Raw genomic sequence first — 127,033 nt, 5'->3', positions numbered from 1 at the left:
TGACATAAAACAAAGATCTTGTAAGATATTAAGCTATTGTTAGCTTCTCTTGTAAATTTGGCTTAGTTCTTGATGAAAAAGCGTGTTGAGTCTCCAGTACACTGCTATAAGCATGCAATTGGGTGATTCGTATGAATTAAGAATCCAAAATAAGAGCCTCTAGAGATTGTTAGTCCTGGGATTTTCCTTGTAAAGCTGAAACGGAAGGATTAGGCATCTAATTTATAAGATTGTTAGCCTTGAGAGCTTTACATGTTATATATTTGTCGTTAGATGATTCTTGTATAATCTTCCTGCAAAAGCTCAGCAACCAATCCAACAAACCCACATTCCAATTTCCAACTAAAGAGGATTATTCAATTAAAATTGATGCTACTTGCTAACACTTCTCCATGTTTTTAGCTCTAAACCCTCTCCAAGACACATCCATTTTGTCAAGAACTTCAGTTGCATGTTCGCTTCTGAAAATCAGGTAACCCTCATTTCGATCATTTACAGTAATTCTTATTTAGCCAACTTGTATGATAGAGGCTGCTCGTAGCTTGGAATTTTAAACACTGATACAGACCAAAGATAAAGATGAACTGCAGGGGGAAAATAATTCTTGAATTTTAATTTGTGTATTCTCAGGAAAATCACATCTGTGCAAGTTTTGCCAGTATAACCATGTCTAATATCTTAACATCAAGAGTGTCCTCCAACTTTACAATTCCATCAGTGCCATCAACGCCAATTAACTTGCCAGTAGCACCACGATGTGCACCACCCAGGATCTTGATCTTGTCTGATTTCCTTGGCACCACCATCTCAATTTCACTAGGAAGAGCAGTTATCGTTTCTCCGTTGCCATGAGCCCCAAGGACTATTTTACAAGAGCCATCCTGGTCCACCAACACTAGCATTAGTATAGAGCTGAATTCATTACAAAAAAATCTACTTTGTATTCCTTCCATATAAATCAGTGCGGCTTAATCAAAAAAATTCAAGGAACTTCACATGGATTTCAAACATCCAGTTAGATTATGTTTGATATGACTTTTGTGGATTGATTCAAGTTATTTTTTAACTTTTAACTCATAAAAAGACATAAGCATATTTGATTGGAAATAACTTTTAACTTAAATCAACGGTTCATTATAAAATTGAGTCAAAATTTTGCGTTAATCAAAATAGGAATGGATTTTAACTTGCATTACATTCCTACTTAAAAAATAGAAAAAATTGCTTTCTCATTTTTACCAAACAGTCTTCTAACTTGAAGTCATTTTAACTTATTTTTCTCACAAGTTAATAATGAAAATCAACTTTTGTATTATGATTCAAAGTCAAAAGCCATAGCTCAAACAGAATCTTAATAATCAACAGAGAAGAAAATGAATTTTTTTCCCAACTGGCTTTTGAAAGGCATACCTGAAGCACCTCTCTGATGACACCAACTGCAGATTCATCTGCAGTCCGGTGAACGGTAACCAATATGTCTGGTATGAACCATGGTCCTTCACCATCTCCACCTGTAATGCAATGAATTGCAACTTACATAATTGCTAAAAAGATATTTTTGAGTTTTTAAAACCAAACCTAGATATAGTAAAAATCACACTAGATATGCCAGGAGACCAAAACAAAATTTCGTAGAAAGCTGATCAAATTCCATACATATGCTCTGCCTATTCAAGCCACTTCACCATGCGGATTAAGTTCTAACTTCCAAAGCCACCAAAAGAAAAGAAAAGAAAATTCACGAAGCAACAACTCATTTTCTGGAATTGAAAACAGAATTAATTTTCTTCTTTTCATATATGGCAGAGCCGTTCATGGCCTCACCTCAGGAATACTTGATCCAAACTGAAAAAATGGCTTCACAAGACACAGACTAAACCAAAAACCAAACAATGAAAAAGGACATTCCTAGTTATATTCATACAAACTAATAAATATCAATAGATCGAACACAATAACTATGACAAATGGCAAAAATAAGAAAGTGCAAAACAAACCTATAACAGGAGACATCATATCAAGACCATTAGTTCCGGGTGTCATTAGCTGCCCTCCAGGAGTGCCAGGGAGATAGGACGCTGAACTGGGTGTCATAGGCTGGCCACCAGGAGTTGATGGCAGGTATGGGCTTGGAGCATTGGCTGTAACAGGTGCATGAAGTTAGCTACAATAAAAAAATCACCGCTTAAAGTATCATAGGAAACTGAAAAATAAACTACCATATGCAGAACTGCTATCTCTTGGTGTTCCAGCTTCACTATAATTACCACCAGGAGTGCTAGCCCAGCCTGAACCAGGAGTTGGAGCTTCATATGTTCCAGAGGGAGGGCTTCCTGGCTGGAAAAAGAACATTTTCATTACATCACACACATATAATAACAGCACAGAATAACTTGAATTATTTATGGCATCAAGGTATGCCTAGTTCTTTACCTGATACTGCGGACTGGTTCCCCAAGAACCAGGGTTCCCATCTTCCCAATTATCCCTGCATTTTTGCAGAAACAATTCCAATGACCATGCTTCAGTTACAATGCATAAAAGTGACAAGGCCAAAAGTTCATTAATTTTGAAAGAGGATACTTTTTTTAAGGAACTGATGTCACGGTGTCAAAATACACGAAATGCAAACACTATTTTGCATCAGATACAACAGACAACAGAAGCATGCAATGCATATTAAGCATGTTCTATTTGCAGCAATGATTAAGAAAATTTAAAAAAGAAGTTTGTGGGACAGAGTAAAAAAGGAGATTGAAGCTAATCAAAAAGCAAGATAAATATTTATCCTTTGGTGCGCACCTAATTCTAAGCTCTGCCTAAATTCATCATTTAAAAATTATCCACGGTGACAGACAATTTCCCATATTGTAGATAGATGTAATAGGTCTCCAACTGTTTTAAATTAAGCAAAAGAAAATAACTTGTAAATCAACCAAAGCAAGAATGTTAATTTAAAGACAAAACATAAGGAAAAGAATGTCTAGTTCTAAAATGCAAAATGGGACAAATGAAGGTCATTGAAACAACTTTAGGGGATGTGGTTATGATTTATGATCGATCTGGTGAACCAATATGGCACACAGGCATGGGAATTAACTATCAAAGATGGAGTGAAATTATTGTGACAGGGTAAGTAACTTTTAGAAATGTAAGGTTAAATTATGGTTTGTTCTTCATTTATTTTTGATTATTTAGGTGAAACAACACACAATTGAGACCAATTCATTAAGGAACCAAGATAACTTGGGGATATTGATACAACTAGTATACATTCCTCTAGATGTGTACATTTTAAATCAATAATTGTGAAAAGGAGGAAAAACTGCCCAATCATTCAAATCTAACTTATTCACACTGTTTCTGATGCAACTGTCATTTTACCAGTTACTTATTCTCCATTTTATTGCATATGAAGCTGTGTCCACTAAATGAAGGTCATATTTTAGACAGATTGCAATTAAGCAAATCAGTACCATCAGCAGTTCTGAAAAAACCCAAATATGCCTCTGAAAAATCAATTACTCGTGACAGGGAATGACTGAAACTAAATGAAACTAAAAGTTCTTCAAGTGACTATCAATCAAATATTCAATAAAAGGATTCAGGTCCAATTTCCAAATTCTCATCATGAAAAGAAAACTAAAATAGGAAAACAATTAGTATTAGAAAAATTCATGCTCAAACCTTGGAGGAGGACTCATTGGTGCATAAGGATTCCAGGCTCGATCACGCATAGGTGTCCTCATGCCATCATGAATAGGTGTCGCTGCAAACATGAGACAAACACATAAGTGCTTATACTAATCCCACCTATACCAAAATGGTGATTGATTAAAGTATCCAAAATCTGAATAGACTTCATATACCAGAATGGTGATTGATTAAAGTATCCAAAATCTGAATAGACTTCATATACCAGAATGGTGATTGATTAAAGTATCCAAAATCTAAGTAGACTTGTATAAAAAGAACAAACCTCCTGATTCTCTCATTGGTGTCATGTGTGAACGCATTGGAGTCCGAGAAGGATGCATTGGGGTTTCACTTCCCATACCATATCGAGGTGTATCGCTGATAAAACATGTGGAAAACATATAGTCAGAAAGATAGAATCATCAAACTACAAACAATTTTCAGTGCATGTTCGATTTACCGGTATGGAGTTGAAACAACCACATTATCCGAGATGTGGCTCCGATCAACTGCACATAAAACAGCATTCATTGTCCATGAAACAAACAGGAATACAAGGGTCTAGCTTTTTACCGGACATAGATGAAGACTTGCCTGTAACAACCTTCATTTGTGATTCCAGTTCAACTCTAACGAATTGACCTTTGATATCTACAACACGACCACGGTAGCCCTTGAAAGGGCCCTGTCGTACCTTTATTGTGGTACCAACCAAAGCATCATGCCCTCCCCTTCCACCTCTATTTCTTCCCCCAGCTGCAGAATTCAATAAGCAGTTGATATTAGACTTGATTTGAGAAAAATATGACACCATTGCAACGAAAATTTCCTTTCCTTTCTGAGGTAAATAACAAATTAAGAAGTCCAATTATGATAGAATTTGTTTAAAGAAGAGAGCGGGACCATAAAAAAAACTTACAGTCGAATGGAGGACCTCCTCTAGGAAATCTCCTTGGTGAAGGGGGTACCCGGGGAGTTTTAAAACTGCCCAACCTTGAGTAGGAATCACCCTGAAGTTTTAATAATGAGTGAGATAAAGGACAGTTTGGTTTAAATTATATCTGTTGATTGATATAGTCAATTTTCGCTTTTAAAATCATATCCTCGTAGCCTGAATAAATTACTAATGAATAATGATTGTAAGAGAAGTTTTAACCAAAAAATAATTTAAACAATAACTGAACATAAATTTTTTAAACCAGAAAATCATTTAAGCAAGAACAGAATACATCTAGCAATAGGTTCTCTATGCAATTAATTACTGATAGATGAAAGCAAATTTAGTGACAATGACCAACGACCATCTTTTCAAGCTCATATTCAGTTAGCATTTATCAGCAACATTTGATAATTATGAACACTAATCCACTTCATACCAAATAAACCTGAAAGAAGGTCAAGATCATTAAAATTAAAGCTACATGCACAAAAAATTCAGCTAAAAAATAATATTTATTGCTAAAATAATATAAGAAATACTTACATTTCTATCTCCATTAGAACGTGATCCTCCGATGACAACACATGAGTGGGATTTAGCACAAATATACCCAGCATGCTCAAGGTGATGCCGATCATAGATGAACAAGACTCCTCTATATATGTGCTCTACAGGACCTTGTTTCCCCTAACAAGACAAAAAGGAGGCTGTAAGCTATATGCACATGTGATAGCAAGATAAATCATACAGTGGAAAAGAATCTTACTTTGCAAGGACCATCAATGATCCTAACAACATCTTTCACCGATACTGTGTTCTTGTACCGATCTTGCACGTTAGTTTTCTTCTCAATTTTGCATTTGATCTCTCTTAGTCTAACAAGTGCAACCTCAGACCTCTCTGTAACTCCCTTGAGAACCTGCACCAAAAGGATGACCCTTGTGCTGACATAGGTGACAGATAAACATGGAAATGTGGACAGTCCAGTGATGACTAACCTGAAAGGCTTCACTTTCTACACGAATGATTAAACCAAAGCTCATATTGCTACAACAAACCAAAATAACAGATAAGACCTCAAATGACAGGGACCAAACGATTACCATTCTTAATCAAACAGACTTACTCCAATAGTACAAGATCATGAAGCTCATAGTCCCCAATTTTGGTAACACCTGTCGTTACCTCAGAACTTTCCACAACATCATCAGCAAATACACGGATCTGAAGATAACAGATATCAACATTGTTTCCACACATAAGTTTTCTTGTCAAAAAACAATTCCTAAGCAGAGAAAACTAATTCATGCAACAAATATATCACTCACGTGTTCCTTTGTTGTATCAGACAGAATAATGAGCACATGCTGCTCAACCTTAACAACCATGCCAGTGACACCTTCATGTGTGCCCGAAACAACCTTCACGTGATTGCCAGGTTCAAAATACTTGCATAGTTCCTTTTCATTCACTGCAAGTGTTTTCTGCCAATAAATACTTTTGAGTATCAATAAATGAAAGGCTGAGCAGATCAGCAAATTCAAGTGATCCTTGACAACATATGAAGACCAATGATTATTTTAAATTTACCAACGGATTCTTACCGGAAGACCCTTCATTTCAGGTCTAATATGAACATTTTCTTCATCAACTTTCTCAACCCATCCCTTTAGACTTTTCAGATCTCCCTTGACAACAATAACTGCATCACCCTTCATAAAATGACCCTTCTTTCTGTTTGCAAACAAGGTTGACAAACTGGCAACATCACCATCTCCATTCTCTCCAGGTGATCGAAACTTCTCAAGTTCATCAAATGACGGCTTAATGTTCTGAGCACTAATTGACTTCATTGATACAGTTTTATACAAGAAACCATCTTTAAAAAGCATCCCGCCAATATTTTCAAAATAATCACCAGTCATCGGATCTCTTCTTCGCTCAACACGAATATGTAATTCCCTGAAAATTTACAAGGCCAGCAAATAATTGGATAATAAACAAAAAGATTCGGTAGTATAGATATTTCAATGAAAAAGAAGCAACCAGTATCCACCTAGCTTCATCAACATTCATAAAACGTGGAGGAGGTACAAATGCCTTCTTCTTTGGTGCTTCTCTGCCTTCCTGAGGAAAAAGGGTAACAAAACTTCCTATTATGAAAGTGCACTAACTTAGTTCAAGACAGTTTTTCATCATTGTGAAGAGACATAACTTCCAGCTAGGTATAGCACAGTATGTCCCAATCAGAGAAATAACTTTCTACAAGACTATTTTTAGGCAGAAAATCATGCTAGTCCCAATCAGAGAAATAACTTTGTACAATACAGTTTCATTGCATTCATGCATTGGCAAAGTAATGATGATGATAGAAAGGAAATGCCTAGTGAATCTATATGAAGTCACCATTGTTATGAGACATAACTTTGTACAAGACAATTTTCCAAGTCCAAAAAGTCTACTATCAATCACAAAGAGCAATAATCTAAGCGAAGACATACCAGTTTGTTTGCAAGAGCCTGTAAGTCAATCCTTGGAATTAACTTTACTGTAACTCTCTGCCGCACATTGTCTACATCTACAACCTTCAAAATAAGAGCTTGAAAAATCAGCCACGAAAATCTGCGAACAAGAAAGTGAAAAGGAATAGAAGTTATAAAAAATACTTTGGCAAGGTCTCCTTTGTAAGTCCCAATCTTCATCCTGACCCATGTGTCCCTGGAAAGATCAATTACTTTGCTTTCAACTGAAAGAACATCAGTCATTTCTCTGATTGGGACAAGCATGATTTTCTGCCCAAAAATATTGCGCAAGCCTTTGCAAGCCTGAAGCAGAAGCAAATCAATACATCACATATTCCATTCATCACAGTTGCATGTATGAAAACATCAAAAGTTGCATAATTCAGTAATCACTGAAAAGCCTCACAGCAGAAGTATACCTCTCTCACATGGGCTTCTTTGTCTGCTTCAATATATATATAGTTTTTAAGATGATCAAGAGCAACAACAGACCGAATTTGCAACTCAGATCCTTTATCAATGTATTTTTGCATCAAACAAACAGCCGTTTCCCGTTCCCGGCCAATCTGATGAACATCAAAGATCAATTTAATAAGCACATGAATACATATAGTGCACATAAATATGAAAGCCACGTCCAAGGACCAATGATAAACATACTGCACACTTGACCATCCATAATTTTGGATCACGAACGGATGGCAAAAGAGCTTGTTGCTCCACTTCCGTAGTCTCTTCATCATATTCCGAGTGCATTGACTTTGCATATCTAGCTTGGATACTTCTCTCAAGCGCTTCAACATCTTCTTGATCATCCTCACGTGACAGCAATGGCCGATGCATCCTTCTACCACCAGCCTCATCAGGTAAATCAGCTCCATGATCATCAACTATAAAATCTGCATACAAAAGTACAATTAAGGGCATTAAATTTACCACCATAACTGAACAATAAAAAGGCTTAAAATTTAAACATACCATCCTCGGCATCTTCTTCTTCTTCTTCGTCATCACTGGCAACTTGCGCAATATCATCAAAAAACTCAGAACCACGCCGCTTCTTCCCCTTCTGCTTCCTACCACCTCCACCTCCACCTCCACCTCCACCTCCACCACCATAATCCTCATCATCGTCATCATCTTCTTCTTCCTCATCCTCCTCCTCCGCGATATCATCAATGAAATCTGATCTCCGTCTCTTCTTAATCGACGCTCCTCTATCCTCTTCTTCTTCCTCTTCATACTCCTCTTCTTCATCCATCAGTTGCTCTTCCTGCTCCTCGTACTCTTCATCTTCAAGGTCGTCGTCTTCGTCTCTTCGACGGGCCATGGTTGATTAAATTGACGGCTTTGGTTGTAATCTGATACAATCAATCCAGCAAGTAAGCAATCATTCTTGCTCATGTCAGAAAACAGGAAAAAAAAAACAGAATTGAATCGTGTACCTGTGAAAATGAGCGAATGAGGGTTTTGGAGATTTGCAGAGCACAATTGCGATCGGAGAGCGAGATAGAGAGTGTATGGGCGCTAACCCTAACAGGTGCAAAGAACGACGAGAAGACGTCGAGAGAGCTTGAGTCAAATTTTTATCTGTAAAGAAAAACGAAATGTCGTTGGTGGTCGGACCCCACCGCCAATTGGAGCCTTCTCATCCATCAATAAATATATGGGCTTAGTGTTGGGCTAAAACAAGTTTAAACTGGAAACAAGCCATACAATAATATTCCATCTAATTAAAAAATCTACTTGATTATATAGCACAGTATCTATATACTATACAATTTTACTTCTTCCAGGTTGAAAGATTTGTAACTGAAAATATTAAGAAGCTTATTTGCTTGTTCTGGTCTCCTCATTTGGAATTTTTTATTGTAATAATAATATTATTTATGGTCAAGATCTTGCTAAACAAAACAGTTTTTAATCCTCTTCTTTTCAAGAAATAATTCAATAACCGCACAAATAGTAAAATACTTTCATTTAAACACGGCATGCATCAATGAAAAACATGATATCACGTGGAAACATGATCATGCTTTCATTTAAAATTATAAAACAGAGGGAATAAATGAATAAATTGAAAAACATGACAAAAAACAATAGAAAGAAAAATAAGGATTGAACATGGACTCAACCAAAAAACTATCTACATACCTTCATATAAAAATAAAAATAAAAACTACCTATATCCCTGATATCATGGTAAATAACATCATTTAAATCCGATCAATTTCAAAACATTTTGGGTGGGGTGGTAAAAACCTAATCTTTTTTTTTTCATCTAAATCCTGGTATTTAAGTTCATAGAACCCCAACTAATTTAATTGAACTGATCGGTCTGTTATATGATAAAACTCTTCTAATAATAATGTATTTTATTCATAGAACTCAAACTTAAAAACTTTATTTTAAAAAAAAAAAACATCAAACCACTTGAATTAACCACTATTTTTCCCCGACATGTTATTATCCTACCCGTAATGTACCACTGGAAATTGCGTGTATAAATTTATAAAATAAAGTTCCCTTGGACGTGGGCTGGTATAGACGAGGGCGGCAGCCTTGTAGCTGAAGAAACTAGGAATGGAAGATTAACGGTGCCCCTCTCAGGAACGGCTCGAATAATTCTCATAGCCCCCTGTCTTGTATTGGTGATCGATCTGTTACCTCCGTGTCATTTTTGTCACAGCCTTATATATGGCCCTTGTTAAAGCTTTGCTGGGGCTTCTGTTTTAGTGGCTAAGGTTGTTGCTCTCCATGCCAGCAACATTTTGATCTTGCAGATCCCAGGAACGTTAGCTGACATAACGTTTCAGATTTTGGATTTGCCCAACATTTTGATTTCTTTTATGGTGGTTACTGTGATCTTATTTAATTTACCCAGCCTGAGTGGTAGATTCTCCTCCTGGTCTGGAATTTTGAATACTTGTAAATGCATCAACTAAAGATGGATTTTTGAACCAGGGCACATTTTAGGAGTTGAAGCTGCTAATTAAAGCATTTTAGTAGTCAATGCATCATACAAGTACACACTAATCTCACTGGCAAGAGGTTTATTATGTTGCTAAGAGTACATGTAACAAGGAACAAAAATAGTCTCCATGGCTATAAATCATTTAACACGTTGAGAGAAATTAGAGTTGCAGTTGCTCCCTCGATTCTCCATCTTCTTCATCTATAGATTTCAATCACAACAGCTTAGTAGGAGTAGTTCTTGACGAACATTCCTTTCTTGGCATCATCTGACTCTCCTTCACCGGTGTACTTGCCAAGCTGAGCAAGAGAGTTGGCCTTGGCACGGATGAGAAGTGCTTCCTGAGCTGCCTGAACGTTCTCTGGCCTGCCTCCCCATGTTTTCAAACAAGTGTTCTGGAGAGCTCTGGCATATGAGAATGACACGTGCCATGGGTTTGTAGATTGGTTCATTGCGTTGAGGTTCTGGGTTGCTTCGACCTCAGATTGCCCACCAGACAAAAACTGCTCAAAACAATAATCCACAATCAGTACATGTTTCAGCATTGCTAGGCAGCTCTCCTGCTTAAGCACCTTGAATTCCGACTAGGAGAGTGAATTTAACACTTCGCGAAAAAAAATATGGTAAAACTGTAAAAGTTGGAAGGGAACTTGCCATGATTCCAGGGACGGCTGGGGGGATTCTCCTTTGGAGGAGCTTGAGGGTGTATTCAGCAACTTGGTCAGGTGTGGCCCTGTCCTTGCATTCAGCTCCAGGAGTGACCATACTAGGCTTGAGGAGGATACCCTCAAACATGACATTGTTCTCTGCCATGTAGTAGAAAACCTCAGCCCACACCTTCTGGGCTACTTCAAAAGTCCTCTCAATGCCATGCTCACCATCAAGTAAGATTTCTGGCTCCACAATAGGGACCAATCCGTTGTCCTACAAAGTTCAAGTAACCAAATTTTCTCAATCAGAAATTAGAGATTACAAACCACAGGTAGCAATGCAGAAATTTATTTGAGAAACTATACTTGAGAAATGGCAGCATAGCGGGCAAGACCCCAGGCAGCCTCCTTCACTGCCAAGGCAGATGGGCCGTTGGGAATGCTCACAACAGTGCGCCTGATCAATGAAGATGAGCACAACTAGTTACGTTGCAAAGTAATGGTTAGCATTTTGCGAAACACAGAGAACAGATTTATTAGTACCATTTGGCGAAACGAGCACCCTGCTGATAGTAAGCAGCTGAGCGGGAGGCAAGTCCATCAAGACCTTGGCACCACGACTCGTCATTGGAACCAGCTAGAGGCACCAAACCCTGTTGTTTTCATTGTTCAAACTGTATGTTACTACAATTTAGTTAAATAAACAGTAAGGTGTATAGACTTTGCCTATACTATCAATTTTAGGTAACTCAGTGACAAGAATATTAAAGCACCACTTTAATTTCGATAAAATATTATGAATTCCTGAAAAATCGATGTTGGAAGACGTGTTTGGCGGGTTACCTTGTCGACTTTGATACCAGGAACAATCTTCTGCTCAACAAGAACATCAACCATCTTCTTGCCATCAGTTGTGGATTGGTAGAGAGTCTCCTCAAAGAGGATGGCACCGGAGACGTAATTGCCAAGACCAGGGACTGTCACAAGAAGGGTTCGGTATGCCTGGCGGTTAGCCTCAGTGTTCTCTAGCCCAATTGAGGCTAGACGTTTCCCACAGGTAGCATTGGACTCATCCATGGCCAAAATACCACGACCAGGAGATGCAATGGTTTTCTACAGCCAGAAACAAGAGCAGGCAAGTGCTGTTTCATCATCCATATGGCCAAAAAAATTGAATGGGGCATCTTATATCATGAAACTTCCAAGTTGGCAAAACAAAAGTACCATCAATTTCTTCTTAAAGCCTATGCCTTAAACTGTCGTGTAATAGAAAGTTATTGCATATCATGTTTTCTGCGAGAATCTACTCTAACCTCAGTTGAAATAAGTGAAAGATGTAAAATGACATACCGCGGTCTTGACAAGCTCATCAGCATAAGAACCAGCACGGACGGTAAGGGAAGAAGGGGCGGTGGAGCGGCACCGGACAATGGAGGCAGAGGGCAAGCGGAGGGTCTGACCCTTAACAAACTCAGACTTGTCAAGGACTGGCGATGACTTGAGAAGTGATGCTGAGGCCATTTTTCTTTTTCTGTTTTGCTGAGAGGAGACTAAACTGCTAGTGCAAGATACAGCCTATAATAACAATTAGTGTCTGCTATCTTATCTCCTCTCTACCTTGTGCCTCTTCACCGCACATCCATGAACTTCCATGAATTTATATTTGCCTCCCATGTTATCATAAGATGTCGCATTTGAGGCTGTCGTTCGTCGACAAATAACAATTCGCCATTTGGATGATAGAATGGTACACTTGGAATTTTGCATGCGTGGTTGAAATAGATGATTTTATCCCCGCCTCGTAAATAAATGAATTTATGGGGTCATAAAGCTGGGATTTTTTTCTCTCGTCTACGTCAAGAAGATCAGACAAATGCATCCCATTCCCTACGTTACAGAGTCCAAATCAGTGTTCTGGAGAGTAAAAATGAGGTTCTGATCTCTCTTGTTTTGTTTTTTAGCTTCGTTTGATTAACGGCCATTGTTTATTTGCCAGACTTGATGGTCTATGAAACCCATCTCAACGGTAGACAGCTTGCCATATCAACTTTTAATGCGATGCGTTCAAGAGTTTCTATGACCAGTAGACGTTAATGGGTCTACATATCATTGGATAGTTTCATTTGTAGGACCCACTTAAAATAAGCATAGATTCATGGCAGATGCACCGAATTGCCAATGATCTGTGGTTAAAAGAACCCCACTATAGATTTTACACAAATTAGAACCTCAATTCTCAATTCCTTGCCTCAACCGAGTCATTGGTGAAACGGAGGGTTCTGAATATCAGTTGCAGAAGCCCGAAGAATGAGAATTGAGAATCACGTGGGTAGGGCTGTGGTTCCTCACAATTCGTACAGATTCAACGTGAAATCATGGAACTGTCAAATTCTTTGTATTGCATCCGGGGTAGTTTCTCTTGGGTTTGTGTTGTTTCTGCATTTTCAGTTAAAAAAAGGGGGGGACCAAATAAAAAAAAATAATAGGAGTATATTAGATGAGAGAAGGTAAATTGGAGTCTTTAGCTTTTGCAGGAATGGAAGAACAATCAGGCCATCCTCCATCGGTTTACATGTGTATATCCTTTTTACTGTCTCTCTCTTTTCTAACATTTGATTCAGACAAATTTTAGTAATTAGCTTTGATTCAAATTGGATAACACGAGCAAATTAACTGAATTTAAAACACATGGGAAAAATTGACTGTTGAACACAAGCACAAGTGCAAACTATAGGGTTTAGCCATTGCATCCAAGTAAGAACAAGAAAAGTGTTGCCTTGTGCATCATGATCATCAGAACTAAATATAACATCTTTAATGTACAAGTCAGTGTTTTGGAGACATCACCTCGAATTAAGGCTGCCAAGTCCATGATTCTTACGGTTGAATGTGCTCTGTAGAACATAATTGCCTAATGGACAATAAATACTCCTTCCATCACAATTAAAAGCAGTTGTCAGAAAAGCCGGAAACATACACCAAAATCAAAGCTATAATATGTACAAAGTTTGAAAGTGGAATCAAGAGTGTTGATCCAAAGATAGTTCTGCAATGCCATTAACCAAAGAATCAAGTGACTCCTCTTTCAAACCCCCTGAATCATCAGATTGTGGTGTGGAGTGAGCGGGATTTTCAGAGAGGGCCTTGTTCAGCTGTTTAACAAGTTCATCTTCCTCATCTGGAATGCCCAAATCCCAAACCTTAAAGATATCCTCAGTTGATGGCTCCGTATCATATGCTGAAAAGGCCATGTCAAGTCCTGAACCATCTGGCAGACTCATTTTTGAGTCATCATCTTCCTTGTAATTAGGTGAAAAGGCATGTTTGAGAGAAGTTTCTGAGAAATCTTCCTGAAAAAACTGTGATGATGAAACATCAGTCTCCTCATTGATTGGAAAACGTTTGCTTTTCATTTCTAGTTCTTTATTAATTGTAGCAACCTCATTATCAATTACGACAGATGACTGTAAATTTACTGCTTCATCGGAAGGAAGCATCAGAACATCAGCTGCTCTAGGCAAATCATCAGTTCCAGGTTTAGAAGAATCGTGTGATTCTGGCTGCAGACTAAGAATTTCTAACAAGACATCTTTCAGAGAACTCCAGTCACCATCTGAAATTTCATCATCTTTAACAAGGCAAGAATCAGCCCAAGCTACATCTTCAGGTGAAAGTGCATCTCCATTCTTATTAGACTCCAACGAATCAACAAGAACAGAAGAAATGGAGCCTTCTACCATCTCATTATCACCAGCATTCATGGCTAAAGTTATGTAGAAGACATCGTCAATATACAAGATAAAAGTCAGGTTAATGCGGAAACACAAAATCCAAAGAGAAGGCGTTGAATTGATGGTCTAGCAAAGACATGCAAATCACATATTGTTCTAACGAGGCCCGCAAGGTGGTATTGCCCTGACACGATTATCTAATTAATGAATGATTCCATAACAGTTCAAATTCAACATCCAATCCATGAGAGGCAGAAAAACTTGTATCCTTTTCTAGTAATGATACGCATATCCTTCAAATGAAATCGACTTTTTCCAAAAATATAGACAAGCTAAAAGTTGAGAGAAACAGCTGTTTAATAACGAAACAACTCACGGAAATCAACAGATCCAGCAATATAACGGCGTTGTAGCTTTACCATATGTGTGCTAATTATAACATTCCCTCAAGAAATCCATGAAAAATCATTGGAAAATCACAAGCATTGTCATTCGAACCATCTGGTTAATAGAAAACACTACAATATGCATTTAAACAAAAGAAGACACAATTAAAACGGTTGGTTGATGCTCTAGTATGATCTTGAGACAGTTTGTGCTCAGTCCAAGGTAAAAGCGCTCTGAATTTTCAAAATAATAGACAACAAATGCATCATAAAGAAATAGTTACAATTAGGGTTAAATAATTCAAAGAAAACATGAAAATTAGTTGAATTTCTAACAGACTATAATGAAATTTTAACACAGTTACTAACTAATCTCAACAATGAAAGTCGGTGGCTCTCAGCGTATGAAGTAGAAATCCACAAGAAGTTTCCAACGCAACAATTTTGAAGTAAAAACCGAAAACTGATGGATGTATAGCACATGAAAGAGACACAAGAAGAGAGAAAGAGTGTGAAACGTACTGTTTCGAAGACAAAAACCCTGGTTGTTAGCTGATAAAACTTGCAATTGTGATCGGAGTTTTTGAAGGGAGGAGGAGAGTGAGGGGTGTTGCAACGGCTATGCCGTGTCGTTTGGTTTCCTGGTTTGGTTACAGCTTACAAGCTGGTTCAAAAAGTATTTCTGGACCGAGTATCTTTCAGCCCACTAACAAAACCGTCTGTTTAATTTGGCCGACGCCCTAAAACTCTTGCCCTACTTACGAGCGTCCACGCGTCGACGTTTGACCTCTCCCACGTGGGCCATTTCCTTGTGCAAAGCGTCGTAATGACTCGCGAAAAAAATCCCAAGTTACTCGGACGTCACACCTGTACCCCGGACTCATGAGGTGCATCACCAGGATGTTTTCGAGTCTTTGCAATCATGATCATCAAGACTCGGCGGCAATTTAGATATATCTTGTGATTTGAAGCAGTGTTTAGAATTAGTGTATGGTTATTATTTTGAAAATATAAAAAATACACAGTAAAAAATAAACGAAATAATATAAAAAAATTGATAACATGATTGTGTTTGATAATGATTTAAAAAAATAAAACGATTATTTTAATATTATATTTAGTTATAATGTAAAGAAATAATAAAATATGAGAAAATATTTTTGTTAGACTTATGTATTTAGAAAAATAATTAAATATCATTTTTTATTTTAGTTTATATTAAGTGTTGGAATTAATAAAATGCTAAAATCCAAGTTATAAAACCTGAATTAATTCAACAGGTTGACCCAAGTGACCAAAAAGCTTGGACTAGTCAAAAATTAAGAAACAATGGAGGAAGGCGAAAAAACTCAAGTTGATTTAGAGATCGAGATAAAACATGGATCAAAACCCATTGAATTTTATTGAAATTTTTTTTTGTGTTAAAATAAAGTTGCCTTAACAAATCACGGGTCAGAAAAGCTAACTCATGTCCACATATAGATAAAGATGATTATTATTATAATTTTAAAACTTGATTTATGAGTCAACCCATTGCAAGAACCGAATTACAAGTTAGGAGAGTTAATCTTAGTTAACATGTTTTCTAGGTCAAAATAAGGTTGTTGTAATTCTTCTTTTTTTAAAAAAAAATAAACTCGAATTAACTCTCCTGACTCATAACTTAGATCTTATTTCATGTTGACTCAATAGTCAAGTTTTCTAAATTATAATAATAATCATCTTTATTTATATATTGACCTGAATCGATCATTCTGACATGTGACCTGGATATCATTCTAAATTGACTTCCCAAATCAAATTTTTAAAATTATAATAATAACTATTTTTATTTATATTAATTTAGATTAATGATGAAACTAACCTATGATATGGGCCTAAATCTGTATCAAAATTCATATGATAATAACCACAAGTAAATTTAACATCTCTCGTTAAAACAACTTAGCTATCAATAAAAATTACTTCTATTGTAGGGCTTGAGCCCGGGATTCTTGGATGAGAATTGAGTATCCTGGCCCAATAGACTATAACGTAAGGGGAATCAGTCGTCAACTAAAAGCGCTAAGGTGTTTAAAATGTGGTTGCTGTTGCTTTTCAAAGTGCTTTTCACTTAGAAATGCATGTCAATAATGTTTTTTTTATTTTTTAAAAATTATTTTTGAAATCAGCATAACAAAATGATTTGAAAACATAAAAAACATATTAATTTAAAGTAAAAACAAAATAAAAAAATTTTCAAAATTTTTTCGAAAGTGCTTTTGAAAAGCACTCCCAAACAGCACACGTCGACTTAAAAGGTGTTTGATGTTGTGGTGAAAAAATATTTTTAAAAAATTTTAAATTTTTTTATTTTAAATTAATATATTTTTGATGTTTTTAAATTATTTTGATATATTGATCTCAAAAATAATTTTTAAAAAAATATAAAAAATATTATTGATATATGCTTTTCTGAATGAAAAACACTTTAAAAAATAACAATAACCATAACTTCCAAAAATATTTTTTAATGGTTTTGTTCATTAAATACTTGATGAATACGGGGCACTTGAATTTCTATCGGACACTTGGGTGTTCACCAACGATTTAAAACTCAACCTCCATCCAAGAAAGTATTCCAATTCGTTGAGGTTGAGCAAATCTGACATGTCTTTTGTTTTTTTAGAATCCAATAGGTGTTGTATTAAGCCCCGATGATTTGAGCTATTAAAAAAAGATCTGGTTGGATTTAAAATGAGTAAAATTTAGGTTTATAATTAACCCGATTAAATTTACATGAACTACTAGATTAACTGGAAACTCAGTTTACCGAGTAAAAAAAATAAAAAGAGATCTCAACCGTTTTTTAGCCTAAGTTATTATTACAAGAATCCATAAAAACTGTGTTTCTTTTCTGGGAACTTGATTTACATATAGAATGAGCATGAATCACTCTATATCACTAATAAGGTGGACAATCTTTCACCATTTTTCACATGGGAAAAAAAAAAAGAAAAAGGAAAAGGGTTCTGCCCTGGCAAATCAAAAAGGAAGAAGACGCAGCAGCTCTAGTGAAGAAATAAAATGGGACTTGCAAAGATTGGAATGGCAGAGAATTGAAGATGAAACAAAGAGGAGGAGGGAGAGAGGAGAAGACGAACTGGGAAATAAGGAAACTTAACGCATAAAATAAGACACAGAGATGGAGGCGCACGATAGATTTTTTTGGTAAGACAAGAAAATTGTTTTTTATCGGTAACCAGTGAGATCTTGCCATGTGGAAAATACATTAACATGTATTTTTTTAAAAATTGAATTAACCTGTGTGATCCATATCCTATCTCTTTCTTGGATTAACCGCGGAACATGTTTAATAACTATACATCATTTAAGGTAATCAACTCCATCTGGATGCTGTGCAGCTAAACTACCCGTGAAAATTTGGAAATCAAAACGACAAAGATTTCTAATCATGATTCTCTCTCTTGGCTCTGCGGGCTCGATATTTTTTTTTTTCTTACGTGTTTTGAATATTTTACAGCATTTTTTAATCAACTTCTAATAAATCCACATTCAAAATGAATCTTCTGTAAGAAAGATTTACCTTTTAAATTTGAACCTGATAAACAAGCTTACAGACTACTTAAGCTATTTACATTGAATGATCTCGTTAGTTAGCGTGAGTTTACCACCTCAAAATAAAAGCAGAAGAACTTGAGTTAGTTCCGTTAATTGTTCAGCCACATTTAATTACCATGGGACAATTTGCAGACTTAATGTTCTAAAGTAAAAGATGGAGAAACCATCTAAAAAATGTTCTGATTATAAGAATTTAGAATCAAAAAATTTGTTTTTCTTATAATTTCAAGTTAAAACCTTGTAATTTTTAATATAATAAATATTAAACGCTATAAAATTAGTCGAAATATACATAAACTGGTCTAGATACTCACGTTAATAAAAAAAATAAAAATATATTTAGTTGAATAGAAAATACATGCATTAAATATTTATAAAATAGTTTTTAAAATGAATTTTTATTGTTAAAAAAAAAACATAGAATATATCTTCATCTTTTATCCTTTTTTTCCCCTTCAATACAATAATAAAACGATCTCTTATTATATTTTTAGTCCAACCATATATCCCAAGAAAAACTAACTAGGAGTCGAAAACCAAATGTGACAAAATGAGATCACACTCTCACTGTTGCACAGCATAATTTCTTCCCCTCTTGTTAATTAAATAAACTAAAAGTTTTTGCCACGTGACTGGTATAATAAAAAAAAGAATTCACTGTGATGGCTGGCTTGCTTCGCCTGTTTAGAATTGTTACAGCAGTGGGAGTTCAAAGTATGGTTTTTAAATCCATTCTAATCTAAGATTTGATTTTTGGGTTTTAAGTGGATTATTTGGATTGATTTTTTTAATTAAAATAATATTGTTTTAGTAAAAAAAAATTAACGAATTGCAACCGGGTTTTTAATTGGGTCAACCAGGTCACATCGGGATTTTTCTTCCTTTATTTTTTTTCAACCCGGCCCGATTCCAGCCCTGAGTCGACCCGCTAGGTCAGGCCGGGTTTCAAAACTATGGTTCAAAATGCCTTTCACTTGAAATATATATTAAAATATATATTTTTTATTTTTTAAAAATTATTTTTAATATTATCATATCAAAACAATACACACACACACTAGTTACATGACCTGCGCAATGTCCCAAATCAATTTTTTTTGCTTAAAAATATATAAAAAAAATAAAATTTAAAAGTGTTGGGTCTTTCTACAAAGCTATACCTACGAGTCTTGGTTTTGGCTGCAACGCCTGACCTTAGAGTAATATTTATAATGTTAATAATAATATTAAACTTGCATGATCCAAGTTTAAGTGGATTTGGCTGTAATATCAGACCTCATAGTGTTGGATGTAGGTTTAGTTGCAAGGTCGTGTCGTAAAAATATAATAATTAAATAAATTAATTCAAAAGAAAAAAAACTAATGAGAAAAGAGAAAAAAAAATGAATCAACTAGGTTAACTCTTCAAACCAAGTTAATCTGTCAAATCTGAGATTCATGTCATGAAAGTGTGATAATTAAATAGAAAAGATTTAATATTAATGAACTAATTTTTTTTAAAAAAAGATTAATTAAAAAGAAAAAAACAAAGAGAAAAATACCTACGGGAATGAAAAAATTAATGAACAAAAAAAAAAATATGAATCAACTGGGTTAAACCATCAAACTTTAAATCTGTGTCATGAAAGCCTAATAATTAAATAGAAAAAATTTAATATTAAGAATCTATAGAAAACAAAAATAAACTAAAGATATAAGCTCCTTCACTGTAGATTGCATCATGCTATTCACGATAAAAGGCTTAAAAAGAAAAAGAAAAGGAAAAAAAAAATAAAGGCACACACCACAGGTTAATTTTTATTTTCATGCGTAAAAAATATAAAAAAAGGTTAAGATCTAAAAGTGTTGGATTTTTTTGCAAATATATACCAAAAAGCTTTGGGTCTAGCTGCAACGCTTGACCCAGGAATACTATTTACAATATTAATAATAATATTAAACTTACATTACTTAAGTTTAAATGAGCTTGACTGAAACACCGGACCTAGGAGTATTAGATGGGGGTCTAGTTATAAGGTCGTGTCATGAAAGTGTGATAATTAAATAGATCAATTAAAAAGAAAAAAACAACAAGAAGAAAAAAACTAATGAAGAAAAAGAAAAAAAATTGAATTAACTGGGTTAACCCTTTAAACCAGGTTAACCCGTCAAATTTAGAATCCGCTTCATAAAAGTTTGATAACTAAATAGAAAAAAAAAATTGACGGGTTTATCCAAAATTAACCGGGTTAACCCGTCAAACCAAGTTAACTCGTCAAACGCGGAATACGTGTCATGAAAGTTTGATAATTAAATATAAAGAAATTTAACATTAACAAATTAAACTAAATGAAAAAAAAAATTAAAAAGAAAAATAAATCCAGGTTAACTCGTCAAACCATGCTAACTCATCAAACCCGGGATCAAACAAAAAAATTAATTAAAAGAAAAAAATAAAAAAGAAGAAAACAATTTAGCATTTCATTTAATTTTTAGTATATGGTATAATATAATAATAATTATAATATAATATAATAATTATAATAATATAATATATTAAAAATGGGGGAAGTGAAAGGCGTATATATAATATAATAATAATAATAATTATTATGATATAATAATTACAATGATATAATATATTAAAAATGAAGAAAGTAAAAGGTGTGAAGAAAGGTACAGTATTTTTTCCATGTCTTTAGAGTATTGATTAATATATATATAATTTATTTAAAAAAAATTAAATTTTTAAAAACGTACCGCGTTTCCAAATATTAATGAATCCATGGTGCCGCAACCTGTGAAACCAGTAAGTACGGTAGACGGGGAACAGAATGACAGGTACTCGGCCAATAAATGAGCTTTAATATTGTTCGGTGATCCATAAAATTAATGTATAACCGTTCGTAAAAGAGGAACTTGTTGGCTCACTAGACTCCTCATGTAATAATAAGCCTGCCGGTGTTTGGTAATGGGATTAAAATTATGTTTTTTCAAAATTTTAATTTTTTTAAAAGCTATTGTTTTATATTTTAAAATTATTTTATTATAATAATATCAAAAAATTATTATTTTAATATATTTTCAGATAAAAAATATTAACTGCAACCAATATGTTTTCTAAACACCTCCAAAGTAGCTGTCAGTGCCTCTTACCCTTTCTTCATATGATCATAATCAATGGGCATCAGGCCATCTGGCCTATTTTGCCTACTCTGGTAAACATGTCTGGCCCATCAAAGTCACGCCACGCGTTTTAATCAACAAAATCACAAAAAAACCTGAAATGATTGAAAGAAACATCTTGATAGGTGCATTTTTTTCCAAATGTTGTTATCGTGGATTTAAATTTAAAAAGTTTTAAGAAAAAGTTGGCTATAAGCAGGAAAATTATAGGCTTTTTTTATTTTTTAAGTATTTTTTTTTTAAAATTTATTTTTATTTTTTTAAAATTAATATTTTTTGATATTTTTAAATTATTTAATTTGATGCGCTGATATCAAAAATAATTTATAAAAAATAAAAAATATATTATTTTAATATATTTTTAAATAAAAAATTATTTAAAATAAAATCACAATCTCACTCTTAAATAAGCTTACGCAATCTAACAAAAATTATCCTAAGGGCGGAATTAAATTCTTACAAGCAAGAATCGGTAAAAGGGTGCCTACATAAAGTCATTGAATAAAACACATCGCATGCCTTTAAATTGATTGAAAGTTTTTTTATTCTTCGAGTTGATGTAAATATCAACACAGACTAAGATTTTTTGAACAATTTGAAGGATGTATTTTCTATAATGGCTTGTTATGTTAATAAAAATTTATTAATTTTTCTAATTCTGGCCTCCAAGATTGAATCTAGGGAGACAACAAACTTTTTCAACCATCAATCAAATCTTTAAAGATTAATTGATCAAAAGCTTGACCGTGGAATTTATACATGTTCACGTAGATAATTCAAAATGAAATGAGAAAAACAAGTGCAAGATGAGGCAAGTAAGTAATAAGAAGTTGAAAATTTGATTTCCTCTTTTCAGATCAATTGTAGCCACAATGGGATTTTGCATCTCGAGATCATCTTCCCTTCCTTGCTTTCTCGAAATTCTCAACGAGCTTTTTGCGATCCAATGTCTTAAATTCGGCAACTAACAAGCCTCTACACTCTTGCTGCTTTCGCCAAGATGAGAGACATTCTTCCTACTTTCAAACGCCAATAAGCATTGGCTTATGTACCGAGTTGAGCCTTGTTTGCCTCAACTCAAACTGGGATTTGCTGCAAAATAAGCGAGCACGCCAACAAATGGTGCATTAATATAAGTCGTTGGCTCGGACTTTCTAAAATCGTCTCGATTATCATCATACGAATCATCTTGACTAGGTCCACCCACAATGGCCCCAACATGAACATTAGGGTTGGGATTTGATGAGTTAAAGTAGACTGAACCCTCCTTGCAAGCTATAAATTCAGGGTGATCCTTAACCGACGGCAACGACGAGCCACGGTGATGAATCCGTTGAGGATAACGATCACTATATCCGACCATATAAGATAACCCCATAGGGTTATCCCCTAAAATGTAATCAACTTGCCTCTTCGCTTGTTGACGAAGCGAATATGGACCGACATTGACATCTCCACAGTTGACCGCTTGGGATGTTCTTTCGAGGTAATTTGCATAAGCAACTAGCAAGAAGGAAATTGTTGTTGCATGCTGCAGGTTGCTCCCTCCTGGCTTGTAGATGAGGCCACCGGGACTGTATTCTATGTGCGAGGACGATGATTCAGGTATAAGGGTGCACATGAAGCTATCGGCCGATGCTTTGTACGATTGGAGAGAGTACATGTTTCCTTCTAGAACTTCCTACAGCACAATAATTAAAACAATATCAAGTCCCAGTGACAAACTGATGAGCATCAGGGAGCTTCGTCAAATTAATCTCCCGCTAACCTTGGAGACAAGAACATTAAGACCAGCATGTTTGTTGTCCCAGCCAAACTCATTAATGTTGTCATCAGCACCAAGGGTCTTGCCATTATTCTGCAAGTAACTAAGGTAAGTGTCATCAGAAGATGCCCTTCTAAGCCAGGCTGCTCCCCATAGCAACTCATCCTGATGAAACCAGACAAAATAGAATATGATCAGGATGGATTTATTAATTTAATAAATCCTTTATCCAAAGTCCAAAAACTATGTAAAATAGATCCCAGGAGACAAAAGCATGCGAACAAAGCTTAAAATATGTTTGATAATGTGATAATAGTTGCTTTTTAAATAATTTTTCGTGCTGAAATGCAAGTTAATAATTTTTTTTATTTTTTAAAAATTATTTTTGATATTAACATATTAAAACGATCCAAAACATTCAAACCATATTAAATTTAAATAAAAAAACAATTTTTTTTTTTTTTTTTTAGGAATCCTTAAAATGGAAGGGGGAAAAGGAGAGCTTGTAGATAGCATACTGCTAATTAATCAAAGCGGTGTCTGCTTACTTGATAACCATCAAAATCACAATAGAACGGGCATGCACCATCTCTTATATCGGAGTTGTCACTGTAAGCTCCTCTATAACTGTCAGCAAATTGGAAGGCCTTCATGGCATTTCTTAACAATGTTTCTGCATAACCCGGGTCCGATGATCGAAATGCCATAGACGAGGCCGCCAGAGCTGCCGCAGTCTCACCGGCAACGTCAGATGCCGGGTTCGGTGCATCCACGGCATAGACAGTCCTCGGAGTATCCATGTCTTCCGGTCTTTCCCAACAATTATGGTCTGCATGTGGATCTCCCACCTATAGAATAAAAATAGAGTACTAATTAAACAGCCAGATCAAATTATTATGATCAAAATAAAAAAAATAAAACAAGATATATTATTTTTAGATTATAATTAATTAGTAGTATATGGGCTCAATTAGTCCTTAAAACTAACGGTAGATCAAACGTCCTGTCAAGGAAAGTGAAGTCACATACAGTTTCAGTCTTTCAGAGGAGGCTAGATTCTCATCTCCAAACAACTTCCATCCATGAACATAAGCATGATGGGCCCAATTTCTGGAACCGTACAAGTCACTGACCTTTTACGGACAAAAATAGTTCTGTCATGCATCGTTGCAGTGCCGATGAGGGCAATGAAAATTGAAAAGGAACTGGTCCACTCCCTATACACTCACAATTATCACAAATCCAACCATCTATTAAGATGCGGTCCAATAATAAAAATTTAGGGTAAAAAAACTTATTATCCAGTTTGAAATTCAAGTTCTGTAGTTTCGATTAATAAAAACTTATAAAATTATTAATTAAAATACATATAAAATACTTTTATATATATATATATATATGAAGACTTTCCCTATCAACTTTTCAGGGTCTTTGTTAAAAAAGGAAATTAGATAGGGTTGGCTACTGAAAATATGAGCTGACATTTTCTCATGATAAATGATAGGGCGGGAAAGTCTATTTCACCATAAATGGTTGGTGTGGATTTCTTTATCTACTATTAATTGAAGGATGAAATGTGGTTAAAGAGTGAAAATAATATGTTTAACAAAATAAAAAGTTCAAGATAAAATAATCTAATATCTAAAATAAATTTTAAAAAATAAAAAACAACCCCTATATAATATCAAAAACTCCTAGTTAACTTCTTAATCATGTACTTGAATTTATCAGCTTAGCCAAACCTAAATCAGAAAGTGTCAAGCACACACTCCAAGGCAATACAGGCAGTGAAATTTTAGAGAGTGGTTATGAATATAATTAAAATTATTTTTTAAAATAATTTTTATTTAGAAATATATTAAAATAATAATTTTTATTTTTATATAAACATATTAAAAAAATAATTTAAAATAAAAAAATTACCCTCAGTACTAAACAAAAATAAAGTCACGCCTGATACTTCAGCAGGTGATAGACTTGTGGGGGCCAAAAAGGCAATACAGAACAACCCGTGGACTACGCTTTAATGCTTTACACAATTTGGCCAAATTACCCTCCCTCATTACTTCACTTACTTCCTGATTACTTCAACCACGCTCCAACTAACTCACACACCCCTCCTCGGCTCCTCCCCAAACCACCCCCACCCCAGCCAAAAATTACGAAACCACCCCTCTAGCATTACCAAAAAAAAAAAAAAGGAGAGAGAGAACTATAGTGTTATGCCACTTGTGGCTTACCTGAACAAAAATCCGGTTAGGCTGAGAAACCGTCTTGAGCAGATAATCAGTGGCCCAGCGAATGGCGACTAAGCTATTTCTCAATTCATTTGGAGGCATTAAATCTCCAAATTCAATCACACTCCAAGACAACATTGTAGTTGTAAATGCCATGGGGAAGCCAAACTTGACATTATCCCCGGCATCATAGTAGCCGCCGGTCAGTTCTGTGTTGTATGTCCTTCCATCACTTAGCCCTGAGTTAGCACGCCAGGTTACACGCTGGTCTTGTGGCAAATAGCCTGACCTTTGACCCTCGAAGAAAAGAATGGATTTTGATAATGCTTCTCGGTACTCATGGTAGCTTGACTGAGACAAGGGTAGTAGAGTGAGTAGCGTGGTGAGAAGAAGAAAGCAATGGATGCGGGGGAGGTTACTCATGGTGGTAGAGGCGGGTTTTGGTTCTGGTTGCCTGTAAAAGTATATATAGGTGTTTTGGGCGGTTGCCTTTGTGGTGTTCAGGTTTAAGGTTCTAGTTTGCTTTTATAGATTTAATGGTGCTTTTGGTCCTTTCTGTTATCACTTTATCTTATTTTGGTCCTTTTTTTCATTTTTTACGATGTCATCCCATACCTCTAGAGATGTGAAGGGGGTCTTCTCATTCAAATTCGGTTTATGTTTGATTGTATTGTATGATGTTTTTAAGATAGTTTATATATTAAAATATATTTTTTAATTTTTTATTATTATTAACATCAACATCTTGAAATTACCAAGAAAAGAATCATTTTAATATTTTTTTATGTTACAAATACTTTTAAAAATATTATAAAATAATTTTAAACGACTCTCAAACACACTCAAACCTATGATAATGAATTAGAATGTGTCATGTTGAGGTCATATGCTAGCCAATTTTCATTATTTTTGCAATAAAAATGTGTTTTTTTAAAATAAATAATGTATAAATACAAATAACTCAACAAGTGCATATATTATTGGCTAATTGTGTATATACATACACATACATGCATACATACATCATTAATTATTTACCTTTTATTTACAAGGATATATAACTTCATAAAATATGAGATAAATTATAATTAAATAATTAAATCCCAGCTGATTTAGATTTTTTCTCACGGAATTATCAAGGCAAGAAAAAATATTTTCCATAATAATTATGTTATACACCCAAACAAAGCCTGTCTAGATAGTATTGTGTCTATCCATATTATTTCTAGTGTAACTAATTATAAATGTCATCTATTGATATTTATTACATGATATCAATAGACTGATCACTCATTTTACATCCATATCTTATTTTCTATTTTATAATCAAACCGGTCTTTTTAATTAATAATTGTGTTAAATCTCACAATTATACTCATTTTTTCTCAAGAACTTGACGGCATCTAACAGCCCAATTTAACACCGTCGTTGACGGGAGGATCGATTGATAACAAAATAAAGAGTAGGAGAATGACATTGGGAGAAATATAAGTAGAGGGATCAAGCTCGGACAGTATTAAGAATAAAGGGACCGAACACACCAAAAACCCGCTAGATTAAAGGGAGGTGCCGTCACGGGAGAGGGGGATGGGGAGTGTATAAGCGCCGACACTGACGAGGACGACTGTGTCTGTTTGCTTCACATGTAAACACCAATGTGAGGGCGCGGTGCATGGACAAAAATAATTCCGGTGGCTTCTTCTTGTTGTTGTTTTTTTTAATGTCACGGCCTCTATAATAATTAAAAAAGTGAAGAAAGGCTTTCGAAGCTCGAAAAATTAGTTTGCTGAGGGGATGTTTGGTATATGTAAAATTTAAATGTTTTTTTTTTAAATTATTTTTTATTGTTTTAATGTAATTTATATTAAAAATATTTTTTTAAAAATAAAAATATATATTATTTTAATATATTTTTAAATAAAAAATAATTTATAAAATTATTGTTACCATACTCGTATCAACCTGTTTTGCTCTTTGCACTCTTGCATCTCCATGTTCTTAAGCCATCGACACTGGTAGATGTAACAATTGAAATTGTTCCTGAATGTTGACTCGGATAGGGTGTGATAAAACTAGTCTACAATTTTCTTTTTTTGTTCAAACTATGGATTATAATTAATCGGGAAGTGTATAGATGATGGCAATTTATCCAATTCTTTCCTCACTTGACTAGTTATGGTCTTGGTGTGTGTGTGTCCCTCCTGTCTTATCTACAATTGAATACGGTAGCTCGTCCTTGATATGAAACCATTTTAGTTAGGCTCTTACGCAAAGTAATCGTATTTTTTATTTTAAAATATATTAAAATAATATATTTTTATTTTTTAAAAAAAATTATTTTTGATATTAGTATATCAAAATAATATGAAAACACTAAAAAATATTAATTTAAAATAAAAAAATAATAAATTTAATTTTTTTTTAAAGACATATAAAAATATTTGTTGCCAAATGAACGCAAACCAAATTTCATCCTGCCATGCCATGGAAGCATCGAGTTTGTTAAAAAAAAAAAACTCCAAACTTTAAGCAGTGTGATATAACTCTCCCCGTAGCTGACTAATCAGCGGCATGTCCCCTCTGAATTGGAAATTGGAAGGAGATGGCAATTTTGACTTCGAGATAGAGAAACCAAATATAGACACCATCATTTGTTATTATGGTAACTTTTTCTCTTTATCAAACCACGTATAAAAATTCGTTTTGTTAACTAGATAGATTTTGTTTTCAGGACTAAACTTCACAAATGGCTACTTTATAATTTTGTTTTTTTATTTATGGATATATGTTTTATTATTTATTCATGTGCAAAAACCATACATGTTTTTCAAGAGATTTTTTTGGTATTATAGTAATTTTTATTTTTATACAGCCACAAAAAAACTATGTGGTTAATCATCTAATTTCTGTTTTTTGTATCAAATCACATACTAAAACTATATTTTAAATGATTTTTTTTTTTTAAAAAAAAAACTTGGTTTTTGCTCGTGTGCACGCACGCAAGCCGAGAGGGATTGGAGAATGGGTAGTGTTGATTGGAAGTAAAGTGTAGATTCGAGAAGGTTAAAGTAATTAAGTAGGCCAAAGATTCGGAGCATGTTGAAAAGCAGAGGAACAAAGGGGTAGGAGGCCTTGTTTGTATTACCCAGATTCTTATCTCCTCGTCACGGGCTACTTGGAGACGGTGCTCGTGTCGAGTGGTATTTTGCGTCTCTTCTCGTTTCTCTCAGATTTAAAACAAGTGCATTTTTTATTGGAAAATTAAATTATACCAAATTCAAAGCAGAGAAGACAAGATGATGGCTTGGCTTCTAGCCTGAGGATGATTGGTTTTACTGATGTGGTGTTGAAAAGATAAGGATTGAAAAAAAAAAAAAAGAAGTTGATATAAGCAAGTTTCTGCAACAGTGCTGGGTTGCTAAGCCTGACTATTTAGTAATTATTTTTAGATAATGTAATTTTTTTGTTTGAAAATAAATTAAAATATTTTTTATTTTAAAAATTTGTTTTTAACATCATTGTATTAAAATTTAAAATTTTTAAAAAATATTTTTTAAATATAAAATCATTGATTCAGCACTTAAAACGTGCTAATTATTGTCACGAGAAGGCATTAAATTATCGATGTTTTTTAAAACGTGTTTGGAAATGTAATTGTGATTGTTTTTTAAATTGTTTTTTTTAAAAAAATATATATTAAAATAATTTTTTATATATATTTTTAAAAATATTTTTGACATTAGCTTATCAAAATGATCTAAAAATATTAATTTACATCAAAGAAAAATATAAAATAAATTTAATTTTTTTAAAATATTTTTTAAAATATTAAAACAAATGAAATTGCCGGGGTCTAAGCGAAACCTTGATTGCTTTGAAACTGATGTCCTAAATTTAACATGCCTTTGCCCTGTCTCGTCAGCCATTGCATTGATGTTGCTTTCTTTCTCTAAATGTATCGGCTAAAGTTAGGCGGGTGCTTTGATGTCAGAATAACCTTTTTGGTTGGAGGTAGGAGATAATTTTGTGGAAACTTTGTGATTAATTTACCAAATTCCTTTCGGGACAGGCGACTACATTGCCAGCGGTACAAAAATCAACCAATCATTCATGAAAGAAAATAATATTGTAATTAATTTTAATCAGTCACACTTAAATTTAATTAGATTAATAATTACTGTTTAAGAGTATGATTGCGATTATTTTAAATTTATTTTTCATGTTAAAATATATTAAAATGATATTTTTTTTATTTTTAAAAAATTATTTTTAAAATTATTATATCAAAACTATCCAATATATATAAAAAATTTAATTTTTAATAAAAAAATAATTTTTTTATAGTATCGTGATTTACATCTCATTTGCTGCCTAACTAAATTGTAAGTCAATACAGTAAAATAAATCAAAATAAAACCCCAACTTAATCACCAAGTCAACAGCCGGTCCAACCACCAGTCATTCTAGTAATTTATTTTCCTTTTTTTTTTTGTTTCCTGTCGTGTGACCACAGAATTCAGTAAGAAGCACTGTATAATGCATAATAGCCAACTAAACCTCTTATTGGAATTGTGGTATAAATAAAGAGAAGTCAAAATTTAATTTTGCTTGTTTAAAATTACATTTTTATTATAATTTTTTTTTAATATGCTAATGTTAATATGTTTTTAATAAAAAATATTTTAAAAAATAAATGGAATTTACATGCCACGACAGTCCATAGTCAATGACTGGGTCAGGGATACCCAAATCCTTGAGAATTTCAAGGGCTACAAATCTGTAAATTGCAACTGAAACAACTGCCTTCATGAATAAGCAATGCTTTATTTCTTTCACTGTACCCGTACAAGTAAAAGGCTTAGTTTATGCATTTAAGGTCTTGTCCCAGCGGTTGAAGGGACTTGTCCCTTTCCTCTGCATCCTAGATTTAAACCTCACCGTGCACGCCTGTCACCCCCGCGGTGCCTTACATATTTACTGGGTTTGCAGGAAGTTCAGTGAGCCGTGAGATTAGTCGTGGTGCGCGCAAGCTGGCCCGGACACCCACGTAAATAAATAAATAAAAAAGACTTAGTTTATAATATTTTAGTAATTTTACCTAAGCTTTTTCCGTGCAATGGGTGCCTTTTGTCACAGTTAAATTGTTTTTTCAGGACATAACTTTGCCCGTCACAAAAAAGAAATCACTTGCTTAAGCTTTCAAGTAGCTGGCTCGTTTTGCCTTTTTTGCTTTCCATCTCTGTTCTCTCGCTCTCTAGGTGTTATTTCTGTCTTGTTAAAGCTTATTTAGGATTGGTTTAAAATATTTTTTATTTAAAAATATATTAAAATAATATTTTTAAAAAATTATTTTTAATATATATATAAATTATTGGTCTATCAAATATTGAAGCCCGATATTACAGTTTCCAGAAAAAAACAACAATATGCCCGCAAGGCAACAAATCTTGTATATATATATTAAAAAAATATTAAGTTGAATAATTACTATCGTAACAAAAAAGAAGAACAAGGACCCGTGTTGCCAGGTAGACATATGAAACAAAAGTATAAAACTATTTTTAATTTAAAAACGGGAATTTGAAAAATACACAAGTAATTGAATTAATAACATGAGAAGTAAACCCAAGAGTAAGCTGTAACTAATAAATATTTATTGCATAAGAGATACAAATATAAAGAAGAGAGATAAACTTAAGAGATAAAATTTTAAAAAATATTTTTTTTTCAGGAGAGGCTATTTTTATCATTTCTTCTTGGGATCAGATATAATTTTTCTTGTTTGTGTGTTTATTTTCCTATAAACCATAAACATCCGGTAGTTATAATTTAAATATCATAATTTTTTTCTTAAACTCGCAACTAAAGTGATCATTAATTTGTTGGGCTGGATCTAAGCACATGGCTGGGCTTTACTAGGCCGTGATCAGTGGGCCTCGAAACCTGTTCTCAACCTTTTCTAAATCAAGAGACATTAAAAGCAATACTGTTTTAGCCTTTTATTTGCAAACCTTTTCTATTAGATTATGCCCAACATTTTTTTTACAAGTTCTTTCTTCATGAGGTTTTTTTATTAATTTTTATCTTTTTTTTTTATTGCTATCTTTTTTCATTTGAAAAGTTTTTAAATTGATATTTTCTTCATGATTTTGTCCTTCAAAATTAAATTGATAAGGAACTGAGCTTTCTAATTGAATCTGATTCAAGAATTTTATAATTTTCATGATCGCAGGGTTTGCATCCTAATTCGAATTATCTCATTTTTTATGTTGCTTTTTTTTAAATTAATTTTTTTTATTATTGTTTTCCTTTAAAATTTAATTTTTCAATGATTGAGTTTCATGATATTATTCAATTTGCTTTTAAACGTGTTCACCCTAATATTACGATTGAGTCAAGAATTTTACATCTTGATCCAGGTGGGTTCGGATCAAGTCTTTTAGACCATTTTAAATTATATTTTTTTTGGTTAATTTTCATCCTTCCACATTTTATTTTTTATAGAGATTGAGCTTCAGCTTTTTCCCTTTTATTTTTCTTTTCATGGACTTATCGTATTCTCATTTGATTTTTATTAAGAATTGGTATTTGAACTTTTTTTCCTGCGTTTTTTTTATGAGATTTTCCTAATTTTATGTTCATGATCGTAAAGTTTTTGAATGAACCCAGTTTAAGTGGAGTTTTTTTTTTTTAAAAAAAATTATCCTTAATCATTGAGTTGTTTTGTAATCTGGGTTAACTCGAATCAACTTTTTAAAACCTTTTTGTGTTATTTTTTCAGATTGTTTACTTATTTTTGTTGTATGTTTTAATTATATTATTTAAATTACCGATAGAAGAGTGACTTGGTTTCAAATCTTTTTTCCTATGCATTTTTTTATGTTGAAATTTGTTTTTGTCTGTCCCAGGGCGTTGCTTGGCTATAAATCTAGTCTTTCCACCAATACTGGATGATAGCCTGGGATTTAAAATAAACTGTGTGCTTGTCTGCTCACAATCTTGTGTCTGAGAAATATCCAAGTACGGTATATGTTTCAACCATTCCTGAAGTGTTGCCATGGTACGTATTGCAAACGCATCAGTGTTCTGGTATTTCCAGTTTCAACTTTAATTTCCCTTACAAACCAAATTGACCTTCCAATTACCACTAAGCTGACTAAGTCCATGCACGAAAATGTCTTGCAGGCATATTGCTTCAGAATGCACCACAAAATCTTTATGTTGGAGCTGTCGGGAACCTGGGCATATGGCCAGCACCTGTCCAAATGAGGGAATCTGCCACACTTGTGGAAAGGCTTTTCATCGAGCTAAAGAGTGCACAGCTCCACCCACGCCACCTGGGGACTTGAGGTTATGCAACAACTGCTATAAGCAGGGTCATATTGCAGCTGACTTTACAGACGACAAAGCATGCAACAACTGTAGGAAAACTGGCCACCTAGCACGGGAGTGCCTCAATGAGCCTATTTGCAACATGTGCAATGTTGTTGGGCATGTGGTCAGGGAGTTCTCTCAAAATCAAACATGCTTGGAGATCTGGAGGTCTGCGCAGCAGTGGTTACCGTGACATTGTATGCAGGAGCTGCCACCAGTATGGACATATGAGCAGGGATTGCATGGCCCTTTGATGATCTGTCACAACTGCGGGGGCGAGGAAACCGGGCAATTGAATGCCTTTCTGGAAGGATGGTGGACAACTATCCTCAGAGGCTCTGCCATTGAATGATGATCGAGCGTTGGCTATATTTCTACTTGAGGGAGGTTGCTCAATTAGTTATTAGATTTTTTATTGAATGTTGAAACAAGGCTCGAGGAGTCATTTGAAACTCAATTTGATAGGCAATGATTTGATGATATTTCCTGTGGAGCATTTATTTTATAGTAGTGACTATAATTTTGTGTTACAGTTGCTTTAGTTTGCAATAGAGGATTTATTAAGCAGTGTGCTAATTATGTTTCCTGATGGCGAGGCGAGCTGTGACATCTGCGAAATATTTGCTTGAGTTCTTACCATGAACTCATCTGGAAACCTTGCCTAACTTGATGCTTCACCAATGTTTTTACCTTGCCTTCCACTTATTTCAATGGGAGGGGAAAGATTACTGATGCAGCATCTTCGCAGAGGGGATTTTTTTTTTCCATAAAAGGTACAAGCAAAAACTTTTACTATCTGAGGGTAAAGGGGATTTTGAATTCAATCCCTTCCCTCCTTAAGACTCCAATTTGGCGTTTTGGAGTTTTTTAACTGGTGGAGGCAAACGTGCGTTTCTATGTCCTTCTCCCTTAAACTCTATATGATTATCTCTTCATTAAACTGGGTTTTCTTATATTTGTTTAGATGAGTGCAGGCGTCTGCGTCAGAGTTCAGGATACATTTTCTTCTTCTTCTTTTGAAAAAAATTAAAGAACTGTAAGATATGTGCATTTTTTGGCATCATGAAGCATCCTCTGCAAGGTTTGGAGGAGTCAACAATTTCAAAAAAATCAACTGGTATCGCATGTAATTCTCACTTCCTTTGGCTTGTTGTATCCCAACTTAGAGTCAACATGTCTTCTAATCACTGAGTCTGTTTTTCAAGCATTTGATTAGTATCTGTTCCCTTCTAAAACATGGAATCTCCCCCTAGGTACTATATGATTTTAAACTTTCTGGGATTCATTTTGTTCCAGATAGAAATGGCATAGAAGATTATATAATTGAACTTAATTAGATGAATATTTTGTGTTTCATGTGGAATATTTTTGCTCATGTGACGATATCTAAGTACATTTTCCTGTAATAATCTGTGTTCCCAAACTCCAGATGAAGACCATGGTTTGTCGAAGCAACTTTATCTTTCAAGGCGCACATGCTAACCCCTCAGTAAATGTTATTTCGAACGTTTTCTGTTACTTCTGATGTGGACTCGATTATTTCTTTTTTTCTTCGTTCAGTTGTTTGCTTGTCATTACCATTTTACGTCCTGTTTTACAATCTGAACATATGATGGCAGGTGTGGTTGTTCTCTGACTTCTGGAGCCTCATGCTGGATGCTTCAATATCTGTTGAGTTCTTGGGTATTCTAAATCTATTTGTGATTTAGCTTAACAATTCCTCAAGTCTCGCGAACTGACTGAGATAAAGGTGTTGCATGTTATAAGCTCTTGAACTTAAAGTGAAAAGTTGAAAGTTTACATGATCTCTATTTTCCGAAGTTGTTATTGATGATCTGTTAAGAAGTTTAAATACTGTTCTCTATTCTACTATGTCACAATCATTATATTCTTGGAAATGTTTTAATTCCTTTGAACAGTTAAGCAGTCCTTGGCATCTGTTCACGCTTAGAGAATATTTAGAGAGGTTGCAGCTTCTAAAGACACCAGAGGAGCGCCAACGTATATTGGAAGGAGTTCCAGAAATACATGCTGACCCAAATATAAATCCAAGTCATGGATCTGATGAAGATGAAGGCGAAACAGAAGATAAGAGACAAGGTCCTTTCCCTTTTTTTTTGGTGCATTTCAAATCTATCCTTCTAACTTGTACTGATTATATGTTTGTTTTTTTTTTATGAAATACATTTTGGTGTTGCAGAAAACTCTCTCAGACCTAGAGGTAGTGGCTTTAGCAGGAGAGGGAGGGAGCAAATCCCCCCCGAAAAGGAGGTTTTGCTTCAATACCTGGGGTGGATCAAGGAGCCAAGCAGAAACATGACCCCTAAAGGCTTCTCAAACAAAGGGGATGATTTTGGAGCTGGCGAGGCTTGTTGGGAAATGCCAAAAACTGCTTCAAATGCATCTCAGACTATGAATTCTACGGTAATATGAGAATCTGTTGGCAGGGTTGCACCAGAGATATCACCTGCAACTCTCGCACAATCTACTGCCAAAGTGGAAAAAATATGGCACTATCAGGATCCAACTGGAAAACTTCAAGGACCATTTTCCATGTTGCAGCTGCGGAAATGGAGTAATACTGGATATTTGCTGCCGATTTGAGGATATGGAGAAAAATTGAGACGAAAGATGACTCCATACTTTTGACCGATGCACTGACTTGAACTTTCCAGAGTGACCCTCCAGCAGTGGACAGTAGTTTCCCGAAGACGCAATTGGTTCAGAGTCCGCATCTACCATCCTCATATACTGGGAATATTGCTCAAGCTGCACCAGCTCCAGTTGAGGTCCCCAAGTATCCCACGGATGGTGGGGTTCTGGGACAAACCTCCCTTCCTACTCCAGGATAAACTGCCACAAGTTTGACAAAGGGGCAAGTGTTTGGAAGTCAAGTGATTCCAACTCAATCTCAACCTTTGGGTTCTGTCTTGGGAGCCAACCAATCCTCGGGAGACAACGCAGAACTGCAACATTCTACTGTTATCTCTCTTGTTGGTGCACATGGATGGGGTGCCGGTTCAGTTTCAAGGCCAGAAATGAATGCCTCGCATGCTGCAGAAAAACCGGGACTGGATTTCCATGGGGAAGCACCCAATCCCAGAAGCCGGAGGAGAATAATCTGGTTTCTCTGCCTTCACAGCCCGGTACCTATCGTAACCGGAGCAATGCACCAACCTCTGTCCAGAACCCCACTTCATCCTTGACCACAGGCACTGGCACCGATCCTTGGAGAGCTCCTGTTCCAGGACCGTCAAACATTCAACCTTCTGCTCCATCCAGCGGATCATGGAGCATGGGTATTAGAGAGAATCAAAGCGCTACTCCAAGGCAAGGGTCAGAAAACCAAAATACTGGTTGGGGGGCAATTCCAGGAAATCAAAACATATGCTGGGGAGTATCCTTACCTGCAAATTGAATTCAGGGTTGGGTTGCCCCTGTTCAGGTCCCAGCAACTGGAAATGCGAAGCATATTAGGGTTATCGATAGTTATCTTATTTGTTCCACATTAAGATGCAAAACCAGTTTTTTTTTTTTTTGAAAAAATTCTGGTTTAGTTTGTCTTTCAACTTGTAATTAGTGTTTCATGTGTTATTGTCGTCCTGGGTGTTTGATAATCTTTGATCTTGCAAGGAAGTTGTAATCTTTTTAATCTTGTCTTAAAATTCCGGTATTAATGCTCGCGCTTTTCTCTATAGTAAATTATTGGGTTGTCAATTGTTTTTTTGGGATGACCAGGATAATATTATTTTTGGATGTCTAAATAAAAAATTTAGATGAAGAAAAATAAATTGTTAGTTTGTTGTCATGCATTGCTGAACAGGGTGTTTAGGAAAAGAGGTTAGATGAAATGGGGAGGCAGAAGCAAGCTGCAGAGTTTTTCAAAGCAGGAAATCAAAATGTAGATATATTTTAAACAATTATACTATATTTTAAAACACTGTATAAGTTGAATAACGTGGATTTATATTATGGTTGAATGTTAATCTAAATTCTTCCAAAGGTCTCCAAAAGCCTATATGCGAAGCATATCAGGGTTATCGATAGTTATCTTTTTTTTTTTTTTTTTTTTTTTTTTTTTTTTTTTTTAACTTATCGATAGTTATCTTTCTTTTACCCTTGTATGGTTGAAACTTGAAACACTCTATAAGCTACAAAAAGGCTTCAAAAAGTTGTTGTCAACCTTCTTATACTGCATTGGCCAGGGCCTCCCAACTTAACTCAGGAATGTATTTCTGGGTGTGGCTTGTTTTTGTAACGGAAGGAAATGATCAGCTTGCCCTCATCTAGAAAGTCATCTTTCAAATTCATATATATAATAAGCTGAATAATTCATCCAACAATAAATATTTGAAATCGAGATTAAAATCTGCTAAAAACATATAAAAATTGAAGATTCGGGCTGCATGATGAAATTTTAGCATGAAAAATTTATTTTTATTATTTTATTATTTATTTAATATTGGATAATTATTTTTAATTTAAGTTTGTTTCGTCGCATTAAACATTGTTTAGAGATTTAGTTTATTATTGGATTTATGTTGGTTGATTATTAGTTTAGGCTCATTAGCTTGCAACTCAAAAGAGATCTAATAGAACTTATTGCGGTGGGAAAAATCAAATTATCATTGGGTTTTTATGTAGTTTCTGCTATTTAGTGATCCCTACTTTATTGAAAAACTCTATTCTGAGGTATTTTATTTCTTCATATTATTAATTTTTTAAATTATACAATTTATCTCTCTTATTTTATTTAAATTACTTATTAATTATAATGTTGTTGACTTTTTTATTATATTATATTTTAATTTAATTTAGTTTCTTGATTGAAATTATTAATATATAATTAGTTAAAAAAATTAATTTATAATTTTACAATTTAATTTTGTAATTTAATTTTATGTTATATATTTCATGTCGTGTAGGGGCACAGGGCAATTAAATGTCCTTTTGAAAGGAACAAATAAAGAAGCCTCGAATGATGAGACAATGTTGAATTTATTACTTACAAGTTATGAAAATTGTTTAGTCAATGAACTAGTATTGAAAACTTAGAAGAATATTTACCAAAATTTTGGTGGAATATAAAAATCATGTACTTTCAATGATGATAAAATATGCATACAAGGAATGTTGTGCAAGTAAATTGGAAGTTGTTACAAGAAATGCTTGATTCTTTTTAAACCAAGCGACCAAATGGATTTAGAAATCGAATCGGTAAACCGCTTGATAAATTAAACAATTAAGTTCATTATTATCTCAATCAATTGATTAAATTAGTCAACTAATTGATCAACCGGTAAGGCAAATGCTAAAATTATAAAATAATTTAGTTGACGATAAAATTGAATTGGTCGACCGATATTACCACCATAGAAAAAACAATACCTTGTTTTTACAATGAATCTGTAAAGGAATACAAAAACAACGTAATAAATGATCGAGATAACCCAATAAAAATAAAAAATATATATAAAAATTAATTTTTAATAAATCAAATATTGAATAATAAATTGAAACAATTCCATTAAAAAAAACTTGAAAAAAATCAGTTTGCGTTAACTTCTGAAACTAATGACTCTAGTCAAGAACCCTATACTAACCTCATAACAACTAAAAAAATATGAGTTAACCCATAAATTTCGTGATCACTGACACATGATCGAGATAACCTAATATAAATGAAAGGAAAAAAGAGAGTAGCAAAACCAATTTCAAATAAATTAAATATTGAAGGATTAAGTTGAAATGAATCAATTTTAAAAATGATAAAAAATCCAAAAGTCAACCCCTTCAACCTTTTAAACCGACGACTCTAATAATAAATATGAGACCATTACCATAAATGACAATTGGTAAAAAAAATATATAAAAAAGCTGTCAAACATAAAAATCTTTCGTTTTAAAGAAGGACACAAAAAAAAAAAACTCAACCCGAGCAAATCTGCTTAACTCAATCTATTATCTAACATTTAAAACCCGTGAAATTCTTGAATTGAGTCAATTAAAAAACTTAATTATCAACCAATTTAATTTTAAATGATGAAATCACAAAAATAATATCATTTTAAAAACATGTAAAAAAAAAAGATAATAAAAATAACGAGAATCAAATTTGATAAAAAAACCTATAAGGATGAAATTGTAAAAACAAATCTAAAAAATAATCTAAAAAAATAAATTATAATAAAAAAAATAAAAATGAAATAAAAAAATTAATTGGAAACACAATTGTATTTCTAAGAAAAGAGAAGCTCAAATAAATGGAAAATTGGAGAAATTTAATTAAAATTAGTTACGAGCATAAATTAATACCGTGTCTAGAAGAAGAAAGGTATCGCGTCGACTTTCGACAATAACCGTTCTCTTGCTTAGTATAGATGGGCTTAATCCTACAATCACCTACAAGATAAGGCCCATTTGTCTCGAGGGATAAATCTGGCATTTCAAGGTATGCATATCTAGTCAAAAATCCAAATCCAAATACAGTGTCTCTTCCCTGCGAATTCTTCTCTCAACCTGGTAGGTTACTCTGTGTAAACATTATAGGAAAAAAGCGCCACTAATTTTTACCTGAAAACTCAAAACCCTAAAAACATTTTTTTTCCAGGGTTTCTCAATTTTTTTCAATCTCTCTCAAATGGAAACCGAAGAAAAAGGGAATTCAATAAATCTATCCAGTAGTTCTATTAAACTCGAAAACGAATCTAATTTAACAACCACAATAACAACTGCCACAACAGACACCGAGTCTGTTCCCGAGTTGCACGACTCGCAACTCAATGGCGCTGATACCGAATTACAACAACAGCCACAACCACCACAATCCCAAACAGAAACAACGGTTCTCGATAAGAGCGATGCTCAGGATTTTGTTTTAGGCGAATCTCAATCAGTTTCTCTTCATCCGCTCGTGGTCGAGGGAGGCGAAGGCGAGGAGGTTGCGGAGGCCACATATGAGAGCGAGGAGATTGAGGCACCGCAAGAGGATGTTGAGAAAGAAGTGGAAAATAGAGATTTGGTTGCTAAAGAGGCGAGAAATGAGGATGTGAATGGAAACGCGAATGCTGGAAACAATGAAATGGAGACTGAGACCGGGACGGAAGGTGTTGCTGACGTGGAAGCAAAATTAGAGACATTAAGCCAGGAAGTAGAGACAGTGGAGGCGGAGGTAACTGAAGTGAAAGAGAAATTGGAAGTGGCTGAGAATATGGAGAAGAAGGATGCAGTGGAGGAGATCAAGGAGGATGCTGACGTGGTGGACAAGGTGGAGATGGATAATGTGGTGGAGGAAGCTGAAACAGTGAGGGTGAAGGAAGAAGAAGAGGGGGCGGAGAAGACGGGGATATCTGGCGTGGGGGGTGAAGTGGAGGCGGTGGAGCAGAAGGAAGTGACTGACTTCGCGGAGGAAGGGAAAGTGGAGAAAACAGAAGTTGCTGATGTGGCAGGGGAAATGGAGGCCGTGGAGCTGATTGAAATGACTGAGATTGTGGAGGAAGAGAACGTTGAGAGGATAGAAGCTAACGAGGAGGAGCAAAAGCAGCCAGCGCAACAGGTTGAAATGACTGACATTGCAGAGGAAACCAGGGAGGATGAGAAAAATGAAATGACAGACATAGAGGAAATGAAGGTGGCAGAGAAAATAGAAACGACTGATGTGGCAGGAGGGATGGAGGAGGCTATTAATGAGGATGGGGAAATGAAGGAGACAGAAATGATTGACGTGGCAGAGGAAGGCTATAAGGAAGAGGATACAAAAGTGGAGATGGCGGAGAAGGAGAATGAAGCAGAGGATATGTTAGATGAAATGGAAGGGGAAATGAAGGAGACAGAAATGATTGACGTGGCAGAGGAAAGCGATAAGGAAGAGGATGCAAAAGTGGAGATGGCGGAGAAGGAGAATGAAGCAGAGGATATGTTAGATGAAATAGAAGGGGCCGAAGAGGAAGTCGAGAAAGTGGGTAGAAGTGGAGGTGGTGGGAAGAGGAAACGGCAAAAGAATGCCAAAGCTCCTTCTAGAGCAACATCAAAGAAGAAGACGGAGGAGGATGTCTGTTTCATTTGCTTTGATGGAGGTGAACTTGTGCTATGCGATCGCAGGTGAAAAAAATAAACAAACTGTTGATGCATTGCTTTATGTTTTTGTAATTTTAGTTCTACGTGCATTTTTATGTTAGGAGTTTTTGTTATCATGGTTTTAATATATAATTGCTTGTGTAGGGGTTGTCCTAAGGCTTATCATCCTTCCTGTGTTAATCGAGATGAGGCTTTCTTTCGCGCTAAAGGTCGATGGAATTGTGGTAAGTTGTCTTTTATTTTTATTTTTTATATTTCCCTTGCTGTTACCAATCATTTTGGTAGTGTTTATTTGATGGAGCTTATTTGAATTTGATTATCCATTATTGTTACTGTGTGGTGTTTAATATGTTTGTTTCTGCTGTTCAGGAATATTATGACGTTGCTTTTGACACTTTTCACTTGTAATTTGCTTTCATATTTTTAGATGACTGCAAGGGCTGAGAGTAAATTTTGTAATGGTGATAGCAATAAAGTGTATCTGTGCATGTACTTAGTGCGGGTGGTGTTTCTCTTTGCAAAGGATAGTCCTAATTTCCTTCCTTGCAGCACTTAGAAAGAAGAAAGCCACTTATAGGGACTAGTTTAAAGTGCTTCAAACCATTCACAAACCATAGCTGCTCCAATCCTTACAATTTTTCATCATTCTTTTCATTGAAATTGCTTTCACATATTTAAGTTGTTATTTTTGTTTTCTTTGCAAAAGGCTTGATGCACACAACAACAAAGCTTGTCGAAGCAGACTTGTGTGAAGGAAGTTTTTGCACGTCAAACTGTTTAAGTTTTGCAAGCCCATCGAGTTGGTTTAATGTGCATCATTTGACATGTTACATTTTCTCTAATGGTCAGGACTTGTGAATTGTTGAAAAACCCAACCAATTGCTAGTATTTGCAATATTCGGGTTTGATTGGAATGGAAAACTGTGGTGATTACTATAGTGGAAAGTGAAAACAAAAATTAATGTTTCAATCACAAGGTCAAAATATCTGAGGTCTCCAGGGCAGTTATTAACATTAAGGCAGTTGTGATGTTTCCATTGCTTTGTAAACATATTTCTGTGAGGGGCTATGTTATACATGTACTTCAACTCTATCCTTTTGTCCTCTTTATACAATTTTGGGTCAGTTTTCTAGTAACAATTGATGCTAAGAGCAACATATTCTGTTTTTACAAGAGAGTATATTCTTTTTAAACTGGTTGAGAGGGAATAAATTCTATCTTCTTTGCAAAATGGTTTGCATTACTTCAAACTGTTTCATTTACAGAAAACTGTAAGCAACAAGAAGGTTAGTTGACTGGTCATTCATGGCAATCAACATATATAAGGGCTTGGATATGATTTTAATTTATTTTATCTGAAGCTATTATTTTTCATGATAGCCTGTTTGTAGCAGAATAAAGGAAAAGTAATAGAATTTTACTAGCATGAGAATAAATCGTATAAGATCTTCTCATCCATGTAAAGGACATTTAAAAGAAGGGGAGTTAGAGGTGAGAATTTAAACCAATTTATTATAGGGTACAGCAGCTGGAGTATATTTTATCATTTTGAGCTGCAAGATTCCTGAGTACATTTTATCAAGAACCTTCTTTCCAGCAAGTACCTAGATGCCCTTTGTCTGACTTCTGATCTATGCATCTTGAATATTGACAAGTGCTAATTGTTGTATGTTAGCAGAACAGCTATGTAAAATACAGTCATTTTCCTCTTTGTAGCTTCTCATTCAGTGAGGTAACCACTTTCTAAAGATATTGGATGTAATAAGCTTAGTGTTTTGGGCAAAAAACCTGAATTAGATATATAGAGAACATACTTTTAGAGACTCTTAGTTTGCCTGAAAAGTACATTTCATGGGAAAGAGGAAATTTGAGTTCTTGTTTTAGTAATTCTTAAGTGCATTCTAGGTCTTTAATTTAACAGTAATTCCATGTCTGTTAAATAGAATGACAGATCACATGCTATTTTAGCATCAGTGACAATGATGGTTGACTGTTGCATGCTGCTGTCACTGTGAATGCAGATGTGGCAAGCACATTGAAATGTCTATAGTGTTTCTTGTATAAAATTTGTCGGTGGCTCTTTCACATATGGTAGTACTGGTAATTATTGTCATTTGATGTGCAGATGTGAATACTCTAGGGAAGCTATGATTTTTCTTTCTAGATCTGTTACCATCTATGCACTTTTTTTCCGTTGAATTTCTGCATATGAATTTATGTTAACCTGGGTCATTTGTTCTATCTAATATAAGTTTTGTTACTTTGTTGAACTAGGTTGGCATCTATGTAGCAACTGTGAGAAGAATGCCTACTATATGTGCTATACATGTACCTTTTCATTGTGCAAGGGATGCATTAAAGATGCTGTCATCTTATGTGTACGAGGTAACAAAGGTTTCTGTGAGACGTGTATGAAAACTGTCATGTTAATTGAAAGGAATGAGCAGGGAAACAAGGAAACGGTATGCTCAAACTTTTTTTTCTTTTCTTTTTTAAATCTGCTCTGTTTTCTTTCTTCCTTTGTAGTTTGGTATAATTGTTGAAGACTGTAAAGAATTAATATTTTCTCAATGTTTTATGTACAAAGAAAGTATATGGTTTTTGAGAAAGAAATTTAATTATAAGTATCAAGTTTGTTTGATGTCTTTTTAACATCCAGATGATAGTTGGAACATGATGACACTTTAGAATGTTTCATATAATACTCTGCTAGGTGTTATTGTGCAGTTGATATCCTTGTTTAAATTTCAAATATACCAATTTTTAAATTTGAAGGATGGTGGGTTTCTAACAAGTGATTATCTTTAAAATGTTGCATTTGTGACTCTACTAGGTGTGCTCGGGCTCCTTGGTATCCTTGTTTATTTTTAATTATACCAATTTGTGATTTTGATGGATGGCAAGTCGTGAACAATTTATTAGCTCTAGATTTTTGGTGTTATTTTATCTTCATCCTCCACTGTGTCCTGATACTCTAAATATAAACACATGCTTGGGTGTGTCGATAAGCAAATATACTGGCTATAGAAAAGTATGTGCTGAATATGAAACCTTATTAATTGGCAGTTGTACCCATAATGGCTAATGCAAGTCCAAAAAATCAAGATTTCAAAGTATTTCCATTTTGTTTCCTGCATTGTGTTTGTTCTAACTTCTTAAGTGCTCCTCTCATTTTCTTTTGGAGAGATTTAGGAAAGAAGAGGTGAAATCTCTCTCTCAATAAGAGAAGATATTTAGGAAAGAGGTGAAGAAAAAAGTTCATTAAAGAATTGCTTCTCCCCTAAGTTTTTTTCTGAGAAAGAATAAACACACTCGTTATGTTTTGGAGGCAGTGTTTCTATTTTACATGTGATACATGTTACTATCTAATCAGGCATTTGCTTTATAGTGTACTGTTCTCCACTTTTTAGTGGAGCATCTTGCATAGATGTTGTCTGTAATTTTCTCTTTGGCCAAGTGACCGTCTAATGCATCCTTTCCAGCCCCAAATAACCATATACAAGCTTCATCCCATCCCTAACTTGATGCTTCACTAATCTTTTTACCTTGCCTTACCCTTATTCTAATGGGAGGGGAAAGATTACTACCGCACCACCTTTGTAGAGGGCAATTCTTTTTCTCATAAAATGTACAGACAAAATCTTTTACTAACTGAGGGTAAAGGGGATTTTGAATTCACTCCCTTTCCTCCTTAAAACTCCATTTTGGTGTTTTTGAGTTTTTTAATTGGTGGAGGCAATCGGGTGTTTTTCTTTCCTTCTCCGTTAAACTCTCCCACCCAAACTTAGTGTTAGTTCCCATCAGTTTTTTATTTTTTTTACCTTATTGTTTGTTAATTTCTTTGTTGAAGTGTTTTCTTATTTTTATTTTATATATTCATTCTCAGCTCTGCCTTGTGCTCGCACCTTTGTACCTTTGCAGGGTCAAGTAGATTTTGATGACAAAAGTAGCTGGGAGTTTCTCTTCAAGGATTACTGGACTGATTTAAAAGAGAGGCTATCTCTAACACCAGAAGAGCTTGCTCGGGCCAAAAATCCATGGAAAGGTTCTGATTCACATGCTGGGAAGCAGGAATTGGCTGATGAACTTTATGATGTGCACAATGGGGGATCAGGATCAGGATCAGGATCAGGACCAGAAAGTTCTGAAAATGCAGAAGTGACTACCTCTAAAAGAAGGAAGCCCAAAAAACGGCTGAGGTCTCGAGCAAAGGATAGGGATTCACCAGGCTCATCATCATGGGCTGGAGGGGAATCTGCAGATGAAAGTGTTGAGTGGGCATCAAAGGAGCTTTTGGAGTTTGTTATGCACTTGAAGAATGGTGATAAATCTGCTTGTTCTCAATTTGATGTGCAGGCTCTCCTGCTTGAATACATAAAAAGAAACAAACTCCGTGATCCTCGTCGCAAAAGTCAAATAATATGTGATTCTAGGCTTGAGAATTTGTTTGGGAAACCACGTGTGGGGCATTTTGAAATGTTAAAGCTTCTTGAATCTCATTTTCTTTTGAAAGATGATTCACAGGCAGATGATCTTCAAGGGAGTGTTGTTGATACTGAAGCTAATCAGTTGGAAGCTGATGGGAACTCTGATGCTCTTATGAAGGCAAGTAAGGATAAGCGACGAAGATCACGTAAAAAGGGTGAGGGGAGAGGACTGCAATCTAATATTGATGACTACGCAGCCATCGATATGCACAATATTAATTTAATTTACTTGCGACGTAGTTTGCTTGAAGATCTAATTGAAGATACTGAAGCATTTTATAATAAAGTTGTCGGATCTTTTGTGAGAATAAGAATATCTGGTAGTGCTCAAAAGCAAGATTTATATCGGCTGGTCCAAATTATAGGTGAATATATAGATAACTATCTGCCTTCTGCATGAATTTTGACCTGGGCCTGGAAGAAATAAATCATTTAAGATTTAAATTTTTTTATATGATGCCATGTGCAGGTACAAGCAAAGCTGCCGAGCCTTATAGAGTAGGCAAAAAGATGACTAACTTTATGCTGGAAATATTAAATTTAAACAAGACAGAGCTTGTATCGATCGATATAATCTCAAATCAAGAATTCACAGAGGTGATTAGTGTTAAAACTTTTATTTCGTGTTAATTTTGCCCTTGTGCGTTTATATGGCTTCACTGAAAGTGAGAATTTTCAGCAGCCTCTGTTTGTAATGAAGAATTGACGTGTGAATATTTGGGGATTTTCTTCTTTGTACACCTTCCTATAATAATTTAAGTCATAAACATGTTTCTCTAAAGTCATATAACAGCCAAAGTCATTTTTTTATGCCTTATGTTTGCTTGTTTTTTTTTATCTGCAAAGTTGGTTTTGAGTGGCTCTTTTTTACTAATTTTTTGTCCTGTTTATATATCAGCAGTAATGCATTTTTCTATATGATTATCTCTTCATCAAACTGGATTTTCTTATATTTTTTAGGATGAGTGCAAGCGTCTGCGTCAGAGCATTAAATGTGGACTTATCAATCGGTTGACTGTTGTAAGTACATTTCTTTTTATTCGTCTTTTAAGTTTCTGCACTCTCTGTCCTGAAAGGCTATTTGTTGCTTGTAGGGTGACATTCAGGAAAAGGCCATGGCAATCCAGGCGGTCAGAGTTCAGGATGTAAGTTTTTTGATGTGATCTATTGTTGTAATACTTCACCTTTTCACTTGTGATCTTCCTTGCCAGTTTTGGAATATGTTCAATTTTCATCATAAGTAATGTTGAACCGAAGTAAAATGTTGACAGTAAGAAAAAATGATTGACTACCAATTGAATAGTGGATGGTGCTGGGCTTCAAAGGAATGCATGATCAAATTGCCAGCATTTTAATTTTCTCATTGCCTGTGTATTCTTCCTTTTTTGCATAAATTCCCTCATGGTTGAAAGAAAACTATAAGGTCCCAACTTGACAATAGTGTTAAATAATATCTGGTTAGCAAAAATCAATGGAACATTTTCTTCTTCTTTTGAAAAGAAATAAAGAACTGTAAGATATGTGCATTTTTTGGCATCATGAAGCATCCCTTGCAAGGTTTGGAGGAGTCAACAGTTTCAATAAATCAACTGGTATAGCTTGTAATTCTCACCTCCTTTGGCTTGTTGCATCCCAACTTAGAGTCAACTGGCTTGGAGCATCAGAAGTTTTCATAGTTTTTTGTGGAAGGGGCCTCTCTCATTACAATCTTTGGTTATGTTGACTAACGAATAAATTTGTCAGCCACATCAGTGACCGACTCTCCCTATTAAATGCTACCTTAAATAAAGTACTAGAATACTTGGTATTAAATACATCTTCTAATCACTGAGTCTTTTTTTCAATCCAACCAGTACACCTGGATCATTTGATTAGTATCTGTTTCCTTCTAACACATGGAATCTCCCTAGGTACTATATGATTTAAAACTTTCTGGGATTCATTTTGTTTCAGATAGAAATGGCATAGAAGATTAGATAACTGAACTTAATTAGATAGATATTTTGTGTTTAATGTGGAATATTTTTGCTCATTGACGATATCTTTTACTTTTTCCTGTAATATCCTGTGTTCCCAAACTCCAGCTGAACACCATGGTTTGTCAAAGCAACTTTATTTTTCAATGAGCGTATGCTTCACTCTTCAAGTAAATTTTATTTGGATCGTTTTCTGCTACTTCTGATGTGGACTCGATTATTTAGCTATGCTTCTCGAATATGTTTCTTGTACCCAATCTAATCTGTGTTTTTGTTTATTTAATACTCTTTTCATTCTTTATGCTGTGGTTATGTGATAATTACGTTCCAATTTTTTTTTTCCTGACAGTTAATGCTCTTTATTCTGATGCAGTTGTTGGAAGCAGAGATAACACGTTTCAGTCATCTCTGTGATCGAGCTAGTGATATGGGACACAGAAAGGAATATCCTTTGCTCTTGAAATCTTATCAGCAATTATTTCTTTTTTATTCTATTCTGTTGTTTGCTTGTCATTACCATTTTATGTCCTGTTTTACAATCTGGACATATGATGGGAGGTGTGGGTGTTCTCTGACTTCTGGAGCCGGAGCCTCATGCTGGATGCTTCAATAGCTGTTGAGTTCTTGGGTATTCTAAATATATTTGTGATTTAGCGTAACAATTCCTTAAGTCTTGTGAACTGGTTGAGATAAAGGTGCTGCGTGTTATACGTTCTTAAACTTAAACTGAAAAGTTGAAAGTTTACATGATCTCTATTTTCAGAGATGATACTTCACCTGTGAGCTGCTACCAGTTATATTATTCTCTTTGGTTGGTTTGCAGGATTTGAATATATTTCTTGGTTAAAATCAAGAATATGTATACTGACATCATGCTCAACCCTTTTCACCTTTCTCCTTCCCTTTTTCTTTCAAGGGAGAAGGTAGCCATTATTATGTAATCAACAACCCCCTTCTGCTCATTTGGCCTTTTTCTCTTCTCAATTATAATAGTACGACCTTTTTCATGAGCCTTAGTTGAACATCTCAACAATATAATATTTCTTGAAAAGGAAAAAAAAAAAAGATTCTGTTAACTCGTTATGAATGATAGTGACTAGTAGGTTTGTTTGAAACTTTTATACATGATTGTTATGTAGACAAAACTTGTAATTATTGTGAAGGTTGCTATATATGTGTAATGCATTATCATCCCCCCATCCTTGTGCACAATCAGTTTATTTGCATGAAACAAGCATGTAAGGTTTAATTGCATACAAGTGGTTATTGATGATCTGTTAAGAAGTTTAAATATTGTTTCTTGGCAGCTTATGAAGTTAAATAGCTCCTCTTATAAGCAGAAAGGACAATGTGTTATTTTGATCTGGGGTTGGATATAAGCATGCGCGTCCATAAAAAAGAACGGAAATTTGATCAAGTAGAAGACTAGAACACCTTTCTATATTCTATTATGTCACAATCGTTATAATTTTGGAAATGGTTGCATTCCTTTGGACAGTTAAGTAGTCCTTGACATTTGTTCACGCTTAGAGAATGTGTAGAGAAGTTGCAGCTTCTAAAGACACCTGAGGAGCGCCAGCGTAGATTGGAAGAAATTCCAGAAATACATGCTGACCCAAATATGGATCCAAGTCATGAGTCTGATGAAGATGAAAGCGAAACAGAAGATAAGAGACAAGGTCATTTACCTTTCTTTTGTGCATTTCAAATCTATCCTTCTAGCTTATACCAATTATATATTTCATCTTTTATTTATGAAATACATTTTGGTGTTGCAGAAAACTCTCTCAGACGTAGAGGTGGTGGCTTTAGCAGGAGAGGGAGGGAGCAAATTTCCCCTCGAAAAGGAGGTTTTGCTTCAAATGATACCTGGGGTGGATCAAGGAGTTACTCGAGCATGAATCGGGAGCCAAGCAGAAACATGACTGATAAAGGTTTCTCAAATGAAGGAGATGATTTTGGAGTTGGTGAGTCCGCGAATGAAAATTTGTGGGGTCAAGGAAGAGAAAAACCAACACAGCAGTCCCAGAGTTGGGAAATGCCAAAAATTGCTTCAAATGCATCCCAGGCTAGGAATTCTACAGTAATATCAGAATCTGTTCCTAGGGTTGCACCAGAAATTTCACCTGCAACTCCCTCTACAGTGGTCGCACAATCTACTGCTAAAGTGAATGAATCGGAAAAAATATGGCACTATAAAGATCCATCTGGAAAAATTCAAGGGCCATTTTCCATGGTGCAGCTGCGGAAATGGAGTAATACTGGATATTTCCCTGCTGATTTGAGTATATGGAGAAATACTGAGACAAAAGATGACTCCATGCTTTTGACTGACGCATTGTCTGGAAATTTCCAGAGTGACCCTCCAGCAGTGGACAATAGTTTCCCGAAGACTCAGTTGGTTCAGAGTCCACATCTACCATCCTCTTATACTGGGAATATTGCTCAAGCTGCACCAGCTCCAGTTGAGGTGCCCAAGTACTCTACGGATAGGTGGGGTTCTGGGACAAACCTCCCTTCTCCTACTCCAGGACAAACTGCCACAAGTTTGACAAAGGAGCAAGTGTTTGAAAGTCAATGGACTTCAACTCAATCTCAACCTGTGGGTTCTGTACTAGGCGCCAACCAATCCTCAGGAGACAATGTAGAACAGCAACATGCTACTGTTATCTCTGGGACTCCAAAAATGTCTCATGAAGTGAGCCCAGTGCCTAAGCTAGAAACAGGCATGCTTCCAAGCTCTTCAATTGCTCCTCAAATGCATTCTCAATCAATGTTGACTGGTGGATCACCCAGGGTACTGGTTAATTCCCATCTGCATTCAGCACTTGATACCACTGGAGCTTCTGTTAATGCAGCTGTTGATATAAGAAGTCTCCAAAACCTGGTTCAGCCGGTGACTAGTGGTAACTCTCATGTTGGCACACATGGATGGGCTGGTTCAATTTCAAGGCCAGAAATGAATGCCTCGCATGCTGCAGTGACTGGGACTGGATCTCAAGCATGGGGAAGTATCCAATCCCATAAGGCAGAGGCAAATAATCTGGCTTCTATGCCTTCACAGCCCAGCACCTATGCTAACTGGAGCAATGCACCAGCCTCTGTCCAGAACCCCACTTCATCCTTGGCTACAGGAAATCCAAGTGGGGTTTCCCCTGTGACAGGCACTGGCACCAATCCTTGGAGAGCTCCTGTTCCAGGACCGTCAAGCATTCAACCTTCTGCACCGTCCAGCAGACCATGGGGCATGGGTATTACAGAGAATCAAAGCACTACTCCAAGGCAAGGGTCAGAAAACCAAAATATTGGCTGGGGGGCAATTCCAGGAAATCAAAACATGGGCTGGGGAGTATCCTTACCTGCAAATTCAAATCAGTGTTGGGTTGCTCCTGGTCAGGTCCCAGCAACTGGAAATGTGAAGCCTGTTTGGGTTGGTCCTGTCCAGGGACAAGCACCCGGAAATGCAAATCCTGGTTGGGGTGCTCCTGTTCAGGGACAAGCACCTGGAAATGCATTTTCAGGCTGGGGACCATCTGGTCAAGGGCCTGCACCAACAAATGCAAACACCGCTTGGGTTCCACTCAGTCAAGGACCCCCACCTCCTGGGAATGCAAATACAAATTGGGCTGTGCCTACCGGGAATGCAGGCCCATGGGGAAGTGACATGAATCAAATTGGAGATAGATTTTCAAGCCCAAAGGAAAGAGGTTCTCACGGTGGAGATTCTGGTCATGGTGGAGGCAAACCATGGAACAGGCAGTCATCATTTGGCAGAAGTGGAGACTCTCCCAGACCTTCATTTAAAGGGCAGAGAGTGTGCAAATACCATGAACATGGGCATTGCAAAAAAGGATCTCAATGTGATTATTTGCATACTTGAGAGCTTTATGAATTTTGGGCAGCATAGATTAGTTAATCTCTGTACAGTAATCTTATTTGATAGAAGTTTGTTGTGATGATAATCATCAGTTGATGCTTTATATTGGTACAAACCTCTTGCAATAGCTCGATCATTTCCCATACTTGGATTTTCTGTGTAGGCTCATGGCTGTATGTCCTCTCATTCTGTTAACAGTTTATCTGAATGCACGAGGTAGATGCCTGGGATAATTTGTTCCGCTTCCATGAAAAGCTACACCCTTTTGATTTGATTGCTAGTTAGGTTGTTGGTTGATTGACGCTTTTTACTCCCTTTTTTGCATCAAATCGATTATAATTTATGCTTATGGGCTATTGCTTATGGGCGACATGCCCTGAGATCACTACCTGTTTCTCAAGTTCTTATTTCTTTATCTAAATAAATGATTGTATCAATTTATCCCTCGGATTCGCACTGCTAAATCACGCGATAGTTTACTTGTAATATCATCAATGTGTTGAATCATTTGGCACGGGAATCAATTCTTTAGGGTGATTCAATATTGACTTTTAAAAAAAAAATTAACACAGTAATAAAAAAAATTTAGCTGAATAACAACATTTGAAAATGTTTGTCACGCTTGTCTTCTTTATTAATGTCTGAAACTTTCTTTCATCCATATAAGGGTTGCTTCTTCCCTTTTGAATTCATAAAGCTGGAAGAACTTTGATATTCGGCAAATCCCGTTCTTGATCATTTGTGTTAGAACACAATAGAGCCCCGAGTGTTCTTGTAGCTAAAGGTAGGCCACTGCACCTACTGACAATTTCTCTACCGATTTTCTCCAACAGTTGAAACGGCTAGATTGGTTGATGTGGTTTGCATGACTGAAGCTACACTTTCATGGCGTGTTGTCACAATAATCTCTCCCCTCCCCAAAACCTTCAAAGGAGCCACTAAAAATCAGGATCCTCAGGCGAAGAAGTTTCCGGTACAGATAAAAGAGGTGATTTCGTTGGATGATCTCTCGACCATGGTCATCCTTCTGCTTTAGCAAACGTTAAAGTGACTCGCAGATCTCTTCTAACCGTGATACCATCTCCCTCGTTCCCTTGTTAACTAATCCACCTCTCCTGCTAGTGAAAAGTATGGGCTAGTTGACATTCATGGAAGAAAACAGGAATCGATTTCGTTTTTACCATGACTTTTCTCGGAGTCTAATTTATTTTTATTATTAGAATATTAAAATGATTCGAGAATATAAAAAAAGTTGATTTAGAGCTAAAAAATAAAAATAAAATAGATTCCGAAATTAATTTATATTCTTAATATAAATATTGTTTTCTATAAAAAAGAAAAAGAAAGAAGGAAAACTAAACGTGAGGGCAACTGGTGAAGGGAAGCGATAAAAAACAAAGGGAAGTCGGAAACAAAAAACACATCACGCAAGCACAGAAAGCGTTCTCAGCAAGCCAGCAACCAACACTCGAACATAAATAAACAAAACCAAGTGCCTCTCTTTTCATTTCTTTTTACCCAAACAAGAACTACATCCAATTCCCGCCTCCCTCTCCCTAAATTTTTCATTTCCCTAAATCACTCTCCTTTAATACAAAAAATGCACAAACTTTAATCCCTTTTTGTACGGATTAGTTTAGCCCTCTTTTTTTTCTCAACAGAATTTTTTATGGCTCTTTGCAGTCGAGTGGTTAGATCAGGCGTTAATTCTGCGATTTTCTTTGCAAAATCTCGAGCGATTAACCCATCATCTTCTAGTTCATTTGGTAACAGATTTGATTACCGGCATATTTCGCAGCTCGTTAGACCTAACAACAATAAACGCGCATTTCTCGTTGATACTTTAGCACTGGTAAAGTTAATTTAATTTCTGTTTCTATTTCGAAGTTTCTGTCCAATTAAGTGGAAAATAACTGATTTTTTTCTCTCTTGAAGGTGAGAGGATTGGAAGCGCAAGGCGTGCCGTCGAAGCAAGCGGAGGCGATTACGGCTGCGATTACTGAAGTGTTGAATGATAGTTTGGAGAATGTCGCTAATTCATTTGTTTCTAAGGCAGAAATGCAGAAGGTAGTCATTTTTTTTTCCGACTTTGATTTGTCCTTCCTGCGCTTAAAAAAAAGTGTTCGTGTTTGTACCGTTTTTGAAAAAAAGATTGATGTTTGCTTTATTTTTGGAAATTTTGTAGAGTGAAATGATTCAAGACTCAAATCTGTCGAAGTTTAAGTCTGAAGTACAGAGTTCTCAGGTACTGTGAATTTGATTTATTTCTATCACGTATAATTGTCTGTTTTCTAGGATCTTGTATTAATGTATTTTTAGGGTTTAGGATGTTATTGGAGTGTTAATTCTTTTATCCTTTTACCTGTGCAATACAGTTGTTTTTAATGGGTTCGTGGACTTAATTATGTGATCTTGAAAATACCTGGATGTCTTTTAGGGCTAACATTTCTGTACATCCCTGTACTAATTTGTATTTAAAAGACATATTTACTCTTTTTTAAAAAAAAAATTACTCAGTTAATTTATAATTTCGTAATTTTTACATCATTAACTAACACCATAAGAAATAGACACTTATCACCATGGATTTTTTTGCTAATGTACATTTTGTTTTTTATGTTTTTTTAAAATATTATTTTGGTCCCTATATTCATTTTTACTTATAAGTTCTCAATTGAAAGTTATTTTGGTCATTGTATTTTTCTATCATATACAGTTTAGTCTTCAAATGATTTCTCAAAATCAAGTTTAAACTTAGAAAAAAATAGTTAAATAATTTAAATGGTTTGATGGGTAGAATTTGGAGGTTGTCAAAGGTAGAATTGAGTCATTGACTGTTTATAACTTAGAGAGGTTACAATGGAAGAACTTTTTTAGCCTTTCAGAAGCCTGTGGATTGGTCACTGAATGAGGGAGGAGTGAGGTGTGGCTCGTTATAAATTAAGCATATGTTCATGTTCTATTGTTTATCAGCCACTCCATATGTGGTATCAAATGTTTCACTAAGAGCGTTGATGGTGTTTCCTTTAAGCTATGCATTCACATTACAAATTTGGTTAGATAGGTGGGATTTTTGTACCCTCTTAAAAGCATTTCTACATGTTAGCTTTCTAGAATTCTATTTTTATTACTTTAAGAATTTTTTTAGTTTGGAATGTCTTTTGTAGAGAATGTAAATGACAGGGCTGCTATGCTTGAACTCTTGCTTCAGTTTTATATAAATATATTTCCGTGCTTCTCTAAGCAATTAGAAGCATAAAATAGAATTATTACTGATCTGTGTTTAGTATTTCCTTGGAATAGGAGAACTAGATGATTTTAGTGTAGTTAACCCTAGTGTTTGTTGTGTTGATTTTTTCTGAAGAACTATCCATAATGCAGGAGCATCATTTTTCTTTGTTGCAACGTGAGACTGAAAAATTACGAGGTGACATAGATAAAATGCGCAGTGAACTGAGGTCTGTGCTAGAAGTTGTTTTCTGCTAGATACACGAGTTTTTTTATGTTGATGCTCATGTTTAAGAATTTTCTCTCTCTACAGGTATGAAATTGATAAAGTAACTGCTGGACAGCGTTTGGATTTGAATCTCGAAAGAGGGTAAGAAAAATCAACTTTTTTACTAATCTACCCAACCAGCATTGGAGCCTAAATGTGCAGTCTGTGGGTTAATAATAAGAGTCCCCAAAGTAAAATTTGCACTCTACTTGTTTAAATCTTAGTTCATTATTCAATTTTCAACTGCAAGAACCCAAATATGGAGTTTATGTTGTTAGGTTATTTGAACAGGGTCCTTTTTACAATTCTACTTTGATTGGTAAGAGTCTAGTTATCCATACAACAGGAGAGTGAGAGACAGAAAACAGATGATTGAATTTCAATGTCTTTTTATTTTTATTATTCAAAATGAAAATTGAAGACCTGTTATAAAACATAATTTTTATTATGCCGATCCAAGGTGTCACCATGTGTAAGGAAAATATTTCACTCTGCCATCTGTGTTCGTTCTCATTTGTACTTGTTATCCCTGGAGATGTCATTTTGATACTTTAGCATTTCAATTGCTTCATAATGTATGCTTTGACTAAGTGCAGACGCATACGTGACGAGCTGGCTAATCAGAATGCAGAAACCACCAATCTCACAAACAAGCTTGACCGGGTGAGTATAGTGATTTTAAGTGAAAATAATGTTTGCTTTCCAGCTGCTTTTTGAGTAATGACATACAAAGTTGATTCAATTCAAAATATTTGATTTTGTCTTCAGGAAATTCATGCATTGAGAGCCCACCTGGAAGCAGCAAAATACGATGTGATTAAATACTGCATAGGTACCCTCGTCTCCATATGTGCAGTTGGCATTGCAACGGTCCGTATCTTGTTGTAGTGCACTGCCAATTCATTGCAAAACTTCTACAAGAATTATAAATTTACATTTTTTTATCATGGCAACAGTCATCATAACTAAATCGAATTCTACAGTAGAATTGTTTGGTAGCCATTTTTTGTATTAAAAACAGGGATACCTAATTGGTTAGAACAGTTATTGATTTTCCCATGGGGATTCTAGCTAGGCTTTGTTTCACGCAACCCTTAGCATTAATGCCATATAAAAAACCAAAAAAAGAAGGCAACGATTGAATTTACTTTAGGAAGTTACCTCTATTTTTCAACATATAGATGGGATGCGATTTCAAGAAGTTTGTACAATGGTGTTGTTTTGCCTGAAGCACTTGGGTGCCAGTGTAATAACACTAAATTTGTGAAGATTGTGTTTTATATAGTTTCTAGAAGTCGGATAGCTGCCTTTATGGATTAGTTGACATGCATGAAACGATTTCTTTTTCTCCTGAACTTTTCTCGTAGTTTAATGGCAACCAATTGGAAACTCCTAGTTTTTCAATTAGGTGCTAGGTGGTTCTGTTGTGTCAGGATGACTCTTTCCATGTACAAAATACCTTATGCCTGAAACTACATGTCCACGTGGGGGATCCATTTTCTGGACCCTTTAGCAGTTTAGTGGCAAATGGCTTGAGGCCGAGACTGTTTTTAGCTGCGCTTTGGATTGATTGAAAACCGTTTTGTAGTATATTTATAAGCTGTATGTATCTCTAATACCATCTTGTTGATATCATTCTCCAAACCCAGCAAGGCATTACATGTAATTTTCATCGATCTATTATTACTACATACTCTCAATAATAAACCTTGTCCCTCACAACACATTTTTCAATTTATCATAAAATTACACGATTTCAAAATGCATGTTTGATTATTTTTTGCATCTTTGCTAAATATCGACTGATCTCAAGTTCTTATATGCGAATGATTGGTATTCTACTCCTTCTGTCGTCCCAGAACAGTGATGGGCATGTCATTTGTGGGGATTTTTTTAATTGGGTTTTAATGGTGCGTCTATCTGAACCTTTCAATGAAGAATTGAGAGTTTGACCGGTGGGCTTGCGACTTACGACTGTGATGGTGGTGGATTAGTTGAGAACCGAGAACCCCAAAAAATAAACACAGAAAACGAAATCAGATATATATTGTAACAAGGCCTTTAGATGTTGTGAATTCCAACCATTCATAACGAAAAAACTATGCATAAACCCTGTTAACTAGGAATTCAGACACAACCAGTGGGGTTCTATAGGTTTGTAGGGGAAGTCCAACTCAGTGAAATCTTAAATTCCATTTCAATTTCAAATCAAAGCTTGAGAAGAAGCTTTAATTATCCTTTTTTTTATTTTTGTGTTTTAAAAATACCTTTTATTTTTTTATGTTTTTATTTTGATTTTTTTTTGTGTGTTTTTATATATTTTGATATGTTGAAATTAAAAATGATATTTTAAAAAATAATAAAAATATTATTTTGATATATTTCCGAGTAAAAAACACTTTTAAAAGCAACAACTATCACTCTCAAACCTCTAAAAAAAATAACTATCACATTCTCAAATAAATCTGAAAAGAAAGCACAAACACCATAAAAGTAATAAACAAACACAAAATAAATAAATAAATTATAACTCTTTTGGAATCAATTCTTTATATATATAAAAGAACAGATAATGTGATAAATATTATCATATATATATATATATATATATATATATATATATATAACAGATAGTCCTGGTTTATTCTGTCTTTTCGATGGAAAGAGCATGTTGGAGATCTAGCATTTAATAATATGATAAATATTGCGACGCTATAAGAAACAAAAAACAAAATTTCGTTTTATTAATCAAGATGAAACAATAAACAACATGGTTTTATTAATCGGGAAGAGAAACATTAAAGAAACAAGCAATCAATATCCACTTCCTATGATCCAAACACCCACGTCTTCCCGTCACCGTCTTCTTGAAACAACGGCATAAAATTAACCACCACCATCTTCCCCTTCCTTCCCTTTCAAAGGGGACAATTCAACCTGTAAGTTGGCACAGCAACAAGTCGAACAGCCCTTGGTGCAGTGAGTCCAAACACATCGTTCATATCAAGCTCAGCAGGCTGCATTCCATGGGGCAACTCCCAATTAAAACAATGAAGCAAATGTGCCACGGCTAACTCTAATGCATACAGACCGAGTTGCATGCCAGGGCAAGACCTCCGACCCGACCCAAATGGAAGAAACTCAAAATCCATCCCTCTAAAATCCGGCGCCTTCCCATCTAGGAACCTACTGGGGTTAAACTTATCCGGGTCTTCCCAAGCATTCGGGTCACGCCCGATAGCCCATGCATTGATCATGACACGTGATCTTGCCGGGATTCTATACCCGTTAAGGACAGTATCCTTGGCTGTTTCGTGGAGGAGGAGAGGAATCGGAGGGTGGAGACGTAGGGTTTCTTTCACTGCACATTTGAGATAGATAAGTTTTTCAAGGTCTGATTCATGGACTGTCCGGTTCAAGCCAACCACGTCCATGAGTTCTTGGTGGACTTTCTTGAGGTCTTCTGGACTCTTCATTAACTCTGCGATTGCCCATTCTATTGCCGACGCCACAGTTTCAGTTCCACCAAACATGACATCCTGTAAAGGCACAAGTTAATGTTTATCTATAAAACTTAATTTACTGATTTCTGATAGATTGTTTTAAAATTAATTATTAGAATTTTAATTGAATTAAATATTTCATAATTCAAATTTGAATAATTTTATATGAAGCTTGACTAAAAAAAAAAAACCAAGAACATAAATCAAATTGTCATTAATTGGTATATAAAGTCGAAAATCAGAAGAAATCATAAGAGTTTGTGAATCTTTTTGCTTAAATGAGTCAAACGTAACCGAAAATCCCTTATAAATAAATAAAAAGAAAAACAGTTTAATAATTTGGAAAGCTTGATGTGATTCTATTATTTTAAAATTTATAATATTTTTTTATTTGCTTATTTTAAAACATTTTTAGAATTGGTAGTCAAAATAAAGTACATCAATTATGCTTGATATTTTTTTTTAATTAGTAGGTGAGGGAGAATATTTACATATTAGCATTTAAATACATTATAATATAAGTATCTTGCCAGGGTGAAATAGTTTATCGAAAGTTTTTAAAGAGTTGATGTTTTTATAAATGGACTTCTTAGCATAAAGTTTTTTTTTATTGTATAATCTTATAATAAAAATTAAATCTTGACCATAAATGCATGACCTTTTATATATAATTCCTATAATTATGTCTACAATATTTTTCACTTAAATACCTACTTCTTTTGTAAGGATTGAGTTTCTATAACACCAAATCTGTCAATAACTCAAATCCATTGAACTAGGTTTTGGTGGAAAGAATAAGAACGTAAACATTAAAGGGATTTTTTTTATATGTTCACAAGCATGCTCTTAATTATTTCGATTTTAATATTTTTTAAAATGAGAGTACGTATAATGAGAGAATCAGAATTCAACTACCATTAAAAACTAGCCATTTGTTCACCAAAACGCATGTAATTTTTCAAGAATCTTTAACGGATAATTAAGATCGAAAGTTAAAAATGATGTCGTGAATATACAGGAGTGTGCTTCTTGTAATAAATAAGAATCTAGCTTGCTTTGATTTTAAATTTATGTCTTTGATGACGGAAAAAAATAAATAAGAGAATATCATAGAGTAAAACGATATTTCATTACCATAATGAGAGCTTTGATGTGATCTTTATTGAACTTGACAGTGGACTTTGATTCATCAAAATCATGTTTAGAAGCATCTTCGCTGTAAAAAGCCAGCAATCCATCAACCATGTCTGAGTCTACCTCTTCATCTTCATCTCTGGCATCGAGACCTTTGCTATTGTTTTTCTTGGCTATATGTTCATCGATGATTGTATCTATGAACCCATCTAGAGAATCTCTAGCCCTGGCTAGCCTCTTATTGAAATCTTGAGCATTAACCCAGCCCAGCCAGGGGAAGAAATCAGCAACATTAAAAGCTCCGAAAAGCTTCGAAAATTCTTGCAAAATCTCCATGAACTCTTCTTGCCCTTCATTCGAAGATGACCCGAAAGCAGCCTTGTACGTTATGCTTCTTGTTAATGCAAACACTAGTTCACCGATATTAACCGGTTCACCGGTTTTTTCCGATACCTGTCTAACAGTAAACTCCACTTCATCTCTCACGGAGGCCCATGATTCAGCTCTTTTTCGGCTAAAGAGCTTCATGACGCAGATTTTTCTAGTCTGACGCCAAAACGGACCGTAATTAGCAAACGCCATATCTGCTCTATCATAAGTCAAGTAGACAATTGCAACATTTGCAGGCCTATTCGCAAAGACAACATCTTGGGCTTGAAGGACTTCTCGGGCTATTTCTGGTGTCGACACGGCCACGACATGGAGCCCTCCCATTTGGAGGTGACAGAGCCCACCATATCGTTTAGAGAGGGCGGCTAAGCCACGGTGGGTCAGTTGATCAACCATACCCAAATTCCCAATAATCGGATACCCTTTTGGCCCAGGGGGGTACGGAAGCTTTTTACGAATTGGAAACCATAAGATTATGGAGACAAACAGCGAGGCTAAGATGAAGAGCATGGAAGGAGATTGAAGAGACTGGAGTAGGGGAGAATCCATGTGTGTGTGTTGGTGTTTGGCACAAATGTGATTTTTTGGGGTAACATGCATTGCTTAGTGAGTGAGTGGGTGCATTTATACTGACAGGCTGATTGCTTGTATCTATAAATGGTATCTCTTCAGGGAAATTGCTTATATGAGAAGGTAACAGCTTCAAGGAACCTGGTAGAATTACATGGCCAATTCCTATTTATTTCTGTGTGTCAAAAATGTTTTTTTAAAAAATAAAATTTTTATTAATTTTAAATTAATATGTTTTTAGTGTTTTCAAATCATTTTGATATACTAATGTTAAAAAAAAAAAAAAATCATTGGCAAAACAGAAAAAATTATTTGAAAAGTAATTGTAATTATACTGCTAAATAAGCTAACACTCATTTGACTTTCCATATTTGTAGTTGTGCGGGAGGCAGTACGACAGAGATTAATTTTTAAAATATTTTTTATTTAAAAATATATTAAAATAAAATCATTATTTGTTATTTACACATGGCACCACTTGGCTCCATTTCTGTTTTGTGCTTTTTAGCACAAGTGCAGTCCTCGACACTGTAGGTGCGTTTGCTATCAAACAAAACTGGAAGGGATACACTCTTCCCAGTAGAGGAAGGGGAGCAGAAATCAGACTACAGGATGGAATAAAAACTTCTCCTGCTTAGCATCGAATCTCATGCACATACCATTTACCAAACACAACTCCAATATATTATTAAAAACAAAAGGGTTAAATAATGGGATTGTTTCGGAATTTTTTATTTTAAAATACATTAAAATAATTTTTTTAAAAAAAAATTATTTTTCACATCAAAACATAAAAAAATTATTTTTTCATAAAATGTAATTACAAACAACACCTTATACAACAAACAAAAAAAAGGTACAAGAAGAAATATTTCACTAGTTTGATAACTAATTATTAAGCGATAAACATTGAAAAAAAAAATATTTTTAAATTTAAATAATTTTCTCTTTGTTAACATGAGACGATATTTTTTTATTAAATAATATAAAATTTTATGACTCTACAGTCTACACCATGTACATAGCACAAGACATTTATAATCTTGTAGTGTTTTTTTGTTTTTTCACATGTTGAATGGTAAATAAGATGGAAATTCAAAGTAATACTCAAAAATCCATTTTACATTTTTACAATTAAAAGAAAAAAATGAAAGACAAATAAGAGAAAGTATTTTACTTCTTTCAAATTCAAACACTCTCATTTGATTATTTGTTTTTATTTAAAAAAAAAAAATTGAAAAAAATTGAAATTTTTTTATTTTTTTCTTCACTTCAAAAAGATTATTTTACATATTATTTTAATATGATGATGTTAAAAATAATTTTTTAAAAATAAAATAATTAACATTTTTTTAAAAAAAATATTTTAAAATATAATCGTGATTTTATAAAACAAGAGCAGTATTGTAAAGTAAAGATGATGACAGGTCTGCGGTTGAGCCCAAAGAGCATATGGCACCATTGGGTCATCCGCCTCCACCTAACTTCCATCTAAATCGTGGAAAGAAGGGAAGAAAACTCTCATCTTATCTGTGTAATCTACTTTTCTTCTCAATTCTTTTTTCCTTTTCTGTTTTTATCTTTCCTTGTAGGAAATAGCCAGGAAGCCATGGTAATTATGCTTCAAGGTTTTGTCGAGGTCACTTCTTTATATAAAAAAAAATTCATTTATGTTTTAAAAATGCTTTTAAAAAAATCTATTTTTTTATTTTTTTAATTAGTATTGTTTATATTTTTAAATTATTTTAATGTACTGATATAGAAAAAAAAAATTTAAAAAATAATTATAATTACCTTTGAGTTGATAATTCAAGCAATTGCTGGGGGCTCTGACACTGAAAAAGAAAATCTTAATAATATCCCCAGAAATCCAGTGAGATTTAGATTTTATCCCCTAAAATGATTTATAGCCTAAGCTTATGGAATTCACTCTTAAAAAAGCCTAAAACATTGGATGTATTAAGGATTCCTTGGCCGAATCCACTTGTTAAATATATGATATTCTAACTTTACGTTTCAGATTCACTTATTCAATGCATGAGATCCTCACTTAATGTACAAGATTGTTTTTGAAAAAAGTTCATTAAATTAATATTACTATTGAATTTATGGAATTTCTCAACAGGATCCATTTTTCAATGTATGAGATAATTATAATGTATATTCAGAAAAAAAATATTTATTTGGGGATCGCAATTTCTAACATATATTAATAATTTATCTTTCCTATGATGTTTTAAAAAGTAATAATTAATTCAATCCAGGAATTTAAACTATTAAGTAAGGTTTCAAGATATAATTTATTATTATTCTTTAATATATATTTTCAAAAAAATTTTTTTGACTTAAAACTTGTAAAAACCTACCTGTTTGTACTTAATTTTTATTAAATAAATAAAAATAATGATATTTAAACTCAAGCTGTTTGATTATCAACATTTAATACTATATTAAAAAAACTATCTCAATCTACTCATTATTGTTAAGTTATAAAATAGAATCTATATTATTCAAGATTAACATTACTGTGTAATTGTATTGGGTAAGAAGATCCCATGGAGTTGAATCCATAAAAGACAGGCCCATTCCCTGAAGTGGGTTTTTGGAGTGTCAATAAATTAGTAGCCTACCCAACCACCCAGCCCAATCTAGAAGTGAACAGGCAAGATTAAATTCTTTTAAGCCTTGCAGTTGATTAAAGGTAAATTCCAACAGGAAAAATGAAAATTACATGCGTAAAAAAATATATAAAAATAGTCATAGCCCCGAAAACGTTCGAGTCTAATTAAATTAATGGTCATGCCATTAAAGTCTCTAGTCTAACCCTTCTTTTTTCTTCTAATCATCTCATAACATAGAAGTATTATTTTAAAATTCGATGAACCCAGTCCAAATCTAAAATCTAAGTAAATGTTCGTGATATATATATATATATATATATATATATATATATATATATATATATTATTTTAATTCTTTATTTACAAAAAAAATATGATTGGCCTAGGTTAATATATGCAACCTATAACTGCTACTCCAACCTCACTTTAAATGGGGTTTAATTACTATACATCTAAGTAATAAAATATGTTGAAAAGCTAGATGGTCTTAGCAAAAAATTAAAAATTAAAAGCCTGTCCATCCATTTATGCACCAGATTTATCTTATTGATAAAATCCCATTAGTTGGATTCAATGATTACCTCAAGTGTGGCTCTGAAGTAGCCTGCCCCTCCATTTAGTTAGCCCAACTAGAAAATGCCCATGATCATGATTGAATTGCGAAAGGTGGACGATGAACTGTTCATATAATTTCCAGAATGACTCTTAAAAAAGAAAAAGATCTACGATATGATATGCGAGGAGATATTTACAATCTTATAGCCCTACACAAAATTCCATGTCCAATCAAATTGATGGCCCCCAGTTACCATCTAGTCACGGAATCTCCTCCTGTGCATGAAAGCAAGGTGACAGGATCATGATCATCCCCGGAATTCATTCTTAAGCTTGCAGCTACAAGGAGGAGGAGTTTCTTCCTGGAGTCTATCTCTTTGCTGGCAATTTACTTGCCCTAAATCATCACCACCACCCCTGTGAGGATCTATTGTCTTTTAGACAGATGGGAGTGGTGTTGTTCAAGAGAAACCAGTTTTTCTAAATGTTGATTTTAGGATTTAAATTAAAGAAATTAAACGGGGGGAGAATTCTTTTTTAACCACTTGGATTAAGCATCATGCTCTCGTGGAAGACATGGATGAAAATGGTGTCCCACATCGCAATAATGATAGCTCCCGTCCCTGGAGATACGGCCACCACCGTCAGCCTCAGAAGGAGGGCCAGTCTCCACATGCAGGTGCACCAATTGCTTACATAGCACGAGCAAGTCAATGTTGTCTTTGGAAATAAATATAATTGAAAGCGGTGATGACCCTTGACTTGTTCGTCCTTGGTCTTGTCACTGGGAGCATGGGTCTGAGTCAGCATGGCACTAAACAATTCATAGTTCACCCACTTGGCTAAGCAGCAAACGTCAAAATTTGAAAAGTTTAGGTGGTCTGAAATCTAACACCACCATGTTTTCCTGCCTAAATTGTCTCCATCAATCCAATTTTTTGTATAGTCTAAGGTAATTGCTGAGTTGTTTTGAATATTCAAAGCCAATACTAGATATTACCCCTTCAACTGGCTATTCTAAAACCCTCTCTATTCATCAGCCCTAAACAAAAAGTAAAAAACAAAAACAAAACTAAAAGAAACACTAAAAAAAAAAAAAAAGTACCAGGGATAAGACTAGAGATAGGAGGACATCCCTAGAAACCAGGTTGGAACTGCCCGTCCGGTGACAAATTACAAGTCTGCAGCCCGCAAGCAGAAACGGACTTGCTGAAACCGGGTTTTCAGGTTAAAAAACCGGACTACAACTAAACTGGGTTTGACTCTGGTTCAGATTAAACCTACATCCTATCAATAACCTTCAAAAACTAGGAACCATCTGGTTCAACCTGGGCTCGGCTCCAGCAACTTCCTTCTTCCTTCTCATCTCTAACACTTTTCGATGGCTATTTGAGTGAACTTCACTCGAAAAAGTAGGGCTGCATGCCGGTCTGTATTCCGGAAAGAGCCGACCGGATTTATAACGAACCCCGCAAGCATTGCATAGAGTTTTGGCACCAAGGGGACCGGTTCGCCACTGTGGGGTCTTTTGGACCTGGCAATGACTGCACCGACGCTGAAATTGGGTTGAAGCCATTAACCCACTGGTATGAACCGCCGGTCTTTTCTTTGAATTTCTCATCGGTTGTTCACTCAACCACGATAACGAGTCAGCTGTCTGAACCGTGTTGGTTGCAACAAGACAAGGCATTGACGAGGTCGATGATGTTGAAGATGACGGTGTCTCTGATTGGTTCGACCCAGCCGACCAGGTCAGACCAGTGGGTCTGGACCTTTTGGTTCTCGCCTTGGAGGGAACCCGTGAAGGAAAAACACAAGAAGTTTTTGCGAAAGTAGGTTTGGTTTCTGGCTCAAACCGGTTCTTTGCATGGCGTTTTGATGGTCCTTTACAGGCAGGAACCAAAAGAGAGACATCAGACACGGAATCATCCACGAAGTGAGATACCCATTCAAGCTCTGCTATATCATCAGTCTGTCAAAAAAACAAAACATGGGTTTCATTAAAAACACAAAAAGTCATCGAAAAAAGGGAAAAAATGGACAAAATTCAACCCTTTTAACTTACAGGTACAGCAAGTTCACTTGCGAGAAAAGAATCAGAGAAACTGCTGGAGTTAGAGTTAAAATCATCATCAACACGGTCTTGAGAGGAAACAGAAATAGAGTCTCTCTCTTCTTCTTGTTCTTGTTCAAAACCATCTTTGAATTCACCATTAGAGAAGTCCAGGAAACAATCAACTGAGAAATCTTGATCACATGGAACAACACCAGGTGTATTCAGAGCCAAGAAATCTTCACAGAAAGCTTGTTCGCTGGTTGTTTTTGTATCTAGCTCTCTAAGCAGACTTGACTTCAAGGCTCTTTCTTCCACGCGGAATTCCATTATCTCTATGTTCAAAATTCAAGAACCAGAAAACTTTAAGCAAGATTCCCTGAATATACAGGCCTTTTGTTTAGAAAAAAAGATAATTCCTTGTTTGTGTGTTACAAATGGTTAAATTACCTGATAAAGATGAAGGGAAAGAAGAAGCTGAGGATAGATGGTGCTCGCTGGGCACTGAAATGAAGGCTTGTTACTGGGCGAAACTGGTGCAGAGTTAATGGCTTATCTTTTATCTGCCTCTTTCTCTCCTATATATCCCCTCCTCTCTCTCTTATTATTAGGAACTCCTTTTTCGAAAATTTAAATTTGTGCGTATAAAAGTTAATAATGGTGGATTGTATTTGTGAGTGATATTTGGTCAATTTAGGCGATGACTATTCTTGGGTCTTTAATGGTTGGCTTGTTTTTGGAACGAATCCCCAGTTTCCATGTAGATTTTTTAACCTTTACCCACCATGGCCTGGTCATACGACGACGCCGAGGGCAGACAAAAAACAAAACAAAAGAACAAATTTTGAAAGCGCTTTCGTCGTTAGTTAGACCGGATCCTTTGATTTTCTTCCCATCTCGATTCTCAGCTGGCCTTGATTTACGGCGAGAAAGATCCCGGAAGTCAATGTTTTAAAATGGATTGATTTTAGTTAGTAACATTTATTAATAAAATCATTGTTTTGAATTTTCAACATAATCTACCCAGTCCTAAGTACACCCAGGCTAGTACTTAATTGCTGAGAAAAAGAGAGGTTCTATTTATCTTGTGACAGCTCCGTTGAAGGTTTCACCGGGAAATGAACTCCGTAGAAGGTTGCGAGGAAAAACCCTGGAGGACGATGAGAACACGAAAAATCACCTTATCTGAGGTGGTGTTATGAGAGACCACCTCAACCATTGTGATTATTTTTTTGAATATTTTTACGTGTTTATGATTGAGTAAAGCATTTTATTAGTTATTTTTTAGATTTATTTTGAAAAATAATAATAATAAATTCATAATTCATCAGAAATAATAACAATATCCCTTCTTATATTGTTTTTTTCATGGTTATATCTTTTTATTTGCTTAAAGTGACTCCAGAAAAATAACTAATATAATACCACTAATTAGGGAGTATTTAATAATTCATCTTTAATAAATTTGGTTTAAATTGAAATATTTTCTAATTTAAATAGGAGAGAGATAATGTGAAATTTATAATCCATAAAAAATAATAAAAATATCTCAAATAAGATTTTTTTTTAAATAGTTGTGTCTCTTTTTTGATATGATGTCACTAATTACTAAATTTGGTTTAAATTGAAATATCTTCAAATTTAATAGGAGGGATAATATAAAATTTATAATTCATAAAAAATAATAAAAATATCTCATATAAGATTTTTTTCATAGTTGTATCTTTTTTTGTTTAAAATTACTAAAAAGACTAGTATATTATATTACTAAGTTACTTGTTGAATACTATGAAATTACTTTCTCATGTAAAAGTAAGATATAAGCTAGTTATTATATAACGGGTTTTACCTTTATACGGGTAGAAAAACAATATAACTGGAGCATTTAATACTCGTATTTAGTAAATTTGGTTTGAATTTGAATATTTTTATATTTAAAATAGAAATGTAAAAGGTTTTTAATAACTCTATTAATTTTTAAAATAAATGTAAATATCAAATATATATATATATATATCATCAAATTGCTAAGATACTATTAATTTTACATCTTTCACTATTTTTTATATTTTTTTTAATATAAACTATTTTAATTTATCAAATAAATTTTATATAGAATAATAAAAAAATATAACCACATCGTTTTTATATAAAAAATGAAATTACACAAGCTATGATCGAAATTAAGATATGGTAGCATATATACGGCGCCAAATATCATTCAAAAAACAAAGAAAAAACAGCAACGACTATCTATAAAAAACCTCTATCACTTTGACTTTCTTGCGCACACAAACTACCTTTCCAAATTTTAATTATTTATCAAATTAGCTTTGTTAATATTTGTAATAGTAATAAAAATTAATTTTCAAAGTATTTTTTACTGAAAAATACATTAAAATAATATATATTTTTTAACATCAATACATAAAAATAATTTAAAATTATAAAAAAAAATTAAATTTTTAAACACAAAAACAAATACACGTTTCAATATCCGCGCTAACCAAGCCACCATCACTGGTTTGATTTTTCACTTCCTCTTTTCTCTTAAAAAATCACGCTCAGCAGTCAACAGACTCAACTTGCTATGAGAGAGCGGGTGGAATGAGAGTTCTTTTTGCGAAACATTAAAGGGCTCCACGTGAGTCAAGCCAATTGTAAGCGCGTTGCATCATGAACTTAAAATAAATTAATAAATATTTTAAAAAATAACATTTACTGCACTTATAAAAAGTCACTGAACCTTTCCAACTGAATTCAAAATAAACAAGTGTGTATGTATATTTATGCTATATTTTTACATGGTAAGTGGATCTGGTTTTTATATTATTTTTATGGATTTAAATTTAAAAAAAAATGACAGTGAAATAAAGTGAGATAAGTCGAGATATGGATAATTGAAGAGAGAATTGATTTCGTACAAAAGGTGTTTAAAGTAAAAACAAATAAATAAATATGATTCGATAGGAAAATAAAATTCTATCTCCGTTGACGACCACTAGATGTAGCATGATCATGATTTTAGCAGCCGTTGCTGTTTGTAAGAGCTACACGGACAGACCTTGCCAGATGCATATCCCCTTTCTTTCTTCCTCCAATAATTGGGCCTGTTTCACGAATATTGACTTTATTGTTAATAAATACATTTCCTGATCCTTTTCCCAATGATTTTTTGAAAGATAAAAGTATACTGATGCTAAATTAACACTAACAGAAATGAATATATTTCAAATAATTCATACTGAACTGATGTGATTTGTAAATTTAATTGATATAATTTGTACTTGATTGATCTAAATGATCATCGAAATCCTATTTCTTCTAATTATAATTTGAGAATAAATTGGTGTCAAATTGATGCAACTAAATGAGGGTTGCTCAGTTATTTTTTTCTCTTATTTTTGCCTTTAAGTTCCCAACAAAAACATATATAATCTTGATAAGATTTTTTATTTCGAGTTGATTTTAAGTTTTAGAATAATTTTTGATTTTTTTTAAACTATTAATAAGTTTATCAAAAAATAATAACTTAGGTTTGCTAGGTGCTACGAGTAAACAATGGGTTTAAAATTCAGTTTATATTAGCTCTATTTTTTTAGGCATCACAATGGCTAGAAATTAGACAAAACAAACAATTTATAGTTTGATTATTTTTTCAAAAACATTTAGGACAGATAACAAAGCAAAGTGATAAGGGGGTCCATCGACACGGGCCCTAACAAAATGGGTTAGATGGGTTAGCTTGATTTTCTGGACCAACAATGTTTGATTTTTTTTTTTTGTTTTTTAAATTAGAAACATATAAAAATAATTTAGAATTTAGAATTTAACTGAGTTTTAATTACCTTATCCGAATTGTATATGTAACATGTAATTCAAACTTGTAATTTCTTGAGTTTTCGAGCACGTACTTTAAAACAATGTCCATCTCTTGGATTAAGTTTGTTTTAATCTATCAATCACTTAACAAGCCTCGTCTAGATTAGTTGATTGTCACCATAACTTCGAGTTATGGGTGCCCTCGCTTCTTTGTTCTAGAAAAGCAGAGCACTTTTGCTACGCAAATATGTCAAAGCCAGTCAGTCGTCTTGTGGTCAAAAGAAAGTGTAGTGAATGCATAAACTTTTTTATTTTCACTTAGATTTTTCTTAACTATAAAAACATATATAAAAAAATCTAGATATATAATTTTTTTATTTTTAAAAAAATCTAACCCACAATACACGAGTTCCTAATTGGATTCAGACCGGATGCCCTGTGTGGTGGTATGGTTTGGGGTTTCCGTGTACGAGGATAAAAGAGCAATAACCCTGCAGGGGAGGTGGAGCAACCAGGAGGAACCGAGGAAGCATGCCTTTTTTAATTTTTAATTTTATTTTCTTACCGCACATGCATGCTTCTCCGAGTGCGCTTCGTCTATCTTCCAGCTGTCGCCTGAGGCAAAGGTGATCCAAGTGAAGTCAAATAACGTCGTTGTTTGTCCCCCTTGTTTTGTAGTTTCGTGCTCCCACAAGCAAAATCCAGCCGACCATTGACACAATAAAGACTATCAAACAGTCGGAATCCGCTTACAACTATAGTCTATAATATATATATATATATAACAAAACTACAGTTCCCGTTTAGCTGCATTAACGGTGCAATCATATGCATAGTACATGCATTTTTATTCTCTATTTCCAGTCTTTTCTGCAAACATTGAATTCTATCACCATTTACATCTGAGCTTGTCACTATACTTTGGATCATTAAACTCACAACAATGAGGCTGGAGCTGTTTTTAAAAGGGATTCTTGACTTTAAAAAATATATAAAATTGTTTCCTTTTACATTGTTTTCACACCCTCGATTTCAAAACTATAAAATGGCATAAGAGAATAAATTTAATGTTTTCCAGCTGAAAAAAACGAGTAGAAAATTAGTTCTAATCAATCACGGGCAAATGGGCAAGTGGGCATGGCTGTACTTGAATTTTTTTAAAAAAACCCAATTCGCAACAGGGAGAAGAGAACTCTCTCAGCCTTAATCAACTCTTTGTCTGTCTATATTAGAATTAAAAATTCGGATTCTTTTGGTAATAAATTACGGTCTTATTCAGTTTAATCATATAGATTCCAATAAATCTTGTCTGCCTATGCTTTCGCAACACGGGAAATTAATAGTGAGTTGGGTCATTCCGAAAACTCTCTACAACTTTATTGGTGAAAGAAAATTGATTAAAAACAAAAATATAAATCCAATAAGATTTGATAGCATTCCTTTTAAAAAAAAGTTAATGTGAATGTCTGTCAATTCAAACACACTTTAATTAATTTTATCAACTTAAAAATTAAAAATTATATAATTTTTAATGATCAAAACTCAATTTATATTTCTAAAAAGCAAATTGAAAGTCTTGCTAGTTAAGTTATTTTCTTTAAAATTGATTTGATAGCATTCTTCACATGCATGATGATTCATTGATCGAGTGATGAATGGTAGTGTGGAAAATGTCAAACAATTTCACGAGAGCTAACCACTTTGATTGGATACCAGTCAAATAATCCAAAAAGAAAAAGAAAAAAGAAAAAAGAAAAAATCTTGCATCAATTCGTGTGGTGCAATTCACTTCAAAACAGAGAGCACGGAATGTTTTGCAGACCTGGCAGCAGATTTTTGGTCCTTAAAACAGGCCCCTTCCAAGAGAATATCTAAAAGTTTGGCCACAGTGTCGCTTCTGGTGACGAGTCATCATCAAACTCACCCGACACGACGGTTTTGTTATTGAAAATAATTTAACATGAGCACAATAAATTCAAAGGGCTTGAGGGTCATTTTCCACGAGGCCTCCGCTCGTGATTGCACACACGAATGCTACCCTGAACATGTCCTCTCCTCACTCTTATTTTTCCAAATATCCGCAGTTTAGGTTCTTTTTACAGAACTAACAACTGAACATATACACAAGCCAGCTTGATTAGATAGGGTTGCTCACCTACTTAATTACAATCATGTCCTCTTCACTTTCCCTCCCATTCAGTGTTCAAAGTGAACAAATACACACGCCATACGAATTATCAGCTGCACTGTCTTCTCCAAAAACAATAGGGTGAAAAGTGTCTGCATTCTTCCCTGTAAACACTGTTTTGGGAAAATAAAACCTCTAAGACAACGTTATACATGTCATTCAACAGTTCCTAACCCGTATTCACCTCGCCTTTGAGGCTGGAATCAATTACCAAATCATTCATTTAGTTCGAATAATCATTTTCACTCAATAAAAATATCAATTCTAATTAATCCTTTAAAAAAGGCAGCTAAATATTACGAACTTTTGCGTCTGTGTTCATTATTTGATCTACTGTATACCTGCAACTACATTTTGTGCTTTTATGGAACAAGATTATGCCAATTGCCTTAGCACGAGTTCTCTACGTTGCCAAAGAAATTCAGGAAGTACCACTATGGTTTGATTGTTCCCCAGGGTAATTATATTAGGAAACGCTTGATCAATGGTGCTTGCTGCAACTGTAACAACCCACGGTGCTGTGTTTATTAACTGTACGGGGATATGGACCGGAATTCCCCGCAGAGCATATTACAGAAATTCCTTTAGCTACAGAATGAAAGGAACCAGTAGCTACTGCATCCTCAACGTAGGTGGCAAGTGGAGGTGGTGACCCAAGAGATACTGATAGCACATCCACACCATCAAAGATTGCATCATCAAATGCAGCAAGAAGATCTGCCTCAACGCAGCCACCAGTATCCCGGAAAATTTGGTAGACAGCCAGCCAAGCTGACGGGGCACCCCCTCTTGCCAGTCCTTGAGCGAGTCCCGTAAAACTTGCATTTTCCACCAGGCCACCAGTTGCAGTGGATGATGTGTGGGTGCCATGGCCCCCGGCATCGATCTCGGGGAGATAAGAACTCAACCCCATCACTTAGATTTAGCTTTCCAAATTCAGCTTCATAACCTTTAACATACCAGCGAGCACCAATGATCTTCCGGCACCAAGTATTCAAGCAGTGAGCATCAATTTAATTTCTGCTGCAACGTCGTTTAAGTACAGTTCATAAACAGAAGCAAAGGAACTTGAAAAGTCATTTCTTAAGTAGTGATCTGCATTGCAGCAATTTTGAAAAAATTTGAATTTTTTTTAGTTTCAAATTAAGTTTTTTTTTAGATTGTTTTAATGTATTAATTTTAAAAAATAAAAATATATTATTTTATGTATTCTCAAACAGTCACTTAAAGTCTAATCCTCTTCGGTTTGAGTCAACCATCTCCTCGAAGCAGAGCCATCATGTAATTCTTATGACCAGAATTTAAGATCAACAATAATAGCTACTTACTATTGACATGTCTAAAAATCTCAAATCTGTTTAAAAGTACAGTGAACCCTGTAGAGAAAGAAAATATGAGCCCTAGCCTATTGCAATGCATGCGATTAAATCCCTCTCCTTCCTGGCATGTCCCTCTCCAACGAGATGGCACCTCTGACATACTCTCATCTCTGAAGCTTTTTGACTCTGGCCATATACCTCTGCAACAAGAAAGTAAGACAAGAAATCATGTAAATTGTCTAAACCAACAATGATGCCTGCGTCTTCCCACTGACCTGTGTCCATGACACCAATGATGGAACCCACACCAGAATGCCCCTTTGAAAGAGTTCCACCCACAACTCGAGGCTTGATGTGTAGAAAATCCCAGCTCCTAGCTGTCTGAGAACGAAGAATTCTGTTTCGAACAACACCATCAACTCCAGGGAAATCTGTGTTGGTGCATCAACAAAGAGAGAATTAATTGCAGGGGCTTGTTGGAAGTAAAAAATTAGACTAGGAAAATGGATTTCAAAGATCACCAACATTGTAACACCTGCAATAAGCTTGGCTTGGGACTCGGTTAACACTGCAGCAAATCCTGAAAATCCATGCTTGTAGCTTTATAGAATTGATTCCTTTGCAGCTTCTTTGCTGTCAAAATCCATACCACAAGGTACTAATTTCTCTTTACTGCCAATTCAAATCTCACAAATAATGCATTCAAAGCTAAAAACGGTGAAACACATTTTGCGCATATGAATTCTGAAATTTCATAAAGCAAAAGCAAAGAAAGCCAAAAGCATACAAAATCATTCAATACTCCTATGACCATACGAAGAAAGATAAAAATTGAACGTTTAGAAGGTAAATGTAATAGTAAAATTGAACATATTTAAGGTAACATTGATAGATTAAAAATGGAAATAGAGATTATGAAGTGTCGGAAATAAAACTTTCCAACAATATCAGACAGAAGCTCATGGTGTGACTCTTGAACCAGCTCAAGCTCGTCATGGATCTTGTCTCCCATTTACACAATGTAAACCTGTTAAGACCAAAAAGATCAGACGCAGACAAATCCATGAAACAAACAAGAGCTGAACTCAAGTAGAGAAACTTACATTGCTTTTAGCAAGAATCACGAGGGGCAAAGTCTTCAGCAGAAAAGCAAGAAGAAGAACAAGCAAAATGCCAGGACTCCATAAAGAAGCCATTGGACAACTAAAACATATATAAAACCCCAAGAGGTAAAACAGTGTAACTTATATGTAAAGATCATGGGATTGTCCCATTTGATTGAGTGTGCGCGTTTTCTGCTTGGTTTTAACTGTGCTATAATGTTGAAGTTTGGTGAGATGGGGATTTATCTGTCTGAATGTCTTCTCGTGGAGCAAGCATCTGGGGAGACTGAGAGGTGGATTTGACTCGTTTCTGAGAGTAGCAAAGGGACAATGCAAGCCGAAGAGTACACTTCTCGCGGCATATACTAGTTTTTTGGTGGTTTTGGTGATGCGTTTTGTATGGAGAGTGTAGGAGCATACAAGGAATAGTAATTTGGAGTTTTTTCTTTCTTTCGTGTAGGATCAAATGGTTCAGCTTGGAGAAAAAAATTCAACCGAATAATGTTTTTTTTAAAAAAAAACTGAATCTACTAAACCAAACCTTAAACTAAACAATTTGGGATTTCTACAAGTTACTTTCGAGAAGTTACTATATAGTTTGGTTTGGTTCTTTACGATGGGTGTCAATTGGGAAAGGGAATTAAAAAAAAAAAAGAAAAAAAAGTCACGAGTTCAATGGATTTCATGCTTAAAACATGAACCTCGATGGTTTATGTTGGGCAACCGAACATAATCGTATCCCTCTTCTTTTTTCTTTTTTTTTTTTTTTTGTTAGGAAATGTAATAGAATTTATTTTTTAAAGCTATTTTTTAAATATATTAAAATAATATTTTTTAAAAAATTTTATTTTTAATATCAATATATTTTAAAAAATAAAAATAATTAATTAAAATAAAAACAAATCAATTTTTTTTAAAAATACGGTTTAACCGTCATATACAATCTGATCAAGTTGTGCAGAATGCAATTCATTAAGAAAGAAGAAAAAAGGGGGAGATTTTCATTTCTGTAGCATGCACCAGACAAATATAAAAAGGTGGGCTTTGAGATGTTTGATAGTTACTTACACCTCCGTTTTTATCAGATGTTTTTAAAATATAATAATTATTATTTTTTAAAATATTTTTTATTTAAAAATATAATAAAATAATATTTTTAAAATTTTTTAAAAAAATTATTTTTAATACCATCACATTAAAATAATATAAAAACACCTAATAAAATAAAATAAAATTTTAAATTTTTTTAAAAATACTTTTAAAATATAAAAACAAACAAATATAATACTTATCAGAGAGAGAGAGAGAGACACCGCGGGTAAATAATTAATTAAATTAAAAGAGTATCACTGGCCTCCACGAAGCACACTTGAAGCTATTCTGAAGTTAAAGGATAATTTCGTCCACCAACAAATAATGGGTGTGCGAATAGACATCAGAGTGTGGGAATAGCACTTTCCAATTTGGTTTCGCCACCAGATATTATGGCCGAGATTGTATTGTGTATGTATATATATAATCGAACCGCCTACTATCACTTGAAGCATATGTTCAGTCCGGAAGTACACAATTTTGTATGCACCAAATTTAATTACCTTAACGTTCCTCCTCCCATGAAATGCACTTAATTACATCTACACGCACACGTGTCCACTAGAATTGGGTTTTATAACCTTGCATTAGGCAAGAACAAAGCAATAATGGACCAAATCTCACCTACAGGAAAATATAGGAGGACTTTGGTCGTTTATTTACTTCGAAAGTTTTTTTTTGTAAAGTGAATTATAAAAAAATAAATTTTTAAAAAATAAATTATTTTTTAATATTTAGTAGTATAATGAAAAATAAGTTGTAAAACACTTTTTAATATTAAAAAATGAAGCTGAAAAATAACTTATTAATATTTTATTTTTTTAAGTTTATTAAAATAATGAGAAAAAAATCTTACAGAATAAAAGTTGAATGAGAATAAAATTGAAAAAAATATATAATTTCATAAATTATCTCAAATAAAATAAATAATAATCAAAATAATAGATATCAAATCTAAAAATAAATAAAAAAAAGATGAAGAAATTAAAATAATAATAATTAACATTTCATAAATTATTTCAAATAAAATAAGTAACAATCAAAAGAATGAGAATCAAATTTGATAGATAAAAAATTTCAATTAAAAAATGATAAGGGAAAAGCAAATAATAATTGTAAAAATAAATAACAAAATTAATATAAAAATTAAATTCTAATGGATGAAATTGAAAAATAAATATTCAAAACAAAATATATATAGTAATAAAAAATTTGAGGACCAAATTTGATATAATTAGCAAATAATATGACACTTAAATTTTTCACAATTTTTCGTAAAGTGTTTTTTTTGCTCAAAATAAAAAGAAAACACTTTCTTGAAAATTAAGTTAAATTTTTATTTTACTGTAAAAATATTTTTCTGTTAATTAATTTTTTTAATAACAAATAAATATAAAAAAATAAACAAGTTTTATAGAAATTCGTTTTTAAGAAATAGACGCAGCCTTAGCGGAGGGGAAATTAGGTCCACTCGTCCTTGGTTCTCTTCTCGTGCACAAGTGAGAGAGAGGGAAAAATCAAGAATTGCTTTGAACTTTAGCAGGGTGGAAAAGACAAGCAAGAAAGGATGTCGCGGTCTACAGAAATTATGTAAGCATGGAAGTATGCTGTAAGCGAACCTTCAACTTTATTATAATGAAAAATCATGACAATTCTTTTTATAAAAATATCTGCAAAAACCAGCTATCAGCCACACCTCCATCACCACAAATGATGTCTCCATTGAGAAGTGCACTTAGATTATAATTATATGATTCTCGGATTCTATTCACCAAAACAATAAATTAAAAACGAAAAAAAAAAAAAAAACAACGGGTTTACTAGGAGTTGTTACTGTATTAAAATAATATTTTTTAAAATTTATTATAAATCTAAAAACATTATAAAAATTAATTTATTTTTTTAAAAAAATAAAAAATAACCGACACTGGAAATAAGAACATTGATGAGTACTGCACATGCCAAGTTGCCAACATTTTTAATAGATTCCATGCAAACAAGCTTCCTTTGGACGATTAAGAAAAGGTGTGTTTCAAGCTTTGTCAACAATCAATCGCATCAAATCCATGATACTTTGACAATATTCTTAATTTCATGCGAAGTTCATAATAAATATCATAAATTTATATGTATGTCGGCTGATGGGGTTTTCTAAAATATGCCAAGGAAGTATGGAAACTTTAAAATTATCTCATAACAGTGTTTATCCATGGTGAATTACCGATCCTCGTTTAGATAATCAATTAAGCTCGTAGAGAAAGTGGACACCTCAACGATTAACCCACGGTGATTTATTTTTTTTCTCTGTTATTAAATTTTATTATTTCTTGAAAACCGCATCATAAGAACACTTTTCTTTAATTAGTTGGATAATATCAGATAATAATATAAATTATTTTTTTAAAATCTTATTTAAAAACCTAAATTATTAAGTTAAGATGATTCTTGGATATGGTATCAGAATCTTGATGGTCAAGCAATCACGAGTTTGAATATCGCTATTTTTATTTATTTGATAAAAATTAAATACAAGATAATATGGACCTGTGCAAGTTTCAAACCTAAAAAACTTTCATTTGAGAAGGTGTGTTAGACAATAATATAAATCATCTCCTGAAACTTTATTTATAAATTTAAGCTATTAAATTAAAATAATTTTTGAATAAATAGCAATCTAGTAAACTTAAATAATTGAGATTTGAAATTGCTTTGCTAAAAAAATTATTAGATATATAATTGTCACATTCAATTCTCTCTTACTTTTGGAAAAGTAAAGATTTTGAAATCTTTTTGTGTATCTATTAATCTGGATCAAAAAGGGTTTATATGATTATGATAATAATTATTTTTTAAAATACAATTAAATTACGCGCTTGCTAACACCCACTAAATAGTCAATATAGGCTTATATATATATATATATATATAATTCACAGAGTGTTTTAAAATATATATTAATTATTTTTAAAGTATTTTTTATTTGAAAATATATTAAAATATTTTTTTATTATTTAAAAATTATTTTTGATATCAACACATCCAAAATCATTTGAAAATATATAAAAAAATTATTTTAAAAAAAATTTAAATTTTTTTAAAAATATTTTTAAAATACAAGATCTAAAATGGCATCACAGGAATAAAAGTTGACGCCAACACGAAGTGCGGCAACACGTGACGACAAATCGTATACGGGCACCCTTCTCTTCCTTGCTTTTAGCATGCAATCGCCAATCCAATAAATTGGAATTGTATAAGAAAATCATAAACATAAACCCCTTTATTTTTGCTGGCTGCAGTTCATTGCAATGCTAGACATAATTATAAAAACATATACATGAAATAACCCTTGTAAAAAAAAAAAATCCAGGCATGATTTTCTTTTGTAAAGTGATGTATATTTTTTAGACACAATTATAATACCCAACCAGACACATGATGCATTCCAAAACTCAGGTTATTAGTTAAAAAGATTGACCAAGTTAATATAACATTGTTTTAGAATTGTTAAAAAAAATAATAAAAATACATCCTTTTAATTTTTTTAAAAAATAAAATTGGATCTCGCGATCCAAATATGGATTGCCTTGTACGATTAACTCTATTTAACAATATCAACTATAATATAGTTTGATGTAAAAGATAAAGTTTAAGTTGATGAGATATAAATTGACTTAGTAAATAAATCAGATTCAACATGTTAAGAAGTGTAATTGCTTTTCAAAGTATTTTTTATATTTAAATATATTAAAATAATTTTTTTTAATTTTTAAAATATTATTTTTTAGATTAAGCGCATGAAAACAATCTAAAATATATAAAAAATTATTTTTGAATAAAAAAAATTAATTTTTTTAAAATATAGGTAGGCCGTGTTTTCAAACTGGAGCAGCATTTTCTATACGTAAAGTAGTGTAATTGTAGGGAGACAAATACCTTTAATCTGCATCAACCCCTAACCTCTCTCCGGGCTTGTCTGAAATAGCAACCTTTTCAATCACTTGCTAATTGCATCTTTGAGTTAGTTAAAGAGAGGTTATTCATTTTCTTACGAGTTAGTTACTGTGTATCACTCTTTCACGGCGTCACGGGATTTGAACTCCCTACACAACACGTGCTCCTATCAACATAGGTTTACATAGACAAATTGCTATTTTTTGAGGAGTAGCATAGTTCATTAGATTTATTTCTACCCTCCACTCTTTTTTTTTTTTATTATTTTATTATGTAGGGATTTTTCAACAAGATTTTACATATTAAAATTAAATTTATTTTTTTAATTTAATAAAAAATAAAATATTTATATCAACTCATTAAAATTCTACTTATTATAACTTTAGACATGATTTAGCCCTTAATATTTTTTTATTTGATCAAGTAAAGTGTGTTTGTTATTGTGAATCATAATGCTTTTTAAAATTTTTTTTTTTTTAAATATATATTTTATTTTTAATATGAATGCATTATAATTTAAAAAAATATTAAAAAAATAATTTAATATTTTTCAAATCAAACGTATTAAAATGCATCTCAATAAAAAGGGGCTCAAGAAAGGTAAAATGAGAACGGGCGCAGGCATAGCATCATAATTTTGGGTGTTTTGAAATGACACAAATGTCTGCCGTTGGAAGCTCCAAAGGAGGCTGGCTACCAAAGTGGCCAATAACAACAACGACGACAACCCCCTTCCTTCTTTCTTTTCAAAAACCTCTCTCCCTCTCGTAACACCCCGTTTGGTTTCACCTCTTCAAAACCGATTAAAAGTCTTCAATCCCTCTTCATTGAATGGAAGCGATACGAAAACAAGCCACGAAACTTAGGGAACAGGTCGCTAAGCAACAACAGGTATCCCTCCAATTCAAACCCTGAAATTCTAGATCCAAGTTTAAAATTCCATTTTTTTTCAGCTCAATATCAATTTATTTATTTATTCTAGCCTTCGATTTATCATTTCTGATTGTTTTTTGGTAAACATGTTGTCTCATGGGATTAGGAATGAGAAAGATCGTGTCAAATCTTTTGCGAATTTGATTGATTTGGTTAAATCTGTGTAGTGTTATTATGCACGGGAGCTGGAAATTGCAGTCTTGGATTATTATCTGAAGTCTTTTCGTGGGTTTTTGAGAATGTTCAATGTAATGTAGGTGTTAGTAAACATGAAAGCTTCTAGGGAAGATTGTTTGCGTTAATTGATTTCTTGCTTCATGAGGATTTTGCTAAGGTTTAGGATTTTATTTTTATAAGTTTAAAGGAGTTTGATTTGGTGGAGTGAAAATGAAGAGAGAATAAAGTGATTGTTTTTATGCATGGAAGGTGAAATTACTTCAAATTTACAATGTACGATTCAGTAAGGAAATGTTTTACGCCACTTCCAATGGTGCTTGTAATCTAGTTCTTTCGATCGAAATGCTTGTTTTAGTGTGTAACTTTGTAATTTGATACTAACCCATCAAGTTGAAGCTCCATTTCATTTACCCTTTTGATTTTGATTTGAGATTTTTTTTCTTTGTGGGTCTTGCAATAAGATTCATGCATGTAACAGACTTTTTTTATTGCGATGCAAGTTTCAATTTCTACGTGCTTTGGTATTGGAACATCAATCTGAAGCTCCACTGGGTTTTATACATTTGATGGTGTTTCCTCAGCTTGACATAATTAGGGTGCATGTCTTCACGGAGCACTGCATTTTATTTTCTCCACATTGTAGTAGTTTGCTCCACAAAACCAGTGTTCTGATTATGCTGGGTGTGATTTCAGGCTGTTCTCAAGCAGTTTGGGGCTAGTGGATATGGAGGTTCAGACACACTTGTTACTGATGAAGCAGAACTCCATCAGCACCAGAAACTTGAGAGGCTTTACATATCAACACGTGCTGGCAAGGTTATCCAGTCCTCCTATGGCATATTGTTCTCCCTTTCTTTTAGTCGTTGACTTATGAATGTCATATGTTTGTTTTCAGCATTTTCAACGGGATATTGTTCGTGGTGTAGAAGGATATATTGTCACAGGATCCAAACAAGTTGAAATAGGTGGGATGGTGGGAATCTTGATGTTATTCCTGTAGTATCATATATATTGAAATCCAAGAAGGTAATGTGGTCTTTTATATAAATTCATTTTGTTCTACAGGAACAAAGTTTTCAGAAGATAGCAGGAAATATGGTGCCGAAAATACATGTACTAGTGGTAATACATTGTCAAAGGCTGCAGTGAATTATGGTCGTGCCCGTGCTCAGATGGAGAAGGAACGTGGGAATCTGCTGAAAGCTCTTGGTACACAGGTTTGATCTATAACACAAATTTCCACATACCTGCATCTTTCATCACTACAAATGAGCTGATTTAAATATTATTAATGAGCTTATGTATGTCTCATTTTCCTATGCTGATTGCACTGTGCTCCATTGCCTTGCAAAGCTGCAAGTGGTTTTTATTAGTTTGCATACTGGACTTTTAGTAAATCATACAAATAAGTGTCAAGAAAGCATTAAATGGGTAAAGATTATGCCTGAAATCCAAAACACTTGAAGAATTATGAAACATTAAAACCGATCTCAAATACTTATAATTAAGTGGAAGAACTGAGGTGTCTCAAGACTGTTGTTTTACTCCATGTTTAATATTTTCTTCATCATCATCCTTGTTATTCACAGAGCATTTTATCATGCTCTTGGTATGGCATTGACTGTTTTTTATTATTAGGTAGCTGAGCCATTAAGAGCTATGGTAATGGGAGCTCCATTGGAAGATGCGCGACATCTTGCTCAACGTTATGACAGGATGCGACAAGAAGCAGAAGCTCAGGTATACTGAAATATCGCTCTCTTTACCAAGTTTTTGAAATGTATGATTCAATGGGCATCTTGTTTTGAATTGCTCCTGAGATTTACTTGCTAGATTTGATGTTCCTTTTACTTGCATGATTCTTATTCAACTTCCTTTGACTTTTGTGTTCCCTAGAGAATTATCAATTGTTCTTCTTTTTCTGATCTAAATATCAATGATCATGAATCAATTCAAGTGCAGTTCACAGCATAATTATCATGGTGTATGGGCTATTCTTTCTCCAAAGTTGTTTAGTTACCCTTCATTTGAACCTAGACAGGCTATTGAAGTTTCCAAGCGGCAGGCAAAAGTGAGAGAAATGCCAGGCAGTCCTGAGCTTGCAATGAAGTTAGAATCTGCAGAAGCAAAGCTGCAAGATCTGAAGTCAAACATGTCAATATTGGGGAAGGAAGCGGCTGCAGCAATGGCTGCTGTTGAAGCCCAACAACAGAGGTTAACTCTTCAGAGACTTATTGCTATGGTAATGTGAATGATCCCTTATCTCTACTATGGATTCAACCAAGTCATGAGTTATGTGTTGGGAAGAGGTCAGATTTAAAGTTTATCCTTCTCTGATTCATGTTCTAATTTGAAGGTTGAAGCCGAACGTGCTTATCACCAGAGAGTCCTTCAGATACTAGATCAGATTGAAGGAGAGGTATTTGAAGTCCTTTTACCAGGCCTGAATTGGAACGGAATAATCCTAATTTTTTGTATTTGCCTTTATTTGGATCATAATCCACATTTTTGCTATTAATAGATGACATCAGAACGACAACGAATTGAAGCGCCTCCCACCCCAAGTGCAGAGAACAGCATGCCTCCACCTCCATCATATGAAGAAGTGAACGGCATGTATGCTTCCCAAGCACATAACGGAACAACGGACAGCATCGGTTACTTTTTAGGGGAGGTTAGTAATTGAATTTATCATGCTGTTAAAGTTACCTTATATTCTTACAAAATTGGACCTTGATGTTGCTTGCATGTTTTTATTTATTTTCTGCCATTTATTTGCTTTTTTATTGCAGGTCATGCATTCATATCAAGGACAATCTGATGTGGAGCTGACTTTGTCAATTGGTGACTATGTTGTTGTTCGAAAGGTTTAGAGCTTTCTGAAACTACTTTTATTTTTTAAAAAAAATTATGTTTCAGATATTTTATTTTATGTCAACCAAAATCCATGCAAGGTTTAATATTCTGCCATGCATTCTCGACAGGTGACAAACAATGGCTGGGCTGAAGGGGAATGCAAAGGTAAAGCAGGCTGGTTCCCATATGGGTACATTGAAAGAAGGGATCGTGTCCTTGCCAGCAAAGTAGCTGAAGTGTTCTAGAGTTTTCTTCCGGGCTGATGATTTTGTATTGAGTGTATGTTCTACACTCTGCATGTTCTCAAATGCGGAGAATGATTGTTGTGGATCGATGATCAAGGGGGAAAAATTGTTGCAAATCGGAGGCCGTCGCTTTCCTTGTGATATACGTACTGATTTTACCTCGTGATCATATTGATATATAAATGCCTTGTTTATTATTTTTAATTATTCTGTGCAACGAATAGCATTAAGATTTTGACCCGAGTTATTGATATTCTGTATGACCGCGAAGACCTCCTTTTTCGCCAGTTGTATGTCACTTATAAGTAGCTTTTCAAAAACTACTTGCCTGTTTAGGAATCAACATTTTAGTTATGGGGATTTTCAAGTGTTTGATAATACTTTTAAAACTAATATCATAACTATTTTCATGTGATTTTTTTTAAACCTATAATCTGTAGCTTTCAAAAGCCATAGCTACATGTAAAAGCCATAGCTTCTCCAAACTGACCGGGATGACCCTGTAGAAGATTTAGCGACTACTTTCCTGTTCTCTTGGAGGAGCGCCTCGAAAATCCCGCCAGGCCAGAAAGTCGGGATGACAATAGAGGCCGAAGGCAACTCCAGTTCTGGTCAAAATTTAACAGTCCATTTTTATGTAGGATACACGAGAACAGAACAAACATAAAAAATTCAATTTTTTTTTTATTAAAATTTAATATAATTTATATGTTTTGGATTGTTTGATGTGCTGATGTCAAAAATAATTTTTAAAAAATAAAAATAATTATTAATATATATTTTAACACGAAAAATTATTTGAAAAACAATCATTATCACACTGTCAAACACACTCTTATATGTGGCCATTACAAGTACTCAAGCATCATAAAACAGAAACTTCGGCAGAAGAAGTCAAGCACTCGGTGTAGTCAGCCATCATCCTTGAAGAGGAATTTTAGAAAATCAACCATCCTGGACAAATGAAGCCTGGTTTCCAACAAAAACGTTTATCACAATAATGAGTCCCATATTTAGCTATTTCCGTAGCAAAACTGACCCTTCTTACTTGATAATTGGTCGGCCGAGAGACGATAAAAAACGATGGACAACGTAACAAAAAGTAGGACAACCTGCATTGAGATTATGAGAGAAAACAGTCGATATTCTTAAGCCAGAAAGCATATGTGCATCTACATGTAAAGTAAGACCGGGAAAAAAGAAACTTAAGTATAGGACACCACTTGGGCGTGCATTTAGCAAGTAAATTGCTTTGAACAACGACTCAACACAGCAGAACTATATTTGGGCTCATTCCTGATTACGTAAGATTTCCTGGCGGAAACAAGAATCGAACGTCAGCCAAAAAGGAAAAAAAAAAACAGAAAACCACATCCACCATGGTTACATTGACAAACCTTATGTTTAGAAACCCAGATTCCCTGCAGTTTTTTTGTATCGCTTCCAATCTGATCGATGTTTCTGTTGCATTAGGATCACTCATGTCAATATGTGAGGGTCGATTGTGTGTTTCCAATAAGCACAACCATCCTCTATTCAATGTAACAAAGAAGTGGAGATATGGTGAAAAGGTTTAAGGGAATCAAACTAGTCCAAAAGGCGGGCTGGCAGCAGAACTGAAATTTTATCTTGTAGCTGATACGACAAGTTGGGTAAACTTAACTTTCCCACAGCAACTTGCTAGGAAAATATATGTTGTTTAAGAATTAAAGGAAGCATCACACCTTGGACTTCAGCGTACAGGAAAAGTCATAGAAAACACCATAGACTTCAGCCAAGAATAGGTTTGATGATAGATTTTAGCATAAACACACCTCGACAAGTCAACATGTTTACTCCAAGTCTTGCATTTTAACTAGACAGCCATAATATTTTTTACATCATATTTGAACACCATTTAAGAAAAACTATAATATTTAAATCAACTAAAAACATGCGCAGCTTAAAATATACAAGGTAAACAAATAAACCAAACACGTACATGTTAAAATCAACAAATCAAAACCCTTCTCAAACACACACACGTATATAACGAATTTTTAAAAAGTGAAAAAAAAAAAAAAATAGTTGGCTTGAAGAGTGAACTTGATTCCTCCCATGTATAAATAGTCATCTAGCTTGGCGGATCCTGTCTCAAAGAAAAGTCTTGTGTACTAACGATGATTCATGTGATCTAGCGAGCTTGTTCATCATTTCTAACAAGGGCAGTGAAAGTAGCAAATGAAGATAGACATATATAGAAAACGTATCGAAGTTTTGTATTGAAGTTTCCATCTCTACTTTTTTTAATTTATTCTGAAAAAAAATTAAAAACCTGCGAATACATTTTTTTTTTGGAATGGGCATAAATAATTAATTGACAGTAACAATGCCCTCGTTTTACATGTTGAAATTGAAAATTTTAATTTTCTACTGAAACATGCTTTTCGAGAAGTTTTTTTTATATTTTTTTTTTCTTAAAAATGTTTTTTTAGTTTTTTCTATTAGAAACGTGGCCTAAGCCCAAAAGAAACGAGAAAGAAGAGTAGCTATGATCATGGAGATGGCCACCGCTGAGTTCTTAAAGACGAATCTTTCATCCTATGGACAATCCTATCTGGGATTTTCATGTTGCCCTTGCTGCTTCTCCCTGGCATATCGTTGCTGTGTCACAAGACTCGAGGCCATATTACCTCAAATAAGGGCAGATCAGAAATCAGTCCCTCGTCACCGGAAGACGAGTAACAGGAAGAGACAAGGTCCCCTAGGGGTGGACATTGTTGCTCAACAGAGGGTCAACAGCTGCTGTTTAACTCGAAAAACCTCAAGTTGGTATTATTGCTTCATCCACAAAAGAACTACGATAACAACCAAAGAGGACCTTAGTTCTACGCTCGAGAGTCCTGAATGGCTGATAAAGACTACAGGTGCATTATAAATTACAACTATAAGGGATTGGAAGCTATGGGAACTGTAATAACATTTTAATACTGCATACACTCTGAGTTTAAACTGTAGCCATTATAAGGTTACACAATTATAATAAAAGCAGCTTCCATGGAATAGAGCAGGCGCTTGTGAAGCCAGCCATCATCCATATGCACACTGGGGAATTCAAGTAATCGACCATCCTGCGCATCAACATACAAAGTTTTTTAGAAAATCATTACCATGATATCAAATCCAATCAATAATTTCTTTTTCTGGCACAACTTACCCTAGTAACTTGATCGGTTAGCAGAGAGATAAGCAAAAATAATAGACAACATAATGAAGAGGAGGATGATCTGCATTAGATGATAAAAGAAATCAGATGATATTCGCATTTGAAATTCTTGGATCAACCCACAAAGCATAGGAGATGCATATAGTCATTCAACTGTAGATTAATCAGTAGGATTGAAACGGACAGGAAAAAAAATGGAAATAAATAAATTGTTTTGAACAACAAAGTTTCAACCAGGCTACACAAGAGGAAATCCGGTTGACAATTCAGCAGAACTCACCAGAACAGAATTATATTTTAGCTCATTCCTAAGTATGTAAGATTTCCTGGTAGAAGCATGAAAGAATGTCAGCCCAATAAAATAACAAAAAAACAATTCAAGGCTCGGAGGATAGCTTGACAAACCTTTTGTTTAGAGCCCCGGATTCCCTGCAAGTTTTTTGTAGTGCTTCCAGACTGCTCAATGTTTTTGTTGCATTAGGATCGTTCTTGTCAACCTGCAGTATCCAATTGCACATTTCTCAATATAGGCACCAAGAAAATTTTGCAAACAAACTTGAGGATCAAAATCGAATCCATAAATATTCAGTAGCATCCTAGTGAAAAAGCTCCCTCCTTTATACATAAACTTCCATTTTCCGAATCTAACAAAACCACCACAGTTGTTGATTGTTGTTATTAAGATGCCACATAGTTAATTAATATGCTATCTCAAAGGCTACCACCACACAGCAAACAATGTGGCAACCTACTATCATTTGCTCATCCCCTCGTTCATCAACCCTGAGGGGATTGATACAAGCAAATATATTCATTATTATTAGGGAAGATTCCACCACCTCCCTTCTATGAAATTATTTTCTAGAAAGTCTAACTGGCGTAGATCTACTTAGGTTCAATGAGATGAACGAGCACAAAACAAGCTGGCAAGAAAAACTGAAGCATTATAGGGTTCGGTGTTTTTTACAAGCAGGATAAATATAACTTTCATACTTGAACTTGCCAGGAAAAGCAATGTCTTCGTTAGAATTAAGGAAAGCATCATACCTTGGACTTCAGCATACAAGAGAAGTCAAAGAAAGCTCCATAGACATCGGCCATTGTTTTCGTTCGATGAATAACTTGAGCGGTAAGACCTAGAAATAGGTTTGGCATTAAATTAAACATCATTGAATAAGGAATTATGAAAACCCAAGCCTTATTATTTTGATGCAGGTACTTAATTAACAAGCCAGAATCCTTTGTACAATAAAGAGCAGCAGGGGACAGGGGTGATATGGTAGATGGGGTGTAAATTTTTTAAAAATAATCCGAGATATGCAAGCTGGGGCATGATTTACTTAGTCTGAGAATTATGCAGTTCCCAAACAAACAAATGGTATTTGTGGAATGGTCCATCTGGTAATAACCTTATTGTATTCTAAAGAGAGATGATATCTTATGTTGCATTTGCATTCTAGATGCAATTCTACATTTATGATAACATAACAATGATCAAAACCTTCCAGTCTTCATGAGATATTTACATGCACCAAAACAATTTCTGTTATTGGTATAACATTCCACCAGTTTCAGATGCCAAGAAAATAATGCAGTCTATAAAGTAATCTTACCTCGTCTCATCTTCACTACACCTCTGAAGACATTGATGTCGTTGTAGCACATTGCTAGGGTTCCGATAGCCATGACCTAGGAGGAGAGGGGTCAAATTAGAAGAAAGCTTCCACCAGAACATCCATTATAGCTAACACTAAACATAAAACTACACAATTATACTAAAAAATATTGTGAGTTTTCTTCACCTTGTAATAAAATATATGACATGATAATTTTTTTTAAAAAATTGCAGAATAAGTGAAAAGGCATAAGAACGAGTCAAGTGGTCAAATTACAAGACATGAAACAATGATATCTTCAAAGGTCAGTTCAAGCATATTTCTTACCTGAGGGATAGCACAAAACCGAAATATAGCAGGTTCCCGCAATGCAGACATGTATTTCAAGCAATCATCCACATGTATCAAGGAATTGGTAACCATGTCATTCAAGCACTGTACTGCCTTGACCGAGTTCTCTTCATATTTCAAGTCCTGAGGCACAAAACAAAAAACAGGGAGAGAGTTAATCAGATGGGTGAGGCCAAAAATAACATTGTCACATTTCAAGTATCGTACTTATATTTACATCATTCTTGAACATAATGGCTACAAAGGGATGTTTATGGTACTAAAGTTGAGACGATAAATGGAAAAGAAGCAAACCTCAAGCTTGTTGACATATTTACTCCAAATCTCGCGAGGCCAAAACATGCGTGACTTAGGTATCTCATTTATGTCCTCCAGATAATCACGAATAATGTTTGTTTTCTAAGTTTAATCAAATCCAGGATATACATGTTAGAATTACATTTCAAACAAAGTTAACCCGCAGATAAAGCACATCAATGGCTCTTGCATCATAGTCAAACCTGAAGAAACAATCCCATTGAATTGGAGAGGCTATCTGAAGCCAAATCTTCTAATTCAGAGGCATGGAAAAGCTTGGACAAGCCCAGTCCAACAACTCCTGCTACATAGTGGCAATATTCATCATAGTCATCAATGGTTTCCACCTGCAGATGAGAAAGTCTAATGGCATCACATAAACATAGCATTTTCCATTCTGTATTAAGAAAAACTGAAGAAATCGAAGCTTGTGCAATTTGATGATTAACATGAATAATGAGGAAACTGTTAAAGCCCTGTAGGGTAGAATATAGTTCTGTCAGCATATTTTATTGAGTTCAAAGACTTTCTTTAGCTGACATCCAAAGGGATCACACAGCCATCCCTAGTGTCCTTTGCTATCTCTAGGAGGATGACTAAATACTCTAGATTTCGCTATTCATTCTTCATTCTCTTGATAATCTATTCATCTTCTATCCACGACCCAAATAAAAATTGCATGGGTTACTTGATAACCAAGCACCTGATTCCTGTGATGCATATAGCTTGAGCTCACTACAGTCTACAATATACATGTGCATATTTATTATACTTTTGATATCATGATGGATGCAATCACACAGACACCCGCATTTGTATCATGTATCACGCAATTCCGTAGTGGAACCTAGAGAAATCCTTTTTTCCTTAAGTTAGTTATCCATGCACCATTCAATGCCGCATTCCAACACCCCACATAACTAACCTCCTTGCAGATAAACTTTGCCATCCCTGCACCCATTCTTTTGGTAATATCCTCAATTGCCTCCTGGTAACTGCAGAATAAATTGAGTTCCATAAGTCTTCTATTGAAGAAGAAACAGGCACACAGACACTATTGTGATTGGATGCAATGAATTGTTAGAAGTGTAGAGCACATTATATAGACCCTGAATCAATCAGATCCTCAATCAGCATGTAATCAAACAGGAGGCAAAATGAGGTAGAACTAACCCTTTTCCAAGCTCTAGAAAAGCAGTTGAAACATCATGGAACTGGTCCATAAGAACCTTGTAGTCCTTGGTACCACCTTATGCAAAAGAAGAATCAAATTAGAGTGAGCAAAAATATTCAATTGACATTACATTTTACAAATACAGGTGCCATGGAACTGTTGCCTCTCACAAGTAAACTTCTCTGGCTACCTTAAAGAGGAGAGATTGTCTCAGACATAAATCAACTGTTTGTAAGAGATAAATGTAAAACAAATTTTATAAAAATGTTCAAGCTCTTGGACTAGACACTTGAGTCATCAAACTAAAAATGGTAATATCAGAACGTAATTTTATAGCAGACCATTAATGCAAACGATTTGCAGGCATTACAAAGCACCCTTATGTCAACTGATTATAGTTGTTATAAACAAATATTGTTAAAATCTGTATTGTGATTGAACAAAAGAATAGGAGCCAATCCTAACTTAAATTGGTATAGTCTAGATGCCCTATTTAGTCAGTACAAGAAATTACTTGCACAGAGAAGAAATGTAAAGTTTGGACGGATGAAATTATCAAGCTAGATCTCAGCAACAAATTTATTCAAGTCAACTGTTCTCCAAGTTGTAGAATCAAGGATATCAAAACTAAAATTTCAAGACTCACATGAGAAATGCCAATTGCGATCATAAATGTGGCGGTGAAAAGCTATCAGAATAGGTACTTTGACGTCTGTAGGTATGCTTGTATCATCCTCTGTAAAGGAATCATCGAAAACATTTAACAAAAAACAATGAATCAACTAACAAAATAGCATCAATAAGTACAACGGTTAAGTGGAAATCAAGTGTTATTCAAACAGAGTGCTTCAAGGAAACTTCTCCTCGCAGTAGGCCTTAACTAAGCAAAACCAACAGCTCTCTCCTCTCAAATTTCTTTTTTCTTCAAAAAAAAGACCTCGGGACTGCGGTTACAAAACTATCATCTAAACTAAAATCTCCACTAGCCATTTATTAGAATATCAAAAACTCTAGAGCTAGCAACTTTAAACTCAATATGACACACGCCGATTCTAAAATCCATCAAAACATAATTGAAGAAGTAGCAACAATTGCCCAGCATAAAACACTACATCATTAATCTTAAAACGCAACGAAACACATTTAGGATGCATCTCTGCCAGAAATAGAAACAAAAATCACAGACAAAGCACAAGGTTAACAAGAACAAACCAACAGTGTCAAGGGCTCGAAGAACCAAGTAAAAAACGCACACCTGAAAACCAAAAAAAAAAAAAAGATTATTAAATACTTACTACACAAAACCCCGATCAAAACAACGCAAGACAATAAAAAGTGTAATGTAAAATATAATTACAGCGTTACGGAGTTCTGTGCCAAGCTGTTGAACAACGAAAGAAAAACTACGAGAGACCCGAATAAGCATGGAATAACAGAAAGCCCAGTGAGGTTCAGACGGGATCTGTTTTGCAGCATGTTTAACAGCCATTTTCAGCTTCAATAGTGGATATAAATCATCTGGGTGTTTTAATATCGCTCCCAAACTCCCCATTTTCGATTTTTTCAAAAACAAAATCCAAATCAGAGATCACCACCCAGAGTTTACAAATCCTTTTTTTTTTTGGTGGCTCTTTTCTGTGCGTGCCAAAAGGAGATGGGACAGAGAGGCAAATGTCAGTTTTTTTCGGTGATGTTGAGGGCGAGGAGGGAAAGGTTTTTTAATTATTTTTATAGCGGGGGTGGTGGGCGTGGTCCCGCGTGAGTATTGAATTTTTTTATTAAATAGTTACGATTTTTGTCCTCTCTCGGACTCGTACTGATTCGTTTTTATCGAAGTTCAAGCAATCGTAGCGTGTAACACAATCTGTGGCCGTTGAGGTTGTTTTTAAATATTTTTTTATTTTAAAATAATATTAAAACATAAAAAAATTTAAAGTAATAAAATAAAATAAATATTTTTAAAATATAAAAATAAAAGTCGACTATATGTAAGTCCACAAATTACAAGCTCCTGTTATCTTGGTGGGCCTTTTAAAATTTCATCATTTTTTTTGTGAAAAATGATCAATGCCGTCAGTCATGTGGTGCCTCAATAACATGTTAGTGCCACATGGCGTGTTGATGTCATTATCATGTCAGTATATCTGTTAATATTAAAGTAAAAAAAAATATTTGACATGTCGAACATTATATCATCTCCTGTGTTTATGTTGAAGTGTTTAAATATTAATATGGTATTTTGAATGGTGTGTGTGTGTATATTTTATTGCGTAGTCTAATGAATTTTTTTTTTAAGAGTTAAATATATTGAAGATGAAGAAATTATTTTTCTATTTTGAATATTATATATATATAAATATATTTATTGTATACTCCAATGAAATTTTTTTTCTGAAGAGTTAAATATGTTGAAGATGAAGAAAAAAATGCTTTTTTTAAAGAAGTTTGAAATATATTTTTATTCACTTAGCTGTATTTAATTGGATTATTTTTTTACTAGTGTTATTTTGCTGGTTTTAGCTTTTTTGATAAATATATATATGAATATAATTTTTTTTTTAAAAGCTATTTTTGCTATTCTTCTACCATGCTGCTAATTGAGAGAGAAAACAGCTAAAAGGACAGATTTTTTAATTTTGCTATTCATCTCAAGGTTAATTGTTAGATTAAATTTAATAATAATATAAAAAAAATTTATTTGTAAGTATTGATAGTCTTACACCTATTTCATACATATTTGTTAGATTTTTTTTTTTTAATTTTCTAGTCAAACTTTGTCGGTGGTGATTTAAAATTGAAATGGAAAATTGTTGTTTTATCAACAACACGAGAACCAGCATCCCAAATTCCCCCCACTTTGACAAATATAATGGTTTTTTTTTTTTTTTTTTTTTTAATTTTTTTAAGAGAAATTAATTTTTTTTATTTTTTTTCTTCAAATTAATGTTTTTATATTTTTTGATATGCTAATATTAAAAATAATTTTTAAAAAATAAAAAAATATTATTTTAATATATTTTTAAATAAAAAATACTTAAAAAAATAACTATTATTATACTTTTAAACACCCTTTAAGTAATTAAAATTAATGGCTATTGACAAAGTCAACTTTGATGGAATCTATTGCGTTCCGGCCTAACAAATATATACGTGCACTTGAAGAGATTTTGGCTTGGGAGAAAGTAAATAGAAGATATTGTGCTGGATTGCGAATCTAAATTTAGACCTTGAATTGTAATAACTTAAACTAGATTGGTAACAAAAATTGAATTTATTTATTAAAATTAATTCATAATATAAATTGAATTATAAATATATATAAAATTTATTCAATAAAAGAAAAGAAAAAAAATATTATACAATATTACACCTATTAAAAATATTATAAAAAACAAGATATTTTTAAATTTTAAAACTAAATTTAATTTATATAAAATATATATTAAAAAATTACAGATAATTCCAGTCATTATGATGGCTGAAAAAAAATTTATTTTTTTTTCATTCAAAAAATTATTTTTAACAAAAAAATATGCATAAAAAATACAATATAAATCTTGTTAATTCAATTCATTCATGACCCAAAAAAATACCTCAAATATGCTCATTTGACTGGCCAATGAACTTTCACGCTTTGCTTAATCACGGCATGTAGTTTTTTAACTGTTCAGGATTATATTGAAATTAGTTTTTTTTTTTTAAATCAACTTTTGGTTTTGTTTTTTATTTTTTTTAAAGAAATTTTAAAATTGAATGCTTTTGCTTTTGTTCTCAAAAAGCTAAAAACTTGATGACTGACTGTAAAAAAATTTCAAAATCAAACAGAGTGCTTTTCAAAACCTATAACAGCATTGTTTATTTTGTTTTTCCTTAACAAAAAAAATTAAAACAAATAAATTCTTATAAAATTATTAATGAACACGAGAGATTTGTGTGTGTGTGTGTGAGAGAGAGAGAGAGAGAGAGAGAGAGAGAGAGAGAGGAAAGCAGCTCATAAATATAAAGTAAAATAATAATTTCAAAACACAACATTTAGTTACCAAACACAACTATATATTATCGTACGTTGCTACTTCAACCTCACAATGCATAAAAAAATATATGCAGTAGCTCTCGAGGATAATCACAGCGCACCGTAGCAACCCAGAAGAGATCCCGAGTGATTCAATTGCCAAGTTCATGCATCTAACCCATCAGTGTTTATTAAATTCTTCTTAATATACCAAGGCGCCGATATAAACGGTGCGTTTTTAGGACTATTATATGGAAAAAACAACATCACAAGCTTGATCAAGTATCCTCCAAAGATTCTTAATTCCAGATCATCATAAATAGTAAGAACTTATTCTGTAATAAGAGAACATCAAGCATTCTTACCAATAAATAAATAAACCGGCAGCCGCTATTGGATCTAGTTCGTTAACAAGGTGCCCTGAGAAGACCGTTGTTAACTCCTGCTAATATTCGCGGCGATTCAATTATTCTCCTTATTTGCTTCCCTGTCTCTTTTCCCGGACGGAAGATGTCAATATAATGGCAAAATTGACTGGCAGATGGTGATCTGTCTATTTATTAATAATTGATGGCTAAGGGAGATAAGGTGGTTTGATTCAGACAAGGTGACACGCAACGTAACAACAGCACAAAGGATTTGCTGGAATCTCGCTTGTGGTTAGGGTTTATTTGGGGCGTGCTTAAATTGGCTTTTCATTTTTTTACTCAAATTAATTTTTTTATATAATTTTAAATTATTTAATTTGTTAATTTTAAAAATAAAAAATATCATTTTAATATATTTTTAAATAAAAAATATTTTTAAAAATAATTTAAAGAACACTCTCAAACATGTCATTATCTGACTCACATGTACTTATTAGAGACATACAAAACAGAGTGGTATTTCTGATTAAGTTTAAGTGAGAAATAAAAAAAATTACAGTATCATTGTTAAATAAATAGTTAAAACTACTAATAGGGTGTTTAGAATTATAGTGGTGGTTGTTTTTTAAAGTATTTTTTAAAAAAAAAAAACATATAAAAATAATATTTTTTATTTTAATAACACCGTATTAAAAAGATTTTAAAAATATAAAAAATTAAATTTTAAAAAAACACAATATCAACCCTGTTTCTAAACAATCAAAATATCATGTCTATTTATTTCTTTAATTAATTTTTTCCTTTTCATTAAAAGTTTTCTTGTTTTTCAATAACGCGCGTCGGTATGTTTTAATGGCTAAATAATTAATTGTATCTACACATGTTAATATCGTCACCTGCCATGTACTGGGTTGGCTAAATAATTATGAGAAATCTTAATTTATTCTAAAAAAAACAAGAAGTTAATTAAGGACGTGAAAGAGCAGGGTATCCAGAACAGCCAGGGAATTCTCACTCAAAAATCAACAGTGTTAAAAGGGAGGATATTTGAGGACGAATTATATATAGCTTAAAGCTTGTTGGGATTCGATTGAATGATGGTCTTTCGCCTCCTAATGTAGCTGTCACAATCACCAAGCCGCCATGCTGTTGCTTGGACAGTTTGGTTCCCATGGCTACCTCCATCGAGCCATAACCAAGAGGAAGATGGAGTTGGAGCAGCAGAAATAGAAGGTGAATCACCGTATCTTATTGCAGCTGAGCTTGAAGCAAATAACTCTCCAAGTCCAGATGTGTGTGTGTGTGTGTGTGGGTGAGGAAAGCAGCTCACGGTAGCTGGATAAATTTCATGTAAAATAATACTTTCAAAACATAACATTTAGCTACCAAACACTGATATTATCGGTGCTATTTTAACCTCACAATGCATAAAAAAATATATGCAGTAGCTCTCGAGGATAATCGCAGCACACCGTAGTAACCCAGAAGAGATCCCGAGTTATTCAATTGCCAAATTCATGAATCTGCCATCGATGTTTATTAAATTCTTCTTCATATACCAAGCCGATATAAACGGTGTGTTTTTAGGATTATATGGAAAAAATAATATCACAAGCTTGATCAAGTATCTTCCAATGATTTTTAATTTCGGATCATCATATATAGTAATAACTTATTCTGTAATAAAAGAACATCGACCTTTTTTATCAATAAAGCGTGTTTGGCAGTGTGATAGTGGTTGCTTTTCAAATAACTTTTCGTGTCGAAATGCATGTCAATGATTTTTTTTATTTTTTAAAAATTATTTTTGACATCAGCATATCAAAATAATTCAAAAAATATAAATCACACTCAATTTTAATAAAAATAAATTAAAATTTTTAGAAACATAAATTGAACCGCGTTTCCAAACGGGCTAAACCGGCAGCTGCAGTTGAATCTAATTTGTTAATAAGGTGCCCTGAGAAGACCGTTGTTAACTGATCCTTTAACTTATTATAACTGACCGTTGATATTGGATGCTTTCCTTTTTTCAACGTGTGTTCGTTTTTTTTTTAATATTTAATTATTTTTTAATATATTTTATTATGATTTTTAATGTGTTGATATTAAAATAAAAAATATTTTAATATATTTTTAAATAAAAATAAATTTAAAAAATAAAAAGCATTACAGTACCAAACACATGGTAATAAAATAATACGGGACGAAGGAATCACCTTCGAGGCTTGATCTTAGACCATGTTATAATAAGAATGAAGTGCAGCATCGAATATCCATTTTGCTCTTTGATTACTAGATTGACATGTGTCATCTCAACACTGTTACTTGTAGATTTTTTTTGAAAATATATCAAAATAATATATATATATATATATATATATTTTTTTAAAAAAAAAAATTATTTTTGATACTAATACATCAAAACAATATAAAATATAAAAAAATTATTTTTTTAGGAATTGTGGTTTGAAATCCATTCCTAAATGAAGCTTTACTTTTTTTTTTTTTTATGATGTTAAATTATTTTTATACTAATGTTAAAAATATATTATAAAAAAAAAAAAAAATAGTCGACAATCCATCGCAAGTATGCTCAGTTGACAGTACACTAGCTAGTTATGATTTGCATTGTTTTTAGAGATTTCTAAATTTAATGATATCAGAAATTCAACGAACCGGGTTAATATATTCAAACGAACCGAGTTTTTAGCCTTAAAAACCAGAAAAATTTATTGGAGTGGGGGCCGGGTGCAAAGTTTATATTTTGTTTTAGATTCTAAACCGGTTCGGTTTAGTCCGGTTCAATCGGTTTAAGCTTTTTCCGAACCGGGTGGTTTTTTTAAATTTTTTAAATCGTTTATTCGGTTTTTTTTTTTAAATCGGTTTTTTTGAACATAGATAGTGGTGAGTCCAAAAGGCTTTGGATATTCAGCCTCCAATGGAAGAGATTTCAGCCCTAGCGGTGGATATATGAACCTGGTTGTATCTTGTAGCTGAATTGACTAAATCAAATTAGTTTAAATTTATATTCAAGTGATATTATTACTTTGTGAGCCCAGATAAGCGAGTAAAATATATTACAAGAAGTACGCCCTGAGATGTATCTCAAGCCCTTTTACATTGGACGCACATGTTAGTTTTCCAGGGTAAAGCTAACATGTTACCCCCCAATTTTGATAGGCGTGGCTTATCTTTAAGAGTTTTCAATATTTTGAGTGATTATCATTCTTCTTTTCAACTCAAACTGCATCGATTAACCATTTTTTTTTATGTAATTAAATTGGTACTACACTCGCATTTGATTATAATAAGAAGGAATCTGAGTTGTTTTCATGTCTTAGGTGGCCTTTTACAGTCTCAAGACATATTTCACGACAGCTACGGGAACAATTACAGTGGCTGATCATCAAGTTGGTTTTGCTCATGTTAGTAGTTAGAATTCAAAGCAGCCCTTTCCACTCTGCAAAAATAACTGATAGATATGTCCATTGACAATGTAACTTTCACTTTAGGTCATAATCCAAATGTATGGCATGTGTGTCGTCTGGGGTGAGCCTTTCTCTTAAGCTGCACAATCATTCATGCCCGAGTTACTGTATGGAACCGAGAGAAGTTCAGAAAAGGTCGGAATGTTCATATGCTGTGGATATTTCTCCTGTTATATTTTTCACCACTGTCAAGAAAAGGAAACGGGATTGTGATTTTGTTCTTTATATATGGTTTAAGACATGAAACAGGCTCTCGAATGCTGCTAAAATCCCTGGTGATTATAGGAGCTATACTCGGAGCGTTAGTGGCATCCATCGGAGCATTTATTCCTTGGCTGTTCCCCTTTATTTTCACATCTGATCTTGATGTAGAACAAGAGGTTAGGTCGTTTCCTAGTTTTTACTAGTTACCATAAGTTTCCATTTTCTAACTAGTAACTACTAAGTAAAGCTGCATGAGTTTTCTATAAGCAACATTCATAGTTTACATGACAGAATCAGAGTTAAAGAACACTTAATTTCTACTAACATGAAAATATTACAGATGTGAAAATATTGCTGGTAGTTTTTTTTTTTTTTAAAAAAAAAACTCTAACCTGCTGTTTCATTCCTCACATCTATGTTATTTACCCACCACGTGTATATAGAATCATGTTTAATTAACGCCTCCAGTGAAAATTTTATCTTCATTGCTCATAACATTTACTCTTCATACCAAACCTCCAGAGCCAAGTAATATTTGATTTCTCACTCTCCTTGGAACATTAATGCTGTCGCCACTCGCAAGTCTTGTGGGCTGCTCAATCTGGGTGAATTGAACTCTCTGCCTGCAACATTCATAAAAAGGCTCAAATGTAACCCTAGCTCTAACTTGCTTCGACCAGTCAAAGTTTTATGGTTATTATACTCTAAATATGGACGCGCTTGAATAAATCAGCAACCACAGGAACTTGTAATCTAGCGTTAGGCTGTTTTTTCGTTGTGAAAGCTGGACGCGATCTTAAGTTCATCAGCTTATCAATGACTGGATATGCTTTTCCTTGGTTGCTCTTTTGTTACTGCCCAGTCTTGTTTCTTGATTCCTCCACCGTCAATGTCGACTGTACCTGTTTCTGATCTCTATGCATTAATAATGCCATCCAATTGTTCTTGTTGTCAGCTAGTGAGCAGTAGAGGGTATGGTTTACCAGGCCGCTGATGTGCACCAGTAGCTTTCCAATAGTTAAGACTCACATCCTCCTAGATAAAGCATTTATGATCACTCATTTTAATATTTATTTGTTTATATGGTTTGACTGAGAGCATAAGATTTCCCCGGCTAGATTTTTCTCCGCTCTTCGACGCCTTCTATTTCCCAAGGGCATACTTAACTAGGAACCTACAACGTCCTGGCAAGGCCAGTAGCACATTCAAGGCATTCCAGATGGTAGTATTCTCTGCATGATTCGTTGTCGGGATCGTATACGGTTCTGTGTTTCCTTACAAGATTGTTTTGTGATGTGTAGATTGATTCAAAGCAAATTTGCTTCTAACGTAATCTTTGTTGAAAAAGCTCCAAGATAGAGAGGCTTCTGTCTTGAGAATCAAAGGCTGTAAGAGGCCCATCTACGTGTGCTCATAAACTTTTGCATTTTTGTAGGTACTTCATTTATGTTTCCTGTCCAAACGAATTAGTGTGATAAGGAGTAAAAGACACCAGGAAATTGTCTGGTTTTGCCAAGTGGGAGTTAGATGGTCTTGTAATGCCAAAAAATGTGGGTGAGGCATGAAATGACCTGTGTTTTTTTAACTTCATTCATCTCTCCAAGTTTCAAACTGGTGGTAGCCAAGTATGGTCCATAGATCAGGAAAGAATACCGTAACTAGAAAGAGGGAAATGCGTACTAACTCCCTACCGTAGCAGAATCATGGCCCTGTCAAGAGATCATATATTCGCATAATAAGTTCCCTACCCCTAATTTCAAAACCCTATTCGAGGTCTGGTTAGCTGTAATAAAGCATAAAAATAATGTTTTTGATGCTTGTGTCTTGTATTGTTGAGGGTTGTATAACACGACAAACACAAACACAAACAAACCCAGAGTCTTGCAAGAAAAGGTAAGGTAGTGAAACTATCTAGCTATGAAGATATGAGTAGTTCTCTGAATTTCTAGTCCCGATAAGAAACAAAATTTGAAAATTCTCCTATAAAAAGGGTAAAATGGACCCTCATCGATTCAAATAATGGTAGAATCTAACACTACTCGTCTGATTAAGTTAAGGATTAATTATTTCAAAGGATGTAGCTCATTTAGTTACATCTTTAGTTTATATTTAGAGGATTTCAATTTATATGCTATAAATCTTAAAATTATTAAAGGTTTACATGGTTATTAATTTTAAAATCTTAAAAAATTAGTCAATATACATATAAGTTGGCTTGAATAATTATAATTATAAAAAAACAAAAAAATTAAAGATTAATAATTCTAAAAAATCCGAGGTATTCCAAACATGAAGCATAGTAAATCATACCTTAATTTTTAAGAAACATATAAACAATCCCTCTAGTTTCATTTTTATTTACGATTAACTTATAATTTGTTACCTTTTTTGTTGCTTAACTTATTAATTGTTACCCCAAATGACGGGTCAACACACCACCAATTGGTAACGAAAAGAAGGATTAATTTATAAACAAATACGAAAATAATGTGATCAAATAAGGAGTGTCTTAAACAAGAGGGACCAAATTGTTATTTGTATAAGAAAAAAAGGACGAAGTTTGCCTTTGTTGACCGTTACTCTACAAGTCATGTTAGCGTCAAGTACCAACTACCAAATAACAAAAAAAAAAAAAAAACAAAAAAAGGAGCCAACCTCCATCTGTCTCTCTCTCCCATTTGCCTCCAATATCAAAAAAACTAAATTCAAAATCCACATTAAACAAAAACCCTAATTTCTCTTTCTCTCTCAAATTTTTAAGAATTCAACAGAAAATGCAAATCAAAACCCTAATTCATTCTTCAACAATTCCATTTCAAAACCCTAATTTTAAAAAACATCCACAACCATCAATTCTATTAAAAAACCCACCTATCCATCTCCTTCAAAGTCCCAAAGTTCCTGCAAAATTAAACATTTTGACACCTAGAAATCATCTTTATGGTTTGAAAGCCAATCTTAGTAGCCAAAGTCGAGAACTTTTCGATACTAACAATGAAATTGAGGGAGAAAATGACAGTAAAACTGGCTCAATTTTGGAAGAAGAGGAGGTAAAAGTGGATATGAATAGAGAGGGATTGGAGAATCAGAGTTTATGGAGTCAAATAAAGGAGATTGTTTTGTTTACAGGACCTGCTACAGGGCTTTGGTTATGTGGGCCATTAATGAGTCTAATTGATACTGTGGTTATTGGTCAAGGGAGTTACATTGAACTTGCCGCTTTAGGTACTTAATTTTTTTGTTTTATCGAGGAGTTTTTTGAACTGGGTTTTTTTTATTTGTCTGTTTAGTTGCTAATGCAATCGCTTTTGAGGGTGTTCTTCGTGTTTGTGTATGTTATTGGGATTTAAATTAATGAAATGGGGTTTGTTAATGTGTTTTCTTTTTGGATGGGCAGGACCTGCGACGGTTTTATGTGATTATATGAGTTATGTGTTCATGTTCCTTTCAATTGCCACTTCGAATATGGTTGCAACTTACCTTGCCAGACGGGTCAGTAATTTGTTTCTTTAACCAATGGAATTTGATTGATTTATTATATGCAGAGTTGTAATTGTTTTGTTTCTGCTTTCAATAAAAAAATGCGCTCAAGCAGCTTGATGGTGAGACTCGAGGTTTACTTACTTAAGGTTGTGAAGTTGATTCTTGAGGTTATTGGAAATTTGTAGTTTGTTGGCAGTCAGGTTTTTGGCGCTATGGTGAAAATCTTATGTTGTTGAGTGCAAGTGTGCTGGTTTGAGGCTTGAAATTTTATGTGAGAGGACCCCAAGATTGGATTGATTGGCAGCTGATAAAAAAAGAACTAATTGCAGCTGTTGGCCTGCGTACATGATAAAAAATGATGAGGATACAATGGTGCTGCTAGAAAATCCCAAGCCCTGATTAGATTGATACCCCCCCCCCTCTTGATTTCTCTCGCAAACGCTAGCAGACAAGAAAACAGAGCCTTGTATAATCTGGGATCCCGAAACCAAAGCTGGCCCAACAGACTTAAGTAGGATATCTTCTAAGCTTTTTACTTCAATGTTTGATCTGTGCAGGATAAAAATCAAGTGCAGCATCAAATATCCATCCTTCTCTTTGTTGGGATGACTTGTGGCCTGCTGATGCTCTTGTTTACAAGATTCTTTGGTTCATGGGCACTAACTGGTAATAAAAATTAGCGAAGCTTTTTATTAATCCTGTATCATGAATGGGTGTAGTTTTCTTTCTTTCTTTCTCTTGGAGATTGGCTATATTGTTCTGTTCACTATACATAGTTAGAAACTGAATGCTTGATGGGCTTGCTTTTCTTCTATTTTTCAGCTTTCTCCGGACCAAAAAATGCACAAATTCTACCTGCAGCAAATACATACGTTCAGGTTTGTGTCCTTTTTCATATCTTTTACCTGTCCTTTCTTATTAAACCCTGAAACTAATTTTCAGAAAGGAAAGTTTAATAATAACTGAAGTCTTTTCAATTGTATCATGGATTTATTTGATTGATGTATTTGTTAAGTAGGAAGTGGGTTTTGTTGTACATTATCATCTTGTGGAAATTAACATCTATTGCATTTTATTCGTGAGGTTTCTGATTGAATATGTTTATTATAATTGATGGAATTTGACAAATGTAGTCAGCTGTTTCTTTATGACCATCAATGATGAGAACACATGGAGAAATTTCTGCTGTATTTCTACTGAGTACAGGTTTATGCTGTGGCCAGAGAGATGATACTAAATTATTGACTACTCCTGTCTGGTCCAGAAGTTCAGATCATTTATCTTCAAATACTTGATGATTTGACATCTCTTTACTTGGTGTCCTCTATTATACTCATTGAATGGGATCATTAACCTGGTCAATTGCTATACATTACATCCAACTTGTTTGTTTTTGTAACTTTTACTTGAACTTAATATTTTGTTGTCAGATTCGAGGCTTAGCATGGCCTGCAGTTCTTGTAGGATGGGTTGCTCAAAGTGCAAGGTGAAATTATATTATTATCCTCATCATTGCTTTATCCCATGCTTTATCTACTTGATGAGCTCACAGTGTCTTAAGCTACTTAGTTTATACTGGGCTCTCTTAGCTCCCCGGCATCCCCATGCATATGTAAAGCCTTCTAGGGACTATTCATTATCTCCACAATTTTTCTACCCCCCCCCCCTTCTTTGGGCTCCCTAATGCATTTAGTTTAGTCTATATCTTTAAAATATGTAAAGTCTTCTAGGGACTATTCATAATCTCCACAAATTGGGGGCATGCCAGAAAACCTTTCTGTGGAGTGCTCTAATGACTTTGAGAAAAGCATCCAATTTTGTGTTAAAAGATCTTACAAACTGAAAGCCTTGCCTTTGAGAAAGACAATGCGTACTTTTTATATATATCTTAAACATTCATGATTTTTTAACCTTGAAAGTCTTTTCACCTTTTCTTTTCATACCTGCATCCTTGTCTTAACTTGATTTATTGCCCTTGAGACTGGCTCTGGGTTCCTAGTTCGATATTTCATGAAACTCTTAACAGTTTTGGCTTGGCTAGTTTTGTGCTTGTAAATGTTCCCTTTTCTGTTTCCAGTCTCGGCATGAAAGATTCGTGGGGGCCTCTGAAGGCTTTGGCGGTTTCTAGTGTTGTAAATGGTGTTGGTGATGTAGTCCTCTGCAGCTTTTTAGGCTATGGAATTGCTGGTGCTGCATGGGCCACAATGGTGTCACAGGTATGCTGACTATTCCTTGTGTAAAATTAAATTTCATCATCTTATATTTGCACTGAGCCATTTGAAATGTATAAAAAACAATGTGCAATTCCTTTCTCTTTTGTTTTCTTCTTACCCCAATATGCTCTAGGTTATTGCAGCTTGTATGATGATAGAAGCTTTGAACAAAAAAGGATACAATGCATTTTCCATCTCTGTTCCAACACCTGACGAAATCCTGACAGTAATTGGGCTTGCTGCTCCAGTGTTTGTGACAATGATATCAAAGGTTGCCCATTATTCAATTTTATATATGTGGTCCTATCTTATAACTTGAAAGTATCTGATACTTTTGATCGTTCAGGTGGCTTTCTATTCTCTCATGATATATTTTGCGACATCTATGGGCACACATTCCGTGGCTGCTCATCAGGTAGACATAGTCATAGTCATAGTTGCAGTTTCAGTTACTTTCCTCTTTGCTTTAGCTTTATATCAATTTAAAACTGATGAACTTGAGAATTTACAATTTACTCCAGGTCATGCTTCAAATAATGGGTATGTGTACAGTATTGGGCGAGCCTCTCTCACAAACTGCACAATCATTTATGCCTGAGTTGATATATGGTGTAAATCGAAGTTTGGAAAAGGTGTGCTCTTCAGCCATTGTATTTTCAGCACTTGCAACTGCTTTCTCTGAAATCCAGTTAGTTTTCTTACATTGTGATGAGCATGGAACTTCCCTTCCCCCTCTCTTATCATTATGGAATGACCACGTGTTGTAAATTTTGTAGTTGCAGTATCTCTACAGTTTTTCTTTTTTGTCCAAGGTCTTCTGAACGGTCTATCATATGAAACAGGCTCGAAGGCTGCTAAAATCACTTGTCACAATTGGGGCTACAATGGGATTGCTTCTAGGGACCATTGGTACATTTGCTCCTTGGTTGTTCCCAAATATCTTTACACATGATCAGAAGGTCATACAGGAGGTTAGTTCTTACTTTTTTACTTCTATTTCCTTTTTCCATTATTTTTATCAGGAATTATTTGTTTTGCCTAAATATCAGAAGCAATGGAGGAATCTTCAGCGGTTTCCTTCTCTAGTGCTGATATTAACCTTTATACCATTGCATGGAACCACATGTAACTGAACCTAAGTGGGATTCTGTCTACTGATTATACTGAAACTGTACTTTAACTCTGTTAGATCTTTCTCTTTGTTTATTTGTTTATTTTTACTCTTTTAAGTTTTAAGCTTTGTGTTACATGAGCCAATCCATAAATTCAGAGACCATTTTAAATGTTTCAGTCTTGCATCCATGCAGATGTACAAAGTGCTGTTACCGTTCTTTATGGCAATTGTTGTGACACCTAGCATTCATTGCCTCGAGGGGACACTGTTGGTATGTTCAGTTTTGCTTTAATTTGAATGCTCTCCTTAACTCTCTTGTGAGTCGATGCTTGTTTTTTTAATTGAAATGTTAGTGAAATTTTTATGGAGTTTGCTCACTCACAATGGAAGTTAAGTCTCAGACATGCGGATTAACATTTTACCTTTGATAGATGCAGCATAGTTTCAGAAATACAATCTCCATTTACCACATCTAATCAAGTGGTTAACCAATTAAATGACTATAGAAACTGTTGCTGTGATTGCAAGTTTTTCCACTTCTCTAGGTGCCAAATTCTCCTCCAGAAGTCTCAACCAAGTGCCTCTTGGCCCCTTCACTGACATGTCAGGAACCTTTGTGTGGCCAGAAAGTCAAGGCACTGCGTCTAATTTGTTTGTAAAACTGGTTCTTGCAGTATATAATATTTTCTGACTGGGGGAAAAGTGATTGATATATGCAAATATAACAACAAAATTGCCAATAATGTAACAAAATACTCTCTAACTTGGTCCAAGTTGCTTTATCAAGTGTGTTTTTGCAGGCTGGACGGGATCTTAGATTCCTTAGCTTTTCAATGACTGGATGCTTTTCTTTGGGTGCTATTGTACTGATGGTAGAATTCTACGACTTGGTCTCCTGGTGTTTTCTCAATGTTTCCCACAAACTACTAGTTTTCACTTATTTTTCTCATTTCCAGCTTTTTAGCAGGAGAGGATATGGTTTGCCTGGCTGTTGGTATGCACTTGTAGGATTTCAATGGGTAAGACCAACAATCTTAGCAGGACAGCACTTGTATAATTTGACAACTCGTGTCTTGAAAACGTTTCAACACACAAATTTCATTTTTTCAGGCTCGATTTTTCCTCTCTCTTCGGCGACTTCTTTCTCCTGATGGCATACTTTTCTCCGAGGACTTGAGCCGCTATAAAATGGAGAAGCTGAAAGTTACTTAGCATAGTGCATGAAAGAGACAGGTCTCTAGAGAGTTGTTGAAATTACAATTCTTTCAAATGTAAAATTACGAATAGATGATGTTTAAAATCGGATTTTAAAATTGAATGGTAAAATCGTAAGGCTTTACTTAGGTTATAACACATTATAAAGATGTAATTTACGTGAGAACAACTTGTATCGTTTCTTTCATGAGATTTTTTAAACTATTTTGATGAAAAGAGTATCTAAATATCAAATCGATTTCGAAAAGAAAAGCAGCTAAATAATATTGCTGAGGTGCTCAATAATTAGAATGTAACTTAGTGGCAAGTAAAACTTAGTTAGTTTTGGTTTTGAAAAAATAATATTAGTGTCAAATTTTATAACTCAAGACTGGTGTTCATGTCTTTACCGGAGTCAAGAAGAAATCATTTAAAACCCAGTGGCTTATGGGTCAAGTCGACCCAAGATGAGTTAGTGGAACAAAGCAGGATCTGACAGTTGACTTGAGACAAGGCTTGTGTTACGGGAGAGGATTGATTTTTATTTATTTATTTTAAATGATCAAAATGATGATATTTTGATTTAAAAAAAAAAGAGTTAAAAGGTTGAAGGCCAGGTCTTAAACTGGTTAATGGGTTAACTTAAGTGTTTTATTGGATCAACCGAGTTTTTTTCATTTTTTTTTTTTTTTCAATCTAGGTTTTTCATCAGCTCAATCAGGTTTTTTTATTTTGAACACATTACATGTGTACAGTAAGGGTCAACCTCTATTCCAAAAGGCACAATTCTGAACTGATAGACGGAATCAATAGAGATTTGTCAAGCTATAGCCTGTGCAACTGTCATGTTACATTCTGGTTAATTACATTCTATGACATTCCTGTGACCTCAGAGATGTTGCATGTTTTGATGGTTAAGAAACTTTTGGGTGATACGAGGATGATAATTTCACCTCAACATATGCTGCTTTGTTTTGTTTATTCTATTCTAGGTGTTCTGAAAGGTCTATCATATTAAACAGAAATGGATGCTGTTAAGTTCGCTTGTGATAGCCACACTTGGCTTGGTACTAGGGATAGTTGGAACATCTATGCCTTGGTTGCTTCCCATTATCTTCACACCCGACCAGACGATCGTGTAGCAGGTTAGTTAAACTTTGTTTCTTTCCTGCTATGCCGTCAAATTTGTGAGCCCTTGCAACCACATACGCGTTGTTTACGGTCAATAGTTTTACCAATTAGCTAATCACAGATTTGCACAAGTGGGATTGTGACTACTGACCACTGCCTCTTCCTCTGAAACATCGAATTTCTGTCAATGACATTAAAAGTTTTCTGCTCCATGTCAAGTGATGCAATCAGCAGTTCAATGAAACTTGCGTGTTTCAGGCTGGTATTTCTAACTTGTAAGTGGTATTGAGAACTGATAGATAGCTGAACACTTTAAATCAAACTAGCTTTAATCTATCTCAACCAAGCATCTTGATAGAAGTTCAAATTATTAGTCATTGGAAAGCTCCTTTTTTTATTTTGTTTGCAGTGAGTACTAAACATCTTCTACAAACCAGCCATGAAATGGATATCAGGAATTGTAAAAAACTTGTGGATGGAAAAACAATTTCCAATCATGCTATGTTTCTGGATATCTTATTTTGTGTCTTCGCAGATGCACAAGGTTCTGATACCTTACTGTATAGCGTTATCTGTGACACCCAGCACTCATAGCCTTGAAGGGCATTGCTGGTGTGCTTGGTTTGACTTCAATTTCAATATGAATCTTCCCCCTTGGGTTTCTTGATGAACGTGCATCTCATGGTTGTTTTTCGGACCAAGAATTAGTGAAGCTGGTTTTATTGGTTGATTCTTGCTCGACACAAAAATTTGGACAAGGCCATATCCAACATTGCATCATGGTCTCCAGATTATGTTTATTTGCAGGCTGGACGAGATCTTAAATTTATTAGCTTGTCAACATGCGGATGCTTTGCCTTGGTGTTGATTTTATTAATGGTAGAGTTCTATTCCTTGGTCCACGAGCACCCATCCAAGAAAATTCTTCGGATTTTCCATGAATCTCCGATCAATGTTATCTTTTCTTTTCTTGTATACTTGCAAGAAATGGAGGGTATAGTTTCCCGGGCTGCTGGTATGCACTCGCAGGATTTCAATTGGTAAGATCTCCCACTGACCTACAATTGTGCATTCAAACAATTTTTATTTCAACTCATCTGAACGCACAAATCTAATTTTCCAGGCTCCGTTTTTCCTTAATCTACAACGTCTTTTGTCTCCTGATGGCATACTTAATTCTGAAGACTTGAGCAAGTACAACTTGGAGAAGTTGAAAGAAGCTTAGTTTCAGAAGAACAACAACAGAATCTTAGGTGTTTCCATCTATGACATGAACTGTAAAGGTACCCCATCGCTTGTGAAGGATCATGTCGCTGCCGTTCTTCTTTGAAGAAGTCACAGTTAGGCTACAAATACATGGCTGATGCACTGATCTGAGCTGTGACATATTCTTCCTGACAGCTGATGGCGAATGCCCATTGATTAATAATTAATTGCATACTGTGTATTCAACAATAAAGTTCCTTTTGTGGACTAATTACGCAGTATTTGAAGTTAAGAGCATTCTTATGAATCGTGTTAGACATAATGAATGATATTTCAAGTAGTGATCGGTTACTGGAGAAGAAAATAGGGGAACATGTTTGCTGGAGAAACATAAAAATAAATTTGTCCTAAAAGCTATTTCAATAATAAAAAAAAAAAATTAAAGATAACCACACCTAAATTCAAAGTAAAAAGAGAAGGAACGTCCGTGTTTTTGATCCGCAATGAGGCACTGGCAACAAATGAAAACTGGACCATATTCAGATGTTAATCTCTCATCAGTCTAAAATAAAATACCCTTTTTGTTGGAGATCAACGAGAAAACGAAAAGGTTTGCCCTTTGTTTGTTCATGGTTGGTGGCCCCTATTGGGCCATGAAAATTCTAAGCCGCCAAGTCCAGAAGTCCTTCTTGTGGCCTTGAAAGCTCTTCCAACACCGCCTGAAATTACCTCCATACCAGTCTTGTTCTCCTCAACGGCTGTTTCTTGTCCTAAATTCTAACCTCTAACTACTTCTCCCTCGTCCTGTTTCTCTTTGGCCATTGTTCTTCTTTCTTTTCTTTTTTTCACTCAACTTTCTTGCTGAAAAAATGCAAGCCCGTACTCTGCTTCACTGTTCTCATACTCTTCAAAACCATAACCATCCTAGATTTCTTTCTCGTTCTTTAATCTCTTTCAAGAAACGACCTCTATCTTTAGTTTCACCTAATTCACACAGCTCTCTTTTGCATCTCGTTATTAAACCACGAAGTAGACTTCTTGCACCATGCAATAGCCCTGCCCATGAATCCGCTAACAGTTCTGTGACTGAAAATGAAAGTAGTACTGATTCAATTTCAGAATTTATAGAAGAAACAGGAATAGAGGTGAATAGAGAGGGACTGGGGAATCAGAGTATGTGGGAGCAAATGAAGGAGATTGTGATGTTCACAGGACCTGCTACTGGGCTTTGGATATGTGGGCCATTGATGAGTCTCATTGACACTGCAGTTATTGGTCAAGGAAGCTCTATTGAGCTAGCTGCTTTAGGTACTTCCTTGAAACTTTATTAATGGAGGATTTTGAATCCAGGTTAGTTAGGTTTTGACTGTGAATTTTGGGATGAGCAGGTCCTGGGACAGTTCTGTGTGATGGTATGAGTTATATATTCATGTTCCTTTCAATTGCTACTTCGAATATGGTAGCCACTTCCCTTGCTAAACAGGTTAGTTTCTTTTTACTGTTCAATTAAGTAAAGCAGTGTTCTAATCTCACTAATAGGGCTGTTCTTTTGTGGCAAATTAGTCCCCAAATGTTTATAAACATGCACAAAAACTTTCAAAATTTATCCTACATGAAATAGTAATAAGAACCAATGGGGTTAATAATGGCCGATATATGGTTTTCTAGCTCAATTATTCCGTGGAATGCGAGTAGCTCCTTATACTTCTAGTTTACATATTGGCCATTCATACTTCTTAGTGTTTTTCAATAACTTCAAACATTGGCGCAGGACAAAAATGAAGTGCAGCATCAACTATCTATGTTGCTCTTTATTGGGTTGACTTGTGGTTCTCTGATGTTTTTGTTCACAAAGTTCTTTGGCCCATCAGCACTAAAAGGTAACTGAGACCGCTGCAATTTTGTGGTTTTTTTCATATATTGGCAGATGCAGTGCCTAATTATATTAGGTTGGCCTGTCATCGTGTATAGTATCAACCAATAATTGGTCACATGAATCTACAGAGGTCAACCTGCGACTGACAAACTTGCTATTATCTTCTTTTCAGCATTCGCAGGGTCAAATAATTTAGATATAATACCTGCAGCTAACACATACGTTCAGGTGCATTCTCTTTTCCCATAAATTAACATGTTACTTGATCTAAATAGTCGCTAGTTTTCCTATACTTTGTGTGATGGATATGTATTTTCTTTGTGTTATTGGTGAAGCACAAAACCAAGAGAGAGTATTTATTGTGGGAGGCTTTTCGAGCTCCATTGATTATGGCTACTTTGTTATTCATCATCGGGAAGTATAATTAATATGTTTACCGAACCTTCCTCGAATCTTTAAGGCAGCTCCAGACTGCACTTTCCCATATATTCTGTGCTGTTCAAGTATATTATATGAAAGCTTGATTTGTACTTTAATGAAACCTGAAAGGTCGATATTTTATGATAAACTATTGGCAGTTGGATAGAATTGGACATGTCAGAAAATCATTTCCTACGGTTGAATTTCTTTCGTGATTTTTGTTTAAATGATATGTTGATGACTGATTTTTTTTGTTTTCTGTTTGTAGATTCGAGGTTTAGCATGGCCTGCAATTCTTATTGGATGGGTTGCTCAAAGTGCAAGGTGGAAATACACTACATTTCTTCCATCCATTATCTACTGAATGTGTTAGCAGCTGCTTAATTTGGTCATTATATGACAGTTTTTCTCCAGTCCCAATGCAATATATAAGGATCATTATAGTGTTGTTGAATTTGTGGTGTTTGTATGGATTTGCTAGGTATTTCATTTATTCATTAATTATTCTGGCTCGGTTATAATTTCCTTTAAGAATAGTTCTTCTGTTTCTCAGCCTTGGAATGAAAGATTCATGGGGACCATTAAAAGCGTTGGCAGTTGCTAGTGCTGTAAATGGCATTGGTGATATAGTCCTGTGCAGATTTCTTGGATATGGTATCGCGGGCGCAGCGTGGGCTACAATGGCATCACAAGTATGCTGATAAACGTTCTGCTATTAATCTATATTCATTGATTCCGTCCCATGTACCATATTTAAGCAGTTCATTGCTTGTTGCATTTCCACTGACGTGTTCACATTTCAGATTGTTGCAGCTTTTATGATGATTGATTCACTGAACAAGAAAGGATACAATGCATATGCAATATCTGTTCCATCAACTGATGACCTCATGATTGTATTTAGGCTTGCTGCTCCAGCGTTTATTATGATGATTTCAAAGGTTTATGATGTGCTTACTCGATTCTATAGCATTAGCTGTGTGCTTGTGATTATTGTTATGCATTTGACTGTTCTATTTTTTAGGTGGCTTTCTTTTCCCTCATCGTATATTTTGTTACATCCATGGACACCCTCACCTTGGCCGCTCATCAGGTTTCTTATGCTAACTCTCATATTTTTTTGGATCTTACAGTAAGTATCTTGAAAATTGATGTTCGTTATTTGCTGTAGGTCATGATTCAAGCATTCTTCATGTGCACAGTTTGGGGCGAGCCTCTTTCTCAAGCTGCACAATCATTTATGCCTGAGTTGATGTACGGGGTCAATCGAAGTTTGGAAAAGGTAGTTATACTAGCTATTCATTGACGCTAAACCTACTACTTACATGTGTTGATTCTATCACTTGCTGGTCTAATTTCGAGGCATGCAAAGAGTTTCTTCTTGTTTTTGCATATACAAAATATGCAGAAACACAACTTTGCTCCCCCAGTTTAGACAGATAGGATGGATTATGCAGATAACTTGTGTCAAAGAATCTATATAGGTTTTTGGTTTCTTAGAATGTGTTCAAGGTTTATGACATATGACAGGCTCGAACTATGCTGAAATCACTGGCGATCATTGGAACAATCCTTGGATTGGCATTAGGGATCATTGGAACATCTGTTCCTTGGTTTTTCCCTGGCATCTTCACGCATGATCAGAAGATCATACAGGAGGTTAGTTCTTGTTTGCAGTAATTTCACATGCAATTTATCCACGAGTTATATGTATCATGATTCATGGGCAAGGAAGGAATTCCATGGGTCCTTTCAGTTATTATCTAAGATTTGCAAGCTTTGCACCTAATCATATGCACTTCACTGGGATTGTGAAACTGCTTCTACGCTGAAATATCAGTGCTTTTATCCCTTGAGCTCCATTTAAGTATTCACCATACTCATTCCATCCATGGGATTAGATACCATTTGGATTTTGAAATGGTCCATGGTTTCAGATCTATATTAACATAAACATAGTTCAACTGTAGCAATATATCTTGGATTGTTTATTGCATCTGTCAGCGGCTCACATTGTTGGTTTTTGTTATCGCCTGCAAACCATGAGATAAAGGAAAAGGAAAGCGATATATTAAATTGCTGATACACCATGAACAAGAAGCACCTTCATAATGGTTGTTTAGGTTTCAGCTTCTGACGCTTCTTTGTATGCCAATCATATGTCCATGCAGATGCACAGAGTGCTCATACCATACTTTCTTGCGTTAGCTGTGACTCCCTGCATTCTTAGTCTTGAGGGAACATTGCTGGTATGTTTGCTTATACTTCAATTTGAATAATTTTGACTTCCTAAACAATTTCATAAATGCTTGTCCAGCATGTTTTATGTCTGTCCTTTTGGATCATGGATTGATAAAACAAGATCCAAGTCTGTTTCTATGATGGTGGTCAAGTCTGTCCATGTCATTGTGGCATTACGCTTAATACCGTGGAGTTTGTTTGAATATGAAGCTGGCATGTATGAGGTGTTCTTTAGTTTGTATTCTGGCATCATAATATCAGTACCTTTATGCAGGCTGGACGGGATCTTAAATTTATTAGCTTGGCAATGAGTGGATGCTTTTTTACGGGTGCACTATTGCTGTTGGTAGAGATCCGTTTATTCATCTCCTAATTGTCGAAAGTCCTTTTTGCTATGCATTGATCTCGGTTTCTTGTTTTCACCAGCTTGTGAGCAGCAGTGGATACGGTCTGCCAGGCTACTGGTTTGCACTTGTAGGATTTCAATGGGTAAAAACTGGCATCTCTAGCAATTAATCTGGAAAGATTCATCCTTGACTGATTTGAAGAGATCTTTTTTCTTTTTCCTTGTTTTTCAGGGTCGACTTTTTCTCGCCCTCCAACGCCTTCTTTCCCCTGACGGCATACTTTTCTCGGAAGATTTGAGCCAGCTTGAACTGAAGGAGCTGAAAGCAACTTAGTTTCAGAACCCACAAACTTTTCCACGTAGAGCGAAGTTCTTGATATCGTCGAGGACCAAAATCCCATGCTTCTCATCTAGCTAAGTAAACAAATTACCACAACATTGCAAGATTTTTTTTGTCCATGCCACCGGCTGTGAAGTATCATTATCGTTTAAAGGCTCAATTTAGGCTAAGATCTAAGCTTTTCCGGCTCCAGCTGTAAATATGTTCTTCAATATAAGGGGCGTTAGCTACATCTATACTAGTTTTATCGTATATTTGACAAGATCACACGAGTGCGTAGAGGAAAACAGCAGTTAATGTGGTTTTGATGCAAAAATTGTTTTGAAGGATTACTAGTCTAAAACATTCGCCAATATTGCCATGTGAACTTGGGTCCGCAAGCGCGTATACTATACGCGATTTCAAAATAAAATCTGTATGGTGTTCAAAACCAGAGATTCTGTGTCTGATCTGGTCCCCAAGGGTGTCCATGCCTCAACCAGTAACTTTTTCACAACTTGCCAGAAAAAAGATAAAAAAATAAGGTGGGGGTGGTGGTCAAGAGGACTCAACGACATGCAATTTGCCAATTAATATTTTATCCTTCAAAGAAGCCACGATGCAAACCATCTCGGTGCAAACATTCAAGCTATCTCACTGTCCTTGAAGCCATTTCTACATCTATCAAACAAATTCGTGATTTATGGAAACGAAAAAGCTCCTTGCATGTTGGTCCAATTTCAGAGCCTCTCTGTTGTGTCTGGACATGAATTCCTCAAGTGCATTTTACGCTAATATTGACTTTCCACCAAGCAAGTAGCAGAAAATGTAGTTTATACCCTGCCGCTTCCTCGACGACCATGCCCAGAAAATCGCCTTGGTTCTCCTCTTGACTGCGATTTCATTAAGGTTATATCAGTTAGATTCTACAACAAACAACAATCATTTTCTGCAAATGGCTGTGAATTGTGAAAGAGGAACTCAAGAAAGGGAGTTTTCCTTACCAATGGCACAGACATCAATTTTGGTGCTTTTCTCACATAAACTCTACGAGCCTGTTGTCTTTTCTCCTCGGCCTTCATTTTAGTGAGACTAGGCCGATATATAATGACAGTCCGACCAATTTGACCAACTACCACTGAACCAGTTGCTTCCTCCAATCGTCGCACCACATCCTCTAGCTCCCCTGGACAAGTCCTGTGTATTTTAATCTGTTTTGCAGAATTTAAGCATTTAATTAGCACACCAAAAATTCTGCAATCATTATTAAAAGAAAATATTGCATTTGAATGCTTGTCCAAATCCTAAAGCTGAAACAATGATTAGCAACTTCCACAAATTACTAATAAAAGTACATGTTTGATCACTGCTACTGCACTACACCCACAATTTCCAGTATCTAATCTAAGTCAGCTCAATTTTGCCTAACAATGTGTGGCAGAAAAAAAAAAAAAACAGGGACTTACCTGGGTACATCTACAAGCTAAAGGTTATCAAGCTACAGGAGCAGCTCACATATTATATGACAAGTTGAGGAAAACTCTAGCCACCCCAACATTTATCTAAACAAAAGGTAGAAGCTATGCAAATAGATATCAGTAAAACATGTCGCTCAAAACTGCGGAAGCAAATCTTGATGTAATAAACATGATCATCCACAAGTCACCTACTTCTGCCCCCACAAGAAGAAAAAAAAAACTAGCTAGTACCCACACCACAGAGCAACAAGGGAGTGTTGTTAATTGCAACTTTCTGTTTAAACAGATCTAACCAAATAGTACCAATCTAAAGGGCTGGCAGCAATTTGACTCTTACCCTCAATTCAAACTCCACGAACAGGCAACAACATTGACAAGCTAAAATCTTCATCAACCTGAGAAATCAAATCCTAGTCCAAAAGCTTTCCCTAACATTTCCAAGCAACTAAACAAAGTTTAGAGAGACCAACATTGAGGAAAAAATAAAGAACACTAGGCATCCCACGTTATCCTAATTCCAAACTATGCATAACCTCTAAAACCTTGACCAATCAACTATTCATTCAAACTCAAAGAACCTAATAATAAACAGCCAATCCGGATAAATTAACTACCAAAAACCAACATTGAAAAAAATCATGGTTTTACCTTTAAAAGCTCATTGGCTTCAAGGGTCTCAATAAAAGAGGTTGCAACATTATCAGTAAAACCAGACTTGCCAATCAACTGAGACTTTAGCTTCTTTCCCAATCCATGAGCATAAGATGCTAATTCCTTCTTTTCCTTCGCTGTCAAAGTCGGTACCTTTACCCCATTTCTCTTCAAACCCTCTTTAGTAGAACCCTCACCCTCACCAGCAACATCAACAACACTATCTTCCAACTCCAAATTATCACTTTCACCCTCAATGTCGTCCTCTTTATCACCAGTTTCAATTTCATCATCGATAAAGCCTTCACCTTTTTCTTCTTCTCTTTGGTCTTCTTCTTCTAGTTCCTGTAAGGTGAGAGAGTGATTGTGAGCCTTTTGAAAGAAAGGGAAAGAGCGAAGGGAGAAGAGGAGAGGAGAATTGGGGAGAGAAGAGAGTGAAGAGAAGAGGATAGTGTTAGTTTTTTGACTTGGGGTTTTGTGGGATTTTGAGAGAATGGTTTTCGTTGTTGTTGTGGTGGTGCAAATTGGTCTTAAGAAGTATGAGAGCAGTGGTGGTTTGAGTGGTGGACGGAGAAGATGGTGGAGGACATGGGGGGTTGTCGATGAGGATGTTATAGCCACCGCCATACTTACTGTGAATTCTTTGTTGTTGCTTCTGCTAGATTTGTAGTGAGATAAATGATATACCAACTCACCATGTAAACACTCTACCCAAACTGACCCCACCAAACATAAACCTTTTATCTCTAACACGTAAACAGTACCTCCTCTATCTTTAAACGATGTTTGAAGTGTGGTAGCGGTTACTTTTCAAATAGTTTTTCGTACCGAAAGCATGTAAATAATATTTTTTTATTTTTTAAAAATTATTTTTGATATCAGCACATCAAAACGATCTAAAAGTATAAACCGCACTCAATTTTAGCAAAAAAACAAAATAAAATTTGAAATTTTTCGAAAACAGGTTCAACCTCAACGCCAAACACCCTCTAAATTCGTCCTCTTTAAGTCTGTTTATTTACTCAAAAGTAATTTTTTTAAAAAAATAAATTTTAAAAAAAATAATTTCTAGAAAAATAAATAAATTTTTAATATTTGATAGTGTAATGAAAAATAAATTAGAAAATAATATTTAGTATTTAGTTATGTCATGAAAAATAAGCTGAAAAATAACTTTTTAATATTTTATTTTTCTTAGGTTTATTAAAATAACAATGAACAAATCTTACAAATTAAAAAGTTAAATGAGAATGAAATTGAAAAAAATATAATTTTATAAATTATCTAAAATAAAATAAATAATAATCAAAATAATAGAGATCAAAACTAAAAAATAAAAGAATAAAAGATAAAGAAATTAAAATAATAATAATTAACATTCATAAATTATTTTAAAAAAAAAGTAACAATCAAAAGAATGAGAACCTAAATTTGATAGATAAAAAATTTCAATAAAAAAATGATAAGGGAAAAGCAAATAACAGTTATAAAAATAAGGACCAGAATTAATATAAAAATTAAATTTTAAGAGATAAAATTAAAAAAAATAAATATTCAAAACAATATATATATAGCAATCAAAAGTTTGAGAATCAAATTTAATATAACATGATATTTCTAAATTTTTCACAACTTCCAGAAAGTGTTTTCCATATAAATTTTTCAGGAAAATACTTTTCTGGAAACTAAACCAAATTTTTCTTTGACTGAAAAATATTTTTCGTTGATCAACTTTTTTAATGACAAATAAATATAAAAAAAGTTTGAAAAGTAATTTTTTAAAAATTACTTTCTAGAAAACAAACATAGCCTAAGTTATTACCAAACATAAAAATCATCATAGAAAAAGCTTCTTAAAACCTTAGTTAAAAAACCCTTCAAAAATCAAAAACTACTCTATAAATGTAGAAATTAGTCATCATGTCCTTACCTTTAATGGGGAAGTAAGAAAGGGAGAGGGCCACCTTCTAGAAAGACAACAAGAGAAAAAGGAAGGATTTATCCTTAGTTAAAGAGATTTTTTTTTCTCCTCGTTCAATTCGTTCGAAGAGAACAGTGTTTTAGGGTCGTGGTATAAAGTCTTTCACAATGATTCATTTCCCCTCATTCTCCTTCCCATTCCCAAAGTACGGATTTCGTAGTCTATAATTTTTTTTCCAGTCGAATTCTTTCTTCACCGTGCCCATCATTGGTGTAAAAGATGGAACATTAGCTATTTTTTTAATTTAATGTCAGCAATTTTCATGTCCACTTTTGAAGATCGGTCAAGGTTTTTCCTTATCTCGTATTATATAAGGGATTTTTCTCATTTTAATCCAAAATGTTAACCAAGGAAATAAACCTCATTTACCACTGTAAGCAAAACCTTTAAGGGTATGTTTATCATTTTATTTTAAAAATATTTTTAAAAAAATTTAATTTTTTTTTCATTTTAAATTAATATTTTTTTAACATTTTAAAACTCAATCATATTCTCAAACACAATTTAAATTACAATGACAAAAGCACTTGATCTTGTCACATCCTGGCCACCAAATCTAGTAGGCCGTATAGCTTGATAATTTGGTTACCAATACGACTACCTACTGTCCTTTGCTTCACCATTGCCATTGAATCATCCCTGCCTGGGCTGAAGCTTACTGGTAAATACTCATTAGAGTCATGTTTAAAAATTGATTTCTCAAAATGTCTCTCTATCTTCCCCTTGCCCTGAGATCACATTTTCAAATCAAACCCCAGAAATTTATGTGAGATTCAAGAAAATACTAAAGACTAGGATCACCGTACCCGGAGCCTAGCACAGGCTATTTCACTTGTCTTGTTGGACTGGGAAACATTCCCTGCATGATAGCTGGTGGAAAGGGAAAACTTCCGAGCAGCTCTTGCCTGTGTGAAGTTAACAAATGCATAGCCTTTGTTGGCCCACTTCTGCACCCCGTCATGAACCCAGCATCAAAACTGTTGTTTTATTTTGTGTAGAACTCACAATTTTGGCTTTTGTGAATAAACATGGATATGAGTGATTTTGAGGACAAAAGAAATTAAAAATGCAATATCAAATGCATTTATGAAACGTACTCAAAGTCAAAAGGCAGATACAGGAGATCAAAAGCTGACTCGATTATCTCCTTGGTGGAGTCAGAGTTTTGAAGCTCTGCCTTTTCATTCTCCAACAGGCAATGACTGTCGAGAAATTCCATTAGCGTTTCACAGCAGCAATAAAGCAAGTGCAACAAGTGAAATTATTAGAAGCAATGTCGGAGAGATTATGAGAAACTAGAAAAACCATTCCAAAAAAAATAAAAAGAGACAACCTTTGGACTAATTTTGATCCGGATTTAGCACCGATACAATACTGCTTGATCAAAACTATCAGAGTGTAGCTAATGAAGAACCCACTACACAGACACAAGGAGGGGGGGAGAGAGAGAGAGAGAAGACTATGAAGAAACAGTTACTTGTATCATTCCTTATCATAACTGTGGTAACTTGGCCATCAGGTAGCACAGGGAACACGGGATGCTTCTGCCCAGAATTAGCACCCTCACTAGACCTCACATTTCTTCTGGTGTGAGGATACTGCCTCTCACAATTTCTATCACTTCCAGAGCAAACGGTTAACGGAAAGATTGTAGCTACATCCTTTGTTTTTATGAGATTTTTTCGTTAACATTTTTGCTCATCTTGCATGCCATCTTTCATTAATAATATGATCTCTTTGTTACTCACCATTGTTTTTAAGAGATTTTTTCTGTGGTTCATATACTTTCTTTCTTTTTTCCTTTAGGACGATTTTTTTTTTATCTTGCATGTACTTGTATGGAATTTCTTTAACATCCTTCCACATTTAAAAAAAAAAAAAATGGTCGACTCAAATACAAACGTTTTGAGAGAAGGGCGTGGTCAGTATAGATGCCAGTTGAATTTCAAATTTATTGACGCATTTTCTTCGTCGGTCATCATGTATCGGCTAGCACACGAGTTATTAGGCCTCCCTGTTCATGGTAAAAGCGCATGAGAAACGTCCTTCATCTACTTATTTTCTTTCCTGTGTCTTCTCTGCTGAAATTTCGTCCCTTCGCACATCTTTTGCGACGATTTCTCGATCCACCACTTTAAGGGGCAGATATGCCCTTGATCATTTTTACGGGTAATAAAATGGAAACTGATTAGATGACACATTTATACCGGTCGGGATTCATATTGCTGAACAACTTTCTTAGATTTTTTCTTACAAAAACTGGCTTTGGATCTTATCTTTGTCATCTTCCAAGCCACTAAGCAACCATCCACTTGCCAGTTGAACGTTTTCTAGCTGGTTTTCACCTCCCTCAGCAGCTATCGTGTTGAGCACCCTTCAATGCCAATAATGCAGCTCCATAGGCAGCCTCTGTTTGCTTTGCCCGACTCACAGGCAGGCCAAGTACTCGCTCTCGTATCTTGGTCCATTTTTCGTTTTTTGCACCACCTCCAGCTGTAAAAACTTCCTCAACTTGGGTTGCTCCTAGATCCTTTAACAAGTTATATGCCTTTGCCTGAAAATCATACAAGGTCTCCGTGTCAACTTAACCATTTCTGTTGTCTATACTCTATGGTGTGTGAGAGTTTGAACATGGGCAGACCGACTGAGAATCCTTACCTCTATATGTGCAATAGATTCCAAAATACCATGCAAGTACTCAACATCACTTTCTGGTCGTGGATGTAACCTGGGCGAGAAGAAAATTAATCGGTCGAACTATGGAACCATGGGAGACATCCTAACTTGCCAAAAAAATTGTTTCCTTTGGTGTGCTAGACATTAATGTACCTAGCTTGTGATTGCTAAAAGGCGCTCAAATTAGAATTTGGAACACAGACAAGAAGTGAGATGTCTATTCCAAGTTTTATACTCATTTCTTCAACCTGGTCTTACTTCAAGTTTTGATTTGAAGCACTTCATGTCTGATAAAGTGCAAGACATCAGACTGCCTGATAAAATCTCCATTTTCTAGATGGCAGGTGATTGGGCTCCATGTTTATTTTCTTATGATATATTTTCATGCACTTCCTAACTGTAACTGATTCTGAGTATACACTATCACAATTCATGCCACAATCACCAGCTTCTAGGCAGTCATGAAATTCATCTATAAGTACCTTATTCTTTGGGAATTTTGGTTGATTTTTGGAGGGGAAAGGTAATAACACAATGTTCAGAGCCTTTATAAGCAAAATGCTAAGATACTCTCCAAATGCGCAGCAGGGGAATATGGCTTTTGATTGAATAAAGTTTACAAGGGCTAGGCACTTCTGGGTTCCAAAAACAAATGCAACAAGAATTGAATACCTGGGAACCAGATTTGGATCTGCCACAGGAAATCTCTCACCAACTGCTTTTAAAGGGTAGTAGTCTAGAGGAGAAGCTTCCATTGGATTTATCTGTTCACTCAATTTCTGCAGTTGCTCATCAGTGAAAAACTGCTTAAGAACAGCTCCACCAGTGTTTGAAGCACCTCCAACCAGCCATTTATCATCAAGGCGATGACTATAAACTCCAAATCGTGCATCGTCAATCCTCGTAGTGCTCAGTAACTTAATAGCAAGCGTTGAGCCCAAAGAAGTGACCTAATTTCAAGTGTAAAGGTCAGAATACAATTGGTTCACTAGATTAAAGGGTTGAGTTCTAAATTTTCTTACAGCTTTTCCAGGTTGTGTTGCACGTGCTGCAAGGAAAGCAGCTATGCTATCTGTTGTTCCTGCACATACAATACAATCCTCTTGAAAACCTGCAAAGATGTATTTTATAAGTCGTCAAATGTAGTTCTGAAAATTTTCCAAATTGAAGAAGCTTTAAGGTGCAGGGGCAGGACAAGAGAATTGCTGGGGAAAAAACTTCCAATCAACAAACATAAAGCTCAAATAGACTATAACTCCATTTTAAACAATTTAAGGTAATAAAACAATTCGTTCAACAAAGTAATCTTACGTTTATTTGGTCATTGTAATCATCACTTGATCCAAAATCAATAGTTTATGAGCAATAGGGATGTCATTCGCATGTGATCTGTAAATCCAAAATTCTAATTAACTATATGTTTTAATGGTGATTCAAACATGACATTTTATTTCAGTTCAAATATGAGTATAGCACCTTTTCATCAATCCTCTGTTAAAAAAAATGAAGGAAAAGACTCCGAATATTGTTGGTCTGTTTTATGCCCAGCAGTCCCAAGGAGCACACCAACACAGATTTAAGTTCCAAAGGATTAGTGGAAGGCCAAGTTCATAAGGAGTAAACATACACTCCATGGAATTCGAGGCTTAAAGCGTGACTTGAGAAATACGCTGGATGTTAAAAGTAAGGAGGAACAGAGAAAATTACTACAAACTGCTCAAGTATTGGCAACTTTTCATGCAGCATTACAAGTAAAAATTATAGAAAGAACCGCACAAGTATTTCAAATTAATGTCACACAAAATCACACAATAGAAAGTGCATCCCAAATTTGTCAATTCCTAGAGTATAACTTCATAATTTGGCTAAATTGTTAATTGACAGTAACTGATCTAAGCAGTGTGATAGAAAATAACAGGACTTGACTCTGTTTATCCTTTAATTATTAAGCTATCTAACAATGGAACATACCAAATTGTGTTCTAATGTCCTCTTTTAAATTGCCGATTGAAGTTCCCGGAGCTATAACAGAAGGTAGAAGTTGAGAGTATGGCTGAGAATGCAGCCATGGTGGATAAGAATCCGATGCAGGATCATAACCAACCTGCAAGACACGAATCATTTGTTATATAATTCCTCCAACACAGACAATTATGGAAACATGAAAAGAAAATCCTAGAGGACAGAGTTAATGACTAATACCTTCAGGGCATTATTGTAATCAGACACTCCGAGTTTTCCATGAAGAAGCCACAATAGCCAATCTGCTTGGTACAATAACAATGCTGATTTTTTATTTGACTCCTCTTTGTTCCACCATGAAACAAGCTTGCACAATGTAGATGATCCTGAGCAAACAGTATGGTTTGCAGGAGCAACGGATTTTACCGTTGGCAAAGCATCAGGGCAACTCTCATTATAAAGGAATGGTCTCCATAATGGTTCTCCTGTATTGCTGCAGGGGAAAAAAAAAACCTCCAGAAGCTTGATGTGGAAGTAAAATAATGGTAGGATAGCCACGCAATTGCTGAGACATCAACCTGTCTACAATGAGTGTGGTCGCAGAAGTTCCATCTATTGAAATAGAAGCAACAAGTGGGCGGAGATGAACTGGAACATCCTCTAGCAGTGAGAAAAGCGCTGCCCTCCATGACCGCACCCAGTCCATTTTTTCTTCACTCTACCTAGACAAAAATAAGATTCTCAGTTAATTTGGGCAATTAAATTTCACAGGAATTACACCAATAAGCATTATAAGCTTTTCTTCCAAATTCAGTAGTCTCTCTCGAGAAACTGAGAAAGCATCATGAACAAAAAGAGCAGCAACATTGATTTTAAGATAAAAAAAAAAAAAAAAAAAAAACTCTAGTGGACAGGGAGTTGTGCCAGTTTTGGAAGTTAGAATTGAGCACAATTTCCAGAAGAACATCCCAAGTAAGCGCATCATCACCAAAATCCTAGAACCAGTATATATCCATAGTAGGTTGAATTCAATTCGAACTAATACCAGGTTGAATTAACAATTATACACTAAAATGTTCCACTGTCATTTAAAATTTGAAAGCAAAAAATGACGTGAAACGTCTAATAGCAGATATGATTATGACCAATTCGACAGTTCTAAGCCCAAGCAGAAGTTTGGATGAGTTAAACTGAAAAAAACAGGCATAACTTTTGATATGATCATCGTCAGAGAAATTTAACTTTCACTTTCGACAGGCCTTGTTCCCAATGGGGTTGATCGGATAGAGCCAGTTCAGGTTGGGATCATTCTCGAATTAGTCCCGAAAGTTGTTATTTTGGAATTTTCTGTATTTTCCTAGTTATTTTCATATTCCTTTCTGGATTGGATATCAAAATTTTATTTGATTTGGGTTTTATTAATTAAATCGGTTTAGCTACTAGTTATTTTTCAAAACAGTTAAGAATCGTTGATATTTAGGAGCTTATCAGATCAGAATTCTCCATAATTAGATATAGGTTTAGGATTTGTGAATGTGGTGCTTCCTTTTTCCTTTTTGCTATATATTGCGTCAAGAACTGCCTAAAAAAATTGAATGCGTCAATTTTTCCATAATTGTTGCGGGTGTGTGTATAATTTTCAAAGATGCACAATTTCAGAGTAGTAATAAATGAATAATCTTACCACAAAAACTGGATATTCTCTCTTTCCTTCCGAGTGAATTATCCCTTGCTTGTCGATAAGAGCATATCTAGCTCCAGAAGTTCCAAAATCCATACCTAGATAAAGCCTTTCTCCAGCTAGAATGTCACTTTCTTTATTGCTTGCAAGAGCCATCATCGATCTTGGTTTGCTTACAGTTTTATACAGTTGATCTTTTCTTGGTACCGATAACTTTCTTGAACTACAATGCCCTGAAATTTAATGATGGTGATAAAAAAATAATCATCAGTCAAGTTCATTGAGTAACAGGCTTCATGAGTCATGGTAAAAGAAAGACATGTAAAGATTACAGAATGTATGAGCATGAAACTGGTTCAGCTTAGGAGAGAGACAAGGAGAGAGGAGTACCATGCCGTTGAGACTGTGAGAAGGGAGAGGGGAAGGAGAGTGTTGCGTGGTGAACCAAGGCAGTCATGGTGGTGCCTTCGTGTGGATAAGGTGAAGAATCTTGTGTTAAAAGACCACGCTAGGTTCTGCCTTTTAAAACGTTTGGTTTACATTAAGAGACGACATGTCGTGTGTTAACTATTAACAGAAACAACGAGCAGTGACGGAGATCAAGATATATGATATCTTCGTGATTGGCAATTTTGGAAATTTTTTATTTTTTTATTTTAATTTAATATTTTTTTTGATTATTTTGATATATTAATATTAAAAATAATTTTTTAAAAATAAAAAAATATATTATTTTTATGTGTTTTGAAATGAAAAATACTTTAAAAAACAATATATATATATATATATATAAAAGATATTATTTAATATACATTGTATTCAATATACGTTAATAACGGGGCCTTAATCTATTGAAATGCTTGGTTTTTGAATAAGCAAACGACACTCATTTCATTTGCCATAAAGTTCGCAAAAAGCTTTCGAACCATCTCTGCATACAAAAGACGAGTGGGCTCTCGAGGTTGCGAGTCCATTGAGATAAGGCTCGTAACATTATAAATCAGTCTCGTTGGGAGCAGAAGATAACTTCGACCTCTAAGGTCTGACTTAGATTTGAACCTTGCGGCTAAATGAAATTGTTTTTTAAATTATGATGATGTTAAAGATGTTTAAAAATATATATATTTTATGTATTTTTAATTTATTTTTTTTTAAAACACACGCACTGTAATACCAAACACATACTAAAATCTAATGTCTCCTGAGCTTTGCAGCGGAATCATTGCTCTTCCAACCCGTAGTCAAGTCCCAATTCTATATGTTTTTCCAGAGTTTATACTTGACATTTCCAAATAAACCCCGAATCCTGTTGCGTTACCCCCCCGAGTCTTGACCCTCGAGGACCTCTTTTTTCGCAATTGTTTTAAATTGATATCGAAACTCTTTAAAAACAGGCAAGGGTTGAACGACCGATTCCGACAAAAAAATCCCAGGGCCGTAAAACCCATAATTTTGTGGGCCGTCATTTACGAGGAACCAGAATCTCAATAAAGCATTTAGCTTGTGGATCTCGCTAAGCAAGATTACGTCAAAAAAATGGAGTCCGAGTCAGTACGATTGCTTTCCACTCAAATAAACTTTTCTTTCTTTTCTCGTGGAAATCCCCACCAGATCTCGATTCCAGACCACCTAATCAGGAGGAACGTGGAGCTGGACAGCTCGACCGAACTCAAGCTACATCGCGATTTCCATAAATAAATCGGTGAAGCTAAAAGACACGAGAAGTATAATTGCCACTTCCACTTTCGGTTGAATGGTCAGGTGGGTTTTGCACGGTTGTAAAGCAGAAAAGAAAAGTGAGATCAGACAAACCAAAAACAGACACCGAGTTCATTAAACCTCGCCAAATTCTAGATGGGCTTCGGCAGCGTTCGACTGGGAATACATGGGTTAAGACTTAAGAGTTAGAGCTGGAATTTTTGCCTCTTGCCCCACGTGTCAAGTGATAGGTACCCTGGGAGCACGTGAGCCACTTGAATGGCACAGACAAAGTGGAGACGATAGACAGCTCAGTAGCTTCATCCCACAGTCACAACTCGGACAACACACGATAAAAAGAATTCCCAATCATGCATTCTTTCACGAGCTAGCTACTAACTTAGGACCACATTAAAGTTTGCATGTGCTAATCAAGCCTCGGAAAAACATGCCAGTTGCTAACGCGGGGCATCTGTCTTTACCGGTACTCTTTTCCGAAACAAAGCTCTTTGCACAGCAGCAGAAGGGTGCGTAAAGGAAAAGGTTTTTTCAACAAATGAGTGATGGATCATAGAGACAAACATTTCTTTGATCCTCTTGGCATATTTGGTGATAGCAATTAAAGTGATTGTGTGTAGGTTTTCTGCTGGTGGTTGTTGGCTAGTTTAAACAACCCCATCTTTAGAAAACGATTTGTGTTCCTATCAGACCATTCAATCACATCCTACCTCTTTTCTTCCTGATTTTAGGCTCTTCGCGGTCTTCTTCGTTGGTTGGCTTCGGATATCATTCTCGCATATAAAAGGCCTAGATAAAAGGAGCCATGTCCCTTTTCTCTTGATTACCCCCTGGCCATCGAGCTTTCCTTTGAAAACACATCTACCTCTTCGAGTTTTTAAAAAGGTTTTAACATATTATAAACTTTCCGACGTGCCGGATACTACAAAGTAGCAAATCTCTCAGAAGTTGTATTTGAGTGATTTCTTGCCTTGCAGAGGTATATTTATATGCATAACATAAAAGTATAGCTTCATCTTTAATCTTGCTTGACTGCCTGGCAATATGGATTGAGTAAATGGTTAAAATAACTACTAATCTCCGGGGATAGATTGGACGGCTATGTGACAATGTATTGATAGCCCGTTGGACACACCCA

At 34.6% G+C, this 127,033-nt stretch overlaps 15 protein-coding genes, 1 long non-coding RNA gene and 2 pseudogenes across 22 annotated transcripts; 6 read left to right on the top strand and 12 right to left on the bottom strand.

The window, feature by feature from the left end:
• Positions 1-585: 585 nt before the first annotated feature.
• Positions 586-8,763, bottom strand: LOC118058971 (putative transcription elongation factor SPT5 homolog 1). The gene is made up of 23 exons (XM_035071783.2): positions 8,604-8,763; positions 8,137-8,519; positions 7,819-8,057; positions 7,578-7,724; positions 7,303-7,461; positions 7,138-7,221; positions 6,693-6,763; positions 6,241-6,598; positions 5,965-6,120; positions 5,763-5,860; positions 5,635-5,683; positions 5,403-5,555; positions 5,180-5,323; positions 4,616-4,706; positions 4,291-4,452; positions 4,157-4,205; positions 3,980-4,074; positions 3,688-3,769; positions 2,434-2,488; positions 2,220-2,337; positions 1,998-2,141; positions 1,411-1,511; positions 586-881 (listed from the first exon to the last, which is right to left on the bottom strand). Exons 2-23 carry the CDS (start codon positions 8,486-8,488, stop codon positions 636-638), a joined length of 3,153 nt encoding a protein of 1,050 aa, XP_034927674.1. The 5' UTR covers positions 8,489-8,519; positions 8,604-8,763; the 3' UTR covers positions 586-635.
• Positions 8,764-10,184: 1,421 nt separating this feature from the next.
• Positions 10,185-12,427, bottom strand: LOC118058968 (fructose-bisphosphate aldolase 1, chloroplastic). Its single transcript, XM_035071781.2, has 6 exons — positions 12,133-12,427; positions 11,626-11,895; positions 11,326-11,435; positions 11,149-11,239; positions 10,787-11,056; positions 10,185-10,635 (listed from the first exon to the last, which is right to left on the bottom strand). Exons 1-6 carry the CDS (start codon positions 12,301-12,303, stop codon positions 10,357-10,359), a joined length of 1,191 nt encoding a protein of 396 aa, XP_034927672.1. The 5' UTR covers positions 12,304-12,427; the 3' UTR covers positions 10,185-10,356.
• Positions 12,428-13,537: 1,110 nt separating this feature from the next.
• On the bottom strand, positions 13,538-15,613 carry LOC118058970 (uncharacterized). 2 transcript variants are annotated; one of them, XM_073411353.1, is made up of 3 exons: positions 15,422-15,613; positions 14,223-14,545; positions 13,538-14,141 (listed from the first exon to the last, which is right to left on the bottom strand). In XM_073411353.1, exons 2-3 carry the CDS (start codon positions 14,541-14,543, stop codon positions 13,803-13,805), a joined length of 660 nt encoding a protein of 219 aa, XP_073267454.1. In that variant the 5' UTR covers positions 14,544-14,545; positions 15,422-15,613; the 3' UTR covers positions 13,538-13,802. The 2 variants fall into 2 exon arrangements, with proteins under 2 accessions (XP_073267454.1, XP_034927673.1); XM_035071782.2 differs by having other exon boundaries at positions 13,538-14,545; positions 15,422-15,612.
• Positions 15,614-22,505: 6,892 nt separating this feature from the next.
• Positions 22,506-26,249, bottom strand: LOC118058967 (endoglucanase 24). The gene is made up of 4 exons (XM_035071780.2): positions 25,691-26,249; positions 23,999-24,298; positions 23,454-23,615; positions 22,506-23,366 (listed from the first exon to the last, which is right to left on the bottom strand). The coding sequence occupies exons 1-4, from the start codon at positions 26,108-26,110 to the stop codon at positions 22,758-22,760; spliced, it is 1,491 nt and encodes a 496-aa protein (XP_034927671.1). The 5' UTR covers positions 26,111-26,249; the 3' UTR covers positions 22,506-22,757.
• Positions 26,250-32,933: 6,684 nt separating this feature from the next.
• Positions 32,934-33,543, top strand: LOC140955938 (uncharacterized; annotated as a pseudogene).
• A 6,001-nt stretch (positions 33,544-39,544) lies between these two features.
• LOC118058965 (zinc finger CCCH domain-containing protein 19) lies at positions 39,545-51,758 on the top strand. Its single transcript, XM_035071778.2, has 10 exons — positions 39,545-41,161; positions 41,282-41,361; positions 43,413-43,600; positions 45,060-45,990; positions 46,095-46,222; positions 46,586-46,645; positions 46,720-46,770; positions 47,975-48,045; positions 49,126-49,280; positions 49,380-51,758. The coding sequence occupies exons 1-10, from the start codon at positions 39,702-39,704 to the stop codon at positions 51,479-51,481; spliced, it is 5,226 nt and encodes a 1,741-aa protein (XP_034927669.1). The 5' UTR covers positions 39,545-39,701; the 3' UTR covers positions 51,482-51,758.
• Positions 51,759-52,818: 1,060 nt separating this feature from the next.
• Positions 52,819-56,268, top strand: LOC118058966 (protein FMP32, mitochondrial). Its single transcript, XM_035071779.2, has 7 exons — positions 52,819-53,330; positions 53,414-53,545; positions 53,664-53,723; positions 54,860-54,936; positions 55,020-55,076; positions 55,571-55,637; positions 55,743-56,268. The coding sequence occupies exons 1-7, from the start codon at positions 53,148-53,150 to the stop codon at positions 55,860-55,862; spliced, it is 696 nt and encodes a 231-aa protein (XP_034927670.1). The 5' UTR covers positions 52,819-53,147; the 3' UTR covers positions 55,863-56,268.
• Positions 56,269-57,694: 1,426 nt separating this feature from the next.
• LOC118058964 (cytochrome P450 84A1) lies at positions 57,695-60,550 on the bottom strand. Its single transcript, XM_035071777.2, has 2 exons — positions 59,612-60,550; positions 57,695-58,513 (listed from the first exon to the last, which is right to left on the bottom strand). Exons 1-2 carry the CDS (start codon positions 60,548-60,550, stop codon positions 57,893-57,895), a joined length of 1,560 nt encoding a protein of 519 aa, XP_034927668.1. The 3' UTR covers positions 57,695-57,892.
• A 4,193-nt stretch (positions 60,551-64,743) lies between these two features.
• LOC118058963 (GATA transcription factor 5) lies at positions 64,744-66,461 on the bottom strand. 2 transcript variants are annotated; one of them, XM_035071776.2, is made up of 3 exons: positions 66,251-66,461; positions 65,813-66,179; positions 64,744-65,719 (listed from the first exon to the last, which is right to left on the bottom strand). In XM_035071776.2, exons 2-3 carry the CDS (start codon positions 66,128-66,130, stop codon positions 65,048-65,050), a joined length of 990 nt encoding a protein of 329 aa, XP_034927667.1. In that variant the 5' UTR covers positions 66,131-66,179; positions 66,251-66,461; the 3' UTR covers positions 64,744-65,047. The 2 variants fall into 2 exon arrangements, with proteins under 2 accessions (XP_034927667.1, XP_034927666.1); XM_035071775.2 differs by having other exon boundaries at positions 65,813-66,135; positions 66,251-66,459.
• A 5,709-nt stretch (positions 66,462-72,170) lies between these two features.
• On the bottom strand, positions 72,171-72,890 carry LOC118059030 (subtilisin-like protease SBT3.6; annotated as a pseudogene).
• A 136-nt stretch (positions 72,891-73,026) lies between these two features.
• Positions 73,027-74,641, bottom strand: LOC118058962 (uncharacterized). 2 transcript variants are annotated; one of them, XR_012170666.1, is made up of 3 exons: positions 74,233-74,641; positions 73,655-74,156; positions 73,027-73,560 (listed from the first exon to the last, which is right to left on the bottom strand). It is a non-coding gene; the product is annotated as an uncharacterized lncRNA (long non-coding RNA). The 2 variants fall into 2 exon arrangements; XR_004689255.2 differs by having other exon boundaries at positions 73,665-74,156.
• A 5,287-nt stretch (positions 74,642-79,928) lies between these two features.
• Positions 79,929-83,693, top strand: LOC118058961 (SH3 domain-containing protein 2). Its single transcript, XM_035071773.2, has 10 exons — positions 79,929-80,169; positions 81,082-81,204; positions 81,284-81,353; positions 81,454-81,605; positions 82,027-82,128; positions 82,430-82,630; positions 82,745-82,807; positions 82,910-83,062; positions 83,181-83,255; positions 83,373-83,693. The coding sequence occupies exons 1-10, from the start codon at positions 80,110-80,112 to the stop codon at positions 83,487-83,489; spliced, it is 1,116 nt and encodes a 371-aa protein (XP_034927664.1). The 5' UTR covers positions 79,929-80,109; the 3' UTR covers positions 83,490-83,693.
• Positions 83,694-86,276: 2,583 nt separating this feature from the next.
• LOC118058960 (squalene synthase 2) lies at positions 86,277-91,843 on the bottom strand. Its single transcript, XM_035071772.1, has 14 exons — positions 91,490-91,843; positions 91,345-91,387; positions 90,779-90,868; positions 90,132-90,207; positions 89,884-89,953; positions 89,162-89,305; positions 88,956-89,060; positions 88,638-88,784; positions 88,308-88,383; positions 87,742-87,830; positions 87,100-87,191; positions 86,975-87,020; positions 86,686-86,755; positions 86,277-86,599 (listed from the first exon to the last, which is right to left on the bottom strand). Exons 1-13 carry the CDS (start codon positions 91,682-91,684, stop codon positions 86,687-86,689), a joined length of 1,242 nt encoding a protein of 413 aa, XP_034927663.1. The 5' UTR covers positions 91,685-91,843; the 3' UTR covers positions 86,277-86,599; position 86,686.
• An 8,989-nt stretch (positions 91,844-100,832) lies between these two features.
• LOC118058958 (protein DETOXIFICATION 46, chloroplastic-like) lies at positions 100,833-106,448 on the top strand. 2 transcript variants are annotated; one of them, XR_012170673.1, is made up of 14 exons: positions 100,833-101,432; positions 101,605-101,699; positions 102,248-102,356; positions 102,513-102,568; positions 103,121-103,176; positions 103,768-103,906; positions 104,037-104,174; positions 104,250-104,318; positions 104,425-104,535; positions 104,746-104,874; positions 105,211-105,288; positions 105,805-105,889; positions 105,974-106,036; positions 106,128-106,205. XR_012170673.1 is itself a non-coding variant. In XM_035071771.2 (14 exons), exons 1-14 carry the CDS (start codon positions 100,982-100,984, stop codon positions 106,227-106,229), a joined length of 1,668 nt encoding a protein of 555 aa, XP_034927662.1. In that variant the 5' UTR covers positions 100,833-100,981; the 3' UTR covers positions 106,230-106,448. The 2 variants fall into 2 exon arrangements, 1 of the variants encoding a protein (XP_034927662.1); XM_035071771.2 differs by having other exon boundaries at positions 105,818-105,889; positions 106,128-106,448.
• A 2,587-nt stretch (positions 106,449-109,035) lies between these two features.
• On the top strand, positions 109,036-114,100 carry LOC118058956 (protein DETOXIFICATION 46, chloroplastic-like). The gene is made up of 14 exons (XM_035071768.2): positions 109,036-109,856; positions 109,937-110,031; positions 110,320-110,428; positions 110,597-110,652; positions 111,113-111,168; positions 111,398-111,536; positions 111,648-111,785; positions 111,869-111,937; positions 112,016-112,126; positions 112,375-112,503; positions 113,016-113,093; positions 113,360-113,431; positions 113,512-113,574; positions 113,664-114,100. The coding sequence occupies exons 1-14, from the start codon at positions 109,418-109,420 to the stop codon at positions 113,763-113,765; spliced, it is 1,656 nt and encodes a 551-aa protein (XP_034927659.1). The 5' UTR covers positions 109,036-109,417; the 3' UTR covers positions 113,766-114,100.
• A 202-nt stretch (positions 114,101-114,302) lies between these two features.
• Positions 114,303-116,588, bottom strand: LOC118058957 (uncharacterized). The gene is made up of 3 exons (XM_035071770.2): positions 115,877-116,588; positions 114,755-114,961; positions 114,303-114,643 (listed from the first exon to the last, which is right to left on the bottom strand). The coding sequence occupies exons 1-3, from the start codon at positions 116,504-116,506 to the stop codon at positions 114,584-114,586; spliced, it is 897 nt and encodes a 298-aa protein (XP_034927661.1). The 5' UTR covers positions 116,507-116,588; the 3' UTR covers positions 114,303-114,583.
• A 1,808-nt stretch (positions 116,589-118,396) lies between these two features.
• On the bottom strand, positions 118,397-119,079 carry LOC118059028 (protein MEI2-like 6). The gene is made up of 3 exons (XM_035071841.1): positions 118,954-119,079; positions 118,667-118,807; positions 118,397-118,588 (listed from the first exon to the last, which is right to left on the bottom strand). The coding sequence occupies exons 1-3, from the start codon at positions 119,077-119,079 to the stop codon at positions 118,397-118,399; spliced, it is 459 nt and encodes a 152-aa protein (XP_034927732.1).
• Positions 119,080-120,020: 941 nt separating this feature from the next.
• LOC118058955 (D-ribulose kinase) lies at positions 120,021-124,717 on the bottom strand. 3 transcript variants are annotated; one of them, XM_035071765.2, is made up of 9 exons: positions 124,570-124,716; positions 124,183-124,412; positions 123,077-123,216; positions 122,739-122,991; positions 122,508-122,640; positions 121,559-121,647; positions 121,209-121,486; positions 120,519-120,588; positions 120,021-120,414 (listed from the first exon to the last, which is right to left on the bottom strand). In XM_035071765.2, exons 1-9 carry the CDS (start codon positions 124,634-124,636, stop codon positions 120,211-120,213), a joined length of 1,464 nt encoding a protein of 487 aa, XP_034927656.1. In that variant the 5' UTR covers positions 124,637-124,716; the 3' UTR covers positions 120,021-120,210. The 3 variants fall into 3 exon arrangements, with proteins under 3 accessions (XP_034927656.1, XP_034927655.1, XP_034927657.1); XM_035071764.2 differs by lacking the exons at positions 120,021-120,414; positions 120,519-120,588 and having other exon boundaries at positions 120,595-121,486; positions 124,570-124,717; XM_035071766.2 differs by lacking the exons at positions 120,021-120,414; positions 120,519-120,588; positions 124,570-124,716 and having other exon boundaries at positions 120,595-121,486; positions 123,077-123,220; positions 124,183-124,321.
• Between the last annotated feature and the right edge of the window lie 2,316 nt (positions 124,718-127,033).

This window comes from Populus alba, chromosome 9 (assembly GCF_005239225.2).
Source record: "Populus alba chromosome 9, ASM523922v2, whole genome shotgun sequence".
Classification (NCBI taxonomy): Eukaryota; Viridiplantae; Streptophyta; class Magnoliopsida; order Malpighiales; family Salicaceae; genus Populus; species Populus alba.
This window is presented reverse-complemented; position numbering and strand designations above follow the sequence as displayed.

Coding starts and splice junctions, on each gene's coding strand:
- LOC118058971 (XM_035071783.2), bottom strand. CDS start 8,488: ATGGCCCGTCGAAGAGACGAAGACGACGACCTTGAAGATGAAGAGTAC. Junction 5,324..5,402: donor TCATTGATGGTCCTTGCAAA/GTAAGATTCTTT, acceptor TTGTCTTGTTAG/GGGAAACAAGGTCCTGTAGA. Junction 4,075..4,156: donor GTTGTTTCAACTCCATACCG/GTAAATCGAACA, acceptor ATGTTTTATCAG/CGATACACCTCGATATGGTA.
- LOC118058968 (XM_035071781.2), bottom strand. CDS start 12,303: ATGGCCTCAGCATCACTTCTCAAGTCATCGCCAGTCCTTGACAAGTCT. Junction 11,436..11,625: donor CTGGTATCAAAGTCGACAAG/GTAACCCGCCAA, acceptor TGAAAACAACAG/GGTTTGGTGCCTCTAGCTGG. Junction 10,636..10,786: donor CAGCCGTCCCTGGAATCATG/GCAAGTTCCCTT, acceptor TGTTTTGAGCAG/TTTTTGTCTGGTGGGCAATC.
- LOC118058970 (XM_035071782.2), bottom strand. CDS start 14,543: ATGAATGCTGGTGATAATGAGATGGTAGAAGGCTCCATTTCTTCTGTT.
- LOC118058967 (XM_035071780.2), bottom strand. CDS start 26,110: ATGAGTAACCTCCCCCGCATCCATTGCTTTCTTCTTCTCACCACGCTA. Junction 24,299..25,690: donor CTAACCGGATTTTTGTTCAG/GTAAGCCACAAG, acceptor TTTATTCTATAG/GTGGGAGATCCACATGCAGA. Junction 23,616..23,998: donor GTGATTTTGATGGTTATCAA/GTAAGCAGACAC, acceptor TGGTTTCATCAG/GATGAGTTGCTATGGGGAGC.
- LOC118058965 (XM_035071778.2), top strand. CDS start 39,702: ATGGAAACCGAAGAAAAAGGGAATTCAATAAATCTATCCAGTAGTTCT. Junction 46,646..46,719: donor TTATCAATCGGTTGACTGTT/GTAAGTACATTT, acceptor TGTTGCTTGTAG/GGTGACATTCAGGAAAAGGC. Junction 46,771..47,974: donor AGGCGGTCAGAGTTCAGGAT/GTAAGTTTTTTG, acceptor ATTCTGATGCAG/TTGTTGGAAGCAGAGATAAC.
- LOC118058966 (XM_035071779.2), top strand. CDS start 53,148: ATGGCTCTTTGCAGTCGAGTGGTTAGATCAGGCGTTAATTCTGCGATT. Junction 53,331..53,413: donor TCGTTGATACTTTAGCACTG/GTAAAGTTAATT, acceptor TCTCTCTTGAAG/GTGAGAGGATTGGAAGCGCA. Junction 55,077..55,570: donor GATTTGAATCTCGAAAGAGG/GTAAGAAAAATC, acceptor GACTAAGTGCAG/ACGCATACGTGACGAGCTGG.
- LOC118058964 (XM_035071777.2), bottom strand. CDS start 60,550: ATGGATTCTCCCCTACTCCAGTCTCTTCAATCTCCTTCCATGCTCTTC. Junction 58,514..59,611: donor ACATCAAAGCTCTCATTATG/GTAATGAAATAT, acceptor GTGCCTTTACAG/GATGTCATGTTTGGTGGAAC.
- LOC118058963 (XM_035071776.2), bottom strand. CDS start 66,130: ATGGAATTCCGCGTGGAAGAAAGAGCCTTGAAGTCAAGTCTGCTTAGA. Junction 65,720..65,812: donor CAAGTGAACTTGCTGTACCT/GTAAGTTAAAAG, acceptor TTTTTTTGACAG/ACTGATGATATAGCAGAGCT.
- LOC118058961 (XM_035071773.2), top strand. CDS start 80,110: ATGGAAGCGATACGAAAACAAGCCACGAAACTTAGGGAACAGGTCGCT. Junction 82,631..82,744: donor TTCAGAGACTTATTGCTATG/GTAATGTGAATG, acceptor TCTAATTTGAAG/GTTGAAGCCGAACGTGCTTA. Junction 83,256..83,372: donor ACTATGTTGTTGTTCGAAAG/GTTTAGAGCTTT, acceptor CATTCTCGACAG/GTGACAAACAATGGCTGGGC.
- LOC118058960 (XM_035071772.1), bottom strand. CDS start 91,684: ATGGGGAGTTTGGGAGCGATATTAAAACACCCAGATGATTTATATCCA. Junction 90,869..91,344: donor TCGAGCCCTTGACACTGTTG/GTTTGTTCTTGT, acceptor ATTCCTTTACAG/AGGATGATACAAGCATACCT. Junction 89,061..89,161: donor CAATGGGATTGTTTCTTCAG/GTTTGACTATGA, acceptor GATTAAACTTAG/AAAACAAACATTATTCGTGA.
- LOC118058958 (XM_035071771.2), top strand. CDS start 100,982: ATGCAAATCAAAACCCTAATTCATTCTTCAACAATTCCATTTCAAAAC. Junction 102,569..103,120: donor CAGCAAATACATACGTTCAG/GTTTGTGTCCTT, acceptor TTTTGTTGTCAG/ATTCGAGGCTTAGCATGGCC. Junction 104,175..104,249: donor TTGTGACAATGATATCAAAG/GTTGCCCATTAT, acceptor TTGATCGTTCAG/GTGGCTTTCTATTCTCTCAT.
- LOC118058956 (XM_035071768.2), top strand. CDS start 109,418: ATGCAAGCCCGTACTCTGCTTCACTGTTCTCATACTCTTCAAAACCAT. Junction 112,127..112,374: donor TCAATCGAAGTTTGGAAAAG/GTAGTTATACTA, acceptor GACATATGACAG/GCTCGAACTATGCTGAAATC. Junction 113,094..113,359: donor GTCTTGAGGGAACATTGCTG/GTATGTTTGCTT, acceptor ACCTTTATGCAG/GCTGGACGGGATCTTAAATT.
- LOC118058957 (XM_035071770.2), bottom strand. CDS start 116,506: ATGGCGGTGGCTATAACATCCTCATCGACAACCCCCCATGTCCTCCAC. Junction 114,962..115,876: donor AAGCCAATGAGCTTTTAAAG/GTAAAACCATGA, acceptor TCTGCAAAACAG/ATTAAAATACACAGGACTTG. Junction 114,644..114,754: donor AATTGATGTCTGTGCCATTG/GTAAGGAAAACT, acceptor ATGAAATCGCAG/TCAAGAGGAGAACCAAGGCG.
- LOC118059028 (XM_035071841.1), bottom strand. CDS start 119,079: ATGGAATTTCTCGACAGTCATTGCCTGTTGGAGAATGAAAAGGCAGAG. Junction 118,808..118,953: donor TGCCTTTTGACTTTGAGTAC/GTTTCATAAATG, acceptor GACGGGGTGCAG/AAGTGGGCCAACAAAGGCTA. Junction 118,589..118,666: donor TAGCCTGTGCTAGGCTCCGG/GTACGGTGATCC, acceptor ATGTGATCTCAG/GGCAAGGGGAAGATAGAGAG.
- LOC118058955 (XM_035071764.2), bottom strand. CDS start 124,636: ATGACTGCCTTGGTTCACCACGCAACACTCTCCTTCCCCTCTCCCTTC. Junction 124,413..124,569: donor CTCACAGTCTCAACGGCATG/GTACTCCTCTCT, acceptor ATTAAATTTCAG/GGCATTGTAGTTCAAGAAAG. Junction 122,992..123,076: donor ACCACACTCATTGTAGACAG/GTTGATGTCTCA, acceptor TTTCCCCTGCAG/CAATACAGGAGAACCATTAT.